General features: G+C 50.3%; 4 protein-coding genes across 10 annotated transcripts; 2 read left to right on the top strand and 2 right to left on the bottom strand.

The window, feature by feature from the left end:
• Positions 1–35,176: 35,176 nt before the first annotated feature.
• Positions 35,177–88,755, bottom strand: LOC115601888 (S-adenosyl-L-methionine-dependent tRNA 4-demethylwyosine synthase TYW1-like). Of its 6 annotated transcripts, none has more exons than XM_030472382.1 (16): positions 88,698–88,755; positions 87,439–87,587; positions 86,613–86,753; positions 85,829–85,930; positions 84,848–85,042; positions 83,407–83,688; positions 82,087–82,209; positions 70,676–70,802; positions 64,420–64,472; positions 61,724–61,842; positions 59,241–59,350; positions 55,219–55,396; positions 51,520–51,655; positions 46,827–46,937; positions 37,854–38,021; positions 35,177–36,570 (listed from the first exon to the last, which is right to left on the bottom strand). In XM_030472382.1, the coding sequence occupies exons 2-16, from the start codon at positions 87,571–87,573 to the stop codon at positions 36,349–36,351; spliced, it is 2,202 nt and encodes a 733-aa protein (XP_030328242.1). In that variant the 5' UTR covers positions 87,574–87,587; positions 88,698–88,755; the 3' UTR covers positions 35,177–36,348. The 6 variants fall into 6 exon arrangements, with proteins under 6 accessions (XP_030328242.1, XP_030328249.1, XP_030328243.1 ...); XM_030472389.1 differs by lacking the exon at positions 88,698–88,755 and adding an exon at positions 88,534–88,676; XM_030472383.1 differs by lacking the exon at positions 88,698–88,755 and adding an exon at positions 87,671–87,686.
• A 4,067-nt stretch (positions 88,756–92,822) lies between these two features.
• LOC115601887 lies at positions 92,823–97,839 on the top strand. Its single transcript, XM_030472381.1, has 7 exons — positions 92,823–92,989; positions 93,645–93,721; positions 94,522–94,592; positions 95,030–95,154; positions 95,550–95,652; positions 95,952–97,463; positions 97,645–97,839. Exons 1-6 carry the CDS (start codon positions 92,975–92,977, stop codon positions 96,176–96,178), a joined length of 618 nt encoding a protein of 205 aa, XP_030328241.1. The 5' UTR covers positions 92,823–92,974; the 3' UTR covers positions 96,179–97,463; positions 97,645–97,839.
• Positions 97,840–102,574: 4,735 nt separating this feature from the next.
• On the bottom strand, positions 102,575–107,655 carry LOC115602124. Its single transcript, XM_030472910.1, has 5 exons — positions 107,558–107,655; positions 107,179–107,515; positions 106,673–107,071; positions 102,627–102,682; positions 102,575–102,584 (listed from the first exon to the last, which is right to left on the bottom strand). The coding sequence occupies exons 1-5, from the start codon at positions 107,653–107,655 to the stop codon at positions 102,575–102,577; spliced, it is 900 nt and encodes a 299-aa protein (XP_030328770.1).
• A 316-nt stretch (positions 107,656–107,971) lies between these two features.
• Positions 107,972–113,085, top strand: LOC115601966. 2 transcript variants are annotated; one of them, XM_030472573.2, is made up of 9 exons: positions 107,972–108,134; positions 108,790–108,866; positions 109,667–109,737; positions 110,175–110,299; positions 110,695–110,797; positions 111,097–111,288; positions 111,626–111,688; positions 111,919–111,986; positions 112,790–113,085. In XM_030472573.2, exons 1-9 carry the CDS (start codon positions 108,120–108,122, stop codon positions 112,853–112,855), a joined length of 780 nt encoding a protein of 259 aa, XP_030328433.1. In that variant the 5' UTR covers positions 107,972–108,119; the 3' UTR covers positions 112,856–113,085. The 2 variants fall into 2 exon arrangements, with proteins under 2 accessions (XP_030328433.1, XP_030328434.1); XM_030472574.1 differs by lacking the exon at positions 111,626–111,688.
• Positions 113,086–113,132: the final 47 nt, after the last annotated feature.

Below are 113,132 nucleotides of genomic sequence, written 5' to 3'. Positions count from 1 at the left end.
GAGACCCAACACTCCAAGGACTCCCACAAGCATTCCTGCTGAGTTTCTTTGCCATCTTTGCTAAACAGCTGAGCTCAGGTGAGCAACAGCCTTGAGTCACTGCAGCAGCCTGACCGTGGGCTCCAGGCAGAGGAGCTGCTCCGCTCCACTTCCCAGGGCCTGGCTCGGGCAGCCTCAGGGCAGCAGCTGGGGATCCTGGGTGGGAGCCACTGCCTGGCTTGGACCCAGCCTGTCAGCAGGGCAGCAGCTCTGTTGCTTTTAGTCAGGACAAGCTCAGGTCCTTCTCTGAGCCAGCAGAGAGGAGAACAAGGGCCTGCGCGCCCAGGCGGGTGCTACATTACAGCCCTACTGGAGCTCCCATGAATTGCTTTTGAGGAGACGGCAAAACCAGGCGCCATCTCTTTGCAGCGTTTCAGCAACCAGCCGGACCCAGGACATGCCAGTGCCACATGGCAATGTCACCGCTGCAGCAATCTGAGCCCTTCAAGCTCTAAGCCGGCCCGAGAGCAGGGCAGGGATGGTGCAGGTCAGCACTGATGCCAGGACCGCAGTGGAACAAGGCAGCAGGGATGCTGATGGACACAACAACAGGGCTTCCCCACAGCTGGGTGACCCAGGGTGACCCACTCTCCAGTGGAGAGTAGGACTTGGGTACCGGGACAGCTGGGAAGGTGACTGCTTTCTCCCGGCTGGCATCAACAAGCGGGCACTCGCCGGATGAGCAGTACATTACCTTCCTTTCCACTCTGACACAGCACAGCAGGATCTTGTGCTGGACTGTGTGGACGCCCTCATGCACATCCTCTTCTCCTGGAGCATAGAAAGAGACCAGGAGTAACTAATTGGGTTCAGGGGAGCACAGCCTCCCATTCACCTGCTCACCACAGAGTAAATCCCATCTCCCAGGTGCTGGCTACTGAGCCCAGAGCCTCTCTTGCTTCAACACTGCTCATCTCTCCTCCAGAATGTCCATGGAGGGCAAAGTCTGAACATCCCAAACCTAACCCGCTCCGGGAGCAAGTGGCCTCCAGGCTCTTTACTGGCCGAGGCGACGGGGAGGGAAGATGCTGCTGGCCCAGCCAGAGCAAACCCTTCCCTACTGATCCATCCTGCAGAAAACCTTTCCCTGCACAGATGCAGAGCTCCATTAGCCACGACTACATCCCACTCTCACATCTGCAAGCCCAGCCCAGGATGTGAGCAGTGTTTTATTCCAGCTCAGCAAGTGCTGAGGAGACCCACGTCAAAGTGGGAACACAGGCCTCCCACACATGCTGCTGCCTCCAGCTGAAAAGGTGTCAGCACAGCAAAGAGATTTTGTCTTTCCCTTTCCCCTGGATGTATCCCCCCAGCAGACTGGCCACGGCAGAGTGGGGAGAGGAAAAGAGCTCTGTGCTGGGCTGAGGGAGCGGGGCTGGGCGATGGGCCCATAGAGAGCCTTGGGAATCTGACTGTCCCAGCGTACTGGTGGGAAATCCATCTCAGGGCTCTGATCCGGTGCAGCGGGTCCTGACGGTGCATGGTCTGCGGCGGGTCTCTGGGGGGACACAATGGTCAGCACCACCATTAGTGGCTGGAGGGTCCAATCCCATCCTCTCCTCGTGCTCAACCAAGGCAATAGCAGCGGGACGGGTGCTCTCAGCACGGACGGGTGTCTGCAAGCTGGGCCACCGTTAGAGGCTGTTTTGCCGTGCAGCTGACATGGGGGCAGGGAGCCTTTGCTGTGCCACCCATGTCCTTATTCCCACCCGTATCCGTGTTGCCACCATGCATCCCTGACAACCAGTGCCCCTGTCCAGCCATATCCTTATCCCACCCATGTCCCTGTGCCACCTGCATCCCTCACAACCAGTGTCCCCTGTGCCATCTGTATCCCTTTTCCACCCCTGTTCCTGTGCCACCTGCATCCCCTCACAACCAGTGTCCCTGTGCCCACCTGTGTCCCTGACAACCAGTGTCCCTGTGCCACCCGTGTCCTTATCCCACCTGCATCCCTGTGCCATCAGTGTCCTTGTCCCACACACATCCTACCCCTGCGCTCACCCGAAGCAGTTGGTGTGGGACAGCCTGCTTCTCATTGTGGCCGATGGCTGTTGGCCGGGCCGCCGTTACCGGCCCTTTTGCCCCTCGGGAGCTGGACGGCCTGGAGCCACGGGATGGGAAGCGGGCTACCAGGCTCGGCCTGCAGGGGGGCAGGAGCGTCGGGGAGGGCGCCGTGGGGCAGGAACCGCTGCGGGCGGTGCGCGGGGCCGGAGGGCGCCTGGCGGGCGGGCGGGACCGCAGCGCACACCAGGCACCCCCGCGCCCAGCGCCGCTCCCAGCAGCGATCCCCTGCGCTAGGCAGGTCAGCGCCGACGAACAGCCGCCAGGGCAGCGCCGACGGCCAGCGCCAGGGCAGCGCCATGGGCCCGGCAGCGCCATCGCTAACGACCGCCGCAGCAACGGCCACCGGCCCGGAACGCGCTGCCGGAGCCGCGCGGTGGAACCTCGACAGCTGCCGCGTTCTAGAGCTCGTGTCCCTGGTCCACCGGCATCGCCGTTCCCCCGCCTTCTAGTGACAACCGTGAGCCACCCGCGTCCCTGGCAGCCAGTGTCCCTGTGGTACCCCTGTCCATATCCCACCCTTGTCCCTTTGCCTGCAGCTTCCACCGCCCTGCTGTGTCCTGCCAGGACAGCCACCATGGCAGGGACGATGGCACGGACCACACAGAACACGGTTCCCCTGAGCATCTGCTTGACCACGGTTGTGCTGAGGGACCCTGCAGCCCAGCTGAGCAGGTCAAGGCTCTCTGCACGGCATCACCTCCCCAGAGATGGAGAGGGCTGGTGGGGAGGCCAAAGCCAACCCCTGCTCCTCAGGGCTGAGGCAGGACCATGTCATGGTTGCCCCGCACCACCACACAACAGAGGCGATGTGCAGGGTGGCCCCGTGCACCCAGCCCTGCAATAAAGAATGCCCGCTTGCTAAAATTCCACATCGAGTCTTAGAGAGTTCTTTTAGCCAGACTTTCAGTCACAGAGCACCAGGTGTCAGCGAGGAGGAACAAGTGCTGCTGCCCAGGGCTGAACCGGTGGAGCCCGCGAGCTGTCTTGACACACATGTCACCCCCAGAGCAGGGCAGGGCAGGGCAGGGCAGGGCAGAGCAGGGGCACCAAACTCCCCGGGAGGAAGTGGGGACACAGGGAATCCCTGTGGAAAATAACAAGCCGAATGCAAATGACCAGATTTCTGATCTCAGCAGCTGCCAAGCACCGCACTTGAGATTCAGGGGAAAGCTGTCTTGTAACATTGTGTGTAACATTGATTTTTTAAAATATGATATTGGATGGAAAATTGAGTTTGAATGGACACATCCTTGAAATGTCTGATTTCTCTAGAATAGTCCAAGAAATCTTTTTCCAACAAGAAAATTTCAGCCCAGAATTCCTGAAGTTTTTGGCCAAAATCTTTCAGGCTGTAATTTTAAAAGGAAAAAAAAAAAAAAAAAAGCACACAGAAATCCAGATTTTCTGATAACTGTTGCTGTCCACTGAGCCAACATTGCCAAACCCAAATCGCTACTTAGAGTTCAGAGTATTGAGATACCCTTCAGCTTTTGCACTGTGGGTTAGAGGAAGAGTATTGGGAGGATTCTGTGCTTGTGAGGAGCAGATCAAATGTGATCTCTGCCTTCATGTCTGAGTCTTGGGCCCATAAAGTCTCAGTCAGCTCACAGAGAGGATAACATTGCTTTGGCATGTTGAATTCCCTTTTAAAGACTAAAGAGCAGAAATTGCAGTAGACGCTTGCAAAGCTTTGTCCGGTCAGATGCCCAGTTTTTCATGAGGCATTTTCCTATGATAGACCCTTTGATTAGCGCAAGTATCACCGGGAAGGCAGGTTAGAACTACCCAGAGTCCAAATCCTAACACTAATGTATTTATCGTGTTCAAGCTGGTGAAGGGTTTGGATTGCTGTTTAAATGTGGAGTTACAGCACTGAGAGTTTCATAGCTTGGATCCTGAGGGCTGGATAAGGATGAAATTATGAAGTAAAAGGCTGTGTTGTTCTTGTGCATGCTGTTTTTGCATGGATCAGCTCATTCTTAGGGTTTTAAACATGGGAATTTTGAGATGCTGTGCTTGTCCATGACAGTCGTATGACAGCTAAAGTGTAACCTGACAAGTTTAGGACATTTTCAGTATTTCTTTTTTTTTTTTTGGGGGGGGGGAGGTGTGTCAAAACTGTTCAATGCATGAAATGTAGAGAGCTGTCTACATCAAATAGTTATGGGTGCAGGTGAATTTAAGAATGTTTATTTGGAAATGAAGCCCTACAGTTTATCTACTTGGTACCCTCACAAACACAGCAGGTGCTCAGGTAGTTCAAGTCTTTCCTTACACATTTTCTTGAGTCACTCTGATCTGTTCCTTCAGACATCACAGGCCTGATGTTTTCTGTTCTGTTACTCAGAAAATTATCCCCAGCTGCTTTTGGAACATATTAGTTATATACGAAACCATAAACTAGAGTCTTGACCATTGTCTGTGCAATTTGCTTCTTGCAAAAGGTGGATGCAGTCCCAGTGAATCGTAAGCTGATCTAACATCACAGCTTGAATGTGTTGCTGTGAAAATTCCTGTACAAAGGAAGTCTTCATATTGTAAATATTTCAGCTACAATCCTTTTGATGGACCTAATGAAAATCCAGAGGCAGCGCTTCCACCGACTGCTGGAGAATATATTTACATCTATGGAGAAGTGGATGAAGATGGCTTCTTTGAACATGTGTTTTGGTGGTCTGAAATGTGACCAAACTGCTGTGGAGATGATTTCTCTTAAAAAAAACCTAAACAAACCAAACAAGAGAGAAATGTAGTGAATCTCGAAGCCTCAAGATAAAGGTTTTCTGCCCAAAGTTCGTTTGTTAGAGGGCAGAGCAGATTCTGTTTAAGGGTTTATTTATTATTTATTTATTTATAATATATATATTTTATATATATAATATATATTTAATACAAATATAATATATATTATATATAATATATATTATAAATATATATATTTATAATATATATAATAAATATAATATATTTATTATTATTAGATTCTGAAAAAGGGTTTATTTATGTCATGATTAAATGAAGTCTAAAACATGAAATCCTGGTCTGGTGGGTTCAGTGGGAATTTTGCCCCTGCTTTCAGCAGAGCTCCAGGTTTCATCCCCATATGGTCCCTCCCTAGCCACAGAGAGGAACAGGTTCAGCCCTGGGCACCTGCTGCAGATGGTGTGTTTCCCTCTTTCCAGTGACTGCATAGTGAGCCAGAGACTGTAGACAGCTGATGGGCTCCATTACCTCTTGTTCTTTTGGCAGACTTAGGGTCCAAACTATACTTGTTATCCTGTTCAGTGACACACAGTGTGTTTCTCTTTTGGCACCTTTGAAAACATGATCCGACGAATAGGCAGATGGAATTGAAACCGAGCATTGTGGACTGTAAATTTGTAATGGAGCTGGCTTACTCAATGGGATGAAGGCTCCTAATTTACTGAGGTGCTTTGCAAGGTCTGAGGCAAATGCATGCTATGTTGCGCTGCTGGCTCTTTGATGTTGTGGCTCGCTCTTTCTTTCTATTTCCAAGCTTCTCATGTACTCTGTTTGTTTGTTTGTTTGTTGTTTAAAGAATAAAAAGGTTATTCTTTACTAACATTTTCTGCTTTCCCTGCTTTCAATTGATTTGCTGTAGGGAGAGTTTGAAAAGAGAAAGCAAGAGCTCATTTGACAGTCATTGGTGGTTCTTGCACGTACCAAGAGTGCTGTGGCATCAGTCACCGCCATAGGTCCTTTTGGGACATTTTTGTTACAGAAGCTAGTATAACAAATAGATGACAAAGTATAACCATGCAATCCTGCCTTTGTCGAGCTGGCCTGGAGTCGGAAGGAAGCCAACTGGAACTGTGGCTACCAGGAGAATGATCCGAAGTCTGGGACTGGGGCAAGTCCTGCTTGGAGAAAGAAGAAGGCAAGTAATTATCAAGAGAAGACCCAGAATCAGCCTGAGATGGGTAGGAATACACAGAATGATTTAACAGAGCACTGCAGTTGTCTGCTGGGCAACTGCAGTTAGATGGGAGGCGGGTTATACAGAGCTCCTAACTTCAGGGAAGAGCTGAACATTGTGGGCAGTGCTGGTGGTGAGGAGGGGTTTGATACGTACAGTCGTGCCAGACAAGGCACCCTACAAAAAAACCACATGAAAGCAGTGGTTTCAAGGTTTGCAGAATCTGCTGTGATGGCAACGCAATACTCCAGCCCCAGGAGCCTGGACATAGACATTGAATATGACTCTGGAGATGATGAGGATTCGACCTGTGCTTCCCACCCCGAGAGGAGGCTGTGGCCAGAAAGGTCCCAGAGCTGTCAGGGGCACTGGAGTGATTGCTCCAGTCAATCCTAGGTTGCCCACATGGATGGCAGAAGGGACCCGACCAGACTGGAGATGATGGAAGAGCAGGGGGTGGAGTGGGCTGGGTCTCCAAACCACCGCCTGTGATTCTTCTGCCAGGAGAAGGAAGCGCTGAGATGTGAGAGCAGTTCTGAGGAGCAGGGCTGGGAGCTGGACTGTAAGTCACCTGGCTGGAGAAGGAGGCTTGAACATCCTTCACAGGGGATACGTAGCACCTCCTTGCACAAAAGGCTTGGGTGACTTTTCCTATTCTGGCTTTGAAGCAGCTTGCAGTGGTGTTCGCTTCCCTCTGCTTCCCTGGCCTGCCTGTATCTTGCTTTGTTCAGTGTTGTCCAGAGAAAGGACCCTCCTCTGGATTTCTGGAAGAGTATCTGAGAGATTCTGTAGTTCTGTGCTGCTCCGTGGCTTTTCTTGTGTTAGCTGCTTCTGCTTTTCCTGCTAACTGACCGAGTGTCACCGATGCAGTGTTCCTTTTCACACTGGGTCTTCCTCCCATGCCAGGAGGCTGTGGCACCCAAATGAAAATCCCTGGTTATTTCATAAGCTGATCTGGGAAAGCTTTGTGTAGATGATGGTGGTAATGTCAGTGCCGCAACCCCCAGCCCCTCGAAATGCCCTGTCCAGTGTCCTCATCCTCACCAAGGGGATTGTCACTAGTGCCTGGCAGGCTGCCTGCCTGTGCTTAGTTCTGTTCTCCAACTCCCTTGGCACTTTCAGCTCCAGAGTGTCCCTGAAGAGGAATGTTGCATTTGGATGCGCCGCTCTTTGTGGAGTGCGTTTGGGCTGAGCGCTGTTGATGTGAGTTGGAAGGCAGGGGCTGCTACTAACTCTCTGCTGGTTCCTGTTGCAGGCGGCCGGTAGCAGATCCTAGGGGCCAGGAGCTGCCTGGCACTGCCTGGCAGGCTCACAGCAGGAGAGGGAACAGGAGCATAAGAAGCAGTCAAATGCAGAAGCCTGTGCTCTCCAGTCCAGGGGAGTGGGCAAGGGGAGAAATTGTGTAAGGTTTTGGGCCACTTCAGATCAGCACTAAAACTCTGCCACCTTTGCCAGATAAAATGGTTTCCAGTGGTGATGGGCACCTGCCTGCACAGGGGCCTTTACATCACTCCCACATCCTTTGGGGCTCCTAAGCCAGAGAGCCCAAGGCCTGAGCTTCATAGGGGAGATCATTCGCTGTGTGTTGGTGAGGCCCCTTCTGATGTGAGCCCAGATTTTTGTGCATTTTATCCATTTTAGTGAAGAGAGGTGAAGAGGGGTTCCATCTCTGTCCCTGTAGCCAGAGACACTAGTTCAGGTAAGAGTCAGATGGCACTGTGACTCGGGACATTTTAAGACTGTAAAGACTTAAAGACTTCAAGACTGCTGCAAGGCTGTATTTGACTCTCAACTTTCTGGAGCTCTCTAGAAGCCTTGGCTCCCGGCTGCTCAGGACTGACTCGATAGGTGTTGCACGTACTGAGTCCGACTCCCGAGAAGAGGTTTCTGCTCATCTTGTATCAGAAGTGCTTTCTTCCTGGAGCAGAGTGAAGCGTCTGGAATACAGCAGCATGACTGCAGCCTGCGAGGGGAGGAGAGGTCACAGCCACTTCTCGTGCTCTTTGTCACACAGGAGGCAGGGTGATGGAGCAGTGCTGCTTTTGCTTTTGCCCCAGGAAACTTTAAATAAAGCGGCCCACAGCACGTAAAGTATAATTGTGCTGTGGCTCTGGCAGTCACATTCTGCCTGTGCATCACTCCAGGCAGTGCACTGCAAGCAGCTGCTGGGATTCTCCCTCATTGCCTGTGCAGGTATAATGTCTGTGCTCTCAGGAATGCTTCCATCCCAAGCAGAGCATCCTGCTGCGCTGTCACTAACCCATCTTCCCTGTTGGTGCTGTGGCTGCTAGCAGACCCTCCAGGAACATGCACTTGACTCTCCCCAAACAGAGTGATAATGAGGGCAGGATGTTTCATGAGGAAGGCTTTTCCTTGGAGCAGCTCCAGCCACTGTCCTGTTGTGTTTTGGGTAATGCCAAGATAGGATGTACAGCTGGGAGCTTGGAAGATGCTGATTTGTGAAAGCTGTGTGGGAGAGAAGGCAGTGGGACAAGCGGTCTCCCAGGCCTCAGAAAGCCAGAGCCTCTTCCCTGCTGAACTTTGCAGCTTCTTGGGAAAGTTTGTCCTGCCGGATCAGAAATGGTCCCTGTGCAGACACTTAAACCCAGCAGGAGGAGATCATGCTGCTGGAACTGACCTGCCATTTGTGTTTTGTGAAGAGGAAGCTGAGCCCAGGAGCAGGGCACTTTCTGATTTCTAAAAGCCCTTTCCAAAAGGAGCAGCGTACAGCTTGCCATTTGTTACTGTGGAGTCCAGTTAACACTCCCAAGTGCTCAGGTGACTTAGGAACACATGTCATTTGCTGCATGCCACTTGATCCAAGACTTCGCCATGTCCTGCTCCATCACAAACTTCTTCTCTGTTACTGGTGCAACTGCAAGCACCAGACTTTGCTCTCTGCCTCTCCTGCGACTAGATCTGATGGATGTCCTTCAAGGCACTGAATTTCTCTTCATGGCCACCGCTGAAGAAGCCTCCCAGCTTAGCGAGTCTCCTTGAACTTCTGAAGGTCTTGCACAGCCCTTGTTCTTATTAGGTTGTTTTTAATGCCCTGCCTTCTGCCGCAGAGTGTGCTGGGAGTCCACCAGGACCCCTGGCCCAGGGAGCCATATGTGGATGCATCAGGATCCATTCATCCGTGCTCTTGGGAGATGCGTCTTTTATAGCATCTTTCACCATGTCCTCAGTGGGGCTTTTCTGCTGTCCTGTCCTTGGCCCAAAGTGAAGGCATTTCAGACTGACTGAGCTCAGGCAGTGTCTGGCTCATGGGCACAAGAAAGTTTAAATCCACTGGAAACTTCCTAACTGGATCTGCAGCTGCATAGAGGAGCTGAGCCGTGCAGGGTGAGGGGCAGCTGGTGGGGAGAAGGCAGGTTCTCTGGCTGAGGCGTCTGTTGGTGTGATGCCTTTCATCAGCTCTAACTTGTGCTTTTTTCTCTTGTTTTCTCTTTTCCCCACTCAGTTAAATCCAGATGGGTCTGTTGAGCAGAGCAACTCCTCGCCAACTCCTCCTATTCTACCACCCTCCTGCCTTGGCATCCAGAGCAGGCATCGCTGGCCATTCTCAAATGCGGTCACGTAGCTGGTCAGAGTAAAAAGAAGAGGGGCTTTTTCTTCAGAGGAGAAGAGCTCTTCAAAAATCTTGGGTCCAGTAAGAAAAATTAGTAAGGGATTTGTTGTTCTGTAAAGATTGCCTGTGCAGTCCCCACAGAGACTGCCAATCCAGGAGGAGCCCTTTGCAGTAAGCTGACTAGAGTGTTTTCACAGGGGAAAAGTGTACGTTGAAGAGAGAAAACTCTTCAGTGGGTCTGCGAGCTGTGGTCTCTGCTGAGAGCGCGGCCATGGGTGCCCACCCAGTGCGGGCAGTGGCTCTGAACACAGCGTCATGGCACTGGGGTGTGTGAGGCCTCAGCTCTAGGACACAGCTACCTCCACAGGAGAGTGTCCTGCCCCGGGCAGCCCTCAGTGCACCAGTTGCCTGTAAATATTTTAATTTAAAACTTACATTCTGGCTGTAAGTTTGCTAAATGGCTTTCCCCAGCAAAGCCCCGGCCCCTGAGGAGGAGATCCCTTGTCCTCCACACCCTGGTATTTCTCTGGTCCAAAGGAGGTTGTGTCAACTCCTTCGCTTCCTGCAAAGAAAATTTGCACTTCTCTGTTCCTGTGAATCCCCTTTGCTGTCTCTGAGCTGAGGAGTGAGTTCTTTGTTCTGTCAGCCTGTAAACATGCAGCTGTGCCTAGGAGCATCCCACACCGCCTCAGTCCTGTTTGGCACCATCATTCCCGTGCAGGAAGGAGTGATACCCTGAAGGGGTCCATACTTCTGCCTGTGGGCTGGGCTGCTGGAAGCTGCTCCTGTGGTTCACCTTGACCACACACTGGCTGGGGACCCCACCTTATTTAGTTCTTTATTATTTCTCTCATTTATTTGTGTATTTGGTTGGTTGGATGGTGTCTGCCTCTTTCACAGTTTTCTTTGGCTGTTTCAATGGACTGCTCCCGAGTTGGAGAGTTTGGAAAGCAGAGCTGGGGTAGGAGAGATTGCAGCTATTTTCATATGAGGTGATGTGTTCCTTGAGTTCAGACACATTCCTTTCTAAGCCACGGAGAGTTTTGTACTACATGGTTTCTATCCTTTTCAACGTTTCTTTCTTTGCCTGTTTCGGGGGGGTACTTGTTTTGAGAAGGACAGTTCCCTGAGAATGTTGCCAGGAAATGATGCCAGCAAAGTGTCCAGAGTGTTGGTGATGTGGTATGTTTTTATTTAATATCAAATTTTATTATAATAAAGTCTATTTTCACAAAAATACATTTTTCTTGCAAAAGCAAAAGATTCAGTGATGCTTATTCGGGGTGGGGGACAGAGAGGGGAAAATGATACCAATCACTTGCACCTTGAAGATGCTCCACAGCACTTCATTTTCCTGTGCTCCTGGGGGGAGCTGCCTTCTCTGGGAGTCCCTAGAAGCTTGGCGCTTGTTTCCCCAGTGAGGCCAAAGCCTCCGCGGGCGTGCCTGTGCCGGACAGGGGGGTCCCCGCTGCCGTGGAGCCGCCCCCAGTGCGGATGGGCATCTGGGTGCGTGCTGCAGGCAGCGTCGGAGACCTGGAGGAGCCCGGCTGGGCAGGGAGAGGGGCTGCAGCCCCCCAGGAGCTGCACGGGGCTCTGCCAAACCCCAGACACCCAGGATACGCCATCCCCGGCACTGTTCCCCTCCTCACCTTCAGCGTTCAGCAGCTTGCGCACTCTGTACATGTCTGTCAGGAAAAGGCTATTGGCCAGGGTGGACTTAGCCCAAGTTTATCTGGGGACCAAGGGAGCAGGTGACACCAGCGCTGGCAGTGCCACCCAAAGGTGGCATCACCCGGCTTGGCAAAATGAGCCAATAGGCTGCAGCAGCCACAAACACGCACCTAAGGATGGCAGGGATGGGAGGAGAAGGGGGACACAGCCATTGCCATGGGGGCAGCCCTGATGCACCATCAGTGGAACGATCCCCGATGCACCCAGCGCTGCAATAAAGAATGCTCGCTTGCTAAAAGTCTACATTGAGTCTTAGAGAGATTCTGGGGAAGCTGGAGGTGGCTGAAAATAAAAGGTGATGCAAAGGCAGGAGCTCTTGCACGTGCAGCCTGTGGCTGCCCCATCCTGACTGTGCCTTGCCCCCAGCTAGCCGACTTGCCCTCTCCCAGCCATACAGAGGATGCTGCTGCCATCCCTGGGCATGGGGAGCGCCACAGGTGCTTCGTTCAGCCCATCCACCTCTGCTCCAGAGCATAAAGACTCCTCTGGTTGCCGTTGCCAAGGCACTTGTCTGTCCTTGACCCTCTGCAAACCAGGTGCTGCAGCACCATGGGGAGCATCTGCAGTCAGAGGGGGCACTTGGTGAGGGGGCAGTCAACCTGGCCCTGGCTGTTCACTGTCCTCTGATCTCAGAGGTGCCTCCAGAGCATCCCCAAGGGCTCCCTGCTGCCTGCCCCTAGCCTGGACTGGGCTGGGCTGGAGACTCCCCACAGGAAACACAGACTCAATACAAATCACAGTGTGTCCATCTGACAGCCACCGGAAGGTCTCCAGCTCTCAAAAATCAGGTCCTGCATTTGGAAGCCAAAACATGAATCAGCTCCCAAACTCCACCAGCTCAGCTTGGTTATCAGATGGGTCATTGCTCCTCCTTGAACTTCAGTTCTGAAAGTAAGCTTCTTGACACCTAATAACCGTGGGACAGTTGCTGGAAACACCAAGCAGTGCATCGTACCCACTTACAGGTTGGTCTCACTGAACTAACCCAGAGCCGGCAGCGGAATCTACAAGTTCCATTTCATTTCTCACATCACAAGATGAGGAAGGGGGAAGCAGGAAGAAACATGTGAACTAAGTAGTTTCCAGCATGGCGCTGTCTGTGAAGCACTTTTAATATAGTACAATTGTAATCATGAAATTAGCCTCCGTGACAGAAGTGTTTGGTGATTCTGCGTAAGTAGCAGCAATCCGGCCATTAACAAGGCAGAATCCAAGCAGCCCTGGAGGTACCATGCTTTGAGTATTACTGTTGGGATGACCCAGAGCAGACTTTCTCTCTCTGCACTGGCCTTTCCAGCACATCTGTGCAGTCTTGCCCTGAAATTGCCACTGCTCGAAGCAGAGGCAAAGTGGAGGAAAACTAGTGAAATAGTCATAAGAAATAGTGATCATAATAATAACTGTTGTACAACCACACAAGTACCCACAAGCAGAGGGTGCTGGAAAGGGGCCCACTGTGCCCTGCCCCAGGAATAAAACAAGGGCAAGGCAGATGTGAACACAGTCTGTTTATTTTAAGTAACAAAAAAAACAGGGGATGGGGAGTGTCGGGGGTTGGGGGGCGAGGGAGGAAATTGCATAGTAACAGTTAAACAATAAAACCACAAAACAACTACAGTATAACAACAAAAAAACTACAGCGTAACAACAAAAGAACAACAGTATAACAACTATATTAGAACAAACGTAGAACAAACGTAGAACAATAAAAATCTTCAAAAAACATCATAGCCGCCGACGTTTTCCTGCTGGTGGCCCAAAAGGCCACTTGGCATCGGAGCGGTCCTCCTCCTTGGGAAAGAACAAAAAACCAAACAGAACAGGTTTAGTCACATCCATGTACATCACATTTTAGAAGGAAGGAGATGCTGTAACAGCTTCAGTGTAAAAATAAAGTGTTATTTCATTAAAGAACATTGCAATATTTGTGCTTTTTCCTGTAATTCAGACTCCACCCGACACAGAGAGTTAAAGACCCAGCAGCGAAGCCCTCCTGAGGGTGGTGGGGACCCCGCAGGCGGGGGGGAGCAGCTCTCGGGTGAGCCCTGGCTCCGGCAGCCTCTGCCCTGCTCCCACTGAATGGCACCAGGGGAGACAGCACTGCAGCTCCTGGGAGCTGGTAAACCTCAAACGGGTGGGGATGAGCCACAAATGAGAAATGATTTGGATTTGGGAGGGGGAGGACCCCCATCCGCTCTGGACTCCGCTAGTGGCTCCAGAGCACCCCGACATGGGGAGGGGACACCAGCACAGAGAAGAAGGGAGGGGAGACTGCCAGGGCTGGAGCAAAAGTTTACAGCTTAGGAAACATGGCAAAATAAAGCCAGGAAGGAAATGCTGCAGAGATACACAGAGGTTCATCCAGCCTTGGCTGTGGAACTGTTCCAGGAGGAAGAGTTCGGTTCACCCCGTCCCACCCTGGGCGCTGCCACCCAGGACGGTTTCTTGTCGGCAGCAGGGACGGGCCTGGCCCCATCACTCCAGTCCCGCCTTGGGGCTGCTCTGGACCAGAGCCCCTGCAGCTGGGGGGCCAGCAGCACTGGCTGTTACTTATTGCAGGAATGCTTGATCCGTGCCTTTATCCGCTTACGAGTTCCCTCAGTCCTGGATCTTGCTCGGGTCGAAGAGGCAGGGGTGGACGAACCTGGAAGCACAAAGGTTTGCTCAGGTCTCTGCAGCCGCGCTCCGAGCTGGCACAGGGGTTACCACAGTCCCTGTCCCAGGTGGAACGGAAGGTTTTGCATCCCCAGAACCCAGCAGCTACCACCCGAGCCGGCTCCTACAGCACAGCCTGGCCCTTCCGCCATCCCCCAGCCCAAGGGGTCAACACGACCCATCAGCTCCTCCAGGCTGAAGCATAAACTCCCTCTCTACCAGAGGAAGCGCCGTCTCCTCCAAGGCCTGAGGGGCGCTGGCCACAGAAGGGCGCAGGAGTTCCTGGAAAGCAACACACCACTGTGAGCCGGGGTCAGCAAAGGAGGAAGAGCCTGCCTTTAGGGAGCTGGCAGCATGCACTGGAAGCGATGCATCCATTGCGTCCACAGGGGACAACGAGAGGCATTTCAGATTCCCCTCCACCCCCCAGGGCTGGGGACTGGAGCAGAGAGTGACGGAAGCACCTTCCCTTCGCACGGCAAGGCTCTGCACAGCCCAAGCACCAGCCCCTCAGGGCTGCTGAGCCTGGGAAGCTCAGCCAGGTCCGGCAAGAAAGCTGCTGCCTAGACCTAGCCCTGCTCTTCACCCCTGCAGAAGGCCCATCTACCCTGACTCACCTCCCAGCACGGGCACGCTCCTGCTTCTGGGCTGGCTGGTGTGAGTAAGGCCGGCAGTGGTAAAAGCGGCTAGCCCAGAAACAACCGATGTTGTGGGTGCAAACACTGCCTGTGTGCAGTTGGTGCCTGAGGAGCCCCGGGCGATGACTGTGCCCAGGGACATACCTTCTCCACTGGTGCTGGGGACTGCATCTGCTGGGAGGGAGCAAGAAATCAGGACCCGCAACTTGCCGTATGGGACTACCCCCTAGCAGAGCCTCCCAGCATGAACAGCTCACAGCTCCAGCCTTGGGGAACCTCCCCATCACCCTGGGCACTGCGGAGCATGAGGTCTCCCGCCCGAGCCTTCACAAGTCTCTAACAGCTTCAGACCCGAGAAGCTGCCAGGAGCTTCCTCAGCCTGCGCTACACAGAGACCCCACTGCCCTGCCAGCCCGGGCCCTGCCTTTCTCCTCCTTGCCGTGCCCTTTGCGTTCCCAGTCTGCCCTTACCAGCCTTGGGCCTCAACAGCTGGCGAAAGCGCTGCCACGCTGCCTCCCTCTCCTTCTCTAGGATCGCCTCGATGGAGGGGTAGCCCGGGATGAGCTCAGGGAACTGCCAAGAGAGAGCAGTAGCTTAGTTCCTTCTCAAGGAAGCCGGCAGAGCCGCTCTGAAGGAGGTGTAGAAGCAGGCCGGCACCACAGCTGTGAAGCCCGTGGTTCTGCCACAGCCACCGCAGAGATCCGGTCCCCATTCGTTTTGGCCCCCAGCTTGGTGCTGAGGGCACAGCAGCCTTGCCCGGGCTAGTCACTGCTCCGGCAGCGGGCAGCACAGTCACGCACAGCCCAGCACACACTGGGGCAGGGGAGAGCGTCACTTCCCACTCAGCCAAGGACGAGACCTCCTGCCCCAAGGCAGGCAGGTCAGCCTGCCCCCAGCCCTGCAGGAATTGCACTGAGCACATTCTATGCCCACAGGAGGCCAAAAGAGGCTGCGAGACAGCGACGTACCTGCACCAGTGGGTGGGTCTCGCAAGGCACCAGCAGGCAGATGCTCCTCCTGCGCAGCCTTCCGTTCCCCGGCGATGTTGATGGGCTCGGGGACTGCCACCGCTTCTCCTCAGGCCTCTCGACAGCTACGGGAGGAGACAAGTCAGGAGCAGCTCCCAGCAGAGGCGTTTGTCCTGTACCAAGGGGGTTGTCCCTTCTCACTCCTCTCTGGGTGACCATCTTGGTCAGAGGGCAGTGCCAGGGACACCGCCTTAAGCCGCGGACAAGGCTGCGATGCCCTGGGGCAGCAGCTGGCCACAAGGGATCCGTGGGGAAGCTGTCACAAGAGCCTGCTGGGGCTCTACGGGCCAGCGGTCCCTTCCCGCCTCCACAGACGGTCCTTGCATGCTGCCCACCAGAACCAAAAACCACACAAACTGCCACACGTGGGCCTAGCACTGTGCCACGGGACCCTCTCTGTGATGGGCGCATGGGATTTCCTCTCTCTTTTAGCTGAGGAAGCGCTGGAATGAGCTCAGACTGGAAGTTGAGCAGGGTGCTACTTGTACTGCAGCAGATCTTGCTCTAGGGCTGACACCTGGGCCCATGCTGGCATGGAGGCTGGTGTTCCCCCTTGCAGACCAGCTCCCAGGCATCTGTCAGCGCCCCTCAATTAGCACCAGGAAATCCCTTTAAGACAGTGGCTGAGGCCAGCACAAACATCACTGTCTCAGGACCAGCACGTTCCTAGTTTCCAGGGGACACCTCAGGCTGATCCCACCTGCAGACCTGAGCTACCTGCTGTCCTGCTGCTGGCCCGCACCAGTGGCCCTTCCAAGCCCGGCACAGAGCTGGGCCCCATCTACACTCACCTTCCTCGGTCTGCACAGCCTTGTCCGCCATTCCGGGCGTGCAGGTCCTTGGTCGCAGCACCTCCTGCTCCCTGCGCAAGTGGGAGAGAGCCAGTTAGGGTCAGCCCCAGGCTTGGCTGACTCCGCTGGGAGCAGGACGAGACCCAACACTCCAAGGACTCCCACAAGCATCCCTGCTGTGTTTCTTTGCCATCTGCTAAACAGCTGAGCTCAGGTGAGCAACAGCCTTGAGTCACTGCAGCAGCCTGACTGTGGCTCCAGGCAGAGGAGCTGCTCCGCTCCCCTTCCCAGGGCCTGGCTCGGGCAGCCTCAGGGCAGCAGCCGGGGATCCCGGGTGAGAGCCGCTGCCTGGCTTGGACCCAGCCTGTCAGCAGGGCAGCAGCTCTGCTGCTTTTAGTCAGGACAAGCTCAGGTCCTTCTCTGAGCCAGCAGAGAGGAGAACAAGGGCCTGCGCGCCCAGGCAGGTGCTACATTACAGCCCTACTGGAGCTCCCATGAATTGCTTTTGAGGAGACGGCAAAAACCAGGCGCCATCTCTTTGCAGCGTTTCAGCAACCAGCCGGACCCAGGACATGCCGGTGCCACATGGCAATGTCACCGCTGCAGCAATCTGAGGCCTTCAAGCTCTAAGCCAGCCTGGGAGCAGGGCAGGGATGGTGCAGGTCAGCACTGCTGCCAGGACCGCAGTGGAACAAGGCAGCAGGGATGCTGACGGACACAACAACAGGGCTTCCCCACAGCTGGGTGACCCAGGGTGACCCACTCTCCAGTGGAGAGTAGGACTTGGGCACTGGGACAGCTGGGAAGGTGACTGCTTTCTCCCGGCTGGCATCAACAAGCGGGCACTCGCCGGATGAGCAGTACATTACCTTTCTTTCCACTCTGGCATGTCGCAGCAGGATCTTGTGCTGGACTGTGTGGACGCCCTCACACACATCCTCTTCTCCTGGAGCATAGAAAGAGACCAGGAGTAACTAATTTGGTTCAGGGGAGTACAGCCTCCCATTCACCTGCTCACCACAGAGTAAATCCCATCTCCCAGGTGCTGGCTACTGAGCCCAGAGCCTCTCTTGCTTCAACACTGCTCATCTCTCCTCCAGAATGTCCATGGAGGGCAAAGTCTGAACATCCCAAACCTAACCCGCTCCGGGAGCAAGTGGCCTCCAGGCTCTTTACTGGCCGAGGCGACGGGGAGGGAGGACGCTGCTGGCCCAGCCAGAGCAAACCCTTCCCTACTGATCCATCCTGCAGAAAACCTTTCCCTTCACAGATGCAGAGCTCCATTAGCCACGACTACATCCCACTCTCACATCTGCAAGCCCAGCCCAGGATGTGAGCAGTGTTTTATTCCAGCTCAGCAAGTGCTGAGGAGACGCATGTCAAAGTGGGAACACAGGCCTCCCACACGTGCTGCTGCCTCCAGCTGAAAAGGTGTCAGCACAGCAAAGAGATTTTGTCTTTCCCTTTCCCCTGGATGTATTCCCCCAGCAGACTGGCCAAGGCAGAGTGGGGAGAGGAAAAGAGCTCTGTGCTGGGCTGAGGAGCGGGGCTGGGCGATGGGCCCACAGAGAGCCCTTGGGAATCTGACTGTCCCAGCGTACCGGTGGGAAATCCATCTCAGGGCTCTGGTCCGGTGGCAGCGGGTCCTGGCGGTGCATGGTCTGCGGCGGGTCTCTGCGGGGACGCAACGGTCAGCACCACCGTTAGTGGCTGGAGGGTCCAATCCCGTCCTCTCCTCATGCTCAACCGAGGCAGTAGCAGCGGGACGGGTGCTCTCAGCACGGACCGTGTCTGCAGCCGGGCCACTGTTAGAGGCTGTTTTGCTGCGCAGCCGACATGGGGGCAGGAGCCTTTGCTGTGCCACCCATGTCCTTATCCCACCCGTATCCCTGTGCCACCTGCATCCCTCACAACCAGTGTCCCTGTGCCATCCATATCTCTTTTCCACCCGTGTTCCTGTGCCACCTGCATCCCTGACAACCAGTGTCCCTATGCCACCCGTGTCCCTGACAAGGAGTGTCCCTTTGCCACCCGTGTCCTTATCCCACCTGCATCCCTGTGCCATCAGTGTCCTTGTCCCACACACATCCTACCCCCGCGCTCACCCGAAGCAGTTGGTGTGGGACAGCCTGCTCTCATTGTGGCCGATGGCTGTGGCTGGGCCGCCGTTACCGGCCCTTTTGCCCCTCGGGCGCTGGACGGCCTGGAGCCACGGGGATGGGACGCGGGCTATCAGGCTCGGCCTGTAGGGGGGCAGGAGCCGTCGGGGAGGGCGCCGTGGAGGCAGGAACCGTGCGGGAGAGCGCGGGGCCGGAGGGCGCCTGGCGGGCGGGCGGGACCGCAGCGCACACCAGGCACCCCCCGCGCCCAGCGCCGCTCCCAGCAGCGATCCCTGCGCCAGGCAGGTCAGCGCCACGAACAGCGCCAGGGACAGCGCCGACGGCCAGCGCCAGGGGCAGCGCCATGGGCCCGGCAGCGCCATCGCTAACGACCGCCGCAGCAACGGCCACCGGCCCGGAACGCGCTGCGGGAGCCGCGCGGTGGAACCTCGACAGCTGCCGCGTTCTAGAGCTCGTGTCCCTGGTCCACCGGCACCGCCGTTCCCCCGCCTTCTAGTGACAACCGTGAGCCACCCGCGTCCCTGGCAGCCAGTGTCCCTGTGCCAGCCCTGTCAATATCCCACCCTCGTCCCTGTGCCTGCAGCTTCCACAGCCCTGCTGTGTCCTGCCAGGCAGCCACCATGGCAGGGACGATGACACGGACCACACAGAACACGGTTCCCCTGAGCATCTCTCTGACCACGGTTGTGCTGAGGGGACCCTGCAGCCCAGCTGAGGAGGTCAAGGCTCTCTGCACAGCATCACCTCCCCAGAGATGGAGAGGGCTGGTGAGGAGGCCAAAGCCACCCCTGCTCCTCAGGGCTGAGCAGGGACCATGTCATGGTTGCCCGCACCACCACACAACAGAGGCGATGTGCAGGGTGGCCCCGTGCACCCAGCCCTGCAATAAAGAATGCCCGCTTGCTATAATTCCACATCGAGTCTTAACAGTGTTCTTTTAGCCAGACTTTCAGTCACAGCGCACCAGCTGCCAGCGAGGAGGAACAAGTGCTGCTGCCCAGGGCTGAACCGGTGGAGCCTGCGAGCTGTCGTGACACACATGTCACCCCCAGAGCAGGGCAGGGCAGGGCAGAGCAGGGGCACCAAACTCCCCGGGAGGAAGTGGGGACACACAGGGAATCCCTGTGGAAAATAACAAGCCGAATGCAAATGACCAGATTTCTGATCTCAGCAGCTGCCAAGCGCCGCACTTGAGATTCAGGGGAAAGCTGTGCTTAGGACTGGATTGGGTTTTAGTGCAGTCAGAGCAAGCGTTGGTCTTTACAGCTAACAAGGGCATCGGGGGCTCCTCCTGAGCTCTCAGGGGACAGCCCAGCACTGGCACCCATTGTAATCTGGGTTGCCTCAGCTGGAGACAAAAGTGTTGTATTGAGACGTGCAACCCTCATGCTCCTTCAGGTCTTTCTGCTCAGAGCTAGGGGCAGAGGAGGAGGATGCTGCTGTGCTGCCGTTTCAGACGGGCTTTGCAAGGGACGCTGACGCTCTCCCAGTGGGAGGTAGGGCTCCATCTCCAGCCCAGTGGTTTCCCCGTTCCCATGGCCAGTGCTGCCATGCAGTGGGCACAGCTGTAGCTCTGGGCTGGCTCAGGCCCTCGGGAGGCTGCTCAAGGAAGCCTTTTAGGGGCAGATTTTGGGAAGCTGCAGGTGACTGAAAGGAAACGGTGATGCGGGGACAGGAGCTCTGGCACGTGCAGCCTGTGGCTGCCCCATCCCGCCTGCGCCTTGGCCCCAGCTTCCCCGCCTGCCCTCTCCCAGCCATACAGAGGATGCTGCTGCCATCTCTGGGCTTGGAGAGCACCGCGCAGCCCCGTGGCGCTGCCCCTGCCCGGCTCCCCGCGGGCCCCACCGGCTCCCCGCGCCTCCCGGCCGGGGGCCATGCCAGCTCCCCGACTCCACAGCCGCCTCCCACACGGGGCTGCCCCCACCACAGCTGGGTCCCCACACCGGAACCCCACGGGCCTCCCCCACCCGGACCATGTGCAGTGTCACTAATTTATATGGTGACATAATGAAGTTTTCTATCCCTTTCCCAATAGACCTCTGTGCCTTTTTGTCTAAGCACTGGCTTCTATTAAAGCATCATTTGTCTGATGGCCTTCTGTAATCTCTCTACGTCATGAGGCCCTCTTCATCACTTGGCTTCATCATTTGTCAAAAAACAGGCAGAACATCTCAGAAAACAAAGGGTGCCACAAGAGTTTCTTCTTACCTCTCTTTCCGATATTACAAATCTCATGCCTCTTTCCCAGCATTTCACAGAATCACAGAATTATTTAGGTTGGAAAAAATCATCAATCCCGACCGTCAATTCCGCACTGCCTAGTCCACCACTAAACCATGTCCCTGAGTGCCTCATCGGCATGTTTTCTAAACAAGCCAAGCCTGCAAACCCTTTGGTAGCCCATCCTGAGTTGACCTGAAGCAGGGACATCAGGATTGGACAGTGTGTGTTTTCTGTAACACCAGGCTTTGCTTTTGCAGACCCAGAGCAGGTGTTTAATTCCCGGCTGAGCAGGCGAGTGGCTGTGAAAGTGCAGCATATTCCCTGGGTGATGAGGCCTTCGCTTCCCTTCATGCTGGCCTCTGCTGCTGTGGCTGATGCTTTCTAGGGTCTTGCTGTTCCCCTGGCACTTGAAGATTGAATTCTGTAGCTCAGTAGCAGGTCACTGTGTGCGGGGAGGAGAAATGTCCATTCAAGACCCTGTAAAGAGACTGCTGTCCTGTGTGTGTACATATGTACACACATATTTTTGTCTGTGTGTATAAACAGAAAACATAGAATAATACATTCCTGTATATATAGCAAGACACCAGGATGCTGGAATGTGGAGATGTTCCCACTTTTGTTCTTATACAGGAGATCAGAAGACTACTGTACTAAATGTCTCCAGGGCCTCTAAGATCTCTCTCCCATTCAGTTCCCCCCTGGTATTCTTTTTACTCAGTCCACCCTAGGAATGGTGAAGGAGTTACTGTGATTTGGGATTTTGTCCTAGAACTCCCAGCTGAGGATATTTCGTTTTACTTTTTTCCTGCAGGGCAAAAGCATAAAGACTTTGAAGCTGAACTGCTTACTTCTTGTTGTATGGTGGCTGTCTTTGACTATAACCCTAGAGGAGGGCTCTCCAAACGCAGATGTAGAGGTAAGCTCCAGCTGCTTACTCCTTTCATAGGTTTCTTTTTCCTCTCTCCTTTTTCCTTCTATCCCAAGACACTTGTGTCTGTTTTGACCAAAGTGCTGATTGTAGCTTGGCAATCTTACTGCTAAAAAGGGGTTGGCTGAAGTCATAAAACTTAGATGGGACTAAGCAGATCTGGGGCAGGAGGAAGCAGCCCCTGCTGTTAGCAGCTGATCGAGGGCACGCTCTGGCACAAGGGAAAACCTGCTGAACAGTTTGAATGGACTTCTGATACTTCAGGTGAGCGTATCTTGGAGCATGTCTTTTGTATTGAATACCTGTGTAGGTCTTTGTTCAAGCAAGATGACTTAGCTCCGGTTTAATAGATTGGTCTTCTAAGTTTTTACTTTTCAAGCAGTCCCTACGGAGAATCCAGACAGTGTTTTTGTGGGTAAGTCTGTTTGAGGTAGAAAGATTGCAGTGCTAAATCCTTTCTGCAAAATAACCTTTCTAAGTTAGAACATGCTCTGTTCTCTGTTCTCCATGGCAGTGTTAGTCTACTCTGAGCAAAGGTAAACAGGGGGGTTTGTTTCAGATTGTTTCTATGCATCCAGAGAGGAGTGTATGGCCAAGAGGTGGCTCATGAGCATCTCATGAGCAAGGCAGGCTGCTGCTGAGGACAGAGTGTTTTAAGGGTGGTGGATTATCTTGGGAGAGATGCAATGAGAGCATGTATTAGCCAAAGAACGCTTCTGAGCTCATGTCAACAAGAAGATGGCTTGTGTGGCTGTATTTTTGCAGTAATTTGGTCTTTCTAGAACCTGCCCTATGGACAGAGCTCACATTGTTGAAAGAAGCTGCTGCAGTCCTATTGCACTGTTGGAGGTGCTCCCTGTTCACACTGCCAGGAAATCTGGTCACCTCTTCTGCTAGAAGCCTGCAGCTGCTGTTGTGAACTTGCACCAGGAGAGAGTAGGATCAGCTGTGCCCTTCTGTGTGTCTGTGAGTGAAGCTCCCTCCAAGTGTCTTTCTGCTACAACAAAGTAATTCACAGCCAAGAGGAGGAACCTGCAGCCTCCAGAGATAAACTGAGTACTAGGAATGTCATAAGGTAAATGTATTAGAGGTAGGTCCCTTCCAGCTAACACTTCTGTGAAGAGCATATAAAGCCCGTGTGTCTTGAGTGGGACACAGCCTGTTTGGAGACTCCACCTTGTCTGTCTCAGAGCAGCTTTTTTGCTGTAACTGGGCAGTTTCTTGTGTTGGTAGAGACTGCTTCCACCTTTGCCTTTGGTCTTGTGCTCCACGGAGCGCACGTTGGGGTGGCTGACAGGAGGATGAGATGGTAAAGGATGACGTGTGTTGTGTGGTAATGTTCGGTCTCTAGGCCAGGTCTTCCCATTTGTTTGCATTCCTGCTAGTGACTAATCCCTGAGCATTGCAGACAGAACAGGCTCACGCAAGGGAGCGGGATTTAGTAGTTACCTTTAAAGAAACGCAAGGTGTTTCTGGTGCTTGTTCAGCTTGTTCTCAACATACCTTTTCCAGAACAGGCCCCAGGCCCTATTTTGAAGTCTTATTAAAATTGGTTTAAGAAACAGGCTTTGCTCTTGTCTGAATTTATGAAATGCTTCCTTAGCACTGAGTTCCACAGTTACCCACCTCAGTTGCCCTTCTGCATCCTGGTCCTGCAAGTCTTAAGTGCGCGGCCTCCCTCCCGCAGGGTGAGGTTGTGCAAGAAGCCCAGGGTGACCTGGTGTTTCTGGCCAGACATTCCAGGTAGTGCTTCTCCTGTGACCGCTGTTCTGTTGCTCTTTGCAGGCTGAACTGACTTTCAGTGCTGGGGACATCATCAGTGTGTTTGGGTCCATGGATGATGATGGATTCTATTATGTGAGTACAGGGGTTGGGGAGGGGCTGTGGCAACATCTGAAATCATTGGAGTGGCAGGAGAGCAGAAATCAGGGAACAAAACTCTCTGCTTTTGGGAAAAAACCCAAGCCACTAAGTGGCTGCTTAGTGCAGGGCAGGGTGATTCTGGCGGTCCATGTTCCTGTAACCACAATATCCTGATGCATTTGAGTTTATTTCCTGGCATAACTTGACTGCAGGTTTCCCAGAGCCTAGGATGCATTGTTCTGTATAGCTGCATCAGCACCTGCTGTAAGCTGATTTGTCACCAAGCACTCAGACATGTGCTTTCATCCAGGGCATGAGGCTACAATGGTAACGTGAGAATACAGATGTACAGTGACCCCCATCCAGGCACATTTCCACAAGCACTGGTACCTCTTTCATGTACTGTGCATTGCCTGCCAACGAGCTGTGTGCTGGACACAATCCTTGGCCCTTGGATCATCCACCTTTCCCTGCATAGGAAGCAGTGCATCCTCACACATCAAAGTTGGGGTTCAGCTCCAGGTAGAGTCTGGAGGGGGTCACTGTGAATGCTTTGTTTGCCTTCTTTCTTAGTGTTGTGTAGTTTAGAAGGGAGTGCTAGGAGCTCTTCTTGCAACAACATCCGCTTGGGGACTCAGTCTCATTGTGGTCAGGCGAGCAAAGAGCATCCCAAAGCCCACCAGCAAATCCTTTGGATCCACAAAAGGGTCAGTGATGAAATCCTGCTGCAAGCAAAGCAGCTCAGGCAGCTTCCCAGACACATGACATTTCTCAGATATGCTCATATCCATGCAAAGGAGTTGTGGAGTTCCCAACACCCAAACACCAATGATCTTCCTCCAATCCTGAGTTAGATACATCTTAAACCAGTCCGAGGTGCTTCCAGATAAATTCGAAACACACTGGGGGGTTTCCCAAAGAGATCTGTGGGATGGACCCTCAAGCTTTGAAAGCATCCCACAGATGCAGAAAATGCAATGGTTTAGCTAACCCCTTGCATTATGCTGCTGATGCTCTCAAAACAAATGCTAAAGTGGGAGATTTGGGTCATCTGCCAGATACAGTCAGTCCTCACTGGGTGTAGCACCTCCCCAGTTACTCCTGGACCTCATATTCTGTATCATTCTAGAGAGTGGAAGGCAGGGAGGGACACAGCTTGGTCCCACCTCACATGTACTTAACCTTCAGTTCTTCTTGGAAGGTTTTTGGCCAGACCCACAGAAATGCGTAAGAGCAGGTCCAGACTGTCTTTGAACCAGTGCTTCAGCAAGTATGTAGCCCTGAATCCTCCTCTGCTGAACTTTCCACTCGTGCCTCCCTAGCTTTCCTGCTCTCTGCAGCGTTCCTTCTCCTATTGTTTATGCTCAGCTCTTCCTTTTCTCTGAGCCCACCTCCCATTTCTATCTTCAAATGCTGCCTGTTCTCCCTTAGCCTCCACCTGCAGCCCCATGGTTTGCTTTCAGGCATTTCAAGCTTTGTGGGTACAGGGTCTGCACTACAGCCTCGATGCCTTCTTACGAAGAGCAGGCCTGACTCAATAACTCCTGACTCCTGTCTGCTCTGGTGCTGAGCAGGCAGCTTGTGCTGCTCCTGCTCACTGCCCGCAGCTTGCTGCTGCTCCACTTTTTTCTCTGCTTTCCACTGGCTGTGGGTTCAGCAGTGGGTGACTGTTCCCCTGGACGCAGCAGTTTGGCTCAGATATCCCTGCGTGCTGTTCTCCTATTGTTCAAATTTTCCCCCTTCAATAATTCACCTGTGGTGTTGTAGTTTAAGCTTAGCCTGTAACTAACAACCATGCAGCCGCTCGCTCATTCCCCCGCTTCTTCCTCCCCCCCCACTCTCGGAGGGGTGGGGAGGAGAATCAAAAGAATGTAACTCCCACAGGTTGAGATGAGAACAGTCCAGTAACTAAGGTATAATACAAAACCACTACTGCTACCACCAATGATAATAAAAAGGGAAATAACGAGGGGAGAGAAAAACAATCTCTCACCACCTGCCAACTGATATCCAGCCCGACCCAGGCAGCGATCTGGGCCTTCCGGATAACTCCCCCCAGTTTATATACTGGGCATGACGTGCCGTGGTATGGAATACCCCTTTGGCTAGTTTGGGTCAGGTGTCCTGTCTCTGCTTCCTCCTGGCTTCCCGTGCCCCCCTCACTGGCAGAGCATGAGGCTGAAAAGTCTTTGACTGGAATCAGCAACAACTAAAATCACCGGTTTTTGTCAGGGTTGCTCTCAGGCTAAAGTTGAAAAAACAGCACTGCACCAGCTACTAAAAAGGAGAAAAATGACTGCTACAACAGAAAGCAGGAAAACCTGAAAATATGAAAAAATCAGTTTGGAAATGGAGTTTTTATCCCTGGGGAAGCTGCAGCATGCATGCAGCAACCTCCTGTTCCCTCCTACGCGTTCAGCTCCTCTACAAGACAACAAGACCCATGGTATGTATCATCTAGGTTCTTCCAAGAAAAGGCTGTTTGAGGACATGGCGAGTTTATGAGATGAAAACAATGCAGGCTACCAAAAACTCTAAAAATCTCAAGGAAAAGTGCTTCTGTGATGGGAAGTTGAAGGCTATAAACATACAAATTAGAAATTAAGCAAGAATTTTTAATGGCAAAGGTGATTAACCATTGGAACAAATTACCAGAATGGCTGACACATTGCTGTCTCCCAAACAAGACCAGATGCCTTGCTGGTAGGCGTGCCTTAGCCAAGGGCAAGCTGCCGAGCTTGGCATTGGAGTTAACAGGATGAAATCTAATGCCTTGTGCTACATTGTTCTTCAGATTAGATGCTCTGACATTCCTCGAGTTCCCTAAAAACCAGGAATCTGTGAAGACACCCTGAGGGGTTGAGCAGCATCAGTGCAGAGATGCTGCCACCTGTGGCTCGTAGGCCTGCCAGCTCCTCGGCACTGTTCCAGGCACATTTCACCTCACCTTCAGTTCGTTTTTCCCTTCCAAAACTGCCCAGTTAATACTGCCAAGGGGAGCAATGACCACCCTGTGCTACCCCAGGGACACCTTGCAAGCAGGCTGGAAAGGTCTCTGTCCTGCACCAGCGCTGCCCAGCTCCAGGTCAGGAGTCTCTTCCTGCCCGTATCCCAGGGCAGGAGCTGGGCCCCCTCTGATGCAGATTATCTGAAGTTTTACTGAATCTTTCCATATTTTGTGTTAGCTATAGGAACATCTTGGTTTAAGAAGTCAGCCTTTATGTTAGCATTATGTTAGCACGGGTTGTTGTGCTGCTTGAAATCCGATGTTGCGTTGCTTGAAGTCCCAGTTCTCTGGAACATGTTAAACTTAGTGCTTACTCTCTAGACCATAACCAGAAGATCTAAGGTCTATTGTATATAGGATGACTCATTTGACAACCTGGAATGGTAGATACCTAGCTGGCCAACTTGGCAGCAAAACATGGTTACGGTGTCCTCTAGATGACCTATCCTCGATATACTCTCATTATAATACTAAAAACAAACCCACAGATCAAGAAGACCGTTGCCCAGGTGAAGACTTTTCCTCTGCACGAGCATAGTGACAGAAGAGAATGACAGATATTCTAATTATATGCAAATCATGAACCAATCATTGTAACTGGGAGTGTACTACCTTGTAATTCTTGTGTATAAATGTAATGATGAAATCAGCACAGGGTGTGCTAGATTTCTGGAAATTCTACCTAGCTCCCAGCGCTGCAATAAGGAAGTGCCTGCTTCTTAATGCTACATTGGTGTTCAGTAATTTCATTCTCCTGACTTTTGGTGTCAGTTTTTGGTGACCCAGATGGGACCTTGTGAGCGAGACTGGAAGAGATCAAGTGCTGATCGAACTCTGGCCGGCACCAAGGAATTCTTGGGGAGGAACATCGCCCTTGGCTCATAAAGCTCCTCCAACATTCCCTTGAGAAAGGGGTAAGGTGCTTCTTTCAGAATTTGGTTTGGAAAGCCTGCCTGTAAGGTGCAGTGAAAGCTACTCAGGGTTGGGGCCTAGAGGGTACCCGATTGCATTTGGAAGCCTAGCCGTCTGCCCATGAGTCAGAAGCGAAAGTTATTGCTGGGTTGGACTTTGGTTTGTTTTGGTAAATACCTTTTGAGTATTTTACCATAATTGCATCATGATTTGTAAAATTGTTGAAGAGTAAAAGTCCCAGAACTTTGAGGTATAATACTATTTTGCAGTTAATGTTGTTCTGTAGAAGAGAAGGTAAATGGAAAAAATATTGGCTTTAAAAAAAAAACCAAAAACCAACAAACAAAACCCCAGAAAGCAAAGCTATGCATTCTCAAGAGCTTTCATTTGATGTAAGTTGTATGAGGTAAAACAGGGTAAGAATGACTCTCCCTCTGTGTTCCTGGAAAAATTAAAGGAGACTGCTAGAAAATATACTGATGTAAATTGGAAACCGAGGCAGAACAACAACAATCGGCTTTGATTTTTATTGGACAATCAGCACCCAATATAAGAAGAAAACTGCAAAAGTTAGAGGGAGAGGATTCTAGAAATTTAAATAAAATGCTTGAAGTAGCATGGAAGGTTTATAACAATCAAGAAAAGGAAGAAGAACAGAGAAAAGAAAAGAGAAAAAGGTAGAGAGAGCAGACTAATAGCTCTTTTAACAGGGAATGTAGTAAAGGGAAGAGGACGAGCCAGAGGAAGATGAAGTTTTAGAAACTGGTATCCAAGAACCTAATGCACCCCTAGGGAGGGATATTGCAGGGAAAATGGACATCAGAAAAATTACTGCCCTAAACTACAGACAAGTCGGCAAGAAGCTGCAAAGATGATGACCCTAGACGACTGAAGAGGAAAACAGAGCAACCCAGCTCTGGTTATAATTTGGCTGGGAGATGATAAGGCTGGATTTTTAGTACATACAAGCGCAAAATATTCTCTTCTGAACACTTGAAAGGGAAATTAGGAAATAAAATGGCCAGTACAATTGGAGTGATTGGGAAACAAGAAAATAAGACAACCCTAGACTTGAAATTTGGAAATAAGGTAATTACACATCAATTTTTGTATGTGTCAGGCTGTGCAATACCTTTGTTGGGGCGATATTTATTGTCCAAATTAAATGTGCAAATAGTGTTTGAAAAAGAAATTCTTTTAAAAATACCAGAATCAGAGACAGGGGAAGTATTGATAGAACAGGAGAAAGTTAAGAAACAAATACCCCAGGAAGTGGGCTGTAATACCAATAGTCTGGAATACAGACATACCTGGTAAGTCAAAGACAGCACAACCTGTGAAAATAGGGTTAAAGGAACAGGCAAAACCACTGAGAATCAAGCAGTGGAAGCAAAGTCATAGAGAACCTAAACTTGGGCAGCTCCTTCTACAATACGTGGATGACACTGATTGCTGCAGAAGAAGGACCGACCTGAATCAAGGCAACAATACACCTTTTAAAATTTCTTGGACTAAATAGATGCAAAACGTCTAGAAATAAGGCTCAGATAAGGCAAACTGTAATGTATATCGGCTTTGAGATTTCAAAAAGACAATGACGACTGGGAATAGACCGTAAAGAGGCGATCTGCAGTATTCCCGAAGTGAGAAATGTTCATTAATTAAAAGCATTTCTGGGAATGGCCGGATGGTGTCGCCTCTGGATAATGTATTATTACCTGACAGCAAAGCCGCTCTCTGAAGCCCAAAAGGTTGTACCCTTTTGTGTGCGGCCCAGAACAGCAGAAGTCATTTCCGAACTTAAAACAAGCTTTAATGACTGCACCAGTGTTGGGACTTCCAGACCTAACCAAAGATTTTCAGTTATTTGTTCTTGAAAGACAACATCTTGCACTCAGGTGCTGACTCAGAAAATAGGAAATTGGAAAAGACTGGTTGAGTGTTTCTCCAAACTAACCACTGTAAGAAGAGCATGGCCTACTTGTTTCTGAGCAGTTGCCGCTACAGTGAGGCTAATACAAAAAGCTCGAAAATTAACTTTGGGAAGGGTGATAACAGTATATGTACCACACATGGTCATTACTGTATTAGAACAAAGGTGGGGAGGTCACTCGTTAACCCCTAGCAGAATGATGAAACACCAAATAAAAAGAGAGTAATTGATATAATTCCCAAGAAGAACCCAGGATGAAAACTTGATGTTAGGATTAATCAGAGTTTGCTAATTTGCAAAACATGTCACTTGTTTACCAATTCCAAGGGTAGTGAGTCAATCCTATGAGGAATTTTAACTATGAATCGGACAATTTTAGGAAAAAAGTGAAACCACGCATTGTGAACAAAAACCTGTAGTTGAATGACAACAACAAATGGAAACCTTTTAGAAACTATGTAAATCCCCCAGGTAATTGGCGTGACAGTGAGAAATTGTTAAACTATGTTTTTACCAAAATAGGGAGATCTAAGACTGAAGGATGGTGTTCCTATGATGAACAAAGAAAGAATGTGAGTCAAACCATCATGGAGTGAAAATAGAACGTCAGATACAAAAGAGCCAGGCAAATTGGGACTCTCTTTGGACTATGGCCATTTCATGTCCATTTAAAGTGCCTTACATGGCTAAGGCAAATTAGTGCTTTAATTGGGATGGAATGACTTTTGCAACCTGGCTAAATGTAAATTATAAGAGTGGAAGTATCAGCTGCAGAATGCACAGGACTTGTAGCACTACTGCCAAAGGTGGCCAGGGAAACCATCAAATGGTGCATTGCCCACTCAGAGCAGTTGTTTAACACCAACCACTACACTATTTAGCTGCTTGTAGGAAGAGTGTATAGGTAGATCCCAAAACTGCAATGATCTCTATACGTGCACAGTGGTCAGCAGGAATGAAACGGATAAGCCCTGGCGCAGAGCTCTGAAGCACGCCATGGGCTCAGCAGGATCTGAGCACCTCATCATCCAAGACCTTCATTCACAAGAAGCCACATACTATCAGAGAAAGCTGAGGTGCCTTGAGAAAATCTGCCCTTCTTTCTTCATGTGGAAGAGTCTAGTAAAGCTGTTCCAAGAAAACAAAATTATCATTTCATTCTGAAGGGCAGTATTGAGTTCTTGGTGTGGCAGAACTTATAGCATATTTATTGAAGGAAATGTACAACAGAAATCTGATGCTGGCTGTATTTTAAAACCAATTATAAACTCCCCGATGCTGCTGGGCATCAGTGCAATTGCTGGAGGGTCAGACACAAACACAGCAGTGTCTGTGCCTCAACATCCCACTTTGCAATGCCTACACCCCAGGAGATACCCACCGGAACTGCCAAAACGCCAACCCAGGCAAGGAGCAGCATGGATCCAAAACCTCCATCCAGGATAAATGCCTTGATAATAGGTGAAAAATGTATATGCTGCCTGAAAACTTTAGCTATGAACAGACCTAACAACAGCATGCAGTGAAGATGTGTAAGGTTTTCTTTTACCGTGCTGTAAAAATGTGCTTACAATTATGCCCAGTAAGCCTCCACAAGCAGATATTAAGTTCAAGGAATCAGAGAGCATTTTTAGAACCATCCACTGAATTTCCATGCATTTTCTTTGTCCTGCCCACGGACTTCAAGTTCAATAGACTAAATCCACGGTGTGGCTTTAATTACTTCTTCCTTAATGTCTTTATTCTGCGAAATATTTTCACATTTTCATACTTTTATAGAAGTAGACTGTGTTTAATTGAAAGGAGACCTATAAAGCAGTTTGTTTCTTTTGCCCTTTTCTCATGATAGCCCAAATACTATTGCATACTGCCCAGTATTTACTTTAGTTTTTTGTTTATACTTCTTACACTCAAAAGTTTAGAAACACAGCTAAAGCCTACCCAGTCTTGCAAAGCTTTTCCATGCTTATCAGTTCCCCAGTTAACAGCAGAACTAACTAACATATCTTTTAGCTGTGGAGTGCATAAAACTGAATAAAACTGAGTTGGTATTTCAGACTCAAAAACTCTTTTCAGTTTACCTTAGCAAGCCACCTGACTAAAATAAACTCTTCCAGATCCATTCAACATTCCTAGCATATTGTGAAAAGGCTCTTCCTTTTTACTTTATATTGCTTAGAAGATTGCTTGCCATATTTCATGCTGAATAAATAAAGTAATATATGCATATATGGACTAAAATTATATTTGCTGGTGTTTCTAATACAAATACCTTCTCAACGGGTATTTTGTTCAGTTTACAATAACTCTGGAAGGTAATAGATGCAGAGTACTATCACCTTGCTACTGGTCAAGTTATTATTTTGTGTAGAAATTAGGCCACTTAAAGAGAAATAAAATGAGAGGACTTGCATAGCACTGTAACAGAGGAAGGTTTTCTGGAGGCTGTGGGAGATGCATGGGACCAGCCATTTACAGGTGCCAAGCCTGGGCTGGGATTTAGTCTGCTGAAAGAAAACCCAGAGAGGTGACCACAAAAATGTTGTTTTTATATCCCCCTATATTTATTTATACCCATATGTCATGATATGGTAGGAATAAACTGTATCAGCATGATCCTCAAGCACATTATGACTGGATAAAAACTGTATGATAATGAAGTAGGGGAGAGTGTGAATATGGAGAGAATAGGTACGACCCTGATCCCCACACAGCTGAGACAGGAAAGAATGGGGATTTTGGTTAAATTAGCATCTGGGCAAACTATTTCCCTTTAAGTGTTATTTTTTCTCTTCCCAAGCAAAGTTTCTCCCTGGGATTCACTAGCAGGAAGATGCTTACACAGCAGGTTTGTTCACTGATTAAATCCATCAGTTTGCAAGATCAGGTCCTGGCCTTATCCTGCCCCATTGAAAAGTCAAGGGAAGGTGTCATGAGAACCAGGAGAGGTTTACACATCACCTAAGAGCAGAGGACCAGAAGCCAGCTCCTGCAGGATGAGCCCTTCCGTATATAGTACCACAAGCCCTTCACCTCCCCATCCCTCAATGCCCAACTGGGATTTTGCCCAGAAAGAAGCAAACTCCCTCTCTGGAACCAGGTCAGAGCATTTATCTACAGGTACAGTGCAGACTCTGGGGAAACGGTTAAGCACCCACAAGTGAGGAGATCAAGCTTCTCCTATCAAACCCTTCCCAGAAAAAACATTTATGACGGTGGGGAAAGGACGCTTGTAAAGACCCCTTTCCTCCCCAAAAGTAGCCAGGTGGAATATTCCTTCTAAAAAAAATGGCAGTGGGAACTCTTACCTGGTAAAATTTTTATTCCCAGCTACCAGCACCAGGCTCTCATGGGGCGTGATGCTAGGGTGCAACAGCAGATTGGTGCAGGTCATGGAATTTCACCGCCAGAAGCAAAGAAAAATCAAACTCAAAACAAAAAAAATCCTCCAAAAGTCACAACATGACACCAATGCTATCACTGCAATGGTTGTCTCATTACAAAAGAGTTGAAGGAGGTTTTTTACTTGCTCTTAGGCATCATATGGAGCTTAATCACAGGCAGCTACGTATATGGCTCTTTTGCCCTGCAGTCAAGAGCGTCCTTTGGGTGGCAGCAGCCTACATGATGTAAGCTACCTGGGTGATCCAGTCCTTTGCCAGTCACTGCCTTGTGCAGCTATTTTACAGCTGAACGATGGGGAAATTTGATTTCCCAGGCAATGAGCAGATCCTCTTGTAGTTCAGCAAGCACCTTCGAGCAAGACAGGGTCGCACACCTCTCCCTCGGTGGAGTTACAGGCAACCACAGCCCGGCAGACCTCAGCAAGCGGATCTACTACCATTTCCCCACGGAGCCTGTATCCTGATGACTTTCAACACACTCCAAAAGCCACTGAGAGCCGAGAACAAGCTTGCAAGGCACCCAATGAAACAGCGCGACACAGTACGGCATGGACTAAGGAGGATGCAGCTGCTACGTGGAAAACAGTCAATCTTGGTGGGTGGAAAAGTTTTGGCTGCTGTTAAGCAACAGGAGAAGCAGCTCACACTCAGGATGCCAGCAAAGCATGGCAGCTCAGCCTTCCTTAATGCATTCCTTTTTCTGCTCAAGTGGGGAAATCAGGAGGCAAACACTGCAAATCATGTATTAAATCTGGTGATTGAAATTATATCAGAAATAAAACCAGCCTGCTTTAACCTGGGTGACAGGCAGGAATCTCTTTGGGAGCCTTTTGGTTGCCGACAGCGGCATCAGGAGGTGTTTGGGGCCAGATTCCTCTGTGGCGTATGATTTTGACAGATTCATTAAGATCCATCTATTCAAAGAGATGGCGGATGCTCCCTCTGCTCTGTGGTCTTCACTGTTATCTAACTCCACAAGAGCAGGACACCACATGAATACCAAGCACTTATTACACAACCCACAGTATGGACAAGGCAAGAGACACAGAAATGAAGAAAAAGTGTGGTTTTTTGGCACTTAAAAGTGATGTTACTCTGTTCCATGATAACGTGCCTTCCCTCTCCACAAACACGGGTGGGAACTAAACACTAAAAGGCACTGGAGTGGGAGGAGGTGGTGGGGAGGGAAGGGGGCATGAAGCCCAGCCATGAAAAAAACAGAGAGAGAGATCAGACAAGGTAGTGGGGGAACTAAATGACATAAATACAATAAAACGAAATTAAAAATGGGATGGAAATAGGTAGTGCTGAAGGCTAATGCCGAGCGCAGGGCGTGGCGCTGGGGGTCAGCCCCACCATGGCCCACGCTCCCCCTGGGCAGTGCTGGCCAGGGCAGCAGTGCAGCCCCCGCCCGGGGAACACCCCCCTCTGCCGCAGCCCACCTTGCGGCAGGCCCCAGCTAACCCCTTCCTGGCCGGCACCTCCGTGCTTTGTTCATTTCCACCCCTCCCCGAAATGCCCGAGGGATGCTGAGTACAGGAGAGAGGGATCAGCTGCCAGCTGCTCCACACATCGTTCCATTCATCTATCCACCCATCCATCCATGCTTTCCTCCACCACCTCCCACCACTCACCTTTCCTCCTTCCTAGAGGTGTCAGGAAAAGACCACAACCCCAAGTACTCCCCCAGCTCTTATTACTCTACCAACCACAAATAGTTCATGTTCACAGACTCACTCATGTGGGGCTGAGCACCTTAGAAAGCTGCCTGCCTGAATGTTCTCCAGGTCTCTTTTTAGCAAGTGTATGTTTAGGCTGTTTTTTCTGGGGTTTTTTGAGAAATGGCAGTGGAGGAGAAGAAACCATGTCTGCACGTCTCTCCTGCACACACAGAGGTGTGAGTCTCCGAACCTGTTGTCCCAGCCCAGCCAGCCTGCCTGGCCTGCTCTTTGATGCTGAGTAGGGCAGAGGACCAGAGCGAGTAGCTATAAATCACAGATGCTGGCAGCTCTGGAGGTGGGGGACGTCCTGACTTCTCCAGAGTGAAAGAGCACGTGCTTGCAGGCGTGCACTTCTCCCGGCTTGCTGAGCATCTCCTTAGGCTTCTCAGCTGAAATGAAACTACCAGCACAGAGCACTCAGGAAATATCTTTCCTGACCACAGTCATCATCAGAGGGCTACCAGAGCTTGGTGGAGCTGGCTTGCTTTTCCAGCTCCCTCTCTGAAGGCACCATTTCTGTGGCCTTGTTTTCTCACTGCTGTTTCTCCATGGTGTTTGTAGCTTATTCGTTTAAAGCAACAAATGCAGTGACCCACCAAAGGTGCTCGAAGGAAAAGATTTTATTTTCTTTCTTCTTTAGAAACACTTTTTGCAAGTTAAGAAATTAGGTTCTCTAAAAAAAAGAAATAGAATCACAATCTCAGGAACACTCACCACCTACAGGGCCACAGGCACTGGGAATTGCAGGCTTATGGTCCCCACTATTAAGGTGGGAACATGGGGAACACCTCTGATCTCTGCTGCTGGAGCAAAACAGGAAAACAAGAACACTTGAGCATGACCACAGTTTCTTCCCCCAACCTCTGGGTCTGTTTCTGCAGCTGGATTCAGTTTTCATTTACATCAGATTACCCAAACCAGCAGCAATGCTGTTCATCTGCTTGGGTGGCGCAAAGGAAGCCAATGGCCAAGCCTGCTGGCTCCCGACAGCACATCCGCACCATCAGCAGGACACTGGACACACACAGCCAGGGCCTAACAGGGCTTTGAAGAGTTATATTCACTGCTTAGGGCTGCTGAGGAGTGGGATAAAACTACTTGGAAAATATTCATCACCAAGACCATGAAGCTGGAAGATATTTGGAGAGATACCAGCAGTTGCAGATGACATTAAAAAGGGGTGCTGCTACTTACAGCATTCCCAACGGGATGGGATGGAGTCTTTATAGGAATTGGCACCAGTGTTTAAAATACATATATCTGTTACTGTTTGCACAATGATACTTGAGCAGGGCTCAGGCTTTTAGATGCAGATCCATCTGCAGTCTCACCCACACAGATCCAACAACTTGTGTTGAAGTCCCCTTGGCACTTATCCTTATGGTTGTGGAATATTTTGCTGCCAAGTTGGTGCCAGCACATGCCGGGCTCTCCTTGCACCAGAGCACAGAAGTCAAATGAATGTTCCCCTCCACATCCAGCTCCAAGCACTCTCTGCTGGGGAGTCCACAGCCACTGTCTCCCTCATTGTGCTGCCAGTTAGGATAAACTGCCAGCATACACCATTTGTGAGGGACCTCAAGATAGAAAGCGATACAAATATTTTCATCCAAGAAGCCCTAAAAACAGGAAGAAAGGCTTAAATAAAGGCTTTACCCTCCTTCTCCATATCGAACATCAGAGAAGTCTAGGTGAATAGATTCAAAATCAGTGTTAGCCTAGAAATGGAGACCAAAGCTCAGCAGCCAGCCAGCCAAGAGATCAGCGAGCCCCAGCCTCAGCACCCAGAGATGTCCCTTGCTTTGTTCTTCCGCTGGTATTTCACATCCAAGGGATCGAATCCTCTTTCTCTGGACCCAAAGAGCGCCCAGTGAGGAGTTCTGGCTGCATAATCAGCCCCTGTGAAAGTCTGGGAGCCACCACTTTGCTCCTGCGCTCTCACCAGCTCCTGGAAGCGGTCGTAGTTGATCCACGTGCACCACTCGCCGTTGATCTTGAACTGAAAGGAAAAGAAGCATGTTGCTGAGCCAGGGAGCAATGAGAAACACCAAACACCACATGTGTGCTAAGACAAGCTGGGTGAATGTTAACCTGGTTTCCCAGATGTAGTCGTTTTCAATTTTCTAGACACCACAATGCCCAGAGTAAAGCCATCCAGAAGCTAGTGCAGGGTAACTGCTTTGATAGGAAAAAACCAGAAATTCAGGTGAAAGACACCCAGAACTTACTGTTTCTCAGCCACATTCATCCACGGTGTTTGAAAACAGGCACAGATACAGGGTGGCTGTTTTTCTTACAGCTTTAATCATTTAGTAGTCTACCAGCAGATAATCTCCATGAACAGTTGACTGTTGGGTGCTTTACTGGACCCTTCACAGTCCCACCACTACCCACCACCACTACAGCCCCACTTCCACAGAGCACCCCAAAGCCTTCCCAAGTCTGGCTGCACTTGCCAGGTGTCACTTATACCTGAAAGACCCCGGTTAAGGAAAGAGCCCTGAAGGAAATGGGTAAGTTTGAGATGATGCCCAGGCACCCCTTGATGAAGTGACCCTTCCAAGTCAGCTGAAGCCCCTGCTCAGAGTGTGTGGCACCAACAAAAATGCTGCGAGGGCTGGAGCAGCTCTGCTCTGGAGACAGGCTGAGGGAGCTGGGCTGGGTCAGCCTGGAGAACAGAAGGCTCTGGGGAGACCTTAGAGCAGCTCCCACTGCCTAAACGGGCTACAAGAAACCTGGAGAGGGGCTTTGGACAAGGGCCTGTAGGGACAGGACAAGGGGGAATGGCTTTAACCTGCCAGAGGGGACATTGAGATGAGCTCTGAGGCAGAAGCTCTTCCCTGTGAGGGTGCTGAAGTGCTGGCACAGGGTGCCCAGAGAAGCTGTGGCTGCCCTATCCCTGGCAGTGTTCAAGGCCAGGTTGGACACAGGGGCTTGGAGCAACCTGCTCTAGTGGAAGGTGTCCCTGCCCATGGCAGGGGGTTGGAACTGGATGAGCTTTAAGGTCCCTTCCAACCCAAACCACTGTGATTCTATACTGCACTGAGCTCCTCCTGGAGCTGTTAAATGCCTCTTGCCTGAATTGCTGTGGTAGCACTGAGTTGTTATGACCAGCTGCAACCTGGTGCATCTTCAGCTTTTTCCGAAATATATATACTATATTTCTTTTCCCCAAAGAAGTACCCAGCTAACTCTAGAGATAAATGTGTTAGAACAAGGCAGTTGTGCAGCATTTCCAAGGAGATGCACGGTGCCTGGCATCACACCCTGGCACAGCCTCACCTTTTTGTGAGCGATGAGGAGACAGTTCGAGTGTTCGTGCTCGCAGGCGATTTCATAGTGGGGGATAAGGTTGGCGAGCTCCTGGACAAAGTGCACCACCTCCTCGTGCCAGGGGACATTGGCCATGGTGAGATTGCTGGCCGAGCTTTTACCGCAGTAAGTCACACCCTGAGAAGAAATATGGAAACCATCATCAGCAGCTTGACCCTCCACAAGCTCAGGGCAGCACAGGCACATCAGCAGCAACAAACCCTGAGAACAACCTGGCTTGTCTCCTCTTCACTCTGTATCTATGGAAAGGTAGAAATTTGGAGATGGCATCAAAACTTGGTTTCTCCCTGAGCGGCACATCACCAAACTACTGTGCGCCCAGTCTTCCCCAGCAGTAAAACACAGGTCAGTCTTTATCCTGCAAAAGTAGGATAAAATGCATTCAAACGGAGGATGCTCGTGTTCCAGAGCTACCAAAGGACCTTCAAGAAGCTCACTTCATTTTAAAATGTGAGATGCCTGGAAAAAAGTCTCATGAACAATCAATGCAACAAGTCACTGTGATGCATCTTCACTATGAGGGTGGTGAGGCACTGGCACATGTTGCCCAGAGAAGCTGTGGCTGCCCCATTCCCGGCCGTGTTCAAGGCCAGGTTGGACTCCTGAGGGATAGGGCAAAGTTTCCAAGATTAGTCTTTAATTCTCTGGCTTGGCATCAGCAGCTCTGTTCACGTGGGGGTCTGCAGGCTGCTCACCAAGTGCCTGCTGTGGAGTAGCAGCATTTTAAGGAAGCATGTTCCCTCTCTGTTCCCTGCCCCAGACCTCACCTAAGACGATGACAGCTACAGTGACTGCCCAGAGTTCAGCATCCCAGGCCCTTGTTAAAACACGAATGAATAAACAAATAGAGACTGGGGGCACTTGTCCAAACTGCTCAATAACACCCCTGGCTATCGAGGGCCACAACCTAGATACAAAAATAACACTGGCACAGTAAAGACAGTGCAAACAGTCAGCAAATACAGATTGTTTTTCAGGGCTGAGGACATGAGCAAACACCCAAAAAGGCACTTCAAAAAACTCTCTCCAGCTCACTTCAGTCTTATTGTCTTTTGCTTAAATTAATTCAGTAAATACTGAGAACTGCTTGGAAAAAAAGTCCATGTCTGCTTACACCTCCTGCACATGCAGAGGGAGGGTGGAAATACAGGCTTAGGATGGTGCTCTAGAGAAATTCTTATTGTTTAGTGCTGAGTAGAATTGACTTGATGACATTAAAAAGCAGCTTGGGTTGTTTTGGTCAAAGGCCACCAGAACAATTGAGGAATTTCTATAATTCCACCACTCCACAAAGAGCCTGTGAAACACTGGGAGCTGAAGGAATCACCAATGTCCACAGGAAGCATCAAGAGTGTTTGTTATATGATTGATTTGCACTGATTGTGGATCCCCAACGAAACGGCAGCACCATTGCTCAATGTGGCCCAACGCCCCCAGTGCTCCTCATTTCCTCTGGCTTGGCAGTGCAGTGCTGGCATGTTCTATCTGTACCTAAAAACAGCTAGTCCATGGGGCGGGAAGTATCCAGCACACACAGGTGGATGTGATGAACACCATAAGCATCCCTTGGATAAAGCATGGAGAGACGTTTCCCACCGCACACTGGTCTGCAAAGATCTGTGGATCGCTAATGTGCACAGGCAGGAACACGAGTCTTTGGGAAAACAGCTTTTCTGATGGTTTTCTGGAAGCACACTCAAAACTAGTCACTAATTTAGCAGTGGCATTTCTCAAAAGACACTTTCATCTCAGACTGAATTGCATTAAGCCAGCAGAGATATTGGATTTTTGTTCCAGGTCCCTTCCCAACCAACCAATACAGCAAACGGACCGAAGGAGAGCTGGCTGGAGCAGGACAAGTGTTCCTGCCATGCCTTACATGAAGCCAAGACGTGAGCAGTGATCATTTCAGTGATTTACTTGCAAGAGGAGCTGAGGTCCTCTTGGTCAGTAACACCCCCTGCAGCAACCACCTCCATGCCCTGAAGTGATCCCTTGTCAGTGGATGCAACCCCTCAAGTTCTCCTACACCCCACTCCTCCCAACTTCAGCCACATCATGCTGAGATCAGCTGCTCTTACTTTGGAGATTTGAACACTTGAACCTCCCGAATTACTAATTTGGTCTTAGCCATGACCTCAAATTCACTACAGCCTTGCTCCATCTTTAATTCAGTTAGTAAAATTCTCACAAATTAGCTCAGTGGTACGTGGTTTGCTGAGATATGTTTTTGCTGATTTCTTTCTTTCCAGATAAAATCCACCAAAGGCTTGTTCAACTGGTTCAACCTGTGGTATCACAACAAAGGTCACAAACCCACCAGTACGCAAAAGAGCAAACTCTGACAAAAAAGAGCTTGTCTTCTAGACAAAAGTCCACCTTCTCTATACCTCTCCAGGTGGTTTTATCACCTTTGCTCTTTGGCTGCACTATTTTATTCCAGTTACAAAACCCCATTAAGCACCAGCCTTTAAAACAGGGCATACACAACTTTATGGATGATTATTGGTCTTGTTCAGCCTGAAGAAGAGAAGGCTCCTTAAGGGGAGACCTTAGAGCAGCTCCCACTGCCTAAAGGGGCTCCAGGAAACCTGGAGAGGGGCTTTGGACAAGGGCCTGTAGGGACAGGACAAGAGGAATGGCTTTAACCTGGAGAGGAGAGATTGAGATGAGCTCTGAGGCAGAAGTTCTTCTGTGTGAGGGTGCTGAGGCGCTGGCACAGGGTGCCCAGAGAAGCTGTGGCTGCCCCATCCCTGGCAGTGTTCAAGGCCAGGCTGGACACAGGGGCTTGGAGCAACCTGCTCTAGTGGAAGGTGTCCCTGCCCATGGCAGGGGGTTGGAACTGGATGAGCTTTAAGGTCCCTTCAACCCAAACCAGTCTGGGATTCTATGATTATGGTTTTCCTCTGTGAAGAACACTTCTACTTCTTTTAAATGGCATTTGCATCCAGGCAATGTTTATGGCACCTGGTCCCAGCTAATGCTGCACTCCCAAGATCTAATTCACCTCCACTGAAGTTGCACATGTCATGTCCAGCAACAAACAGAGACAGATCCTTTACAAACACTTAAAATTAGCGCAAGGTAAACCATGCATAAACAGGGCTACAAAATAAACAGGTTCATGATAATTAAAAACTCCGCATGTTTTGGAAGCAATTACTTTCTTGCTAGTAAATTTATGAGGCATTTCCTCTATTAATGTGTCCAAGCAAAGGATATTAGAGCCATGCACTCTAACTCAGATCCAGTGTGTGGAAACAGGTTGACTATGCACAATCTCAGACAAGTTGGGGTGTCCTAAACAGGGATGGACATTAATGTTTTAGCTCGGCTCTAGAAGTCTGGAAAAGATTTTAAACATTCTTTTACTAGAGCAGCCAGCCATGCAAAGAATAGGATATGTGCCTCCAAAGGTCAGCTGCAGAGACACGGCTCCATATAGCAGTGTTTTCCCTGCGTTCATTATATAGGTTATGATTTGAGCAGCATGAAAAATGTGTAACGACAGAGGGTGAAAATTCTTAGGAAGCTACAACGTGACTCATTCTTTTGATAAACTTCAAAGATATCATTTACAAACAAAGTGCTGAGCAAATGGAATAACTGAGTGCTCAGATGGCTGATTCATTCACAAGCACGAATCCATGAAAATCAGCTTAGCAGCCCACCAAATGAAAGCACATCAGCTTTCAATTGCCCCAACTTCTGAAAACTTGAGTTAATTCACAGTGCTAGTACCACTTAAAATGGGAGCAGTTGATTAGGGTGGTCACATTGTATTTGCCAATAATGCATGAAGACAGTTATTTAGACATTAAGGTATTAAAAAAGGAAACCATTCCATCCCGCACCCTAGGCTCTTCCACCAACTTCACTGCAGCGGCGACACCAAGGATGCTGTCTCTTCATTAGCCATTAATAAGGGTGCTTTTAGCACCTTCATCATGCCACAGAGCTTTTGGCCTTGAAACATAGAAGCCTTTTGTAAAGCAGCTCAGCTATTCTGGGTTACACTGCTGTGAATCCAGAGCAACTGCACAGGGTGGGTTCTGGATTCCCATGGTGCTGTGTCGGAGCTGACTGTGCACAACAGTAGTCAAGCAACGCCTTATGCCAAGATGATTACCACTGCAGTGAGGAGCACATTTATTCCAGCACGATGTGGCTCCTTGCTGGAGACCTTGACAGCCAGCAATCATCTTAATCCATGGGGAAGGAACAATTACTGGGGAGCTAAATATGACAGCACTTTGTTTCTCAACTCTGTAACTCCAGGCTTCCCAATTTCACTACCAAACAAGAGAATTTCCTTAGCTCCTAGCCCATAAATGATAAATTTGTTTAATTGAGGTTCATGTGAAATAAAGGAAGAACAAAATGTCGGCCAAGCTGCTGAGTGACAGAGCCTCTGTTCAAAAACCAGGGCAGCCCTGCCCCAAGACAAATAGAAAAAGCCTCAAATGACATGTTGATAGATTGCACACTCTGCAATAAAAATGGTCATGATCCAAGCATCAGCATTGTCCAAATTATACACACAAGCTCTCACGCACGCCTGCTCCTCACTGGACTGGATTTGGACTTGTTGGTTGTTTTTAATAATTGCTTTCAAGTTGATTTAACGAAGGACATGGGTTTATTCATGTCAGCTAAATCCGAGAAGCAGGAATGGAAACGATTAGTGATGCAGCCCAACCCCAGTATTTAACACCAGCTCTCCAGATGCATCACATGGATGACTATAAATCTCCAGTGACTTCCTAGAAGTCAAAGGAACTCCTTCTGTAAAAGCTCCACTCTGAAATACTGGATGCAGCCTTTCATTCCAGCTCTTCAAAGTGAGACATATAGATGTTGAGAGAGAAACTGACACGGTGAAACCACTCACCCCATTCCCCCTATGCTCTGGTAAAGAGCTATCACGCTGAGGGAGGTTGGAGGAGTAGAAAGACTGAGACTGGAAGCCAGCAGATGGATTTTGCACCAGTGACCTGCTTTGCCTCAGCCCACTCCTACCCTGCCTCAGTTTCCCCAGCTGCAAAGCACAGCCTATAGTGCTAGTCCTTCTCCTATAAGCAAACACTTGGAACCATGGACTGAACTTCTTTTCACAGCACAGCAACACTGGGACATCACACCCAACCAATCTCCATAGGCTCTTTATTTTCTACAGCTTCCCTTGATCATATCTAAAAGCCTTCCCAGCCTAATGCAATTTTCATGCCCTGTACTTCCCACTTATTTTGGATACTGACTTTTATTGAAACACAGAAAATGGATCAGAATGATCCATTTTAGCTTGTGTTTTCATCAGTGCACCCAAGCCCTGTGCTGGACTGCAAAAATTCCTTCACAATTCCAGAAATGTATTTGTGCCAAACCACAGGCTCAGACTAAATACTGACTTTTCAATGAAAATCTGTGGCTCTTGAAAATTTAATCATTCATCTGCATTTGCAATGAAACTTCCTACTGAATCTGACTCTTTACTCACTGTGAAGTCATAGAGTCCCAGGCTGGTTTGGATTGGAAGGGACCTTAAAGCTCATCCAGTTCCAACCCCCTGCCACGGGCAGGGACACCTTCCACTAGAGCAGGTTAATCCAAGCCCCTGTGTCCAGCCTGGCCTTGAACACTGCCAGGGATGGGGCAGCCACAGCTTCTCTGGGCACCCTGTGCCAGCGCCTCAGCACCCTCACACAGAAGAACTTCTGCCTCAGAGCTCATCTCAATCTCCCTTCTGGAAGGTTAAAGCCATTCCCCTTGTCCTGTCCCTACAGGCCCTTGTCCAAAGCCCCTCTCCAGGTTTCCTGGAGCCCCTTTAGGCAGTGGGAGCTGCTCTAAGGTCTCCCCTTAAGGAGCCTTCTGTTCTCCAGGCTGACCCAGCCCAGCTCTCTCAGCCTGGCTCCAGAGCAGAGCTGCTCCAGCCCTCGCAACAGCTCCATGGCCTCCTCTGGCCTCACTACAACAGCTCCATATCCCTCTTGTGTTGTTGCCCCAGAGCTGGACACAGGACTGCAGGTACCCCCAAATTCAGGTCTGTTTAAACACAAGAGGCACTGCTTCAAGAGAAGCCATCACAAAGTTTTGTGACTTTTTAGAAGGATAGAAATGCCATTTAGCCCCCAAATGTTGTGCCAGTACAGAGTTGCATCATTTGTTTCAGGCAGCAGCCAGTTCAGCTCCTGCTGCGAATTGGTGCTCAAGCAATGCTGCTCTCAGCCGCATGCTTCATTCTTCATGTACATGAACCTTGCTTTCCTCTCTTCAAAATTAAGATAACAGGACAGCACAGCTCTATTTAAAAGCTCAATTAAATAGAATAAAATGGAAACTATCTCAGAGCCTACTGGTGCATGAGGTGAAGCTCCCTGACAACTTGTTTCTGCTGCTGAAGCTGAGAAGGAATCAGTGAGCTTTCTTCTACCCAGCTGTTTGCTTTGGGCTTGCAGGGCTGCGCTGCTGTCAAACCTGCTTGTATGGTGCATCCTTTGTGAAGGCTTAAACCTGAGTTTTCCCAAGTACTGCTCTTGGGATTGGAAAGACAAGATTCTTTCCCTATGTCAACTACAGATGCTTTCAGGGCTACAGTACAGGCACAAGACTAAATCCCACACAGAGGAAGAAACTCTCTTGAGTTTGAGAGGCATGAGATGTTCTGTGCCTTAGCTTGAAGGCCACCACGCTCTGGCCAGGATCACCTTACGCTTGAGGGACACTCTATCCTCTAGCACTTGCAGAAATTCATTTATCTGCTGAAAATTCAGAAATGGATCATATTTCTGGAAATATGCCATTTAGAGCAGGGCATCCTGTTTGCAAGTTTAAGTCAGTAACATTAAACAGCACACACTTTAAACCACAAACAAACAAAAACCAGATACTCAAACTCACCCTCATTTCAGTCCATGAGAAGTCCCAAACCCACCCAACAGCACATGGCCAGTGTGTGCTTTCCCCCTGCACCTCTCTGTCTTTCGTGTCCTGCAGCCCTCTGAACCCCCTTACAGCTGATGTTGGCAGGTACATGAGTGCAGCCGAATACCCCAGCCATGCTACATGGCCTTGGGAATGTCACACAGGTTTTGGGAACGTCACACAGCCCCTCTCTGCCTCAGTTCATACTTTCGCAAACAGGGCAAAGTGTTCAATATGTACCCTTTCCTCACAGAAAAGTCCCCGCTGGTTGAGATCTGACAAGCACTCTGAAGCACTATGAGTGCAAAAATGACCTTTTCGGTTGAAGCAGTGTGGGCAGTAGCTTGTCCCAGAAGGAAGATGCCCAAATGTGGTTGCCCCACCCCTGGCAGTGTTCAAGGCCAGGTTGGACAACCTGCTCTAGTGGAAGGTGTCCCTGCCCATGGCAGGGGGTTGGAACTGGATGAGCTTTAAGGTCCCTTCCAACCCAAACCACTCTCTGGTTCTATGAATAGGAGTACATCTGTGACCACCTTGTTTTCTCACCTATTTCCCTGGCAGTCCAAGGCATGATATTATCAAGGAAGAGGAGCTGGGAGAGCTGAGCTCCATGCTGCTGGGAAACCACAAGGATAAGTCTGAATCCTTCCCCAGGCAAGGGGAACAGCAGCCCCTGCCTTGGAGGAGTCAGATGTTCACCCTGGAGAGCACTCAGGGAAATCATAGAATTCATAGAATCATGAATCTGCGCCCAGAAACATTAACTTACACCTGATTCATTTTACTAATTAAAGCCACGACCCATGACAGAGCAGTCCAAGTGACACAAACACTGACAGCTCTTACTCCATGCTGGCTTGCATGCTCGTCTCTGTCCTCTGGCATGCTGGAAGCATCTTGTACAACCCAAGCTGCAGTAGGAAAGTCAGGAGATGCAGGGTGGGAAGGGCCCCATAGGAGCACGCCTCCTGCTAGGTTTTACCCAAGGAATATAAAGCAGTCCGATACACATTGTAAAACAGGCTTTTTCCCTAAACCATACTCAAAATCTTATTTAGTGTTAAGCTATCAACTTCAGCAGCATGTTCAGAGAGAAAGACACCTCTCAATACTGACAGTAGCAAAGACTTTGGGGTTTGTTTCATGAGGAAATTGCATCAAACTCCAGGTTTTTTCTTTAGAGTAGCAGTAAATAAAGGTAAAAAAAAAAAAAAAAAAAAGAAAAAGAAAAAGAAAGAGAGAAAGAAAAGAGAAAAGAGAAAGGGAAGACCAGGAATAATAGCGTTACAAAAAGACAGACCCCAGGTAAATGTGCTGGTCTGCAGGGGAGTTGTTGGGTGAAAATGCTGATAGTGATTCTTTATAGAACACTTTGTAACGTGCCTTTTTTACCTTCTCTAGGTACTAATTGGTTAACCCCAAGATAAAACCCCTCCTGCCCCGCTGTATCTCACAATGCTCCTGTTAGTAGCTCTTCCAGTCCCAGAGGCAGTATTTCCCCCGTTTTGCACAGCCAGATGAGCACTACATCAGCAAAGCAGACATTTATCGCCTTGTCCTGCAGCAGAATTTGAGACCAGGATGGGAAGAACAAGACCATGAACTCCCAGCTTGTCCCAGAATATTTTGTTTAAAATGTTGGTTGACATAAAGAAGGACTATCTATTTATCAGTCTCTGCTTTCATGAGAAATACAAAAAAGACCAGAGGTTCTGATTCTGTTGGGCAGAAAGTGATGCTGGCTGATACAAAGCTTGTCTTGTATAACACTGAAGACTATCCAAATGCACACATAAGCTATCACAATATCTGGCTGCCTAAAACTAAAAGCAAGAGGCAAGTTCCTTATATCTATGATAAGTTCCTTCTGCATCACTGAAATCCTTGGAAGAACTGCATTTACTCATATCAGTTTAAGACTGGGGGGAGGAAAAGGGGAGGAAAGAGGAAAAAGAGTAAAATACTGATGGAAAAAACATAAAATGGCTCCATGAAGCTCACCTTGACCTCGATGAAGTCTGGTTTACCAAGGGATATCAGGTCAGCATAGGCTTTGAGTTCATCCACATTCCAAGCTTTCACCAGTGTCAGCCTGTAAACGGTGCGCTGTTGCTGAAATAAAGGGAAAATTACATTAACAACACAAAAAATATCATTAATTCATTCCAAGCACCCAGGGGATAAACCAAAGCAAACCCAAACCTCACTTGTTCTTCCAAGAAAGCTGCTACTCAGCATGTGCAAGCTGATCTGCCTTTTGCCATACAAAGACTTAACTTCTATATATCTATGCACCTGTTTTTGACAACAGCAGCTTTAACTCGACAGGAAAACAACCTGGAAGTTTCTCTCCTTGATTTGCTTCCCCACACATAAAATCTCACTATTAGTTGCTATACAGATATTTTATTTCCTCCAACTGGATCGTCTGGCACTGGTAACTTCCAGATAGGATGAACAGGAAGGGACAGACCATTGTGTGCCCCTACCCACCCACTCTTCCAGCACATCAGGCACAACATCGCTAAGAAAAGGTTCTCCCATGACCAGAATCACAGACTGGTTTGGGGTGGAAGGGACCTTAAAGCTCTTCCAGATCCAACCCCCTGCCACGGGCAGGGACACCTTCCACTAGAGCAGGTTGCTCCAAGCCCCTGTGTCCAACCTGGCCTTGAACACTGCCAGGGATGGGGCAGCCACAGCTTCTCTGGGCACCCTGTGCCAGCGCCTCAGCACCCTCACAGGGAAGAACTTCTGCCTAAGAGCTCATCTCAATCTCCCCTCTGGCAGGTTAAAGCCATTTCCCCTTGTCCTGTCCCTACAGGCACTTTTCCAAAGCCCCTCTCCAGCTTTCCTGTAGCACCTTTATGCACTAGAAGCTGCTCTAAGGTCTCCCCTTCAGGAGCCTTCTCTTCTCCAGGCTGCCCCAGCCCAGCTCTCTCAGCCTGGCTCCAGAGCAGAGCTGCTCCAGCCCTCGCAGCAGCTCCGTGGCCTCTTCTGGACTTGCTCCAGCAGCTCCACGTCCCTCTTGTGCTGTTGCCCCAGAGCTGGATCAGGGCTAAAGGGGGGGTCTCCCCAGAGCACAGCAGAAGGGGAGAATCCCCTCCCTCGACCTGCTGCTCATGCTCATGCTCATGGGGATGCAGCCCAGCACACGAGGGGGTTCTGGGCTCAAGCGCACACTGAAGCCAGGTCATGGGGAGCTTCTTGTCCTCCAACATCCCAAGTCCTTCTCCCCAGGGCTACTCTCAATCCAGTTTCCCCGAGCCCACTTCTCAATCATGTCAAGGTTCCGCTGGTATGTCCATTACCATCTTGCTCCACTTATTTTCAGAGTGCTTGGGTAGAAATTTGTAAGCACATTCACCACACTGGGTCACTGCATCCCTGCTTCATTCATCAGCAACTCGGTGGGAGATTCCCATTAGTCTCAGTCAACATCCCTATCGCTTGGGAAAACATCTGGTGATTTATGGACAACAAGAACAATAGTTTTCAAAGTCTGTCAACATACAGAGTCTGATCTAGTAACACTGAGGGGAAACAGCACAAAGTCAGAACACAAATGAATCACAAGTCTGACTGCTTGTGGATGACAGCTCATGCAACATCAGTTCCTAGTTTCCTTGCTCAGACACCACTTTTGGTTAATGGTATTTTTGGGAAAAAAAAAAAAAAAAAAAAAGAAGCATCAACTTGATCATAAAACTTCCAGGGATGTTAAATCTAACTCTTCCCTCCTGAGCTTCTGGACCCTCATTATTAATTTGCACCTCATTTTTCATTTGGATATAGCATTATGAAGCAGCAATGGAAGAAATACCACTGGAACAGTTCTCATCCTTATGAGGAGAATAAGGACTCCCATCCTTAGCGCTTCCTCCAGGCGCTCGAGTCAAGTCACCTCCCAATCATTCTTATGAACTCAAGGCTGTCAGAGGACGAGACAAGACTTCTCAAACATGATGACGTTTGGAAAGGGCACATTCTGAATTGCACGTTTATGTCTTTCTTTTTGCTCTCAATTTAATTTGGAGGGCAGAAGACACCTGACAAGAAACAAGTAGAGCCTTCTGGGAGTCTACCTACTGTTTAACAAAACCTTCTCCCTCAAAAAAACATTTCTCAGCATAGAAAATTTAATACAAAGATCATCTCAATGAGAACCACTCTAGAAAGGATAAAACTTGCTCCAAAGAGTAGTGGACAAAGAGGAGGTTTCTTGCTGTTTGATGCAGAAAGAAATAGCACGAAAAAAATTTATCTTTTATTCCTGAACTTCCTTTGAAAATGCTGTAGCAACTCATCACCAATGTGCCACATGATGCTGTCAAATCATACTGGGAACAATTCATTACTAAATTCACTCCTTTACTAAAGGCTCACCAACTTTGTGCAGAAATTCAGTTAAAACCCTGAAATCCATTATCAGTTTAACTACTTCACTAAGACAAGAGATTTGAATCCTATCTCTTTGCCCAGGTCCTTCCACTTCTATTCCTAACAAGAACCAACCTGCTTTTGGGTGGCAGGAAGATGTCCAAGGAGGACATACTTATTCTTTTCTCACCTACAAGTGTGTCCTCTCCTCTTCTTTTCTCCCACTTGTCTGTTTCTCTTACCAACATTTTGCAGCAGAACCTGTCTTTAACCACCCATCCCTGCAGCACCAAGCGTGGAGCCCCAGGAGACACACAAGCAAGCAGAGTAGCTGTGCAGGAACAGCACCTGCCAACTACCACAAAGGCAAGCCCAGCAAGGTACGACTTGTGCTTTTAAAAACTCTCTTTGTCCATTTTTATTTGTTAAATGTGCAGAGACCAAACCTCTCCATAATCCTTATTAGCAGTGACTCTCATCAGCTGCAGTGCCAGCTTGTCTCGGTCTCAGGAGAACTGAATACATCTGGATGGTTTGTCAGGCAGTGTGAAAATATGGGACTTGTATTTTGTTTCCAGATACATTAGTATCACTTTCCAACACAGTGCATCAGCACTTGCCCACCTATTCTGAAGCAGGAGCTGCATTTCTCAGGAAGCACCAGCTTTTATCACCTTTCATTTATCACAGTCCTCGTGAGCAGTGCTTAACATTTCATGTGAACACCGAGCGATGTGCTCCGGAGGAAAACAGAAAGATGCTTCTGCCCAGAAGCAGTTCAAGATAATTTCTGGGTACCACAATCATGCATAACATTAAGAGAAAAATCTAGCACACAGCAGCTTCTTGCTGCCCCCCATGTGTGATGATGCAATATGCAGCTGAGCAGAGCAAACTATCTGGGGCAACTATTAATGGGCTCTTGTGCTACCAGTGTTTCAAGGACCCTTCAAAGTAAGGAGAAGAGGCACCTTCTACTCGAGTTTGTCTTTCCTCTTCTCTTCATCTTGACCAGAGTATTTTTAGCTGTATGGACAGACTTGCCAATACTTTCACCTTCAATTCTTTGCAAAGGAATTTCTGACAACACACAGCAATGAATGAACCATATCTATCCAGGGTCAAGAGAGACAGAAGTAAAGAAATGATGGGCAAAAGCAAGTTTCCAAAAGACTTCTTTAGTATTTTTCCCTTCGATATTTAGCTCCTTGTCTTTCCACAGCCTCCTCTACTCACACAGAGAACTTAGTAAGTTTGTACCTGATTTCAGTAAGCTCAGAGTTTGTCCTGAGATGTTGCCTGCACTTGCCAGCACTTGCACTCAGGCAGCTTGATAAAGCTACTCACAGCATTTGCAGGAGATTACACTGCACAATTACACTGAGCCTCCCAGGTCTACTAATGTGGATTTGGCAGAAAATGGTCCACCACTGTCATCTCAGAAGGCAGAAAATCTCATTATCCAAATGAAACAGTCTCTCCCATCTGTTCGTCTCAGCAGGTAACATGTCAACTTCTGCCAAATCAGCAAACAGAAGTACTTGCTTCCATCAGAGCACAGTATCAGTAAGTAAGACAGGGAAGACATCTTCATGAAGCACTGTTCTCATCAAATCATGTGATGCTGGGACCATGAGTGCTTCATTAATTACTACAAAACTTGTTAAATGGTAGACTACGTTCTGAGCTGACAGCAGCAGCTGTGATCCCATGGGCCTTTGGGTTACTGCTCGGCTGTCTCCAACAGACACCAACTGCTACAAACCACTGACAGTGTAAAAGGTCACCCTTGCTGCTACACTCAGACCTACTATTTTGGGTAAATACTCCAGAATTAATCAGATTTCTATGTAGCAGGAGCTACTGAACTCCACATTGTAAAGCCCTTTATCTACTGCATCCTTTGAGAACCAGTGCTAAGAGCCACATGGGGATTTCTGACTCTTCCTAAGCTTCCCTGGATTGCCAGTTTTCCTTCAGCAGCCTGCTTGCAGTGTAAATGCTTCATTAGGAAATTTTCTATTGTTTTATAAGCTCTTCATTTCTCATAGCATCTTATATTCACAGCAGAGCTTACTGTCCCATTTGACACACATTCTGCTCTCCTTTTCTCATTACATTTCTCCCCATATGGAAAACTGATCAAACATGCTGGACTTTATACACTTCAATGTAAAAACCATGTAAATATGCTCCAAATACACCCAGAACCCACTCCATAGTCCAGCTTAAGCCTCTCAAGTCTTCTCCTTTTGTACTGAGTGAATAAGGTCCAGAAGAAAGGATATTTAAAAGCACATTTTTTACTGGATACCTTTTCAGACAAGGCCTTTAAACTGTCCAGAAACCTCTGCCAGAAATCCTTGAAGAGGGGCCGATCAATTCTCTTCAGGCTCTCTTTGGTGCTGGCATCCACGCTGACATACAGCTGCGTTACTGGCTCAAGGTTCCTTGGAAATAAAAAGAAGGCAATTGATGTTTTCAGCCATCACTGCTAGCTGAATTTGTGTTTCCCTACCAAAGCACATGTAAAATACAGTATTTCCAAACGAGCTGCTCTGCTGCTCCGGTAGCGACAGGAACTATCCAGTATTTACAAGGAAAACTATCCAAGTCCAGTGGTTCACCTCCACCAAGTGACTATCATCTTAATAGCAAGACATTACAACTTACTTTCAACAAATATACCCCAAAGCTAACAACATCACATACAGAGGCCTTGGCTGATGTTTCACTTATCTTTTCCTTACTGAACTAGTACATATTTCACTCCAGTGTAGCTGTAACACATGCAGAAAGGCTTCCCAAAGCAGACTGCCAGGGGTTAGCATGAGGCACTGAAAGGCTCTGCTTCTCCCCATGGTTACAAACCATAAAGCTCAGCCCTCTCCCCACATTCTATGTGCTCTGGCTGATGGAGAAATAACCCCATTCAAGAGAAACACAGCCATAAGTCAGCCGCTTTCTACTGCTGGACACACTGAACTCACCTGGCCTGCAGCTGGCATTAGTCAAGTAATTTTTGGAAGGGAAATCAAAGCTGTTTAGAAAATAAAACCAAACACAATCCCCTAGCGTGTTCTCCTTCCACTTCCAAGGCTCTTATTTCATGTGAATTCTGCACTACAGTCTTTCTGGTCACATAATGCCAGTGAGCACAGCACCTACGAGCCCAACAGCAGGAACTTCTAAAAAGATTAAACCTTCTCTGGAGTTTGAAGAGCCTGGGTTGAGTCTAATCCCTCCTGTAAACCCCAAGGGTAGAAAGGAGAAACAGCACCACTGCAGACCAATAGCAAAGGGATAATGAAGGACATTAAGAGGAACAACCTAAAACAAGTTCTCTTGTCACAGACAAATCTGATCAAGCCAGTGAATGTAACACACATCCACCCCTCATGGCATCTTCCATGGAATGATGCATCCTAATGGTACCACGTATCTCTTCAGCTCTCCACAGTTTTAGGACATTTTCCAAGCATTATTTGGGAAGTCTGTTAATGAACAGGCTGCGGTCCCAGCTTCATTTGTCTCTTTAGAGAAGATAGAAGAAATCAGAAACTATTGTTCAGCTGCCAAACAGAGCCACCTAAAAATACACCACCCTCTGCACTCCCCAAAGGTGACAAAGGGACAAGAAATGTCCAGAATGAGACCAAGCATCCAGGAAAATCCACTTAATATGGACATTCAAACAACCTATCTGAACATATTCTCTCTGTATTTAGAAGAATGAAGTAGCCCAGAACAAATATAACATTTTAGGTTTTAAGCAGGGGGCGGGAATCAACTGTTTTGCAAAGAAGCTTGTCTGGCCTGGCAGCCCAAGGCCACAACCTCCAAAATGATCAAGTGTTCTTGGAGTGAGTGGATTGAAGTATTCAGTTTCAAAGAACATGGCCAAAACAGCCTTTTCTTTACTTAATGCTGCATTTGCCTAATTAAAAGGGACTTCACAGAAGATGGAGTGAGTGTTTTCAAAACATGAGCTGAGAAAAGTCACCTCTTCTCTGAGGATCCCAATCCTCAGGACAGGCAAGAGCCAGACTCACTGTTGTACTGGAGAAAATTAAGGAATTGGAAGCGATCCCAGGAAGGGATTCTGCACCACATTGCTCCAAAATGGAGTGGTCCACAGGGCTCCGTCACAGCTGGAACTGGAGTGAGGTTGACCTCGTGCATGCTCTGCCAAAGGGGAACGAGCAGAAAAGGCACAAACTGATGTTCCTGGAACACAGCTACATTTCATACTCAACACGATATATTGTTGCATAGTAGTAGGATGGATTTTCCAACGTTCCTCCTACTTTATTAGTTGTTATTTCCAATGTAGCCGAGATCAAAATCACTGCATTTACCACATCTGAACTTGGGCAGGGATTTCTGACTGAGCAGCACAGCACAACTCAAGAGCAATAAATTGCTCTCAGGCCACCAGCCAAGAGGGGGTTTCCCCAGCCAGACAGGAGACAGCCTGGTCAATGAGATAAGGAACAGAAACAGAGGAAGAGGACCTGAGCCATGTAACTGCTCAATACAAGCTCATGTGCTACAAAACCTCCTGTGCGTGCCTGGAGACAGATGAACCTGAAGTCATAAACCATAGAATCACAGACTGGTTTGGGTTGGAAGGGACCTTACAGTTCATCCAGTTCCAGCCCCCTGCCAGCGGCAGGGACGCTTTCCACTAGAGCAGGTTGCTCCGCGCCCCATCCAACCTGGCCTTTGAAATACAAAGTCCCAATAGCCCAAAAGTCCTTGATGTGCAAAATACAAGAGGAGGGGGAGGAGAGAGGAAGGCACAGGCAGCACCTGCTGGAGACCCAGCCAGGGGGCTGCGGAGCCCATGGGCTCCTCTCCCAACCCCAGCCCAAACCCCAGGCCCCACTCCCTGTTACAGCACTGAACATCAGGGGCCCTGCATCCTGTTTTAGGACTAGCTCCTAGACAACAGCTCCGCTCTGCTGACAACAGAAAAGTGAGCTTGGTGCAGGCTTCAGTTACCATATTAAGCAAATCACTTGCTTTGATGAGGTAAAGCTAAGTTGCAATTTTTAAGACAGCAAGACTAGCATTTTACCACTTCTTTTTTGTTTCTTTTTAAAAATATTCAGTGGATCTTAAGAAATGCAGCTTCAAAATATAGTGTGCGCTCTCTTTTTAAAATGCTACTTTTAGGACAGAGCAATTTCAGTCTCTCAGGCACATAACACATGATAAAGTAACTCGATTACACAATTACTCAATCATCTGGAATGCCTTTGTAGTGCATAATTACTCACTCAAAAATTGCATTGCCCTCCCCTCTCACTGACAAATTCAGACCACAAGAAGGAAGTGAAAAGGAAGTAGCACCACAAAGTGCTAATACAGAGAGGCACAGGGTGGACAAGACAAGCTAAGTAACCTAAACCACCCTCTGCTCAGCTCCACTAACATGCTCACTAATGCCAGTGCTGGACTTCAGCAGCACCATAATCTGACAGCATGCTGATGAGTTCCCAGCCCCCTCACACCACACGCTGTGTTTCCTTGCTACATTTCTTCAGATTTTCAGATTGTTTGGAGACACTGGCACAGGGTGCCCAGAGAAGCTGTGGCTGCCCCGTCCAAACTGTCTTATGGAGTTAGAACAAAGACCAGACTGCAAGAGAAGCTCACAAATGAAAAAAGTAATTTACAGGCTCAGTCTCCTGGTCTGGCTGTCAGAAACACTCACATTAGTTATCATCCATGTCCCCAAGCACAACATGCAGCTGCACCTCTGGGAGGTACTATATTACATCCTCTTCCTTTTCAGAAATAATCACACTTTAAGAGATATAGAAAGGAAAAATCAAACTGGTAGAAAGAGGTAAGAAAGAGCATGGGGAGATGAAGGTTAAAATCAAGTAGATGCTGAGTGGGCTTTTTCACTGTCAGCACAGAGCTGACTGATGAGTGATAAAACAGAATTAAAACACAGGTCTGCACTCAAATGTTTTAATAGGGAGGTATTTTGTCCAACTCTTACCTAATCTCATCTGGGAACTGTGCATTTGTAACCAGGAAAGTAGAGATGCTGTGCTGGTGCAGGAGCCTCACAAACCGGTTGATCTCCGGGTACATGATGGGCTCTCCCACCAGTGACAGCGCGCAGTGCTTTGCGGTCATTGCTTCCTCAAAGCGAGCTGCTTGTACTCCTGCGACGCCTGCAAACAGAGGGAAAAACTGGCTTAAATCAACTAAGACCCCCACCCAAACCGTACATCTGTATCGAAAAAGTCTTCCTGGCTCAAGGAAGACTGAACAAAACCAGCTGGAGCCCTCCTGACGGAGAGGGGACACCAGGGCACAGCCAGTGTCCATGAACCAGCTCTGCAGGAACCCACAGCACAGCGTATGCCCAGATACTCGGAGCTTGAGGTTTTGTGGGCCCTGCTAACTACTGCAAGTGATCTTCTAGTAAGGTTTGAGTCACGCTTTCCATTGCTAACACCTCAGTGAAGCTGCCTGGATGCTGAGACAGAAACACAGGAGCCAGTTTAATGCCACTTGACATAGGTGTCTTGAAAAAGAAAACCTTTTTTGGGTATGTCTGTGCCTGCTGCTGACCCCCATTGTCTCGCAGCCCCACAGGGAGCAGCTCCCCAAGAAGCTGGGCACACTCCCCACACAAAGCACCAACAACCAGGTCCGAATCCATACTGGCAACCACATGAAATGCAACTCCACAGAGGATGCGTTCAAAAAGAAAACCCAACACATGACACCATTCTGAACAGCGAGAGACGTTTCAAGAACAAAGAGGAAAACACCAGGAGCTCAACTGCAGCATCCATGTGAAAATGCTGTCTGCAGGTCTACCTGAGCCACGTGTTGTACCCATTGGGGGGCAGGGGAGAGGCAGATACTCCTCCTGGAATCCTCAGTACAGGAAAGACATGGACCTGTTGGAGAGGGTCCAGAAGAGAGCCACAAAAATTATCAGAGGGCTGAAGCAGCTCTGCTCTGGAGACAGGCTGAGAGAGCTGGGCTTGTTCAGCCTGGAGAAGGGTCCGGGGAGACCTTATTGCAGCCTTTCAGTTCCTAAAAGGGGCCCATAAGAAAGATGGGGAGCGACTTTTTAGCAGGGCCTGTAGCGATAGCATGAGGGGTGATGGGTTTAAACTAGAAGAGGGACATTCAGGCTGGATGTGAGGAAGAAATTTTGTACAATGAGGGTGGTAAAACCCTGGCATAGGTTGCCCAGAGAGATGGTGGATGCTCCATCCCTGGAGACATTCAAGGCCAGGCTGGATGTGGTTCTGGCAACCTGATATAGTTGAAGGTGTCCCTGCTCATTGAGAGGGGTTGGACAAGATGAGATTTGAAGGTCCATTCAAACCCAAACCATTTTGTGATTCTATACCAAACCAGGTGTTCACATATGAAATCAGCTGACTACAAACAAGCTTTTGTTCCAGATACGTCACTTCACATTTCTTTGACATGCCTTGATGTACTCGGATAATATCAGAGGGTTTAGATTGGGGATTGGTCTGTTTTAAAGAAACCAAAGCCTTGAGTTTGAAACCAGGTCCTCAGCTCACCTTGTGTTGCCTAGAAGCTGGAGCTCAGGCAGTACAGAAAACTATATGCTATGCTGCAAAGCTGAGATAAAAAGAGGTGTTGGTGGATATTGCTTCAGCCTCACATAGAAAAGCTGGTTTGTGACCAGAGCAGAGCTCGGTGCATGTTAAAGCAGCTAGGCTCAGCCCAGAAGAAGTGACAGGACTAACGGTTAATGCTGCAGAAACTTGACAATACTAAATGAGAACTTCATTTGAAAAGAAAGCAGCATCTCAACCACGCACTGAGATTAAAGGATAACTTTCCTTTTCCTAAAGCTACTTTAAGTTGGCTTTGAATTTAATTAATTTCTTTCCCTCAGCATCTTGTGACTGGACAATGACAATCACCATGTGCCAGCTTTAGAAGCAGACAGAAAGTAATTCCAACAGCACATAAAGTTTGAGAGTCACTTTCTCAAAGCAGTTTACATCAAATGTAGCATATGGGACATACACTGCAGAGACGGCAGAGGTTTTGTAGGAATCATGTGACTACACAAATCAGAAGACAGACAGGGATAAATTAAACAGGATTAGTGAGTATTCCAGGGAGTGTGTGAACTCTCCTGCACTTTTGGCTGCCATACCACTACCGTTCTCAACCTCTGCACCTGCAGATGAGCCTCCTCCTGTCTTCAGTCAGCACACTTCAGCAAAGTCAGAGCCTGGGCAGATTCTGGAGAGCATGAAGCAAGTCCAACGCAGTGCAGGAACTTGCAGCCATAGGAACATGAGAAGCCGCTGCAAGAGGCCATGGTGTACAGCTTTCAGCTCCTGCCCAAGCTCAGATCTCTGCAGAGCATACAGCCAAGCCTCCTTTGATCAGCACAGCTCCTTTGAAGAGCTGATTCCAGCTGCTCTCCTACTGGTGTGCTTTAATTTGGGGGGAAAAAAAGCATCATCTGGCACATCTGTCTAGAGAGGCTGGTTGGTGACTTTAGGTACCAGTCATCACAAGTGCCTGGGTGACTGGGGAGACAATGATCTGGTTTTATCCACTCTTACAGCAAGACACACAGGTAGTCTTAGGATTTCCTAGTTCAGGTCATGCATTTTTGTTTGGGTTTTCATTTTTCCCCAAGTGGAACCAGCTGTATTACAAGACACTGCCCATCTCATAACTTTGAATTATGTTTCCATTCTGTGTGTGCCCTTCATGAGAGCACAGAGATTTACCAGCCACTACCTAGAAAATGTATCCATCAAATAAACTACTTCCCACTGTTCCACCTTAGCTCCCTATCAGCAAGATGCCTCCCCATCCATTACCCTAAGAGAATGATGTGATGTTAACCACCACCTTCAAAAATAGTACAAACTTTGGCAACAATAAAAGAGAAGATGACATCTCTAAAAGCATGCACAGGAGTTCTTACAGGACAGAAGGCTATTCTCTAGGATATCCTATAGGATAGATGGTCCCCAAGAAATCTTCTGTTCCTTCAAAGAAGATCTCATTTATACTGCAGTGCATGGAATTAATCACAGAATCACAGATTGGTTTGGGTTGGAAGGGACCTTAAAGCTCTTCCAGTTCCAACCCCCTGCCACGGGCAGGGACACCTTCCACTAGAGCAGGTTGCTCCAAGCCCCTGTGTCCAACCTGGCCTTGAACACTGCCAGGGATGGGGCAGCCACAGCTTCTCTGGGCACCCTGTGCCAGCACCTCAGCACCCTCACAGGGAAGAACTTCTGCCTTATATCTAATCTCAATCTAGAATAAATACCAAACTCACAAAGAGTTCCTATGGGAAGCAAAGTGCAGTACTTGGTGCTGTGTAACTGCAGCTTCAGTCATAAACAAGTGTCCTCAATAATTCCTGAAAATAAAAAGTGCTCATCCATTAATGAGAAAAAACACAATCCCCAAGTTTCAGAGCTAACACAAAAGGTCCCAGTGGATTAAGCTTGGGCAGTGTATTTCCTATCAGGTTACAGGGTGATTCCTTTTGCCTTCTGCCTGCCCACACTTTTCCATAAGAATCCAGATTCCTCACCACCCAGGCTAGCCTCAAGCACTGTGGAAGCCTCTGTGTACTCCAAAGAAAAGGATATGACAATTACCAAGATGCACAAGTAACTCCACACTACTCCCTTAAGGCAGCAGTAGACACCCAATGGCTGACTCATGTTCTAATGTCAAAACCAAGGCAGAATATCTCAGGCAACAAGGGGTGCCACAAGAGTTTCTTCTCACCTCTTTTTCTCATATTATGAATTTCATGCCTCCTTCCCAGCATTTCATAGAATCATAGAATTATTTTGGTTAGAAAAGATCATCAATCCCAACCGTCAATTCCGCACTGCCATGTCCACCACTAAACCACATCCCTGAGTGTCACATCTACACATTTTTAAATACCTCCAGGGATTTGCTTTGAAGATGCTGATGCAGGTTATCTTCCAAATGCATCACTAACAGGGAAGAAGTGGGAAAAGTTACCTTTGAACTGCTTGATCATATTCTGGTGGTTCTCAATAGCCTGCTGCAAGATCATTTCAGGTTGGTCCATCTTCCATCGCCACTCTGTGCCCACTGGATTTGTATGATGTCTGAAGGAAAAGAGACAGTTATTCACTGTCATTTGTAACACACATGGGAAGGACCCACCTGGCACCCTAGGGACTTTGACATCGTTTAATAATATTAAAGGCAAAAAGAAATTCTCAGTAACATCCTGCTTCTGACACAGCTTTTATATGTCATCTTTGAACACCATTCTCATACTCCTCTCCTTGCAGGCTCTGGTACCCCCAGAAGGAAGAATGGACAGGATTGGAGCAACCTGGTCTAGTGGAAGATGCCCCTGCCCATGGCCAGCACCTCACCACCCTCACAGGGAAGAACTTCTGCCTAAGAGCTCATCTCAATCTCCGCTCTGGCAGGTTAAAGCCATTCCCCCTTGCCCTGTCCCTACAGGCCCTTGTCCAAAGCCCCTCTTTCCGGTTGAGGCATGAGGGTGATGAGGCACTGGCACAGGGTGCCCAGAGAAGCTGTGGCTGCCCCATCCCTGGCAGTGTTCAAGGCCAGGTTGGACACAGGGGCTTGGAGCAATCTGGTCTATTAGGTGTCCCTGCTTGTGGCAGGGGGTTGGAACTGGATGAGCTTTAAGGTCCTTTCCAACTCAAACCATCTATGGGTTTATGATTTATGTCAAGCCTAAGGTGTACATAAAGGGAGCCTTGGGGTGTGTCTCAAACTGAGCCTTAAGTCTTCCAACTCAATAGAGGTCTCAGAAGAGCAGACAGACAGCTGCAGTCCATATGGAAGAGAAACAACTGCAACCCATTTCACAGAAGATAAATAAATGAGAGTATTGTTCAGCTCAGTCCCCTGGAAAGCTGTTTCATTCATTCAGGTTGTTACCATTAGTAAAATAAGCATTTCAGCTTTCATTATCATTAGGGCTACTGTTTCCACTTGTGTCTATAAGGTTCTTCCGGAAATGAGTCCCATTGTCTGACTCAATTCTCTCTGGGGTGCCGTGTCGCCACAGGACTTGTTTCTCAAGGCCCAGGAAAGTGTTCCGGGCAGTGGCGTGGGGCACAGTGTATGTTTCCAGCCAGCCGGTGGTTGCTTCCACCATGGTAAGCACATGGCGCTTGCCTTGGCGGGTCGGTGGGAGTGTGATATAGTCAATGTGCCAGGCCTCCCCATACTTGTACTTCAGCCATCGTCCTCCATACCAGAGAGGCTTTAACCGCTTGGCTTGCTTAATTGCAGCACATGTTTCACATTCGTGAATAACCTGGGCAATAGCGTCCATTGTTAAGTCCGCCCCTCGATCACGAGCCCATCTATATGTTGCATCTCTGCCTTCATGTCCTGAGGTGTCATGGGCCCACCGGGCTAAAAATAATTCACTCTTCTGTTGCCAATCTAAGTCCATCTGAGCCACTTCAATCTTAGCAGCTTTATCCACTTGCTGGTTGTTCTGGTGTTCCTCAGTGGCCTGACTCCTGAGTACATGAGCATCTGCGTGGCGTACCTTCACCACCAGGTTCTGCACCCGGGCAGCGATATCTTGCCACAATGCAAGTAAACCAGATGGGTTTACCTCTGCGTTGCCAGTTGCTCTGCTTCCATTGCTGCAACCACCCCCACAGGGCATTTGCCACCATCCATGAGTCAGTATAGAGAGAAAGTACTGGCCATTTTTCTCGTTCAGCAATGTCCAAGGCCAGCTGGATGGCTTTCACCACGTTCATTCACTGTTAGAGCTGCTCACCGCTCCCATCCAGGCAGAGCTCGTTGCCTTTAGAGAACTAACAAAGTCATTCCCCTGAGAATAGGGGTCACTTTACTGACTAAAATGGAAAGTCATTTATTAGCTACTGTTTTAGGAAGGCAACAGTTACCAAGTCATCATTTTTCACTCACTGAGATTGCAACTGAACTGGTGGGGGTGAAGGTATTTGAAGTACAAAAAATGGTCCAATTTCAAACCAAAGATACGTCGCTTTGCACAAGATGGGCCAGCCCATGTTCTCTAGAGCACCAGGAGCCACACACAATCTCAGACAGTGATCTCCAGAGGGAACCAAACCTCTACCAAGCGGGAACTGCAGAGCGGTATATGGAGAGGTGTGTGTCTCCTGCCTCCCTGATTACTCCTGCCACTGGTCCCCAGCTAGTCTGACAGAGGACACAGCTCTCGGGAAGGTGGCACCTCATCAGCCTCTGAGATGTGGAGCCCACCCACCCAGCTCACCTCTGACCATCCCAGACCCATGGGCTCCGGCAGCTCTTGGCAGGGGAGGAGTACAGGCAGGAAGCGGGAGCAACTTGCTCCCTTCCAAACCCATCCTCCACCAACTTCCAAATTAAAGGGGCACACAAGTAACACTGCCCTAGGCTTGAGGAACAGGACAGGGACAGAGTGGAACAGAACCCCTGTCCCAGAGTAAAACTGCATCAGGGTTTACCTCCAGCAAAAGACGCATTTGTTGGCGCAGGCCAGGCTCGGTGTGGCCTCCATGCAGCGGTGGCTCTCAATTCCATAAAACGTGTGCTTGTAGCAGCCTCCTCGGCCTCGGAGCATTGACTAACAGAAGAGAAAGACACAAACAAATTCCAAGAACATTAAACTGAGTGCAGAGGTTTAAATCTGCTCCCCAGGCACATTTTCAGTTTTCAGTCACTAAAAACCTGGGTGTCCAAAGTCACCTGGGACAGACAGTGCAAGCAAGAGCACATCGCAGAGCAGTTCAGAATGGTGACAGATGCACCCTGGTGTAAGAAATCCATAACACACAGATCATGGAATCACAGACTGGTTTGGGTTGGAAGGGACCTTAAAGCTCATCCAGGTCCAACCCCCTGCCGCAATGTGACAATGGTACCTTTTAATCTACCTTCCTCTGCCTGAGGAGTCCTGGTGATCCAAAACAAAGTCTCCACTGAGCGGTGGGGAAAGAACTCGCAGGTGACCCCTGACATATGCACAGCCTTGCTATACAGTTGGAAAATTAAACGAGATGGGAAATTCTGGTTATTCCACCAGTTCCTCAAACAACAGAGACTTCAGGAGATTCACAAATTCTAGGAGAGCAAGGTCAGGGTGGACGGGGCTTGGAGCAACCTGGTCTACTGGAAGGTGTCCCTGCCTGTGGCAGTGGGTTAGAGCTGGATGAGCCTTAAGATCCCTTCCAACCCAAACCACTCTATGATTCTATGATATCTTGGATTTCATAAGACAGGCAAATCAACACTCTTTCTAAAATTTGCAGCTTTTATCCTGTTTCCCAGAATATGACAGAACACAACTGTTTTAATCTGAGATACCATTATGAAACTCAAAACTAATGCTTCCAGCCCTGCTCCGGCTTTCAGCCAGTACAAACCTCAAACAAACCTCCTGAAGATACTCACGTATTGGTGCGAATCTGAGCCTAAGCCACTGCCTGTAACGAATGTCAGCTCAATTTATTAGAGCACTTTACATTCAATTCCTGCTTTAGCTAAAAATAGTAGGGTACTATCTAAGCACACAGAGATGCTATTTATTTTATGAAATTGCTTTACAGTGCTGCATTAAATTCCTGTTCTTTAATAAAAATGGATTCTCTGGTTTTCTCTCTTGGTCACAGCATTGATGAAGTTTGACAAGTTTTTTTTTAGACATTTCATAGCCTTCTCTGATGCTAAAAATGATAGAAGAGAGAAATATTTGTAAGAGTAAACAGCAGAATCATCAGTGGGCTCAGGATGTCTCACAAATATTCACGACAATACAGCAGTGGGCTCTTTGAACTGCTCATGATGAACCAGCTCCTTGACACCATGCATTTCAATAGGAAACCCTCACTGCAGCCACTCACTTTGGGGATTGCCATTCAAAGAACTCTTCAAAAACAAAGTTAATCACGCGGCAAAGCCAAGAGACGAGGAACTCATCCCTGCCACACCATGAGAATTAGGGATTTGTTGGCATCCTAATGAGGTGCTGATTGCCATAGTTTATCGCACCCGAATGCTGAAGGCCTTAGTATGTTATATCAACATTACTCCCCAAGCGTGTAACATTATACAATTATGGACTGGTTTGGGTTGGAAGGGACCTTAAAAATCATCCAGTTCCAACCCCCTGCCACGAGCAGGGACACCTTCCACTAGAGCAGGTTGCTCCAAACCCCGTCAAACCAGGCCTTGAACACTGCCAGGGATGTGGCAGCCATAGCTTCTCTGGGCACCCTGTGCCAGTGCCTCAGCACCCTCACAGGGAAGAACTTCTGCCTAAGATCTCCCTCGACCTGCTGCTCACGCCCTGGGGGTGCAGCCCAGCACACAGAGGGGTTCTGGGCTCAAGTGCACACTGAAGCTGGGTAATAGAATCATAGAATAGTAAGGGTTGGAAAGGACCTTAAGATCATCTAGTTCCAACCCCCCTGCCATGGGCAGGAACACCTCACACTAAACCATGTCACCCAAGGCTCTGTCCAACCTGGCCTTGAACACCACCAGGGATGGAACACCCACAACCTCCCTGGGCAACCCATTCCAGTGCCTCACTACCTTGACTGTAAAGAACTTCTTCCTTATATCTAATCTAAACTTCCCCTGTTTAAATTTGAAGCCATTACCCCTTGTCCTACCACAGCACGTCATGCCCAGCATATAAACCAGGGGGAGTTACCCGGAAGGCCCAGATCACTGCTCGGGTCGGGCTCGGTATCGGTCGGCGGGTGGTGAGCAATTGTATCCTCTCCCCTTGTTATTTCCCTTAACATTATTATCATTGGTGATAGCAGTAGTGGTTTTGTATTATACCTTAGTTACAGGACTGCTCTTATCTCAACCCGTGGGAGTTACATTCTTCCGATTCTCGTCCCCATCCCTCCGGGAGCAGGGGGAGGAAGAAGGTGGGAGAGTGAGCGAGCGGCTGTGTGGTTCCGAGTTACCAGCTGGGCTCAAACCACGACACATGGTCACATGCTCGCTCTTCGCAGCAGGATTTTAATAGCTTGAAATGTAAAACAACAGCTTGGAACATGAAATTTGGTTTTATTAATGTAATACTGCTTTTTTAAACAATATTTCATTTGGAAATTGTACTACCTGAGTAAATGTCTACTTTTTTAATTTCAATTTAGAAAATGAGAGAAGGAAAGAGAGCATTTACCTTTGTCCATCGGCAGAGCTTCACCCCAGAATGGCTCCCAATCAGTTTGTAACCTGGAAACAAACAAAACAATAATCAAACTATTGATTTGAACCTGCAATAATTCAAACACAAACCATATCAATTGGAACACCAAATTATGAAGCATCACAGTCTCAATGCTGCTCTTCCCCATTAGCCCAAGGTGATGCTACCCAGTGCCCACCCACAGTACTCTTTATTTCATCTGGGAGCACATGGGAGCAAAGGCCATGGCTGCCCAAAGGACTTCAGACAACTTGGAACAGTTTCTTCTCACTGGATATTTATTTATATTGCTCTGTCTTGTTTGAATCAACAGGGAGTGGCCAGAAGACTTCTCCGTGTGACAGAAAGGCACACTAACAGGTCTAGCCCAGTGACGTGGGACACCTTGCTGACCCCAGGGGGACAGGATGTGGGAAGGAGCAGGACAGGGAACCAGAAGCATCTCCCCATCCCTAAGCCATTACCCCAGAACAGACTCTTCCTCAGAATCATGGAGACTGAATTCCCACTGCTTCTTGGCAGGTCTGACAAGCCTGGAGGACAATATCTGATTCAGCAGTGAGGGCAGAGGGAAAGAACCACAATGCAGGGCTCAGCTTGAACCCAAACTTCACAGCTTTACCAATTCCACCTTCATTGGCCATGAAGGAGCTACAGAGAGGGAGCCACTGCATTATGCCCAGAGGAAAGCTGATTTCACATCACTTCCCTGCTCCTCAACCAAGATCAATACAATTTCATTTCAATTTATTGGTCCAGGAAGATTAATTTCACAGCATTTGTTAAGCACTAAGTACTACTATTACCCGAACTGCTTGAGTTGGGTTCTTTTCCTCTTTGAAAAAAGTGCCTAGGGACCAATATGTCTGAAACATTAAAAGTCACTTCAAAAAACAGCATAAAACCAAGAGGGATTTGAGAAGCCTGACTGTGTCATTCACACTGCAGCACTTACACATTGATGGCCTGGCTGTCCCCAGACCAGCACATCTCAACTAACTGCTTTAGGCTGATGCTTATATTAACACTTTCAAGAGAAAAATCAACTTTTAGTTATCAAGTCTCCTTCCTGCCAAACAGCATGAACTTCGTAGAGGAAAAAAGCCTTCTGCTCAGCAGAACTGGCCCTCATCTCTTACAGCAAGCAGCACAGTGATCCTGCTCATATGTCACCAGATGGCTCTTGCATGGTGAGGTCCCAGGAGAGTGTGACTGTGCCCCAAAGACCCCCACAGCTCCGAGGACACTGAGCCAGGAACTACAGCGAGAGCTGCACCAGCTAAAAATTAAACCGTGTGAAGACACACATGGCCGAGGACACTCCTGTCTCCTCACACTGGCTCTATCCTTGCTGGGGGTTAGGACACAGGCGATTTTAGCCTGACCAGTCCTCTGAGGTGACTCTCCAGGAGACTGTATGGACAACACAGGGGAAGCAACTGCAGCAGCAAGCAGTGGGGCCCCCGTTACCTGCAAAGGGGCCAATTGCCACACTAAGCAGGGCTTTGGGGACATCAGTGTCAAGCTGCTCCTATGTCCTGAGCTCCTTCTCCCCATCCAGCTCCGTGGGAATGGACAGTATTTCAACCTTTTCCTCCCTAAATGAATATACCCCTATGCAGCAAAGAAGAAAGAACTAAAAAAAGAGCCTTGGTATTTCATATGGCCGATCATCCAATCCTCTCCTGGAGAAAGACATCAGCACTTCTAACACGGAATTTATAGTCTCGAAAGCCAAATGCAATACTGAGGACACCTTTATCTATGACTGGATGAGACCCAGAAGACCCTGTGGCAACTTCTGATCGACACTTGGAGGGACAGCCAAATGCACAACTGCATTTGGCTGCATCACATCATCTCTCCCACCCGGAGTCTGTCCTACTTATTCCTTCAGCATGTCTTTGCAAACAGGCTTGTCCAGCAAGGTCTAATCTCAACTGAGACCTCCATGTGCTGCTAAATTTTGTGCCCTCACAGGATTTCTTGACAAGAAACCTTTGCCAAACCTGAAAGGGTGCTGCATTCCTGCTCCCTCTACTACAGCTGCCCAAGGCAGGCTCCTTACTGATGGCAACCAGCACAGCCCCAGCCTTATTTATTCCACTTTTCAGAATCCAGCAACAGCGTTCATGTAAGATCATTCTCTCTCAGATCGCTTTTCAGTAGAAGTAATATGGCTGCTTTAAAATGGGTTTTAGATTACAATTAAATTGGAAATGGGACACGCTCACCCAGATCTGCTACTGAGTTGTTTGAGGGAAGAGAGGAAGCAGCTAAACTGAGCAAGGTGCCAAGCTCTTAAGTTACTTAAATCGCCTTCCACCATGCGGAGCGCTCACAGCTTCCTTTGAAGGCCAAGAAAATTGTACCCATTCAACACCAAAACAGAGCATCACAAACTTCAGCCAGCTTTAGTGATGAGAAGGGGTTTACTCATTTTGTGTGCCGCTGCCAGGAGTCACAGCTATGGTCACAAGAAGAAATAGCACATACTTGCAGAACTTCAAAACCACTGTATGAAGGTGCTGAACTTGGGCCTTCACCATGTAGGTAACTGATAGAAAGCGTGGTGACCCTGGTAAGCCACCACAGTGAGCACTGGCCACCCCATGCTTTTTCAGACTTGGAAATTAGATAAATCAATCAGAACATTTTTTACATCTGCTTTAAGTGAGCATCTGCGCTAAGTGAGCAGAGTCTTTCTGGCTCTACAGAGCTTGTTTCTTCAAGCAGTTGCTTTACTACTGGCTAGTAACACGGGCAGCCAGGGCAGTTTGGGCTAAAAGGAAGTACAAAGGTTTAAGCAAGACTAAGCAGTGCTAAGTTCTAAACAAATACATGAGGACATGTGTTCAAGAATCAGTCTGTGGGGCTTCTCAGTTCTGTTTCCCCCTTGCAGCTTCTGCTGAACAACCCTTGTGAAAGCTCAGGCCAGTTCACCTCGTCCACGAGCTTTGCCACAACTTCACTGGGACTCTGCCAGGGGAAATGATGGAAAAATCAAACCTTACCAATGGCCCAGAAGTCTGCACCTGCCAGTGCTCCCCATGAACATGTTCACTTCTCTGCTCTTAAGGCATATTATTCATGAGCAATCACTCTAAGTGAGTATTTGGATACAACACCTTCCAAACAATACAGAGTGTTGACTTGATGGGACTCTGCTCCCAGTCCCAATGCATCTTCAGATATTAAGGCTGAACAAACACAATCCATTTATTATTTCTACAGCCTAATATTCAAAGGAATCCTTAAATTATAAGCAGGCTCATAGTAATCAGCTCAACTCCTGACTAAAGTCTAATCTAAATCCGCATATTACTTGATTCTGCTCTAGATGATAAATTCTGAATGAGCTAGAAGCCTGTCAAACTTCACCAAAATTGTCATTTTATTTACTATAGTAAGACATGAATTCAGCTTTTAGACAAGCTTTTGGGTGAAGAGAGTGTTATCAGGCAGTAACACTACCCTGATAAACATTTGGTTATTGCTAGCTCTGACAATCCAACTGGAGTTTAACAGGCCACAGGCAGATTTTGAACCAAAGAGATGGCCAGCACCACACTATTGAAAACTGCATTGCAGCACTGCAACTCTATATTGGAAATAACAGCCCCTAAAAAAATATCCTTTAAAAGTCCTTTCAATGAAATTCAAAGAATTCATTGAAGGACCCTGCTGCACTCTCAGCCACAGAGGCAGGACACTGCTGACTACATACCCATGTCGTGTTCCAGGATGGCAAGGTATTCTGAGTTTGCTAGTTTACCAGTGCCATACACATAACATGTCCTTCTAAGCTCCTGAATACGTATGAATTACGTGCATATGCGAGCTATTAGGCTATTTTAGCAGAACAGATAAGATAAATCAAATTTCTACAAATACAACTTGTGAATGGCTTTTGAGGATTGTTGACTATTCAAACGTGGCAAAATGTCCAGAAAGAAACCCAGAGATACTTTCCAGTTCAGATCTCTACACCACCAAAAGTTTGCTTTACAGGCAAGCCTTTGAAAGCACAGAGCATTTATATCTGAAGCTCTTCAGATATAAATGCATTTATCACAGAATCCCATTTTCCATAGAATTCCAACCTGGTTTGGATTGGAAGGGACCTCTTTAAAGCTCATCCAGTTCCAACCCCCTGCCACGGGCAAGGACAACTTCTACTAGAACAGGTTGCTCCAGGCATGCATCTTTAAACTGAAATCTTTAAAGATGGCTTTAACCTGCCAGAGGGGAGATTGAGATGAGCTCTTAGGCAGAAGTTCTTCCCTGGGAGGGTGCTGAGAGGCTGGCACAGGGTGCCCAGAGAAGCTGTGGCTGCCCCATCCCTGGCAGTGTTCAAGGCCAGGTTGGACACAGGGGCTTGGATTAACCTGCTCTAGTGGAAGGTGTCCCTGCCTGCAGCAAGGGATTGGAATTGGATGAGCTTTAAGGTCCCTTCCAACCCAAACCAGTCTGGGATTCTATGATTTTTAGAATAACAAATTCCTGTCCCTGGAACATCACAACTTCTCTGGGGATCTGTCCTTTGTGTCAAAAAAAATTATGGTAAGAAGGTGACCTTCCCTCCAGCACTGCTTTCATTCTCCAACTGGCCACTTCTACAGACCATAAGAAAAGCACAGCTTCATTCACTGCCCAAAACCAAACCAACATAGATGGGGTCAGAAAGTGAACCAGTGTGAAACACCCCTATGACTACCACGGTACAACGCAGAGCCAGCACAGATCCTGCACAACAGAACAGCCAGGGCAGTCTCCACAGCCTATCTCAGGTCCCTGTGTGCCAAAGCAATACCTGAGCTGCCTGGAGGACTTGGTGCATCCTTCCATAGAGTCAGTAGACCCTTCAACCTCTGAAGCAGGGGACTTGCTGCAGACAATAACACTTCCCTGCCCACTGCCCAGTTCTAGACAGCCCTGTCTCCAGCAGCACACTCCAGGCCTGCCAGAATCACCAGTCCCCTGAACTGCCTGCAGGCAGATAGAACAATGAGACTTCTGGATAAAACACAGACAACACTAGTAACTACATAAATGAGTAAATAAGGAATCTAAGGTTGTAACAGTGCTGTGGCTGCTCTGCAGCACACTGCAGTCTGTCACATTGCAGCCTTCACAATTGAAACTGAAAAGATGTATTGAACCAGCCTCCTACAAACTCTCCACTGGTCCCAGCAGCACCACTACAGGCACAAAGAGCAGAGGAAAGTCACTGTCACTCCTTGCCAAGCCTTCACTTTGTTCCTTCAGACTATGCATTTGAAGAATGGCTCTTTATTTTATAGCTGTGCTAATGTCAATGGAAAAAACCCCAATGACCATGGGCAAACACACCACCAGTCACTTACAAAAGCTCAGGCCAATCCTGGGAAGCAAAGGTGTTGGGATCCCACAGCTGCTGGACTCACACAGGACATAGTTAGAAAATCAGAGCCCAGCTCTGAAGCAAGGTGCCTCCACTGCAATAACAGAAGTGTGTTCTCAGCAGCAACAGAAGAGATTCTATTGATTTAGCAAGCAAGAAAAACTGAACACATTCTCATCCTAAGAAATAAAAGAAATTAAACTAAACTCCCTTCAGTCTCCAGCTGAACAGAAGCTCCCGTCACCCTTCTCCTGGCTCTGCCACTCAGAACTGAGGCTTCTCAACTGCAGGGCCCTCAGTCAAGCTCTTCTCGAGCTTGTCCTCCTTTGTTCTGAAAAGGGCATTAAGTTCTCTACAGCTCATTGGAAGGCCGCTGATCTAAACATCAGTGGATTGGCAAAGTTCATTTGAACTACCTTCTTCTCCAGAAATATAGTTTCAGTAACAAAATCAGAGTTTGAAACCGAAGTAAAAGCAGGGGCAAAGCTGATCCTTAAGTAGTCTTTGAGGAACATACACTCTGGGAGCTAAAGGCATGTGGGACTATCATCTTCTCTCCCAAGCTGCTTTAGCAGCTACATTAAACCCCCTGAACTCTGACACACTCACCACACCCTGAGTGCATCATGCTCAGATGTGTGACCCAGCTTCAGATTCCTCCCCTGCAATGATCAGGTACCAACGGCCCCTGCCTAAGCCCTGTCCTGCCTCTGGTCAGAGCCTGCCACGACTGAGGGTCCAGAGTAGCACCTCTAAAAAAGAACATCATCTGTCACTTGGTTTGCTAAAAGTCTACCACTAAGACTTCAAAGCCTGGGACATCATCTGGTCTTTGCAGAACCTCACCTTGTTTTGTGAGCGCTTCTCTCAGAGCTGGGGTTATCATCTCTCGCTTCCCACCCTCCTCCTTCCTCCCAGCGTTCTCTCGAGTCAAGCTCATTCCAACATCTCCTTCCTCGAGCTCACGTTCTCTCTGTTTAAAGACAAGGAATTACAACCATTTAGATCCAAGCATCACAGTTTCAATGCTGTGGCACAGTTCAGCCACAGACCTGCTAAGCTTAAAACTGACACAAGTGTCCACACATTAATTCTTGCATTCCTGGAATTCTGCTTTTTATCCCTCTTCCCATCAGACTCTGATCTTTCAGTGATTTAAAACAGAAAATACATTAAAAAAATAAAAAATAAAAAAAAAATCACCACACCAGAAACCAGGTGGATTTGTTCTACTAACACAGCAACCAGTTCAAGCAACCTGGGCTAGTGGAAGGTAGGTGGGGTGGAACTAGGTGAGCTTTAAAGTCCCTTCCAACCCAAACCAGTCTGTGATTCTGTGATTTAATAACATTCTCTAGGACATTTTAAGAAACAAGCTGTTTGAATCTCATGTGAGATTGAGTGGGACCCCCAGGATTAAAGCCCAAGTGTTTCATGGCTGCACAATAACCTCATCTCTCCACAGAGCACAAACCAGAGGGAACAAACCATTGCCTGGAGTGACAAGCATCTATTGTCCCAGTTATTTGGGACAGGTCAGGGAAGAAAACCACATTGCTACCATGACTTAGCCCAGGAGTAAGTGACACTGTGTGTCACTTTTGAGACTTTATGGGTATTTATTGTTTCACATCTGCACGAAGAAGCATGAAAGTGTAAATAATTACTTTGCTATTTCACACAGCTTGTAATCTGTCATCCCTTTATGGCTGGTTTTGAAATATTAAAGGAGATATGGATAAACAACCACCAAAACCCAACTGAGGACATTTTGTTTTCACAAATGGGGTTAACTCCCATCCAAGCCTCCTTCACGCCAAAGACATCAAGAAGTTCATACAAACACTTCCAGTTTGAGTCTACCCACCAACTGTTGGCATCACGAAGGAAACCACAGATTTCTCGTGTATCTGAGCAAAATTTCAGAAAATAAAGGAGCCCCAGAAGAAAAAAGAAAAAGTAAAACCACCCAACTGAACAAAAAAACCCCAAACAACCCAAAACAAAACCGGAGACTCAGAGGTTCAAGGACAAAACAGTTCCTAATAAGCACTTGAAAAGGAAATAGGAGAGTAGACCATTTAGGGACAAAGGTTATTACCTTCCCTACTCATCTTGAATAAAACTGCTCACACTTTCAGAGAGGTTGTTCAGGAAGGTGTTTTCTAATGACCAGTAACACAACGTGGTCCAAGGTGTTTCCATCTTCTACTTCCTTTCACTTTGCTGAATTTTTAGGCAGGATTTCATTGCTTTCTATAACACAGCAGAACTTCCCTCAAAGGCAGTGCTATAAAGCACCTGTCATTTGCTGGGTTTAAAAGCTAGTTTCTTGAGACTTGTTTTACTGGCAAGATGCTTCAACAGTAAAATATTAATCATAGAACCACAGAATGGTTTGGGTTGAAGGGACCTCAAAGCCCATCTAGCTCCAACCCCTTGTGACAGGCAGGGGCAGCTCCCACTAAGTGCTCCAGCTCCCAGAACATCTCCATGGCCTCCTCTGGCCTCGCTCCAGCAGCTCCACGTCCCTCTTGTGCTGTTGCCCCAGAGCTGGATCAGGACTGCAGGGGGGGTCTCCCCAGAGCGCAGCAGAGGGGCAGAATCCTCTCCCTGAGCTGCTGCTCACGCTCTGGGGGTGCAGCCCAGCACACGGGGGGGTTCTGGGCTCAAGCGCACACTGAAGCCAGGTCATGGGGAGCTTCTCGTCCTCCAACACCCCCAAGTCCTTCCCCTCAGGGCTGCTCCATCCATTCTCCCCCAGCCAGTGTTTGTGCTTGGGATTGAGCTGACCCAGGTGCAGGACCTTGCCCTTGCCAAACTTCATAAGGTTTGCGCTGGCCCACACATAAGGAAGGAAGGGGATAAAATCTTCATCTTTTTACTATTAAGTATTAAACAAAGAGCTTCTTCTCCCACAAGCTATCACTTAACCCAGAACTAGGCCCAGCCATTCAACTGAAAAAGAAAGGCACCATCTGAGCACACATTTGTGAGCTACTCAGAGCAAAATGCTGTGCAGGATTTAAAAGTGGACACATGCTGGCCTGTCTGCTCTACAATCTCATGCCAGGTTAATTCTCCCAGAAGAACCAAAGCTGCATTATGGAACACATAGAATCATATCATGGAATGTTTTTTGTTGGAAGGGACCTTAAAGAGCATCTGGTTCCAACCCCCTGCAATCATAATTTTAAAAATGCAGCAATTGACTTAAGTACAAATGAAACATCCTGCCCAAGACAGCCTTCAGATACAGGAAAGGTCTATCTGAATCTCAAGGGTCTGCCTGTTGTGTCTCTTACAGCAATACCTGAGGAAAGCACCTGAACATAAGAACAACAAGTAAAATTGCCTTACTGGCAGGGCAGAAACACATTTCAATACTCATTTTTCCTCACAGAGATGATAATTTCCCTCCCCAGTCCCGATGGAAAGCCTGTAAGGAAAATCATAAATTGTTTTTCTTTGAGCTGCACTACCTGGCTTGTTCAGTTTGGCAAGTGACTGGCTCCAGGTATTTCTTGTGGGAAATAAAATTCACAGCCCTGGGAGTTCTACTTTTTGCTTAATAAACATTTCATATCTATTATTTAGGGTTTGAGTGGTGTGAGCAAAGTTAACTGCACAGAGCAAACTTCTCAAGTTCTGGTGATTTAGCAGAAAGTCCTTCAGTAAATCCAAGGCAAATTACTGTCTTTCCACAACAAATCAAGCAAGCAGTGACAAGAGCCAGCTTTTCAGGCCCTGGAAATACCACACCACCAAAAAACTCAAGAGACATCCTCCGGTCTGCATTGACAAAGGATGAGAAAACACATTGACAGATGAGAAAACCTGGGGATACACTCCAATGGTACCTCCAGGCCCAGCACAGCTCCTGCTGCAGGAAGGGTTTTTGCTACTGCCATAGAAGCAGACCTGAATAAAAGCAACTGAACCTCAGGTGTAAAGACTTACAATCACCTCCTCTACAGGTGAAGGCAAAAACCCCACCTTTTCCCTTTCACTGCCATACAGGCAGCGCAACAGGCAGTAGTAGCACATAGTGTATGGGAAGGCAGAAGTCCATTTTTGATGGGTTAAGAGCAGAGGATATCTGACACAGGGTACAGACACAAGCAAAGACCTCAGCATTCTGTGGGAACCTTATGAAGTTCAACAAGGCCAATGTCCTGCATGTGGGTCAGGGCAATCCCAGGTACAAACACAGGTTGGCGGAGAATGGATTGAAAGTAGCCCTGAGGAGAAGGACTTGGGATGTTGGTCTATGAGAAGCTCCCCATGACCCGGCTTCAGTGTGTGCTTGAGTCCAGGACCCCCACCATGTGCTGGGCTGCATCCCCAGAGTGCTAGCAGCAGGTCCAGGGAGGAAAATCTCCCCCTCTGCTGTGCTCTGGGGAGACCCCCCCTGCAGCCCTGATCCAGCTCTGGGGCAACAGCACAAGAGGGACGTGGAGCTGTTGGAGCAAGGCCAGAGGAGGCCATGGAGATGCTGCGAGGGCTGGAGCAGCTCTGCTCTGGAGACAGGCTGAGAGAGCTGGGCTGGGTCAGCCTGGAGAAGGCTCCTTAAGGGGAGACCTTAGAGCAGCTCCCACTGCCTAAAGGGGCTACAAGAGACCTGGAGGGAGGCTTTGGACAAGGGCCTGTAGGGACAAGACAAGAGGAATGGCTTTAACCTGCCAGAGGGGAGATTGAGATGAGCTCTTAGGCAGAAGTTCTTCCCTGGAAGGGTGCTGAGGTGCTGGCACAGGGTGCCCAGAGAAGCTGTGGCTGCCCCATCCCTGGCAGTGTTCAAGGCCAGGTTGGACACAGGGGCTTGGAGCAACCTGCTCTAGTGGAAGGTGTCCCTGCCCATGGCAGGGGGTTGGAGCTGGATGAGCTTTAAGGTCCCTTCCAACCCAAACCACTCTGTGATTCTATGCCAAGGCAGAGGTGTCACTGCCTCTCTGACAAATCACAGTTCGAGCGTTTCAAAAGATTTCATACAAATATACCTACCAAACTCATCCTCTGCCACATTCAAATATGACCCACAGGACATACAACTGCGACTTCTTCTCTTTGATGTGCTCTCTCCAGGATACCAAGGTGCCCAATATACCCTTGTGTTTTCCATTTTATTACATCAAACACTCTTCAAATCAATATTGCAGAGGTGCAAAAAAAAATAGAAGACCTAAACACCATGCAAAGTAGTATTCCCTAAGTTTACTTATCATTTTTAGCCACATGGCTTGATACGGTGATGTGCCTTGGCTGAAAAATCATGTTCCCAAGAAGTTTCTACTCCCAGAAGGAAAATGACACCCAGAATATCCCAGTTCTGCCTTAACATCTTTCCTGCTTAACCTTCCAGAGGCCAAACAAGAGGGAACACCTGGCCTTTTCGTGATTTATAGTCTCACCCATCAAAAGGCTCCAGGGCCTTTTAATAAATGAAAGGCACAAACTTTGAGAAAACAATAATCAAGGGCTGGATCCAGGACTAACAGAACCAGCGCTCAGGGAAAACATTGGCAAGGCTGTCAGAGAGAAAGCCTGCCTGGCAGCAAGGAACATTAGTACAACATTCCCAGTGGAGTTGTTAAATGGAATATAAAAGTTCATGGATTACACGAATGAAGAGTTGAAGTTCACAGCCACAGAGCTCTGGAATCAGTACTGCAGTGGCAAGAAGACAGCTAGAAAAGCTGACAACTTGTGCCTTAGTTCAGGCTCATCTGTCAGTGGCGCCACAGGCAAGAACCACCTGAAGGTTTCAGAAAAGTGGATTAGACATCAGGCTGCCCACAGGAACAGCACTTGTCTCCTTGCAAAACAACCTTCTGCAGGACTAAAACATACAGGGAAAAACTGGGACAGGGAGCAGACTTCCACACAGCTACTCCTGAACACAACAGAAGAGGAGCAGAACCCTGCTAGTACACCTGGGCATCTTCCTGCTCCAGGTACAAAGCTCTGGCTGTCACAACCCAGCTGAACAGATGGCGACAGCACTGCAGTTTGCTTAGCCCATAGATGAAAGGCCCTGCCAGTCTTAGATAGCACGGGATACTCTCGCTGCTGTCAGTCACAGGGAGAATGGGTTTGAGCATTTGCAAGTGAGCACAAAGATGAAAACTGGAACCTTGGATTGAGTAATCTGTGAACCAGCAAACACCCCAACAGCACGAAAACCTTATTAGAAGTAGCTACTAGAGGCAACCACAAGCTCCATACCTGCTCCAGTTAAGCACAAAAGCCTGAAGCAAAAAGCAGCTAAGGATTGAAAGCATGACAGCTGAGAGATGGGGATCTTGGCAATCCATTACCCTGCCAGGACTGACAGAGGAAGTGTCCTGATCGAGAGCAAAAATCACGGCATGTATTTTCAGGAAGTGTCCCTGAAATGGGGAAAGCCCCTGAGAAGTTCTCTTGGAAGCAAGACATTTCCTCCTGGAATAGAAACCTTTGTGACTTTTCAATAACCAGCTGGAAGGAAATCTCCATCCACACACACCTCCCCACGTGGCAGAGTAGCAGAAGGTCCCTCACGTTATGCTGAGGCAGCAGGGACTAGATGCCAGCCAAAGGAAGGAAAAAGCAGCTCCCACTGCCCATAGCTGCCCTTCACACAGAGCAGGGGGACACTGGACAAGATGAGGATGTGTTTGCAGTTGAGAGCCACCTACAAACTGAGCTGACCACTGCAAGCAAGAACACGGAGAGCTGCTGCAGCTGCAGGCCCAGCCTGAGGGGCTTGTCCTGCAGAACATGGGTGCAGCCGCTGCACCTCCTAACACCTGATTCAGATTCATTTGATGACAGACACTGCACTCCCCCAGGACATCCTTGTGCTGCTCTCCTTGGATACAGCAATGAGATCGACAGGCCACTTTCTCCATGCTTCTCCCACTAACTACTCTCAGCAGATAACTACTGTGTGCATTGGTTTGTGGGCATCTCTCAGCTGTGTTCTTTGGCTGACAAGCACCTTAAAACATGCACAAGAAAAAAAAGCACCTGAGCAATGCAGCACAAAGCTTGTGAGAAGCGGGAGGCAGGTGGGCTGAGCTGCTGCAGGCCAAGCCTTGGTCATCTCCAACCCCAGGGTGCTCAAGAAAAGGCTGCAAACAAACAGGAAGCCCAACACTGGGCATGAATTTCACACTTTGAGACTTGTTTATAGCCATCGGCTCTGCTTCGCTCCCCTGTTACTGCCTAATTTACAGTAGACTCAAGAACAGCAAAGGCTATGGCATCTACCAGCCAGGGCAAAAAGAAGAGTCTTCATACACAGAGCTCATCGCCCTTTACAGGCTCCTCAAGGGAGCCAGAATCACAATGTCCAGCCTGAGCTTACCTTTAAAGTAATTTTTCTTTTTTCCCCCTTATTTATCAGGGACTCCCAAGAGCTACATAGAAAAGGCAAGCCTCAAGAGCTCTTGTAATGTTATTTATGAATTATAATCCTTTTCAATAGCCAAGGTTAGAGAAGAAAGATTTGAAGGAAAGAGTGGAGTGTCCCTGTGACAAATCCAGATTTTAATGCTAGAAGTAGTCCCCAAACAGTTAAAGGATATTTATCAAAGCTTGTTTTAAAATGTAGGCTCACACTGAATTCCAAGGCAGAGCAGCAGAGGTCAAAGCCCAGCGCGGCCAAATGAGCTGCTGCAGATAAGAGCACATTGTTCCTATAGGAATCTTTCACCCAGTGAAAGTTACACGAAGTTTTTGGAGAGCTCTAAACATGTACATCATTTTTAGTTGATTTTATATCTGACAGTTAAATACCCCAGCCTCATGCAGGTAGCTTAAAATACAGCTAACAATTGTTGTAGACTCCAACAAGTTTCTGCCTGCAACTCAAAGTTGCAGACAACCCTTTTTCTGTAAACCTTACAGCTGAAGCACCTTACACCTTAACACCCACTGCCCCATTTCAAATAGAACTTCACCAGAAGTTTTTCACCCAGTGCCAGCAAGGTTTGGTCTTGCACAGCCATCACACGCTCACAAAGGGGGTGATGGACAGTCCCAGGGGTGGTGAACAGCTTCCACAGAATGGCTTAGGGGAGAATGCTAAAGGGGATCAGGAAACATCCACCATGGCAAATGGACATAGAAAGAAACAAACTTCTTGATCATATACCATTTCCTATAAACCCCATCTCGTTCTTGCTCTCTCACCCCCTTGCTCTCTCTGCGTTTACATTGCAAATGTGACTGTCAGCATCATTAGGCTTTGTTTGAGAAAACAAGAACATCAATCTCAAAACTGGGCCAACACAATATGCCCATTTGATTGCTTCCCAGCCCATCAACACAAAATTAGGGTATTATCATCACTATTACTCGTGCCTGCAGTTTATAAATATGAAGGTTAATAAAGCCATTTCATTCCCTGGGAACAAGTCTAAATTGATCTGTCTTTCCAGTTTATCACAATCTCCCAGCTGTGGGAGACAATCTACATGAAGAAATGGTGTCCCTGTGATTAATAGCAGTCCTTCAGGCCACAAACACACCCATTAGATTTCACCTTTGATCTGATAAACACATTTCAGGGGAGTAACTTTGGAGGACAGGGAAAATGTGCCACAACTGTAGAAGTCCACTTAGCTATTACATTCACTAAGAACCACCACTGCCTTCTCCTGGTGCATAAAAGCCATTTGGAGAACAGGTTCTCAGCCTACAAACAAGCAGCTGGAAGGGCAGCAAATGCAGAGAAAGCCCAGACCTTCACCCACCTACTTGTGCATAATCCGTCCCTGCCTGGCACCACAGCCTTGGATCACCAGGCACCCAAGAGAAGCAGCCTCAGACCTCCCCAGGCCTCCTTCAGGCTATGGTCCTATTACCCACCGGTGAACTTCCATGCCCAGCAATTCCCCTCATGAAACCACAGCCATTATCTGCACTCGCATCAAGGTTTGGGTCCAGCTCAGGACCCTGGTCAGCATCATTTGCAACTATATCCCCTGCAGCAAGTTCCAAAAGTTTAATTACTCAGCAAACAAAGGGCTGGTTTTTAGCAGCTCTGAAGCAGTCACCACCACATAGTATGTGATTTGGTAAACCAAGTGTGGGATTTACTTTAGTATCAGCCACCATTTTATATATTTGAATGATTTCCTGTTGCCACCCAACCTCGTGCCAACTTTTGTGCTCAGACTCAGCTTGCAAAAGGCACCATCACCTCGAATTGTGTATCTTCACCCTCAGAAGCTCTTTGAACTCCATCTCTTTCCCAAGGGAGAGTATAGAATAGCTACGACTCTGCCAGGAAGAGAGCTTCTGACATCCACCTTGAACTCCTGAGTCCATCTGCCTGACCCAAATGACTGCAAGAACCCAGCATCTGTCTCAAGCCCTTTGGCAATACTTTGTGAAGTGCAGTGAAACACATGGAAAAAAGCAGTAGAACAGAACTCAGCCTTGACTTCCATCAGGTCAAGCAACAGGAGATGGATGCAAAATTAAATTAAGATCACCTGCAGAGATGTGAGCAAACACAAATTAGATACACTCCACAGCTTCACTCTGCCAGCCCATAAAAAGCAGGACAACAAGCTTTTGTTGTCCAAAAAATTGCTGTCCAAGAAATTTTCATCATCTGTGACTGTACATCTGTCTTATCCACGAGTGATTCTCACTGGAGGCACTACGTGCCTGCAAAAGAGATCCAAGCTGGACCCTAAATCGTTGCAAATTAACCATATTGCACAGACAGAACCTCCTAATCCACCTCCTATATGCAGAGGAGTTAACAAACAACACTGACATCCACAAAATCTGTGCTCAAAACTGCTTAAGCACGTTTCAGACCCAAGTAACTGTGTATGAAGAAGCACCTGTGACAGAACCCTGAAGTACACAAGTTCTCTTCAAACTTGTTAGCTTGTGTGTGGATAGTTCAGCTACAAAAACCCAAAGCATTGCCTGTGCTGGGAGGGAATACTGCAAGACAACAGATGACATCAGTGTAAAACAGAAGTGTCAGACTCAGTTTACACAGTTCAGCATTCTGCAAGAGGAAAAACGGCTCAAGGGACAAAGCAGCTCATGTATAAAAGAAAATTTCTCATTGTACAAACTCACAGCCACTAAAATGAGGATATGACTTCAACCGAGATTTAAACAACTAAATCTTCCTGCCTGGGAGCAGGAGAGGCTGATCATGACAAATTACTTTCATAAATGCAGATCATCCTGCTCTTTCATATCAAGTCTTCAGCACTTATTTTCTTTATAGTAAATAACTGCACCTATGGGACCATTTTACAATTCAAGTGTTTGCATAAACCTGCTGTGAGTCAACACGCACATTCCCTGGGAGATTCGCCACCCAGACAAAGTCATTCCTCCTCCAGCTGATGAAGGACAGCCATCAGCTCGGCCTCCTCAGGGTACGTGTACAGAGCTATCTCCTGTCATTGCCCCACTCAGGGGAGTCGAGGATTTACGTGAAGTCACCGCTGGAAGCCCTTTCACCTCTACCTGCTCTGGTTACAAAAGCATGAAACCAGAAATGTAGATTACAGCTAGGCTGATCAGCCATGCAGAACAGGAATAGAGGGGCCAGGAATGAGAACTACATCATTTAAAGCTTCAAAATTAACCCAAAAACCTGGACATGACTAGAGCAGCGCAGCTCAGTGGTATCAGTGACACAGGAAGGCTGATCCACGGCTTTAGGGCCTCCTGCCTCACCAGCTGACAACAGCTCATATCCAAAAGGGCCAGGACACTTCCATGCACAAGAAGAGTGTACTTCCAGTTCCACCCAACACCTGCACTCTCAGGACTTCACCATTTGCAGAGGCAAGAGGGCAGCATCCAGCTGTCAAGGCAGAACAACCGTTTGCCATCAGATCAGAAACCACAGCTCACCGCTGCAGACGAGTGTCTGTGCTTGGCAGAAGCTGCCCCTCAGATCAGAGGGGCTGCTTAGGGCAGAGCCACGAGAACCTGATCTACACAGAGAAACTTGGTTGACACTATTGCGTGATCATGGTGATGCCAGATTTCAGTCAGTGAAAACTCAATGTCGGATTTTTCACAGAGTTGATGGACAGCACCACCTCCCTCTCCTGGCCTCGCTCAGCTCCCAGGGCATGGAGCTACAGAAGACGCAGTTCCTTTTCTGTCACTGACCTCTGGTGGCGAGTACACGCAGGCAGGAGAGGAGAAAGGACCACAGCACAGCCACACACGGAGAGCCTGAGCCCTTCTCCCTCCAAATGGCTCATCTTCTCGTGCAAGCTGCAGTGCACCAGGTCCATACAAGCTCAGCGGCAGGAGCCCTCACACAGCAGCCTGCCTTGCCCCAAGTCACTGGAGCTACTCTCCTCACAGAGCTTGTTACAAGCAGTGGGGAGGATTTTACCTCCTTTCCCCTCCCTAAGGTGAGGAACAGAGATCCTGTGCTCTCCTTCTGAGCACACAGCTCCTGTGATCCAAGGCCCGGAGTTTCAGGAAAAAGCTGTGAGAAGTCCACAGCATAGAGGCATGCAAGATAAGGAAGGTGCAGTTACAGACGGAGGTAGGTTTTTGAGGAAGGGGTGGAGAGCAGCTCAAGGGTTAGCAGGGAAAGACCCCACCACAGAAAGATTGCTAAGGGGGAAATAGTCAGCAGGTGGCAACACAGACATCCCAGGTCCTTCCTGGGGCAGACCCTTCCCATCCCAACTGCCAACTGCTCAGCCAGCAAAAAGTGTGGGGAACACACTAAGGCTCAGCCTAGTACCTATGCGTATCCTCACTCCTCCCTGTGTGCTAACCAGATAAACGAGTTTGATGTATTCTGTTTGCAGACTGAACGCAGAAAAAGAAACATGAACGGAACCACACAGGACACAATACCCTGAAATAAAGCAGGATTATGGTTGTCTTTGCCAGGCTCAGCACAGGCCAGATCAAGCTCCCATGGGCAGATCCAGTAACAAGATTTGTGTTTAGACACTGGACTGTGAACCACAGCGACAGAGACGGATACTCAGATCTGAACAGTGGAAGCAATTTTCCCTCTGACTGACAATAACAGGTTACCACTGCAGCATTTGCTCAATGAACAAGTCCCCGTTAGCTGGCAAGTATATCCAACACACCTCCAAGTATATTCTTGTTTGAGGACAGGCTCTCCAATAGCTCCTATTTTGCTCTCCCTCTAACTAGACCCTACCAATTCAAATCCAGCAAATGTATTTTAATCACTTCAACTGATCAGTGACAAAGACCCGATAGTTCCACACTCGCTGTAACAGCGGTACCTTTGCTTGCTTCATGTGCCTCATGATATTGCCAAGATCTTCAACATCAACGACAGAATTTGTCCCTCCAGCTTCCTCAGCATCAGCCTCCGCCTCACTACTGGTGTCAAACAACGCCTCTGCCTGTGTAAGAAGAGATCGGAGAAAAATCAAAGCGAGGAATGTATCTGAATGTTAAACATTAGACCTTCATCTATGCTGCCAGTGAAATCAGCTCTCACACTCAGCAAAGATACTGAAAAACAAAGAACAATCTACCAATAACCTGTATAATGTGTACAAGATGCATTTAAACCTGAGGCTTTCTTCAGTGTGTATTTAAGAGTTCAGTAGCACAGACTGCCTGAAGCTCAGCCCACCTTTCTTGCCTCCAGACTGCTGCATTTCCCTCATGTGCCCATCTGATCCCATGAGAGGCAATCAGAGGAGTCAGACTCCCACTGTACTCATCTGGAAGCCTAAACCCCTTCAATTCCTCCAAGTGCCCTTTGGTGTCTGATGAGCAGGGAGTGAGAAATCTGCTTTTTAATCAAACTCTTCACAGAGCAGAAACACCATCTCCCTTTTTGTACACAGGCAAAGTACAGCAGAAAAGCACTCATGTAACAGCAATATTTATTCCCTTTGTTCCTGCAGCAGGCAGCACCGTCAAAACCACTCAGCCAGAAAAGCCCTTGTTTTCCTACAAAATTCAACATGGCCATCACAGTCATTTAAAGTGCCATAGCAGCTCTGGGTCTTGCACTGTAGAGCAAGAGAGAGGATTTCTTATTCAAACCTGCAATCAACAAACACTCCAGAAGACACACAAACGATTACAGACACACATTCAGAGCAAATACAGGACTTGCTCAGATAACACTCCCCCAGCTGCCTTTGGAAAAACCTTGGAATGCAGGCAAAGCACCTAAATTTCCCCAAGTTGAAATGGAAGCAGGTTAACTGCTCACAGAGAACTAAATGTGAAGTGAACTTAGCCATGAGAAAAAGCAAAGGCTCTGAAGAGAACCCAGACTGGCTCCCTGGAGCACCTATCACAACACATACCTCACCCTACCCAAGAGGAAGACTCCCTTATCATATATATGCCATCTAGCCTAGGTCCATCATTCATCACTAATTCTTTGGTCCTTCTTTTTGGGTGGCTTATTCTACTTGTTATCTGTCACGGGATCTCATCCCTCTTCCCCCTCTCCTCCAGAAAAAAGAAGTATCAAGCTCCCACAGCACCCCTCTGGGCTGTAGGAGAAAGGAAAGAAGTCAAACAGTGCTCCAAGGGGCACTAAACGAGAAATAAGGTCTCATGAATTTGGGCTTTACCTCAGTATTCTCGTATTCCGATGCCCCATGTTCATGGTCTGAACTTTCCTTGCTCTGCTTCCCTGGAGATTTGCACCTCCCTTTCTTGCACTTCCCACTGCAGGGCTTCTTTTCCCCTCTGCAGAGTGCCTGGAGCCGACTGAGGAACTTGGCTTTCCAGGCTTCAAAGTCGGCCTCAATGGTGCCATGCTTGCTCTGGGCCACATTGCAGTCCCCCTCAGCACAAGTCATGATCCGGCTGGCGCTGAGCATCCACAGCCACCTGTCAATATTTCTTCCAACCTGGGACAGGATCAAAGTTAGAGGGAAATTAAATGAAGGCCAAGTTAAACAAAGCAGGCAACTAAGAAAGCAAGGACCAAGCCTGGAAAGCTGGTTGCAGATGACTGCAGGACAGGGACTTCTGGACTCTCCCTCACCTGCCGACTCAGAGCACACAGTCTGAACACCACCACGCCTGGATTAGACAGTAGGAAAACAATTCTTCCCTGTGAGGGTGATGAGGCCCTGGCACAGGGTGCCCAGAGAAGCTGTGGCTGCCCCATCCCTGGCAGTGTTCAAGACCAGGTTGGACACAGGGACTTGGAGCAACCTGCTCTAGTGGAAGGTGTCCCTGCCCGTGGCAGGGGGTTGGAACTGGATGAGCTTTAAGGTCCCTTCCAACCCAAAGCACTCTATGATTTGAAAACACCTCTGCTATCACACCCATGTGATAAGAGGTGAGCTCTGGAAACAAGCTTCTTTATGCTATGTTTTGTTGGTCAAAATGGCCACATGCCTAACACATTTCCTGTGGCTCCAGTTATACAAACATACCAACCAGGTGACAAGTCATGCCTTGTCAATTTTCTGACCAACATGAAACTCATTACAAGGCTCAGATACTGCTATATGCCCACTTCTCTGGGCAACCTGTGCCAGTGTCTCACCACACTCACAGGGAAGAATTTTTTCCTAATGGCCAATCTCCATCTCCCATCTGTCAGGTTAAAGCCATTCCCCCTCGTCCTGTCCCTACATGCCCTTGCCCAAAGCCCCTCTCCAGGTTTCTCATCAGCCTCTTTAGACACTGGAAGCTGCTCTAAGGTCTCCCCAGAGCCTTCTCTTCTCCAGACGGAAGCAGCTCAGCTCTCTCGGCCAGTCTCCAAAGCAAAGCTGCTCCAGCCTGTGCAGCATCTCCATGGCCTTGATCCAACAGCTCCACATCCCACGTGTTGTTGCCCCAGAGCTGGATGCAACAGAAGGGGGGGTCTCACCAAAACAGAATATAGGAGAAGAACCACCTCCCTCAACCTGCTGGCCATGCTCTTTTGGATGCAACCCAGAACGCCATTGGCTTTCTGGGCCAATTCTCACATAAACGGTCAGGTATGTAGCATTTAAGATAGCTCAGCCTTTCAGAGGAGCAGAAATCAAAAGAAGGTGCACAGGAGATACTTACTGTGTTGTAATGATCAACATACACAGAGTTTCCCAAGCCAAACACAGCATATCTCAGGCCCTTCAGATAGGTTTTCTCAAAGCGAAAGTCATTCGCAGCCTCTTCTAACCACCTACAGAACCAGGCTGCGCTCTCGGTTGGCTGCCCATCTGTGTATGTAGCCACCAAGAACACACAGATGTTCCTGCTGGTTGTCTAAGAACATAAACAGAACATAGAGAAAAGATCATTCTACTTTTCTGAGCACTTCAGGAAGAGAGCTGGACCACGTGGACACCTGAAATAAGTCAAAAGATGAGATTTTTGCTGACCGGGTGAATAGTTTTTGGTGTGGGATGCTGCAGGTGATAATCCCAACAGTGGTGGATGGCCATCCTCCCTGCAAAGCCATCTTAAATTAACCAAAAGAGAACAAGCTCTCTTTCCCCTGCTTAATGGAGTGGTAAAACAGAACAGGACACCTACCTTTCCCACCCCAACCAACAGCTTGCAGAACGCACTCTTACAGCGATAATGCCCCCCATAGATTAGAAAAGCAACTATCAATATTGACAGAAGAAAAATCCATCAAGGATTCCCCAGTAGAAATTCTGCTCACAAGAAGTTTTTAAGTCTAAAAGCTACAGAAGGATCACCATCTACTTATTCCAGTTTTGAACCCTTCCCCAGGTGTACACTGTCTTAGACTGAACAGGGTCCCTGGTGCAGCTACTGTCCATTACTCACACCGAGTTACAGAACTGGCTTGTACAAAGCCACACTCAGCATCACATGTCCTACATGAGCCTTTCCTCAGCACTTTCAGCATTTAGCTATTTGTTGCTGAGGGCTGATGGACTGCACTTGCTTCCATGGAAGGAAAGCAAATTTCAATGCACAGCTTTGGGGATTTCCAGGATAACTGGAGAGAAATACAAGCAAACAGCCTTCACAACCCCAGGAAAAGCTTGGATTTATTATTCCCATTTACAACGTACCTACCTCCTCTAATAAACAATCATCTGGATCATAGTCTCCTATGCTAATGACTTCCACTGGCACATTAAGGGAAATAACTGCCTCAGCCAGAGCTCTGGCAAATCTCTGAAAAAAGAAACATAGGAAGTTACCAAGTGCTCCAACCCAGGTACCGTAAGGGTCAAACAAGCCCTGCTGTGCCCAGAGACAACACTTCTCCCAGCACAGCAAGAACAATGACACTGGAGAACTGGGTACTGGACCCATTCCTCACATTAAGAAAAAAAAAAGTAGTATATTGGCTGGAAGAAGAGAATCACATGAATTTTATGATTAGCGATTTTATATTTACACACACAAATGAAATTTCTTTTTGACAAAGCACCTGAAACAGCACTTCTCTCTAAGGAGACCAGCTAGCAAATTAAGAGCATATTTGAGGCCAGGTTTGACACAGGGGCTTGGAGCAACCTGCTCTAGTGGAAGGTGTCCCTGCCTGTGGCAGGGGATTGGAACTGGATGAGCTTTAAGGTCCCTTCCAACACAAACCATTTGGGATTCTATAATATTGTAAGAGTAAATTTTAAGCTTCATAATAATAATGTCTCCTGCATACTCCACATAAAGGCAGTAGTAAATCTGTTATTTTTATATACTTTCCACTTATCTTTCACGTTGGGCAATGACTTCCCATGACCTAATGAACTCTGATTTTTACACAGTGTAGTGTTTCTAAGGCAAGCACCATACTCGAATCTCAACAACATTTCAACTCCATGTCATGCACATAGAAAAAAGTAACTCGTACCTTTGCCGTGCCAGTCTGAGACCCATAGAAAATCTTTACCCCAGCAACATAGACCTCCTTTGCCTGCAGGGTGGCACATCCATTGACTAGTTTGTCTTCTACCCCTTCAGAAGAATTGGGATTCCCAGTGGGTTTTTCACCCTGTGAAACAAGTGCTGTGTCACATTCCATCCCTTTTCAAAGCCATGGTAACCCCATTTTCCTAAAAGCATTGAAAATTCCAGTCCTGTGACCAGACTCTCAGCACTATGCAAATGGAACAAAGCATTCGAGTGTCTCTCACCGCTAGAGAAACACACAAGTAGCTTTCTCTGAACTAGGCCACACTACAACACGCTCATCTCGTGCGCCATGGAGATAACAGGCTCCAGCTGAAGCCAAGAACTTCCCAACTCATGCAGCAGAATTTCACACACCTGCACGAGGGGCCTAATCCCACTCTTGTCCCAAAACCAGCCCAACCTTGTCATTAACATCACAGGAAACGTGAAAATATTGTGCAGAAGCAGAGTGATTTGCCTGAAGTGACAGAGCGACCCAGGCTGACACACCCCCTCAGTAACAAATGGGAAGTGTTCAGCTGAGTTCTGCTCTAACATCAGAGCAATGAGGGCCTTCAGTTACCCACAAACATCAGACAACCCAGACTGAGGAATATAACCATCAGATACACTGAACTACAGTTGGCATGTGCAACGACCCAGGTGGGCCCACAGTGAAGTAGCACATTTCACTGCACCAGTGGGTGCCTTTCTCCAGCAACTACTCGCTTCCACACACAGATTTTTGGGATCTTCTCAGACAAAGGACTTAGATGGTCAACTACCTTCTTTTGGTGTTTGGAGGTGGAGAACTGAATGATGATCCAAATGCTTATCCCAAAAGCAACTGCAGAATAGACATAAAGCCTGTGCAGCCATAAGGACACCAGGCAAGTAGAGAAGAAGCTCCAGGTGTCCATTGAGACATCCAAATCTAGAATAGATCACAGATTTAGCAAGAGCAGATTCCAACAGTACAAATTCAGAATGAACGCAACAAACCCAGCCACCCCGTACCTGCAGGCTCAGGCCACGAGCCTGATCCCAGGCTCTGCAAAAAACAGCCTTTGGCTAAAGGCAAGACACTACAAGGAGCCTTCACCTCCTCAGAGGTGCACCAGCCGAGCTCCACCTGTGTCCAGACTCTCCTATGGAAACTCTCGGTTTTCCTTAGAGAGCACCAGTTCTGTTACAAGCAAAGGCAGAAAACACTTGAGCTGTACAAGTGTCTGAAAGGAAACAATCTCCGTAAAACATCCAGGGTATCATACTGGCCTTAGTTTTGCACAGACCCAACATGTGCAGATCTCTGGAGCTACAAAGCTCCATGTCAAGGGGGAAATCACCTCCAAGAGCTTGCTGCTGAGCACAACCCTTGCTCACACACATGAGGTGCCACACTGCTTACAAGAGCTTTGACCCAGTTTCAAGGCCAGACCAAAACCTCAATTCAGGTCACAATCTTGGGGGCAAGCCGTTCACCCCTCCACCTGAACCTCCCAAAGACCAGAGCTGGGAGCGCTGCAGCTCTGCGGCAGCCCCAGCGAATCCCTTGAGGGGCGCTCCAGGAAACTGCAGCACCCCGGGAACCCGGTTCCACCTCCCGTGCAGCCCCCTGCAATTCCCCATGGAACACCCCCACCCTCCCCGTGCCTGACCGCCGCTGGAGCTGCCTCCCCGCCCCTCACCCCTGTGCCTGCCCTACACCTGCCCCTCTGCACACACCATTAATTCCTGCTCTGAGCTCGCCCAACCCATGGAACCACCTTCTGCGGGAGATCCTCACACAAACCTCTCGTCCCCTTGCCCCAAAACCACCTCACGGTTATTATCCTCCACACGGCCATTACCCACCAGAACATACTCCCCGCTGCAGCTACCCTCCACACACCCCCGAGCTCGTACACGGCCAACCCCGGCTCGGCCATTCCCACACACACAAACACACGGCCCCGGTCCCTCCCGGGCAGCGCCCGGCCCTCGCACGGACACCCGCCTCCCTCCGCTCCGGCCACGCCGCAACAGACGCTGCCGCACCCCTCACCGGCGGAGCACCACCACCTCAGCCTGACGGCCACCCCTTCCGGCCGCCCCCCGCCGCCAGGCGCCGTTTCCCTCCGGACAGACTTTGCAGAGCTACAGGGAGGCGGGGAATGCGTAGGGGCGGCCACAGAGGAGGCAAGGCAAGGCAAGGTGGATTCAGCCAATGGCAAGACAGCGCGCGGCGGCCCCGGCCAATGGGTAGGCAGCGCGGGGCGGCCCCGAGAGCAGCTCCCCGCCCGTGTGGCAGCCGCGGCCGCCGCCGTGTACATTTTCGCGCGCACAGGGGATCCGCCTGCCTGACGGGGCCGTGGTGCGGGCGCGGCGGCAGCGCTTCGGAATCGCGGCTACCGCAACAACGTCCCAGGATGGCGCAGCGGAGCGTGAATGACGGCCGGCACCGCCGGCGCCGGGTGCGGCGACGGTCTACGGTGGGAGGCCTGTGGGGGATCCAGTGTGGAGACGTGGCTGTGGCGGAGGCAGCCCCCTGTGGGAGCGGCTGTGGAGCCGGGCACCTGGCATGGCCCTTGGCCGGGAAGCGCTGGGTGGCGGGGAGAGGCGGGACCGGAGTGGCGGGGCCAGGCCCGTCCCTGCTGCCGTGCTGGGTGACAGCGCCCAGGGTGCGATGGGGTGAACCGAACTCTTCCTCCTGGAACAGCCAAGGAACGTAGACAGCCAAGGCCTGAGGAGAAGCGGCGGCAGTCCCCGAGCCCAGCACCGTCGCCGGGGAACGGAAGGTTGCGCAGGAGGAGCATCTGCCTGCTGGTGCCTTGCGAGACCCACCCACTGGTGCAGGTACGTCGCTGTCTCGCAGCCTCTTTTGGCCTCCTGTGGGCATAGAATGTGCTCAGTGCAATTCCTGCAGGGCTGGGGGCAGGCTGACCTGCCTGCCTTGGGGCAGGAGGTCTCGTCCTTGGCTGAGTGGGAAGTGACGCTCTCCCCTGCCCCAGCGTGTGCTGGGCTGTGCGTGACTGTGCTGCCCGCTGCCGGAGCAGCGACTGGCCCGGGCAAGGCTGCTGTGCCCTCAGCGCGAAGCTGGGGGCCAAAACGAATGGGGATCGGAGCTCTGCGGTGGCTGTGGCAGAACCACGGGCTTCACAGGTCTGGTGCCGACCTGCTTCTACACCTCCTTCAGAGCAGTACTGCCGGCTTCCCTGAGAAGGAACTAAGCTACTGCTCTCTCTTGACAGCCCCTGGACCTGGACCTGGGCGAAAACATCATAGCCAGGATCCAGAAGGAGAGGGAGGCAGCGCTCTCGCCGGCTCTTGGGGCCTAAGGTTGGTAAGGGCAGACTGGGAACACAAAGCGTATGTCAAGTAGGAGAAAGGCAGGGCCCAGGCTGGCAGGGCAGTGGGGTCTCTGTGTAGCGCAGCCTGAGGAAGCTCCTGGCAGCTTCTCGGGTCTGAAGCTATTAGAGACTTGTGAAGGCTCAGGCGGGAGACCTCATGCTCCGCAGTGCCCAGGGTGATGGGGAGGTTCCCCAGGGCCGGAGCTGTGAGCTGTTCATGCTGGGAGGCTCTGCTAGGGGGTAGTCCCATACGGCAAATTGCGGGTCCTGATTTCTTGCTCCCTCCCAGCAGATGTGGTCCCCAGCACCAGTGGGAAAGGTATGTCCCTGGGCACAGTCATCGCCCGGGGCTCCTCAGGCACCAACTGCACACAGGCAGCGTTTGCAGCCACAACATCGGTCGTTTCTGGGCTGGCCGCTTTTACCACCACCGGCCTTACTCACACCAGCCAGCCCAGAAGCAGGAGCGTGCCCGTGCTGGGAGGTGAGTCAGGGCAGATGGGCCTTCTGCGGGGGTGAAGAGCAGGGCTAGATCTAGGCAGCAGCTTTCCTGCCGGACCTGGCTGAGCTTCCCAGGCTCAGCAGCCCTGAGAGGCTGGTGCTCGGGCTGTGCAGAGCCTTGCCGTGCGAAGGGAAGGTGCTTCCGTCACTCTCTGCCCCAGTCCCCAGCCCTGGGGGGTGGAGGGGAATCTGAAATGCCGCTCCTTGTCCCCTCTGGATGCAATGGAGGCGTCGGTTCCTGTGCGTGCTGCCAGCTCCCTAAAGCCAGGCTCTTCCTCCTTTGCCGACCCCGACTCACAGTGGTGTGTTGCTTTCCAGGAACTCCTGTGCCCTTCTGTGGCCAGCGCCCCTCAGGCCTTGGAGGAGACGGCGCTTCCTCTGGTAGAGAGGGAGTTTATGCTTCAGCCTGGAGGAGCTGATGGGTCGTGTTGACCCCTTGGGCTGGGGGATGGCGGAAGGGCCAGGCTGTGCTGTAGGAGCCGGCTCGGGTGGTAGCTGCTGGGATCCGGGGATGCAAAACCTTCCTTTCCACCTGGGACAGGGACTGTGGTAACCCCTGTGCCAGCTCGGAGCGCGGCTGCAGAGACCTGAGCAAACCTTTGTGCTTCCAGGTTCGTCCACCCCTGCCTCTTCGACCCGACCAAGATCCAGGATTGAGGGAACTCGTAAGCGGATAAAGGCACAGATCAAGCATTCCCGCAATAAGTAACAGCCAGTGCTGCTGGCCCCCCAGCTGCAAGGGCTCTGGTCCGGAGCAGCCCCAAGGCGGGACTGGAGTGATGGGGCCAGGCCAGTCCCTGCTGCCGGCAAGAAACCGTCCTGGGTGGCAGCGCCTGGAGTGGGACAGGGTGAACCGAACTCTTGCTTCTGGAACAGTTCCACCACCAAGGCTGGATGAACCTCTCTGCATCTCTGCACTTGTTATACTGTTGTTATTGTTGTTCTATTGTTGTTCTATTGTTGTTATACTGCTGTTGATTTATTGTTATTACACTCTTCTTCTACCACAGTTGTCATACTGTTGTTTATACTCTTTTTACTACCATTGTACTATTGTTTTACTGTGAATACACAATTTTCCCTCCTTCCCCCTCCAGCTTTTTATATCCCCCACTTAAAATAAACAGACTGTGGTTCATGTCTGCCTTGTCTGTGTTTGATTCCTGGGCCAGAGCACAGGGTGCCCCTTTCCAGCACCCTCTGCTTCTGGGTACTTGCTTCCCCTGTTCAAACACAGCTGTATGGTTGAACAATAGTTATTATTAATTTTATTATTATTACTATTTATTATTATTTCACTAGTTTGCCTTCACTTTGCCTCTGCTTCGAGCAGTGGTAATTTCAGGGCAAGACTGCATAAATGTGCTGGAAAGGACACCGGAGAGAGAGAAACTCTGCTCTGGGTCATCCCTATAGTAATACTGTCTCTGCCATGGTGGCTGCCTGGCAGGACACAGCAGGGCTGTGGAAGCTGCAGGCACAGGGACGAGGGTGGGATATGGACAGGGCTGGCACAGGGACACTGGCTGCCAGGGACGCGGGTGGCTCACGGTTGTCACTAGAAGGCGGGGGAACGGCGGTGCCGGTGGACCAGGGACACGAGCTCTAGAACGCGGCAGCTGTCGAGGTTCCACCGCGCGGCTCCCGCAGCGCGTTCCGGGCCGGTGGCCGTTGCTGCGGCGGTCGTTAGCGATGGCGCTGCCGGGCCCATGGCGCTGCCCCTGGCGCTGGCCGTCGGCGCTGCCCCTGGCGCTGTTCGTGGCGCTGACCTGCCTGGCGCAGGGATCGCTGCTGGGAGCGGCGCTGGGCGCGGGGGGTGCCTGGTGTGCGCTGCGGTCCCGCCCGCCCGCCAGGCGCCCTCCGGCCCCGCGCTCTCCCGCACGGTTCCTGCCCCCACGGCGCCCTCCCCGACGGCTCCTGCCCCCCTACAGGCCGAGCCTGATAGCCCGCTTCCCATCCCCGTGGCTCCAGGCCGTCCAGCTCCCGAGGGGCAAAAGGGCCGGTAACGGCGGCCCGGCCACAGCCATCGGCCACAGGGAGAACAGCCTGTCCCACACCAACTGCTTCGGGTGAGCGCGGGGGTAGGATGTGTGTGGGACAAGGACACTGGTGGCACAGGGATGCAGGTGGGATAAGGACACGGGTGGCACAGGGACACTCCTTGTTAGGGACACAGGTGGCACAGGGGCACTGGTTGTGAGGGATGCAGGTGGCACAGGGACACGGGTGGGATAAGGACATGGGTGGCACAGCAAAGGCTCCTGCGCCCATGTCGGCTGCGCGGCAAAACAGCCTCTAACGGTGGCCCGGCTGCAGACACCGTCCGTGCTGAGAGCACCCGTCCCGCTGCTACTGCCTCGGTTGAGCACGAGGAGAGGATGGGATCGGACCCTCCCGCCACTAACGGTGGTGCTGACCGTTGTGTCCCCGCAGAGCCCCGCCGCAGACCGTGCACCGCCAGGACCCGCTGCCGCCGGACCAGAGCCCTGAGATGGATTTCCCACCGGTACGCTGGGACAGTCAGATTCCCAAGGGCTCTCTGTGGGCCCATCGCCCAGCCCCGCTCCTCAGCCCAGCACAGAGCTCTTTTCCTCTCCCCACTCTGCCGTGGCCAGTCTGCTGGGGGGATACATCCAGGGGAAAGGGAAAGACAAAATCTCTTTGCTGTGCTGACACCTTTTCAGCTGGAGGCAGCAGCACGTGTGGGAGGCCTGTGTTCCCACTTTGACGTGAGTCTCCTCAGCAGTTGCTGAGCTGGAATAAAACACTGCTCACATCCTGGGCTGGGCTTGCAGATGTGAGAGTGGGATGTAGTCGTGGCTAATGGAGCTCTGCATCTGTGCAGGGAAAGGTTTTCTGCAGGATGGATCAGTAGGGAAGGGTTTGCTCTGGCTGGGCCAGCAGCGTCCTCCCTCCCCGTCACCTCGGCCAGTAAAGAGCCTGGAGGCCACTTGCTCCCGGAGTGGGTTAGGTTTGGGATGTTCAGACTTTGCCCTCCATGGACATTCTGGAGGAGAGATGAGCAGTGTTGAAGCAAGAGAGACTCTGGGCTCAGTAGCCAGCACCTGGGAGATGGGATTTACTCTGTGGTGAGCAGGTGAATGGGAGGCTGTGCTCCCCTGAACCAAATTAGTTACTCCTGGTCTCTTTCTATGCTCCAGGAGAAGAGGATGTGCATGAGGGCGTCCACACAGTCCAGCACAAGATCCTGCTGTGACATGCCAGACTGGAAAGGAAGGTAATGTACTGCTCATCCGGCGAGTGCCTGCTTGTTGATGCCAGCCGGGAGAAAGCAGTCACCTTCCCAGCTGTCCCGGTGCCCAAGTCCTACTCTCCGTCTGAGAGTGGGTCACCCTGGGTCACCCAGCTGTGGGGAAGCCCTGTTGTTGTGTCCGTCAGCATCCCTGCTGCCTTGTTCCACTGCGGTCCTGGCAGCAGTGCTGACCTGCACCATGCCTGCCCTGCTCCCAGGCCGGCTTAGAGCTTGAAGGCCTCAGATTGCTGCAGCGGTGACATTGCCATGTGGCACTGGCATGTCCTGGGTCCGGCTGGTTGCTGAAACGCTGCAAAGAGATGGCGCCTGGTTTTTGCTGTCTCCTCAAAAGCAATTCATGGGAGCTCCAGTAGGGCTGTAATGTAGCGCCCGCCTGGGCGCGCAGGCCCTTGTTCTCCTCTCTGCTGGCTCAGAGAAGGACCTGAGCTTGTCCTGACTAAAAGCAACAGAGCTGCTGCCCTGCTGACAGGCTGGGTGCAAGCCAGGCAGCGGCTCCCACCCGGGATCCCCGGCTGCTGCCCTGAGGCTGCCCGAGCCAGGCCCTGGGAAGGGGAGCGGAGCAGCTCCTCTGCCTGGAGCCACAGTCAGGCTGCTGCAGTGACTCAAGGCTGTTGCTCACCTGAGCTCAGCTGTTTAGCAAAGATGGCAAAGAAACACAGCAGGGATGCTTGTGGGAGTCCTTGGAGTGTTGGGTCTCGTCCTGCTCCCAGGGGAGGGGGCCAAGCCTGGAGCTGACCCTAACTGGCTCTCTCCCACTTGCGCAGGGAGCAGGAGGTGCTGCGACCAAGGACCTGCATGCCCGGAACGGCGGACAAGGCTGTGCAGACGGAGGAAGGTGAGTGTAGATGGGGCCCAGCTCTGTGCCGGGCTTGGAAGGGCCACTGGTGCGGGCCAGCAGCAGGACAGCAGGTAGCTCAGGTCTGCAGGTGGGATCAGCTTGAGGTGTCCCCTGGAAACTAGGAACGTGCTGGTCCACGTGTGGCGGTTTGTGTGGTTTGTGGTTCTGGTGGGCAGCATGCAAGGACCGTCTGTGGAGGTGGGAAGGGACTGCTGGCCCGTGGAGCCCCAGCAGGCTCTTGTGACAGCTTCCCCACGGATCCCTTGTGGCCAGCTGCTGCCCCAGGGCATCGCAGCCTTGTCCTCGGCTTAAGGCGGTGTCTCTGGCTCTGCCCTCCAAGATGGTCATCCAGAGAGGAGTGAGAAGGGACAATCCCCTTGGTACAGGACGAATGCCTCTGCTGGGAGCTGCTCCTGACTTGTCTCCTCCCGTAGCTGTCGAGAGGCCTGAGGAGAAGCGGCGGCAGTCCCCGAGCCCATCACCGTCGCCGGGGAACAGAAGGCTGCGCAGGAGGAGCATCTGCCTGCTGGTGCCTTGCGAGACCCACCCACTGGTGCAGGTACGTCGCTGTCTCACAGCCTCTTTTGGCCTCCTGTGGGCATAGAATGTGCTCAGTGCAATTCCTGCAGGGCTGGGGGCAGGCTGACCTGCCTGCCTTGGGGCAGGAGGTCTCGTCCTTGGCTGAGTGGGAAGTGACGCTCTCCCCTGCCCCAGTGTGTGCTGGGCTGTGCGTGACTGTGCTGCCCGCTGCCGGAGCAGCGACTGGCCCGGGCAAGGCTGCTGTGCCCTCAGCGCCAAGCTGGGGGCCAAAACGAATGGGGACCGGAGCTCTGCGGTGGCTGTGGCAGAACCATGGGCTTCACAGCTCTGGTGCCGACCTGCTTCTACACCTCCTTCAGAGCGGCTCTGCCGGCTTCCCTGAGAAGGAACTAAGCTACTGCTCTCTCTTGGCAGTTCCCTGAGCTCATCCCGGGCTACCCCTCCACAGAGGCGATCCTAGAGAAGGAGAGGGAGGCAGCGTGGCAGCGCTTTCACCAGCTGTTGAGGCCCAAGGCTGGTAAGGGCAGACTGGGAACGCAAAGGGCACGGCAAGGAGGAGAAAGGCAGGGCCCGGGCTGGCAGGGCAGTGAGGTCTCTGTGTAGCGCAGGCTGAGGAAACTCCTGGCAGCTTCTCGGGTCTGAAGCTATTAGAGACTTGTGAAGGCTCGGGCGGGAGACCTCATGCTCCGCAGTGCCCAGGGTGATGGGGAGGTTCCCCAGGGCTGGAGCTGTGAGCTGTTCATGCTGGGAGGCTCTGCTAGGGGGTAGTCCCATACGGCAAGTTGCGGGTCCTGATTTCTTGCTCCCTCCCAGCAGATGCGGTCCCCAGCACCAGTGGGGAAGGTATGTCCCTGGGCACAGTCATCGCCCGGGGCTCCTCACGCACCAACTGCACACAGGCAGCGTTTGCAGCCACAACATCGGTCATTTCTGGGCTGGCCGCTTTTACCACCACCGGCCTTACTCACACCAGCCAGCCCAGAAGCAGGAGCGTACCCGTGCTGGGAGGTGAGTCAGGGCAGATGGGCCTTCTGCGGGGGTGAAGAGCAGGGCTAGATCTAGGCAGCAGCTTTCCTGCCGGACCTGGCTGAGCTTCCCAGGCTCAGCAGCCCTGAGGGGCTGGTGCTCGGGCTGTGCAGAGCCTTGCCGTGCGAAGGGAAGGTGCTTCCGTCACTCTCTGCCCCAGGCCCCAGCCCTGGGGGTGGTGGAGGGGAATCTGAAATGCCGCTCCTTGTCCCCTCTGGACGCAACGGATGCGTCGGTTCCTGTGGGTGCTGCCACCTCCCTAAAGCCAGGCTCTTCCTCCTTTGCTGACCCCGGCTCACAGTGGTGTGTTGCTTTCCAGGAACTCCTGCGCCCTTCTGTGGCCAGCGCCCCTCAGGCCTTGGAGGAGACGGCGCTTCCTCTGGTAGAGAGGGAGTTTATGCTTCAGCCTGGAGGAGCTGATGGGTCGTGTTGACCCCTTGGGCTGGGGGATGGCGGAAGGGCCAGGCTGTGCTGTAGGAGCCGGCTCGGGTGGTAGCTGCTGGGTTCTGGGGATGCAAAACCTTCCGTTCCACCTGGGACAGGGACTGTGGTACCCCCTGTGCCAGCTCGGAGCGCGGCTGCAGAGACCTGAGCAAACCTTTGTGCTTCCAGGTTCGTCCACCCCTGCCTCTTCGACCCGAGCAAGATCCAGGATTGAGGGAACTCGTAAGCGGATAAAGGCACGGATCAAGCATTCCCGCAATAAGTAACAGCCAGTGCTGCTGGCCCCCCAGCTGCAGGGGCTCTGGTCCAGAGCAGCCCCGAGGAGGGACTGGAGTGATGGGGCCAGGCCCGTCCCTGCTGCCGGCAAGAAACCGTGCTGGGTGGCAGCGCCCGGGGTGGGACGGGGTGAACTGAACTCTTCCTCCTGGAACAGTTCCACAGCCAAGGCTGGATGAACCTCTGTGTATCTCTGCAGCATTTCCTTCCTGGCTTTATTTTGCCATGTTTCCTAAGCTGTAAACTTTTGCTCCAGCCCTGGCAGTCTCCCCTCCCTTCTTCTCTGTGCTGGTGTCCCCTCCCCATGTCGGGGTGCTCTGGAGCCACTAGCGGAGTCCAGAGCGGATGGGGGTCCTCCCCCTCCCCAAATCCAAATCATTTCTCATTTGTGGCTCATCCCCACGTGTTTGGGGTTTACCAGCTCCCAGGAGCTGCGGTGCTGTCTCCCCTGGTGCCATTCAGTGGGAGCAGGGCAGAGGCTGCCGGAGCCAGGGCTCACCCGAGAGCTGCTCCCCCCCGCCTGCGGGGTCCCCACCACCCTCAGGAGGGCTTCGCTGCTGGGTCTTTAACTCTCTGAGCTGTGTGAGTGTGTGTGTCGGGTGGAGTCTGAATTACAGGAAAAAGCACAAATATTGCAATGTTCTTTAATGAAATAACACTTTATTTTTACACTGAAGCTGTTACAGCATCTCCTTCCTTCTAAAATGTGATGTACATGGATGTGACTAAACCTGTTCTGTTTGGTTTTTTGTTCTTCCCCAAGGAGGAGGACCGCTCCGATGCCAAGTGGCCTTTTGGGCCACCAGCAGGAAAACGTCGGCGGCTGTGATATTTTTTGAAGATTTTTATTATTCTACGTTTGTTCTACGTTTGTTCTAATATAGTTGTTATACTGTTGTTCTTTTGTTGTTACGCTGTAGTTTTTTTGTTGTTATACTGTAGTTGTTTTGTGGTTTTATTGTTTAACTGTTACTATGCAATTTCCTCCCTCCCCCCCCAACCCCCGATGCTCCCCATCCCCTGTTTTTTTTGTTACTTAAAATAAACAGACTGTGTTCACATCTGCCTTGCCCTTGTTTTATTCCTGGGCCAGGGCACAGGGGGCCCCTTTCCAGCACCCTCTGCTTGTGGGTACTTGTGTGATTGAACAGCAGTTATTATTAGTATTACTATTTCTTATTACTATTTCACTAGTTTTCCTCCACTTTGCCTCTGCTTCGAGCAGTGGCAATTTCAGGGCAAGACTGCACAGATGTGCTGGAAAGGCCAGTGCAGAGAGAGAAAGTCTGCTCTGGGTCATCCCAACAGTAATACTCAAAGCATGGTACCTCCAGGGCTGCTTGGATTCTGCCTTGCTAATGGCCGGATTGCTGCTTCTCATGCAGAATCACCAAACACTTCTGTCACGGAGGCTAGTTTCATGATTACAATCGTACTATATTAAAAGTGCTTCACAGACAGTGCCTTGCTGGAAACTACTTAGTTCACATGTTTCTTCCTGCTTCCCCATTCCTCATCTTGTGATGTGAGAAATGAAATGGAACTTGTGGATTCCGCTGCCGGCTCTGGGTTAGTTCAGTGAGACCAACCTGTAAGTGGGTACGATGCCCTGCTTGGTGTTTCCAGCAACTGTCCCTCTGTGCAGCTCCTGGGGGGCTGCAGCCCCTCTCCCTGCCCAGCCGGGCTCCTCCAGGTCTCCGACGCTGCCTGCAGCACGCAGCCAGATGCCCATCCGCACTGGGGGTGGGTCCACGGCAGCGGGGACCCCCCTGCCCGACACGGGCACCCCCGCGGAGGCTTTGGCCTCACTGGGGAAACAAGCGTCAAGCTTCTAGGGACTAGAAGTTCAAGGAGACTCGCTAAGCTGGGAGGCTTCTTCAGCGGTGGCCATGAAGAGAAATTCAGCGTCTTGAAGGACATCCATCAGATCTAGTCGCAGGAGAGGCAGAGAGCAAAGTCTGGTGCTTGCAGTGGAACCAGTAACAGAGAAGAAGTTGGTGATGGAGCAGGACATGGAGAAGTCTTGGATCAAGTGGCATGCAGCAAATGACATGTGTTCCTAAGTCACCTGAGCACTTGGGAGTGTTAACTGGACTCCACGGTAACAAATGGCAAGCTGTACGCTGCTCCTTTTGGAAAGGGCTTTTAGAAATCAGAAAGTGCCCTCTCCTGGGCTCAGCTTCCTCTTCACAAAACACAAATGGCAGGTCAGTTCCAGCAGCATGATCTCCTCTTGCTGGGTTTAAGTGTCTGCACAGGGACCATTTCTGATCCGGCAGGACAAACTTTCTCAAGAAGCTGCAAAGTTCAGCAGGGAAGAGGCTCTGGCTTTCTGAGGCCTGGGAGACCGCTTGTCCCACTGCCTTCTGTCCCACACAGCTTTCACAAATCAGCATCTTCCAAGCTCCCAGCTGTACATCCTATCTTGGCATTACCCAAAACACAACAGGACAGTGGCTGGAGCTGTTCCAAGGAATAGCCTTCCTCATGAAACAGCCTGCTCTCGTCATCAATCCACTGCAAGAGCCACAGCACAGCTATACTTTACTTAAAACAAAGTTTTAAGTTGACAAGCAGGTATTCTTTATTGCGGCGCCGGAGAATATGGGGGATAGCTCCTCCTAGCGTGTTCTGTCTGAGTATCAACCAAACCGTGATTATATTTTCGTTAGTCATACATATTCATTATATTGTATACATATTACTGAAGTTGTTTATATACAACATCGCATTCCTAGAACATTCTTCCCACATGCGCAGTTTGTTACGGTAGTGGTCTTTGGGACCTTTGGTGGCCGTTTCTTCATCATCTTCCTCTTCATCACCTTATCATTTCCTTGGATTCTTGTTCTGGTGGTCTTTGAGGTCTGCACAGTAGATAAGTGCTTACGCCAGTTTAACTAGTTCGGTAACACTGCTGACATAAGTGAGTGATTTCTTCTCGTCCTTCTACTTTTCAGTTAACTTAGCTACAGCACACCCTGAACATCTGCTAGTTTCAGACACTCTTTATCTACAGTCCTGTTTTGCTTACAATAAATTTTGTGTGAAGGTCATAAGGCTCTAAAACTATGTCAGCTTACCTGAACTAGTGTCTCTGGCTACAGGGACAGAGATGGAACTCCTCTCCACCTCTCTTCTCTAAAATGGATAAAATGCACAAAAGTGTTGGGCTCACATCAGAAGGGGCCTCACCAACACACAGCGAATGATCTCCCCTACGAAGCTCAGGCCTTGGGCTCTCTGGCTTAGGAGCCCCAAAGGATGTGGGAGTGATGTAAAGGCCCCTGTGCAGGCAGGTGCCCATCACCACTGGAAACCATTTTATCTGGCAAAGGTGGGAGAGTTTTAGTGCTGATCTGAAGTGGCCCAAAACCTTACACAATTTCTCCTGCAGAGAGTGATGCATGAAAGACTGCACGCAAAATGAGGCCGGTACCCAGCCCAGCTCACAGACGTCACCATTAGTCACTGGAATAAGGATGCTGCAGTACCAAAGTCATTAGCAAATATCAAACAGCTAAAGGGAAGTGACTAGCGGTCTCCTGGCTTTGTGGCTGGAAGTGCTGCTGATTCCCAGCTGTGGCGTACAATGCGCAGGCAGATTTCCACACACAGAGGCGCTCTCACACACAAGCATGTGCAAATATCCTCAGAGGTCTCTATGTGGCAGAAAAGCAACAGAACCATTTCACAGATTCATCTGGTAAGAGACAAATGTTGCCAAAATTTGGGTTTCTTCTTGAAGAGGAACATGAAGGAAAAATTGCTCTATCGAGATCAAGCAAAAGCTGTTAGTGTGGATAACCAGAGGAGTCATGTTCATTTTCAGGGGGCACTTTTCCATGCTGTCCTGGTATTGCTGCGTTGCACAATTGCAGGAAAACAATGTTTGAGACTAAAGAAACCACAGATCTGCTCCCACTGCCCCCCAAAACCAGGGGCCTCACCCCACAGCCCCAAAACCGTTGCTTTAAGTGTTGTCAGACAGAAGAATTATCCACACAAGGCTGGTTTTAGGGACTCACTGTTACTAATTCCTTAAGTTGATGGTGTGCAGGGGGGGTTCAGGACTATACTAAGGAAGGAATACAATCAGGAAGAAAATACCTTACACAGGCCAAAGATGGGGTGTGCTCAGCCTAAGCAGGATCTTGCAAAGGCTAAACAAAGCTTTGGCTTTGGCTGTTGATGTGCTCGAACAGTGGTAGAAGGCCCAGGCTGAATTACAGAGCATGTCATTTCTAAACCTGAATATCCAGCACAGTCCCATCACGTCCCCAAAACCACCAGATAATTGTTCCAAACAACTGCACTTCATGTGCCCTTATTCTCAGGCCTTTGGCAGAGCAGCAGGGAGAAGGGAAGTGTGAAGACCTGCTCTTACGCATTTCTGTGGGTCTGGCCAAAAACCTTCCAAGAACAGCTGAAGGTTAAGTACATGTGAGCTGGGACCAAGCTGTGTCCCTCCCTGCCTTCCACTCTCTAGAATGATGCAGAATATGAGGTCCAGGAGTAACTGGGGAGGTGCTACACCCAGCGAGGACTGACTGAATCTGGCAGATGACCCAAATCTCCCACTTTAGCATTTGTTTTGAGAGCATCAGCAGCATAATGCAAGGGGTTAGCTAAACCATTGCATTTTCTGCATCTGTGGGATGCTTTCAAAGCTTGAGGGTCCATCCCACAGATCTCTTTGGGAAACCCCCCAGTGTGTTTCGAATTTATCTGGAAGCACCTCGGGCTGGTTTAAGACGTATCTAACTCAGGATTGGAGGAAGATCATTGGTGTTTGGGTGTTGGGAACTCCACAACTCCTTTGCATGGATATGAGCATATCTGAGAAATGTCATGTGTCTGGGAAGCTGCCTGAGCTGCTTTGCTTGCAGCAGGATTTCATCACTGACCCTTTTGTGGATCCAAAGGATTTGCTGGTGGGCTTTGGGATGCTCTTTGCTCGCCTGACCACAATGAGACTGAGGCCCCAAGCGGATGTTGTTGCAAGAAGAGCTCCTAGCACTCCCTTCTAAACTACACAACACTAAGAAAGAAGGCAAACAAAGCATTCACAGTGACCCCCTCCAGACTCTACCTGGAGCTGAACCTCAACTTTGATGTGTGAAGACACACTGCTTCCTATGCAGGGAAAGGTGGATGATCCAAGGGCCAAGGATCGTGTCCAGCACACAGCTCGTTGGCAGGCAATGCACAGTACATGAAAGAGGTACCAGTGCTTGTGGAAATGTGCCTGGATGGGGGTCACTGTACATCTGTATTCTCACGTTACCACTGTAGCCTCATGCCCTGGATGAAATCACGTGTCTGAGTATTATCAGCTGTGACAAATCAGCTTACAGCAGGTGCTGATGCAGCTATACCTAAGGCAACAGCTTCCTGCTCTACAGACCCAGGCTCAGAGCCAATGTAAGGGGAAGCTCTGTTGGATCTCTGGCAGAGAGAAGTGGAGACAAATGGAAAGATCTGAAGGGCAGGCAAGCCCAAAACATCTATTTTATATGGGTTGGGTTTATCACATTTAAGAGGCATTTCTTTTTAAAAAAAAGGTGTCATGAACAATAGGAGAACAGCACGCAGGGATATCTGAGCCAAACTGCTGCGTCCAGGGGAACAGTCACCCACTGCTGAACCCAGAGCCAGTGGAAAGCAGAGAAAAAAGTCCCCAGCACTGAAAGTCAGTTCAGCCTGCAAAGAGCAAGAGAACAGCGGTCACAAGAGAAGCACTACCTGGAATGTCTGGCCAGAAACACCAGGTCACCCTGGGCTTCTTGCACAACCTCACCCTGCGGGAGGGAGGCCGCACACTTAAGACTTGCAGGACCAGGATGCAGAAGGGCAACTGGGGTGGGTAACTGTGGAACTCAGTGCTAAGGAAGCATTTCATAAATTCAGACAAGAGCAAAGCCTGTTTCTTCAACCAATTTTAATAAGGCTTCAAAATAGGGCCTGGGACCTGTTCTGGAAAAGGTATGTTGAGAACAAGCTGAACAAGCACCAGAAACACCTTGCATTTCTTTAAAGGTAACTACTAAATCCCGCTCCCTTGCGTGAGCCTGTTCTGTCTGCAATGCTCAGGGATCAGTCACTAGCAGGAATGCAAACAAATGGGAAGATCTGGCCTAGAGACCGAACATTACCACACAACACACGTCATCCTTTACCATCTCATCCTCCTGTCAGCCACCCCAACGTGCGCTCCGTGGAGCACAAGACCAAAGGCAAAGGTGGAAGCAGTCTCTACCAACACAAGAAACTGCCCAGTTACAGCAAAAAAGCTGCTCTGAGACAGACAAGGTGGAGTCTCCAAACAGGCTGTGTCCCACTCAAGACACACGGGCTTTATATGCGCTTCACAGAAGTGTTAGCTGGAAGGGACCTACCTCTAATACATTTACCTTATGACATTCCTAGTACTCAGTTTATCTCTGGAGGCTGCAGGTTCCTCCTCTTGGCTGTGAATTACTTTGTTGTAGCAGAAAGACACTTGGAGGGAGCTTCACTCACAGACACACAGAAGGGCACAGCTGATCCTACTCTGTCCTGGTGCAGGTTCACAACAGCAGCTGCAGGCTTCTAGCAGAAGAGGTGACCAGATTTCCTGGCAGTGTGAACAAGGAGCACCTCCAACAGTGCAATAGGACTGCAGCAGCTTGTTTCAACAATGGGAGCTCTGTCCATAGGGCAGGTTCTCGGAAGAGCAAATTACTGCAAAAATACAGCCACACAAGCCATCTTCTGGTTGACATGAGCTCAAAAGCATTCTTTGGCTAATACATGCTCTCATTGCATCTCTCCCAAGATAATCCACCATCCTTAAAACACTCTGTCCTCAGCAGCAGCCTGCCTTGCGCATGAGATGCTCATGAGCCACCTCTTGGCCATACACTCCTCTCTGGATGCATAGAAACAATCTGAAACAAACCCCCATGTTTACCTTTGCTCAGAGTAGACTAACACTGCTATGGAGAACACAGAACAGAGCATGTTCTAACTCAGAAAGGTTATTTTGCAGAAAGGATTCAGCACTGCAACCTTTCTACCTCAAACAGACTTACCCACAAAAACGCTGTCTGGATTCTACGTAGGGACTGCTTGAAAAGCAAAAACTTAGAAAACCGATCTGTTAAACCGGAGCTAAGTCATCTTGCTTGAACAAAGACCTACACAGGTATTCAACACAAAAGACATGCTCCAAGATAAGCTCATCTGAAGTATCAGAAGTCCATTCAAACTGTTCAGCAGGTTTTCCCTTGTGCCAGAGCGTGCCCTCGATCAGCTGCTAACAGCAGGAGCTGCTTCCTCCTGCCCCAGATCCGCTTAGTCCCATCTAATCACTAGAGGATGCTACAAGGCCATGAGATGCTCCCAGAGTTTCACTGAGACACGTACTGAAAAATCACTAGGGCTGTATAGCATTATGTTCTTCACCGATAACTGAACACGGGTATCAGAAAATGCATGAAAACATATCAGTGAACTCTACGTTTTATGACTTCAGCCAACCCCTTTTTAGCAGTAAGATTGCCAAGCTACAATCAGCACTTTGGTCAAAACAGACACAAGTGTCTTGGGATAGAAGGAAAAAGGAGAGAGGAAAAAGAAACCTATGAAAGGAGTGAGCAGCTGGTGCTTACCTCTACATCTGCATTTGGAGAGCTCTCCTCTAGGGTTATAGTCAAAGACAGCCACCATACAACAAGAAGTAAGCAGTTCAGCTTCAAAGTCTTTATGCTTTTGCCCTGCAGGAAAAAAGTAAAACGAAATATCCTCAGCTGGAAGTTCTAGGACAAAATCCCAAATCACAGCAACTCCTTCACCATTCCTAGAGTGGACTGAGCAAAAAGAATACCAGGGGGGAACTGAATGGGAGAGAGATCTTAGAGGCCCTGGAGACATTTAGTACAGTAGTCTTCTGATCTCCTGTATAAGAACAAAAGTGGGAACATCTGCACATTCCAGCATCCTGGTGTCTTGCTATATATACAGGAATGTATTATTCTATGTTTTCTGTTTATACACACAGACAAAAATATGAGTATATATATGTACACACACAGGACAGCAGTCTCTTTACAGGGTCTTGAATGGACATTTCTCCTCCCTGCACACAGTGACCTGCTACTGAGCTACAGAATTCAATCTTCAAGTGCCAGGGGAACAGCAAGAGCCCTAGAAAGCATCAGCCACAGCAGCAGAGGCCAGCATGAAGGGAAGCGAAGGCCTCATCACCCAGGGAATATGCTGCACTTTCACAGCCACCCGCCTGCTCAGCCGGGAATTAAACACCTGCTCTGGGTCTACAAAAGCAAAGCCTGGTGTTACAGAAAACACACACTGTCCAATCCTGATGTCCCTGCTTCAGGTCAACGCAGGATGGGCTACCAAAGGGTTTGCAGGTTTGGCTTGTTTAGAAAACATGCCGATGAGGCACTCAGGGACATGGTTTAGTGGTGGACTAGGCAGTGCGGAATTGACGGTAGGGATTGATGATTTTTTCCAACCTAAATAATTCTGTGATTCTGTGAAATGCTGGGAAAGAGGCATGAGATTTGTAATATCAGAAAGAGAGGTGAGAAGAAACTCTTGTGGCACCCTTTGTTTTCTGAGATGTTCTGCCTGGTTTTTGACAAATGATGAAGCCAAATGATGAAGAGGGCCTCATGACGTAGAGAGATTACAGAAGGCCATCAGACAAATGATGCTTTAATAGAAGCCAGTGCTTAGACAAAAAGGCACAGAGATCTATTGGGAAAGGGATAGAAAACTTCGTTACCGTATAAATCAGTGACACTGCACATGGTCCGGGTGGGGGAGGCCCGTGGGGTTCCGGTGTGGGGACCCAGCTGTGGTGGGGGCAGCCCCGTGTGGGAGGCGGCTGTGGAGTCGGGGAGCTGGCATGGCCCCCGGCCGGGAGGCGCGGGGAGACAGTGGGGCCCGCGGGGAGCCGGGCAGGGGCAGCGCCACGGGGCTGCGCGGAGCTCTCCAAGCCCAGAGATGGCAGCAGCATCCTCTGTATGGCTGGGAGAGGGCAGGCGGGGAAGCTGGGGCCAAGGCGCAGGCAGGATGGGGCAGACACAGGCTGCACGTGCCAGAGCTCCTGTCCCCGCATCACCGTTTCCTTTCAGTCACCTGCAGCTTCCCAAAATCTGCCCCCAAAAGGCTTCCTTGAGCAGCCTCCCGAGGACCTGAGCCAGCCCCAGCGCTACAGCTGTGCCCACTGCATGGCAGCACTGGCCCTGGGGAACGGGGAAACCACTGGGCTGGAGATGGAGCCCTGCCTCCCACTGGGAGAGCGTCAGCGTCCCTTGCAAAGCCCGTCTGAAACGGCAGCACAGCAGCATCCTCCTCCTCTGCCCCCAGCTCTGAGCAGAAAGACCTGAAGGAGCATGAGGGTTGCACGTCTCAATACAACGCTTTTGTCTCCAGCTGAGGCAACCCAGATTACAATGGGTGCCAGTGCTGGGCTGTCCCCTGAGAGCTCAGGAGGAGCCCCCGATGCCCTTGTTAGCTGTAAAGACCAGCGCTTGCTCTGACTGCCCTAAAACCCAATCCAGTCCTAAGCACAGCTTTCCCCTGAACCTCAAGTGCGGCGCTCGGCAGCTGCTGAGATCAGAAATCTGGTCATTTGCATTCGGTTTGTTATTTCCCACAGGGATTCCCTGTGTGTCCCCACTTCCTCCCGGGGAGTTTGGTGCCCCTGCTCTGCCCTGCCCTGCCCTGCCCTGCCCTGCTCTGGGGGTGACATGTGTGTCACGACAGCTCGCGGGCTCCACCGGTTCAGCCCTGGGCAGCAGCACTTGTTCCTCCTCGCTGGCATCTGGTGCGCTGTGACTGAAAGTCTGGCTAAAAGAACTCTCTAAGACTCGATGTGGAATTTTAGCAAGCGGGCATTCTTTATTGCAGGGCTGGGTGCACGGGGCCACCCTGCACATCGCCTCTGTTGTGTGGTGGTGTGGGCAACCATGACATGGTCCCTGCTCAGCCCTGAGGAGCAGGGGTGGCTTTGGCCTCCCCACCAGCCCTCTCCATCTCTGGGGAGGTGATGCCGTGCAGAGAGCCTTGACCTCCTCAGCTGGGCTGCAGGGTCCCCTCAGCACAACCGTGGTCAGACAGATGCTCAGGCGAACCGTGTTCTGTGTGGTCCGTGTCATCGTCCCTGCCATGGTGGCTGCCTGGCAGGACACAGCAGGGCTGTGGAAGCTGCAGGCACAGGGACGAGGGTGGGATATGGACAGGGCTGGCACAGGGACACTGGCTGCCAGGGACGCGGGTGGCTCACGGTTGTCACTAGAAGGCGGGGGAACGGCGGTGCCGGTGGACCAGGGACACGAGCTCTAGAACGCGGCAGCTGTCGAGGTTCCACCGCGCGGCTCCCGCAGCGCGTTCCGGGCCGGTGGCCGTTGCTGCGGCGGTCGTTAGAGATGGCGCTGCCGGGCCCATGGCGCTGCCCCTGGCGCTGGCCGTCGGCGCTGCCCCTGGCGCTGTTCGTGGCGCTGACCTGCCTGGCGCAGGGATCGCTGCTGGGAGCGGCGCTGGGCGCGGGGGGTGCCTGGTGTGCGCTGCGGTCCCGCCCGCCCGCCAGGCGCCCTCCGGCCCCGCGCTCTCCCGCACGGTTCCTGCCCCCACGGCGCCCTCCCCGACGGCTCCTGCTCCCCTACCGGCCGAGCCTGATAGCCCGCTTCCCATCCCCGTGGCTCCAGGCCGTCCAGCTCCCGAGGGGCAAAAGGGCCGGTAACGGCGGCCCGGCCACAGCCATCGGCCACAGGGAGAACAGCCTGTCCCACACCAACTGCTTCGGGTGAGCGCGGGGGTAGGATGTGTGTGGGACAAGGACACTGGTGGCACAGGGATGCAGGTGGGATAAGGACACGGGTGGCACAGGGACACTCCTTGTTAGGGACACAGGTGGCACAGGGGCACTGGTTGTGAGGGATGCAGGTGGCACAGGGACACGGGTGGCATAAGGACATGGGTGGCACAGCAAAGGCTCCTGCGCCCATGTCGGCTGCGCGGCAAAACAGCCTCTAACGGTGGCCCGGCTGCAGACACCGTCCGTGCTGAGAGCACCCGTCCCGCTGCTACTGCCTCGGTTGAGCACGAGGAGAGGACGGGATCGGACCCTCCCGCCACTAACGGTGGTGCTCACCGTTGTGTCCCCGCAGAGCCCCGCCGCAGACCGTGCACCGCCAGGACCCGCTGCCGCCGGACCAGAGCCCTGAGATGGATTTCCCACCGGTACGCTGGGACAGTCAGATTCCCAAGGGCTCTCTGTGGGCCCATCGCCCAGCCCCGCTCCTCAGCCCAGCACAGAGCTCTTTTCCTCTCCCCACTCTGCCGTGGCCAGTCTGCTGGGGGGATACATCCAGGGGAAAGGGAAAGACAAAATCTCTTTGCTGTGCTGACACCTTTTCAGCTGGAGGCAGCAGCACGTGTGGGAGGCCTGTGTTCCCACTTTGACGTGAGTCTCCTCAGCAGTTGCTGAGCTGGAATAAAACACTGCTCACATCCTGGGCTGGGCTTGCAGATGTGAGAGTGGGATGTAGTCGTGGCTAATGGAGCTCTGCATCTGTGCAGGGAAAGGTTTTCTGCAGGATGGATCAGTAGGGAAGGGTTTGCTCCGGCTGGGCCAGCAGCGTCCTCCCTCCCCGTCGCCTCGGCCAGTAAAGAGCCTGGAGGCCACTTGCTCCCGGAGTGGGTTAGGTTTGGGATGTTCAGACTTTGCCCTCCATGGACATTCTGGAGGAGAGATGAGCAGTGTTGAAGCAAGAGAGACTCTGGGCTCAGTAGCCAGCACCTGGGAGATGGGATTTACTCTGTGGTGAGCAGGTGAATGGGAGGCTGTGCTCCCCTGAACCCAATTAGTTACTCCTGGTCTCTTTCTATGCTCCAGGAGAAGAGGATGTGCATGAGGGCATCCACACAGTCCAGCACAAGATCCTGCTGTGACATGCCAGACTGGAAAGGAAGGTAATGTACTGCTCATCCGGCGAGTGCCTGCTTGTTGATGCCAGCCGGGAGAAAGCAGTCACCTTCCCAGCTGTCCCGGTGCCCAAGTCCTACTCTCCACCGGAGAGTGGGTCACCCTGGGTCACCCAGCTGTGGGGAAGCCCTGTTGTTGTGTCCGTCAGCATCCCTGCTGCCTTGTTCCACTGCGGTCCTGGCAGCAGTGCTGACCTGCACCATGCCTGCCCTGCTCCCAGGCCGGCTTAGAGCTTGAAGGCCTCAGATTGCTGCAGCGGTGACATTGCCATGTGGCACTGGCATGTCCTGGGTCCGGCTGGTTGCTGAAACGCTGCAAAGAGATGGCGCCTGGTTTTTGCCGTCTCCTCAAAAGCAATTCATGGGAGCTCCAGTAGGGCTGTAATGTAGCGCCCGCCTGGGCGCGCAGGCCCTTGTTCTCCTCTCTGCTGGCTCAGAGAAGGACCTGAGCTTGTCCTGACTAAAAGCAACAGAGCTGCTGCCCTGCTGACAGGCTGGGTGCAAGCCAGGCAGCGGCTCCCACCCGGGATCCCCGGCTGCTGCCCTGAGGCTGCCCGAGCCAGGCCCTGGGAAGGGGAGCGGAGCAGCTCCTCTGCCTGGAGCCACAGTCAGGCTGCTGCAGTGACTCAAGGCTGTTGCTCACCTGAGCTCAGCTGTTTAGCAAAGATGGCAAAGAAACACAGCAGGGATGCTTGTGGGAGTCCTTGGAGTGTTGGGTCTCGTCCTGCTCCCAGGGGAGGGGGCCAAGCCTGGAGCTGACCCTAACTGGCTCTCTCCCACTTGCGCAGGGAGCAGGAGGTGCTGCGACCAAGGACCTGCACGCCCGGAACGGCGGACAAGGCTGTGCAGACGGAGGAAGGTGAGTGTAGATGGGGCCCAGCTCTGTGCCGGGCTTGGAAGGGCCACTGGTGCGGGCCAGCAGCAGGACAGCAGGTAGCTCAGGTCTGCAGGTGGGATCAGCTTGAGGTGTCCCCTGGAAACTAGGAACGTGCTGGTCCACGTGTGGCGGTTTGTGTGGTTTGTGGTTCTGGTGGGCAGCATGCAAGGACCGTCTGTGGAGGTGGGAAGGGACTGCTGGCCCTTGGAACCCCAGCAGGCTCTTGTGACAGCTTCCCCACGGATCCCTTGTGGCCAGCTGCTGCCCCAGGGCATCGCAGCCTTGTCCTCGGCTTAAGGCGGTGTCTCTGGCTCTGCCCTCCAAGATGGTCATCCAGAGAGGAGTGAGAAGGGACAATCCCCTTGGTACAGGACGAATGCCTCTGCTGGGAGCTGCTCCTGACTTGTCTCCTCCCGTAGCTGTCGAGAGGCCTGAGGAGAAGCGGCGGCAGTCCCCGAGCCCATCACCGTCGCCGGGGAACAGAAGGCTGCGCAGGAGGAGCATCTGCCTGCTGGTGCCTTGCGAGACCCACCCACTGGTGCAGGTACGTCGCTGTCTCACAGCCTCTTTTGGCCTCCTGTGGGCATAGAATGTGCTCAGTGCAATTCCTGCAGGGCTGGGGGCAGGCTGACCTGCCTGCCTTGGGGCAGGAGGTCTCGTCCTTGGCTGAGTGGGAAGTGACGCTCTCCCCTGCCCCAGTGTGTGCTGGGCTGTGCGTGACTGTGCTGCCCGCTGCCGGAGCAGCGACTGGCCCGGGCAAGGCTGCTGTGCCCTCAGCACCAAGCTGGGGGCCAAAACGAATGGGGACCGGAGCTCCGCAGTGGCTGTGGCAGAACCATGGGCTTCACAGCTCTGGTGCCGACCTGCTTCTACACCTCCTTCAGAGCGGCTCTGCCGGCTTCCCTGAGAAGGAACTAAGCTACTGCTCTCTCTTGGCAGTTCCCTGAGCTCATCCCGGGCTACCCCTCCACCGAGGCGATCCTAGAGAAGGAGAGGGAGGCAGCGTGGCAGCGCTTTCACCAGCTGTTGAGGCCCAAGTCTGGTAAGGGCAGACTGGGAACGCAAAGGGCACGGCAAGGAGGAGAAAGGCAGGGCCCGGGCTGGCAGGGCAGTGAGGTCTCTGTGTAGCGCAGGCTGAGGAAACTCCTGGCAGCTTCTCGGGTCTGAAGCTATTAGAGACTTGTGAAGGCTCGGGCGGGAGACCTCATGCTCCGCAGTGCCCAGGGTGATGGGGAGGTTCCCCAGGGCTGGAGCTGTGAGCTGTTCATGCTGGGAGGCTCTGCTAGGGGGTAGTCCCATACGGCAAGTTGCGGGTCCTGATTTCTTGCTCCCTCCCAGCAGATGCGGTCCCCAGCACCAGTGGGGAAGGTATGTCCCTGGGCACAGTCATCGCCCGGGGCTCCTCACGCACCAACTGCACACAGGCAGCGTTTGCAGCCACAACATCGGTCATTTCTGGGCTGGCCGCTTTTACCACCACCGGCCTTACTCACACCAGCCAGCCCAGAAGCAGGAGCGTGCCCGTGCTGGGAGGTGAGTCAGGGCAGATGGGCCTTCTGCGGGGGTGAAGAGCAGGGCTAGATCTAGGCAGCAGCTTTCCTGCCGGACCTGGCTGAGCTTCCCAGGCTCAGCAGCCCTGAGGGGCTGGTGCTCGGGCTGTGCAGAGCCTTGCCGTGCGAAGGGAAGGTGCTTCCGTCACTCTCTGCCCCAGGCCCCAGCCCTGGGGGTGGTGGAGGGGAATCTGAAATGCTGCTCCTTGTCCCCTCTGGACGCAATGGATGCGTCGGTTCCTGTGCGTGCTGCCAGCTCCCTAAAGGCAGGCTCTTCCTCCTTTGCTGACCCCGGCTCACAGTGGTGTGTTGCTTTCCAGGAACTCCTGCGCCCTTCTGTGGCCAGCGCCCCTCAGGCCTTGGAGGAGACGGCGCTTCCTCTGGTAGAGAGGGAGTTTATGCTTCAGCCTGGAGGAGCTGATGGGTCGTGTTGACCCCTTGGGCTGGGGGATGGCGGAAGGGCCAGGCTGTGCTGTAGGAGCCGGCTCGGGTGGTAGCTGCTGGGTTCTGGGGATGCAAAACCTTCCGTTCCACCTGGGACAGGGACTGTGGTACCCCCTGTGCCAGCTCGGAGCGCGGCTGCAGAGACCTGAGCAAACCTTTGTGCTTCCAGGTTCGTCCACCCCTGCCTCTTCGACCCGAGCAAGATCCAGGATTGAGGGAACTCGTAAGCGGATAAAGGCACGGATCAAGCATTCCCGCAATAAGTAACAGCCAGTGCTGCTGGCCCCCCAGCTGCAGGGGCTCTGCTCCAGAGCAGCCCCGAGGAGGGACTGGAGTGATGGGGCCAGGCCCGTCCCTGCTGCCGGCAAGAAACCGTGCTGGGTGGCAGCGCCCGGGGTGGGACGGGGTGAACTGAACTCTTCCTCCTGGAACAGTTCCACAGCCAAGGCTGGATGAACCTCTGTGTATCTCTGCAGCATTTCCTTCCTGGCTTTATTTTGCCATGTTTCCTAAGCTGTAAACTTTTGCTCCAGCCCTGGCAGTCTCCCCTCCCTTCTTCTCTGTGCTGGTGTCCCCTCCCCATGTCGGGGTGCTCTGGAGCCACTAGCGGAGTCCAGAGCGGATGGGGGTCCTCCCCCTCCCCAAATCCAAATCATTTCTCATTTGTGGCTCATCCCCACCCGCTTGGGGTTTACCAGCTCCCAGGAGCTGCGGTGCTGTCTCCCCTGGTGCCATTCAGTGGGAGCAGGGCAGAGGCTGCCGGAGCCAGGGCTCACCCGAGAGCTGCTCCCCCCCGCCTGCGGGGTCCCCACCACCCTCAGGAGGGCTTCGCTGCTGGGTCTTTAACTCTCTGAGCTGTGTGAGTGTGTGTGTCGGGTGGAGTCTGAATTACAGGAAAAAGCACAAATATTGCAATGTTCTTTAATGAAATAACACTTTATTTTTACACTGAAGCTGTTACAGCATCTCCTTCCTTCTAAAATGTGATGTACATGGATGTGACTAAACCTGTTCTGTTTGGTTTTTTGTTCTTCCCCAAGGAGGAGGACCGCTCCGATGCCAAGTGGCCTTTTGGGCCACCAGCAGGAAAACGTCGGCGGCTGTGATATTTTTTGAAGATTTTTATTATTCTACGTTTGTTCTACGTTTGTTCTAATATAGTTGTTATACTGTTGTTCTTTTGTTGTTACGCTGTAGTTTTTTTGTTGTTATACTGTAGTTGTTTTGTGGTTTTATTGTTTAACTGTTACTATGCAATTTCCTCCCTCCCCCCCCAACCCCCGATGCTCCCCATCCCCTGTTTTTTTTGTTACTTAAAATAAACAGACTGTGTTCACATCTGCCTTGCCCTTGTTTTATTCCTGGGCCAGGGCACAGGGGGCC

Source organism: Strigops habroptila, assembly GCF_004027225.2.
Source record: "Strigops habroptila isolate Jane chromosome 13 unlocalized genomic scaffold, bStrHab1.2.pri S16, whole genome shotgun sequence".
Taxonomy (NCBI): domain Eukaryota; kingdom Metazoa; phylum Chordata; class Aves; order Psittaciformes; family Psittacidae; genus Strigops; species Strigops habroptila.
This window is presented reverse-complemented; position numbering and strand designations above follow the sequence as displayed.

What these genes read in the sequence shown, in the direction of transcription:
- LOC115601888 (XM_030472382.1), bottom strand. Translation starts at nt 87,573, where the DNA reads ATGGACACCTGGAGCTTCTTCTCTACTTGCCTGGTGTCCTTATGGCTG. An exon ending in CCTCCAAACACCAAAAGAAG is followed by an intron (nt 86,754 to 87,438) that starts GTAGTTGACCAT and finishes CTTGTTTCACAG; the next exon opens with GGTGAAAAACCCACTGGGAA. An exon ending in CTCAGACTGGCACGGCAAAG is followed by an intron (nt 85,931 to 86,612) that starts GTACGAGTTACT and finishes TTCTTTTTTCAG; the next exon opens with AGATTTGCCAGAGCTCTGGC.
- LOC115601887 (XM_030472381.1), top strand. An exon ending in ATGCCAGACTGGAAAGGAAG is followed by an intron (nt 93,722 to 94,521) that starts GTAATGTACTGC and finishes CCACTTGCGCAG; the next exon opens with GGAGCAGGAGGTGCTGCGAC. An exon ending in AGACCCACCCACTGGTGCAG is followed by an intron (nt 95,155 to 95,549) that starts GTACGTCGCTGT and finishes CTCTCTTGGCAG; the next exon opens with TTCCCTGAGCTCATCCCGGG.
- LOC115602124 (XM_030472910.1), bottom strand. Translation starts at nt 107,655, where the DNA reads ATGGCTGTGGCCGGGCCGCCGTTACCGGCCCTTTTGCCCCTCGGGAGC. An exon ending in CGGGCTATCAGGCTCGGCCG is followed by an intron (nt 107,516 to 107,557) that starts GTAGGGGAGCAG and finishes CCGTGGGGGCAG; the next exon opens with GAACCGTGCGGGAGAGCGCG. An exon ending in TGCTGCCCAGGGCTGAACCG is followed by an intron (nt 102,683 to 106,672) that starts GTGGAGCCCGCG and finishes TCCCTCCCGCAG; the next exon opens with GGTGAGGTTGTGCAAGAAGC.
- LOC115601966 (XM_030472573.2), top strand. An exon ending in ATGCCAGACTGGAAAGGAAG is followed by an intron (nt 108,867 to 109,666) that starts GTAATGTACTGC and finishes CCACTTGCGCAG; the next exon opens with GGAGCAGGAGGTGCTGCGAC. An exon ending in AGGAGACGGCGCTTCCTCTG is followed by an intron (nt 111,689 to 111,918) that starts GTAGAGAGGGAG and finishes TTGTGCTTCCAG; the next exon opens with GTTCGTCCACCCCTGCCTCT.